The sequence below is a fragment of the Diplotaxodon limnothrissa genome, linkage group LG14 (assembly GCF_057381915.1).
Source record: "Diplotaxodon limnothrissa isolate DT_005_m linkage group LG14, D_limnothrissa_male_GT1.1, whole genome shotgun sequence".
In the NCBI taxonomy this organism is placed as follows: domain Eukaryota; kingdom Metazoa; phylum Chordata; class Actinopteri; order Cichliformes; family Cichlidae; genus Diplotaxodon; species Diplotaxodon limnothrissa.
Genome location: NC_140609.1, coordinates 29,151,097 through 29,266,679, shown reverse-complemented (window position 1 = coordinate 29,266,679; position 115,583 = coordinate 29,151,097). Strand labels below are relative to the sequence as shown.

Below are 115,583 nucleotides of genomic sequence, written 5' to 3'. Positions count from 1 at the left end.
TCCATTGTTCTGTTTTTCCATGTTTGAAAGTAATAGACACATAGAGTTTATTTAATCCCAAAGTGGGGAAATTCACTTGTTACAGGAGCTCAAGGGATGGGAAGAAAAGTGAATTAGAGCGATACTGGAAAAATAAAAATAGAAAGAAAAAAATAGATAAATAAGTAAGAAAGATGAGTGTACAAAAAAGCCAGAATACTATGCTGTGTGCATATGGTTACTATATACACCCAGGTAATTATTGTTATTAGTATTATTTGTATATGTACATAAGGTGCAGTGGGAGTGATAATGATACACATGTATTTTAGCTAGTATTTATTCTGTGTGGATATTTTTACAGTCTGGCTGCTGTCGGGATGAAGGACCTGCGATAGCGCTCTGTCCTGCACCATGACTGTGACAGTCTGGTGCTGAAGGAGCTGCTCAGGGCCTCCGCAGTCTCATGCAGGGGCTGAGAAGTGTTGCCCATAATGGACTTCAGCTTGGCTAACATCCTCCTCTCACCCACCTACTCTAAGTTATAATAATAATAATAATAATAATTTAAAGAACAAGGAAAATGGTCTGGAAATACCTGTACCACTGCTTCCTTGTTTCTTTACTTGTGTGGATCCTGTTAAGAGCACAAAGAGCAAACTGTCAGATTCCAGTTGAGGTGTTGTTTGTAGCTCTGTGTTCTGTTTTTGCTGGTTGTGTCTAATGTATCAGTAGTTGTTAAGAAGGATAAAGCGTTGCCGTTAACTTTGATAATGGCGAAGTCGTTAAGAACATTTGTGAAGCGAACATGCGATCTGATCTGATGCTTGACAGAAATGTTTCAAACCAACCTCCTAATATGCTGAGGGATCATTTTCTTTATCCAGAATCCATTGTTCTGTCACCAGACGCATGCTTTGCCATCAGGATATATTAAGTGGATTTGTAGTTTGTTTGTTTTTTAAGGACTTTATTCCATTTTTTAAATTCTTTTCTTTTAACTGTGAGGTTTTGCTGTTACAGTTGCTTCTGTTATCTCAAATCTCAAAAGATTCTTCTTCTTCTGGCTGCTCCTGTTTTCTGCCTGAATACTACCTTATCCCTTTCATCCTCTTTGTCACACCAACCTGTCCTTCTTCACTTCATCCATGAATCCCATCTTCCTTTTGCATCCATATTTAACATCCTTTACCCAGTATATCCACTATCCCTCCTCTGTTCCTGTCCAAACCATCTCAACCTTTCCTCTAACCTTGTGTTTTTTTTAAACTGCTCCCTCTGATACACTCATTTCTAACCCTGCCCACACTCTCATCAAAAACCCTCTGATCTTCAGCTCTGCCACCTGTCGTCTTGTTAGCACCATTGTCTCCAAACCATACATCTTAGCAGGTCTCGCTACCATCTTGGAAACCTGCCCTTTCACTCTTCTGTCACAAATCACCCCTGACACTCATCTCCACCCACTCCACCCTGCCAGCACTCTCTTCTTCACCTCTCTTATGCGGTTTCTGTTACTTCGGATGGACCTTCACTCCCTCTGCTCGTTCCATCTTTGCCTTTCCACCTACTCCCTCTCATTCACACACATGTATTCTGCCTTGTTTCTACTTACTTTCGTTCTTATTCTCATCGGTGCATACCTCCACCTCTTCGGGCTCTCTTCCACCTGTTCTCTACTCTCACTATAGGTCGCAGTGTCATCTCCAAATGTCATAGTCCACAGAGGCGTCTGCCTGACCTCATCTGTCAACCTGTCCATCACCACTACAAACAAGAAGGGACTCAGAGACGCTCGCTCATGTAATCCCACCACCACCTGGGACTCATCTGTCACTCCAACTGGATTGTCCCAATGTCCCGCACCAACTTCAAATACTGATTTCCACAGTAGTACCACACTTCCTCTCTTGACACCTCATCATATGTTTTTTCTTGATCCACAAAGACAAAATGCAATTCCAAGTTTATCTATTTTTGTTAAACTTTTGCAACAGTTAGTCAAGGCATGATAATAAATGGGACACACGCCTCTGATAAACATCTTTTATTATAAAAATATGATCTCAATCACCAAAAGTTAAAGCTTCAAAGTGATATGAAGCTGAATCGACTTTCCTTTTTAAAACTATTTAAAAAATAATGATAATAACAATAATAATAAACACCATAATGGTTGGATTAATGTCTCAGTTGTCATATAAACAGCTCGAACACCACAAAACTAGATCGATAACGGATCATGACGACCTGGGTAGAACCTGGCTCATGCATCTCTCCATCAGGAATTTAAATTTATTAAGACCCCCTCACCCCCACCAATGCGCCCACAACAATAACAGTAGCCCCAGTGTTGACCACATTCATTCATTTATTCATGTATCACAGTGTGAGGCTCCACTGTGAGGACTCTGGCTGCTGCCCAGTTTGGAGCTGCATCTATCTCTCTGCTCTGCTCTGAAGGGGTGGGGGTTGTCTTTCTGCTCGGTGCACTGAGATTTGATCAGCCCCGCTCTTATCTTATCTCAGCCATTAGTATGTGTGCCTCTGTCCAATGTCCAGACCTTGAACATCAGATGCGGTCCCTCGGTCCCCACTCGGAAATCCCAAAGTAGGTTCTAACTGAGCAGAAGAGAGGGATTGGTTTTTTTGTTTTGTTTTTTTTCTTTCAAGGTTTAGGCAGCTTTTGTCTCAACTGCTTTTTACCCCCCCCCCCCAAAGTCCAGCCTACCAAGGCATTTAGAAACAAACTGTTTATGTGGGCTGTCAAGAGTGTTGTGCCAATAATGCTTTTGGCTGTGACCCCTCTGCAGAGACAGACATTAAAGGCTGGAGTGCACACAGATCCAGCAAGGGAAGTGTGGAGCTTGTTAAGGACACAATCCAAAATGCAGCAGTGTGTGTGTGTGTGTGTGTGTGTGTGTGTGTGTGTGTGTGTGTGTGTGTGTGTGTGTGTGTGTGTGTGTGTGTGTGTGTGTGTGTGTGTGTGTGTGTGTGTGTGTGTGTGCGCGTGCATTAAATACACCTCCACAGATCTGTCAGGCACTTCTTGATTAACACCACCTGCCACATTTCCAATGTGTACCTTTGTGTTTTGTTCTTAAAGTAAGACTTATTTAAAGGAGCAGAGATAAATGAGAAAATTTATATCACTCTATCTGTCAGATAAATGGGAGGCTAAAAATAGGAGACAGTGAGATTGGCTCCACATAAAGACTGGAAACGACAGCGAGAAATTGTAAACCTGGCTTTCTTTCCAAAATCTTCCTCCGTGCATTACAAAAATAGCATGTTTTATCTTTAAAACTTTTGGAAGCAGTATATAAAGCTTTTATAGATGCGGTAATAATCTGGGGAGAAGGTGACAAATTGGTCCAAGTCTCCTTCAACTGGATTAAAATCTGGTGACTGAGAATAGCATAGCAGATCATTTACATGGTTTCATGCTCACGTTGAAATTGATAGAAATTTTCATAATAGGATAAAGGTGATCACGCAGAGCAGTGTTGTACTGATTTGGGGTCAGGTTTTTCCTGGGTATCTTAAACATAATTAAGAATCTTGCTATGAGGATGAAATAAAGAAAGACAGAACATGAATGTTGAATCATTGATTGTGTAGAATACTTGGATCTTTACAACATTTTTCATCTACAGTATGCAGAAATGTGTAGCATCGAGGCAGAATGAGAAGAAGGCAAAGAGGAGAAAATTGGGCTATCTGGTAAAATATGCACATTAATTCAGATTTCTCCAATTTTGTAAAAAAAGAAAAAAAGGAGACAGGTTTTCTCATAAGCCTGGAGCTTCATGCAGTTATTCAGCCAGCATTTGAGATGATGGAGCAGTCTTTTTCCACTTGAACAGCAAAGTAGGGTGGAGGAAGCCTCAGCAAAACATGGCAGTCGCAGGGGTAGGATCAGTAAGTGTGCCACATGCATCTGAGAGGGCCTAAAAAACACGGGCCAAAAATCCTCCTCCTGCAGACAGGTCCAAAGCATCGGGCTCTGCGGGGGCATCGGATGAATATATTCAGAAATTACTGAACTGAACCTTAACTCTGCTAAAGCATGCCTGTTGGCTCCGTGCGTCTGCAGTGTCACAGCACAATCACATGTTGCCACTGTAAGCCGCACAGGTAATGAGGCAGCACGAGGTGAGGGCAGGGTTTTGAATCCCCAGTGGCCACACACACACTTACTCTTACTGTCAGCTTTTCGCTCCCTCTGTGCTTCGATAATTGTACTGCTCTACTGGCTGCCAGTGAGCTCTGCCTTCTGTGGAGCAGTAAATCCTCTGAGCTCTGAGCCGTTCCCGCAGCCAAAGCTAGACGTGAACTGTAGTAACACACTGCCCTCTTGTGATAGAGTTGAAGACCTCCATTTAGGATCCACTAAGGATAAGCTTGCAGTTAAATCAACGTAAAAGCTGGATTAATTCTTGTGTAAAGTAATATCCGTATGCAAAGTGATAATAAATGCAGGAAGATTACTTTCTCAGTCCGATTCCTTGGCCTTTCCTGTATATTAAATATATAGGAAGTCACAGCAGGAATGCCACACACGCTCCTTTATAAAGCTCCGGTGTCTGTGGCTTTTATAGTTAAATTTCAGATTTGAGGTTTTGTTGTGCAACATATTGTAATTACAGGACAATGCATTTATGACAGGTCTAAGCGTGAGTATGGCCTCATCATGGTATGCAGCATGCAGTCTGTATTGAAAGTGGCAGGATGAATAAATAGCTGTCATGTATGTGTTTGTATCTTGTCTTGTAGAGGCTAATGATAGTGAGAGTGGGTAAAAGCAGAGATGCTCCTCACCAGATGGCGGGTAATGCGGTTTGCTTTAGCTGCCCACCACGCTCACTCTAATTAAACAGAGGAGATTACATTAACACTGCTCCCACTCAATCTGCTCCTCCACTGAGCGTGGCCTCGGACTGACGACGGAGGTGGAGGGGTTAGGGAGGTGATTGTCATTTTTTTTCTTTTTTTTCCGAGGCAAACTTGTGCATTTGCTTTTGAAGCTAAATTATTTTCCAGGAAATTAAAGTTAGATAAGGTTAGAAAGACCAGATCCACAGAGGGAAAAAATAAGAACATCCACCTGTTACCCATGAGCAAGGCAGTCAGACCACCCCATCTGCTCTTCTGAAATGAAAAACAAAACTACTAACCACTGAATGAATCATAAAGCATATTATAAACATAATACATACATATTTAATAATTGGAATAAAATCATTTTGTCGCTAAATATTTAAATCCAGTCAGTACCTGAATTAATAAAAGAAGAAGTACTAAGAAAATTACACATGGTCGTCAGTTTGATTTACTAATTGAGGTTGTTTGATCGCCCATTGGTGGCTGAACTTTCTGATAATGCACCTGGCTGGCTCTCAACCTTTCAATTTATCAAAAACATGTATTCCAGTATTTTAATAGTACCACTTTAATGTGCATTTTCACACTGAGTCGTTCATAAGTAACTGGACATCCACCTGAAAGTCTAAAAGTTTCTCGTGCTGTTGTTTCTGCATTAATTCATGAACAACAGAGTTTGCATGTGGCACAGAGCTGATTGATGCGGAGCTGTCTGTCAGTTAGGAGCGGTGAACCAAATGACAACGTAAATCAAGCAATTTACCTGAGGTATATCAAAGGTAGCTGGTTTTCCAGCAGCTGGTTTCAGTCAATAAAGCAGGAGTAAGCAGGAAAACTAGGAATTGATAAGTGAGCTGGTAGATGGAGGATAACGAGTCTTGAGGATGTTTTAAAGAAAAAAGAAAAAAAGAAGGAGCCAACACCATCAGAAAAAAACTGTCTCATCCCAACAACGAAACACCCAGCACAAGCTAAACAGCTTATTATGTGCCGTGCAGTGAGGAATCCTCGGACTTATACATAGGACAAACTAAACAGTTACTCCACAAAAGCGTGGGACAGCATAGATGATTGTGCAACAGTCAGCTGTACACCTGGACCTAAAGGACAAAAGACATCTTTGGAAGATGGCAATTCAAATTTGGACCAAGAGGACCGATGATTTGACAGACTAAAGAAGAAGGCCATCTATGTCCACTGCGAATAACCATTATTTAACAGAGGTGATGGCTTATGACAGCGGTCCCCAACCTTTTTTGCGCAACGGACCGGTTTATGCCCGACAATATTTACATGGACCGGCCTTTAAGGTGTCGCGGATAAATACAACAAAATAAAACTAGTACTGGTACCGAAAAAAAGAAGATTTATTCATAACACACATGAAAAGACCAAGGAAAACAGAGTAAACGATAAAAACGATAACAAAATAACGCTGAAAACCGATAAAAACCCTGAAAACTATACATTTCACACCTGAGCCTCAACTCTCGCAGCCCGGTACCAAACGACTCACGGACCGGTACCGGTCCGAGGCCCGGGGGTTGGGGACCGCTGGCTTATGATACCTAAAGTACACTGTTGAGTTCCCTTTCCAGGCGCTTCAACCTCCAATAACACCTTGCCTCAGGTGACCTCAATAGGTCACATGGTGGATGTGGAAAAGTCACAGTAGTTTCAGCGCTGTTTATTCCTCTTGTGCATTTCTGTTTTTTGAATGTATCAGTCAGAGAATCACAATCATCATCTCAATATAAGAAATAATACCATCAATGCAAGGACTTACAAATGTCAGCAAATACCTGGAGGTAGACTGAGGAAACTAGTCGAATGGATGTGAGGGAATGTTGAAAGAAGTGGAAAATCTATAGGGACAAATAGTCTTAGCCCTGGAAAAAACACTTACCACAACAAAAAATGAGGATCCAGGAGGGAGGGAAAGTATTTTTCTATTATCTGGCACCGCTTGTGAAACATCAGGACATGACAGCACGGTAATTAAGACGTAATGGATCACAATCGAGCATAAATGTGGACAACAATGTGAGCCCTTTATGTAGGTTACATCGTAGACCCTACAAAGGCTCCCTGCAGAAGTGTAAATCGGGTATCAGCCCAATAGATTTTTTTTCCCCCACACCTTAGCTCATATGACGACTCACACGTGGACCGTCACTTGGGGTTAAATACCTTGGCCTCTCCACAATTTGTAAAACACAAAAAACCTTTGGGATGAGATGTGAAACGTTTTTACAAACCTAAAGATGTTTTGTTACCTTCTTTAGTTCATTTTCAATGATTAACAGATCACTTAAAGACCCTAACCTCAGAGCATTCACAACAAGATGCAAACCATTGGTACGCCTGAAAAACAGAAGAACTAGATGGAGTTGGCAAAAACACACAAAGAAACCAGCACAGACCTGGAAAATCATCAACCCCTGTCAGAATGATGGAAAGTGAAAAGTTTAGAGGGAAAAAATGGCAACAGCTCATGACAAAAAAAAAAGTCATCTATCAAACGCTGTATGTTTGCTATTGCTTGGGCATGTATGGGTAGTAGTGGAACTGCCACACTGGCATTTATTGATGTGTTCACTGCTGATGCAAGCAAAAGATAAAAGGTCTTTACAGGATAGTCCTGAGTACTCGAGCACAGTCAAAAGTACCACAACTCATTAAACAACATTTCAGCAATCAAAAAAGTCTTCAAGGTCAAGAGGTCAACCCAAGTCAGCAACTTGATCTCAGTCCGATTTAGCTGTATTCTCCTTTATTCCACTAAAGGCAGAAAGACCCAACAGTTAGCACGAGATGAAAATAGAAACCCTGGAAGAGCATCACCAGTTAGTTGCAAATGCAACTATCACACTACATAAAACACAATATCTAGATCTCCTGCCATAAAAGATAAAGGTCGAAACGGTCTGAAAGTTGTTTCTTGTTGCCAGTCCATGAAAGGGCTACCACAAAGAGAGACACAATAATTCACTCACCCTCACTACCGATTTGGAATCATCATTATCCTAACATGCATGTCTTTGGCCTGAGGAAACAGGCACAGGAAGAATATGCAAAGTTCTCTGGAAAAGGCCTCTGGCTAACCACTGCACTACCGTTCAATTTGCTATCCCACACAGTTCTTTTTACAGAGGACTGTCTGCAGTCCTGTGAAAAACTTGCTTGCAGAACCACCTTTAGCAGCAATAACTTGAAGGAATCGTTTTCTGTATGACTTTATCATTTTCTCACGTTGCCGTGGATGACTTTTGAGCCACTCTTCTTACAGCCTTGCTTCAGCTCATTGAAGTTTGCAGCCAAAGCGCTTCAATCATGCTGAAGTTTGAACTTTGGCTGGGAAATTGCAACACCTTGATTCTTTTCTTTTTCATTGTGTTGTTGTGCGACTCATTTGGGACAAGCTTTAGCCGTTGGACAGACGGCTTCATATTTGACTCTAGAATATTTTGGTAATATTTGGTAATTCCTATGAAACTATTGAGAGTGCTGTTAGTTATTGTCAGGACTTCAGAGTCACAAGAAGACTGTCCTTTTCACATGATCGATATAAACTCCAATTAAAGCTTGAACATGGTACCTTCAAACTGAATGCACTGACAATCAGAGCCCAAGAAAAAGAACAAGATAGTTAGCCCAAATACTTATAAACTGGTCTGTATGTCTACAATAAGTAAGCAGTTAAGTTAAAGAGAGTTGCTACTATTTAGCTTAAATTAAGATTGAGATATCCATCAGATGAAATTCTTTCACCAGAAAAACAAACCAAAGAAACACTGTATAACATGTATCTTTATTTCATCCGTTCAGCTGTTAATATCGCACCTCCCTTAACCCCAAACCTCCGTTTAAGGACCATGTAGGTGGTCTTAAACCTTTGTTTGGGAATCACTGCATTCATGCAACTTTACACTATAAAGGACCATCTTTATTTGGTCTGAACAAACGAAGATTATATGAAGCCGTTTTAAAATAAGTTCTTCTATAACATTAGTAATATACATACACATCCTAAGGTTTCCTCTAGTCAGTGGGAAGTAATGAACACCGCAACGTACTGTAGCTTATATGAAACTTAAAATATCCCTGAGTGAGCTGAAAAAACGCAGAGCACTAGAGAATAAGAGTGTTGTGATTATTATAGAGTGGAACAGTAAACACTGCAACCTGGAATTTAGCTGACCGGATTGAAGTCATATAGCTTTAAAATAGATTACACAATAAAACATTCACAGCCTACTCAGAGGGAACTTTATGAGAAACTGAGGAACATTGGCACGGTAACCTGTTAAGCCCCAAACCATCAGGCGAGCAGAAAACAAAACAAAACAGAGAATCGTACAGTAAATTCTGCCACTACCTTTAATTATGAGGTTGAATTTTCACTGTGCTGTGCAGACCTGATATATGGACTTCTTTCACATCTGGGATGAAACACAGGCCAGCTGTGGCTCTGGCAGAGCGCCATCGGAGGTCACCACAGGGCCTGGAGTGACTCCAGCTGTTTGCAAGTAGCCCAGATGATATATAAACTCTATAAACAGCTTGAGACTGTGAAAGTTTGTGGCAGGAGCCAATAAACCGTTAAGAGGGATCAGCAGCATTGTCTCAGTGTAGATGGTAGCCCGGGCTCTGTAACTGTGCTGAAAACTGTTCAGAGGGTTGAATTAGGACATCAGAGACTGGAGAGAGAGAGAGAGGAGAGACCATGCTGCAGTAATTCCCAAGGGACATGTGAGAGTACTTGAAAATTAAAGCTCAGGTGATCTGTAGCATTTTAACACCACTAGCTGCATGTGATGTAACATGAAACCAATTAGCAAAAATAATAAACAAACATTTGAAATGTTAAATGAATAAAATGGTTAGCTGTGGGTATGCTTAAATGGTCTTTACTTTACATTTTCATAAAACTCATGAAACTGGTTGTTTCTAGGATTACAATGCCCCAGCTGATATGACCCAAACCTGACTCACTTGAACACCTTGTGAGATATTTTTTGCCAGACAGCACTCCCTAGTACTGTGCACAGAAAACTAGGTAAAGGAACATATTTTGCACTGATGCTGTTTCATCCCGGGACGCACGGCAGTGTAGTGATTAGCCTCGTTGCCTGTGAGGGTAAATGGTCGTCTGTCCAGGGTGTACCCTGCTTCTCGCCCTACCTCAGCTGGGCTCCAATGCTCCCACGACCCTAAACTGGCTAAGCAGAAGTGTTTGCATGAAGAAAGATCCCCCTTGCAGAAAACCAGAAATTTAGCATGCACTTAAGACTTTCTGACAGCGTGTAACAGCCCAACAGCTTATGACCTCTGTTTATTCCTTTAATTTGTCACCCATGTTTAAGCCAAACCAAACCAACCAAAAGTTTGTTCCAACCAAAAGTTGTAGTCAAATAAATGTATTAGGTCGTGTCTGTTCATGAGCCACATGCTGCCCCGCTGGGCCAGAATATTACAATTGCTGCACAAGATTGAGCTGAAAAGTAAAGAAGTAAAATTTCACTCTGTAAACGTCCACATTCACAAGTTTTTCCACATTTTGTCAGGTTTTTCTTACATTACGGAGAAGCACTACTGCTGTGCTTAAAACATATGCATCAACAAAGCATGAAATGAACAATTTGATCCTTTGTGTGTGTGTGTGTAATGCCATCCTTTCTGCTACAAAATACTGGAATCTGCAATAAAAACCTAAACTAAACTTAAATAAAGTAGTCCATCAGTTACCAGTGTAGACACTGCTTCTTAACTTCAAAGCAAACAATTCTGTTAATGTGTAAAATGAATTCAGATCACCCCCCTCTTTTTCTTCTATTTTTTTATTTTTTTATTTTGTAAAGAGCAAATAGGCTGGGAACCGCTGCCAGTCACACTTTACGAGCGCACACAGACGGCAGAAACAACAGGCAAATGAGACGTGATGCATAAAATAGTAAACTGTTTTATTCTTTTTTTAACCATGCCACTGAACACTGACGCATACAGAGTTGTGCCTGAATCCACATGAAGAAAACACTTTCACACACTGTGTTACAAAGCTGTAATGAAGAGGGATTTTACTGCACACATGGCAAGAAGAACAACCCTGATTGGATACCAGGTCGAGCTTTGATCTGGCCCTGAGGTAGACAGACATTGACATAATCTAAACAATGCTAATCACATCCTTCTAGGACACATCAAATAAAAGACAGCTGTATTATCACAACATAGAAAGATCAAAGAAAAAAAAATCCTTTTCAAACAAAAGTGCTCTATTTCTTTTGGTCCACCGAGGAAAATCCATTTATAGTGCATGTTCATGTAGAATAGATACAGTGAATGTGTTTTCATGGCACTGAGTGTTGTTGGCTACTTAAGAAGGCATTGGTAATGCCCACAGATGCCAAGATTTGCTATACACACTGTTTTCATCCAAAGATGTCAGTCCATTGTCACTTTGAAGGGAACAATTTGAGAAAAGCGTGTACTTTTTTTAACATCAAAAATTGCTTGGAACTTGCATCAGAGTATCAGCCACTATCACAGTATGTTGCTTCCAGTTGCAATGTTCAGACAAAGTGGATCTAAATGGCAGTCTATCTTTAATTGAGTAACAATAAACAAACACCCAGAAACAACTACCAATAGCACAGACCCATGTACTCAAGCACATCAATGCTCTACTTATAAAAGAGGCACAAGGGAGGGATCTTAATCAAATCAGAGACTTATAAAACACACACATTAAGATGTTTTCTTTTTTTTCTCAAATCATACCAAATGTAAACAGATAGCAAATTACTGTAATACAAAAATACAACATGTTTAAATCTATAAGGCCCGTGTTAGGCTCACATAAGGGAATAACATACCATGACAGATTTTACATTACAGCTACACTACAACTGACAATAACCTGCTCATAGTAATTCAGTGTCAGAATTTTCTTTTTGTGTTTTGTTTAAAAAAAAACAAACAAACAAAAAACTACTTTTCATGTTTTCTTCAGTTTTCTCCAAGAAAATTCTGATTCTGTGATTTTTATAAGACATCTATATATAGTTTAAGGGACAGTTCACAACAAAAAATCAGATTTTTTGGCTGTTAGTGCCACTCGTTTGTTTAGTTTTAGCGCGAGCCGCCCAGTTTGAGAAGACAGCGCTGCTTGGAGATGTCGTCCTTCTCTTGAAATTCATCAAAGTAAATAGAAATCATTATCTCAATATGCAAATAAAAAAAATCAACCAAAACACAAAAAGCTCAGTTTTTTCATATATCAACTATTCCACACGGCAGTTGTATCAGACGGCATCACAAAAGGCTCGTGCTTGTGGCTGAGCTGTAATGTTAGCTACCTGCAGGCTTCTTTTGGTTAGCGATTACAGAAACTACAGAGTAAATAGTCCCTACATGAAATTGCTCACAACAGAGTTTTGGGGTTTTGTTTCTTTTAAAGTAACCGGGTCAGTCTCTGTACCATTTGATTCCATCATAATCAAGAGAAGACAAGCATCTCTATAAAAACTGGGCGACTTGCACCAGATGAATAAAGCACTACAGACCAGAGGAAAACCTACCTACATTTGATTTTTGGATAAACTGTTCCTTAAAGGATTTTTTTTTAATAAAAAAAAAACTACACAGAAAGCCGTGTTGAGGCATTTTTTACACACTTTTTGACCATGTAATTTATGATGAATTCTAAAAAAAAAAACCCAAACAAACTGAAAACGGCTGATGGATGAATAATTTGCAGTGGATTTAAAACAGTGAAAAGCGAGGAGAGGTAGAGCTCGCTCTACTAGAAATCATCCCAAGAGAGACGGACCGTCTGATGAAAACCAGCGCATATTTGGTAACAAATAAACAACGTATAAATAGCACAACCTTATTACAAGAGAAACTCAAATTGTGAGCCAGCTACCCCACCCACCTGAAACAATAACACCCACTGCAAGAAAGACAAGGCAATTAAAGAGATCAAGCTTATGAGGTCAAAACGTGGCAGCCATTCAAGTAAAACATGCAGAAAATAAACAACTCAAATAAAAATCCAACAGCAGGAGAAAAAACAAAAAAACCCAAAGCAGTCACAGGAAATTAGGAGAGAAAATGTTGCAAAGTTCAGCCAATCAAGCCTTCGTGGAATTATTTCAACATCTACTGCAAATCATAGATGATAACTCGGGTTGTCTGATGGTTTAGCAATCAGTCAAAATGCTCCTGCTACACATACAGATCAGCAGTCACAGCCATTGTGGCATTGATTTTAACCACAGTGGATCCATTAGAGATACAGTGATTATCAAAACTTGTGTGCGAGGGAGACGGTGTGTGTCTATGTTTGTGCACGTCAGGGCTAAAACGGTTAAGTCATCAGGAAACTGTCAAAAATGTGATAATCGATTAATCCTGCAATATTTATTGGACTTTTTTGGGCAAATATCTTTAAAGAATTCAGCTTGTCAACAAAATGTGACTTCTTCTGCCCTTTTTTTTCCCTTTTAGAGTAAAAATAACCTGACTGATGATGAACATTGGTTGCAGCCCTGACGTGTACGCCCATCTGTTTTCGTGCTTGCACGTCTAATTGTCGGGAAAAAACAAGTAAAACCAACTCAGTATCTCTTTGAGCGACATCTCTCCGTAATACACTTCCCAGTTCACCCAACAAGAATTCAGACTCTTTCAAAAACCCTTACAGAAACATTTCAAACCAGCAACACAGGTTTTCATCCAACAGTGACCGTGTGCGTGTGAGTGTGTGTGCCAGTCAGACTGTGCTTGGAGTCCAAGTCCTGCTCAGACGTAACAGACATACAGGTAAGTCTTTTCTATCCTCCAATCCGCCGGCACCTCCTCGGGTTTGTGGCCCTTCATGTGCTTCTGCATGGCAGCCAGGCTGGGGCAGAAGTCCTGGCAGATGGTGCACTGGTACGGAGACGCTCCGTTGTGAGTGCGCAGGTGCTTGATCATAGCCGAGTAGTCTCTTGACCGTTGGTGACAGAGCTTACACTCAAATGGCTTCTCACCTGAAAAATTCAACAATACGGCATTAACCTTGTAGACCTGCAGCCAGATGAGACGGGACTCGCCTCCTAGTTTAAGCCGCTGCACTTTCAGAGGTGTGTTTGTATGTCGGTGCTCTAGGGTTAGACCTGAATTTGATATTAACATTTCAAACCCTGAGCCATGAAATAATACTGGCAATATCTTTCTTTTTTTTAATGAATTCGTTATTAAACCTTCTGATAATTTTTTTTAAAAGAAATTAAATATTAATTTGCATATATTAGTTTTAATTTGTATCATATTTGCTACATCTGGTATTTTTTGTAATTTGTTGCTTAAAAATGGGTGAAGGAAAAAAGCTTACTGATAATCTAGTACTCAAAACTCTCAAAACTCACGTATTAAATATGATACAATTGGCTTTAAAGGTTTTAAAATGAGTCTGTCAGCATCCAAAAGAAATTTCCTCCCTGTCTTAAAAGAGGGACGTGATTAATTTATGTGATTAATATAAAATCACGTAAAAATAAAAAGCCTCACTATGGCCATTCCTTAAAGTACAAGATAACTAATGATTAAACTTATTTCCTTCCTAAAAAAAAAAAAAAGTTGAAATTTTGACAGAGCACACTGTTAGCTGTAGAAGAAATGCTGTGTTTTATTTATTTCTGTCTTTTTCTAAGGCCAAAACCTTAAATGCATTAGTCTAAATCAATACGTTCCTGCCCTTTCTATGGCAGGCATTCCCACTGAAGAGTCTTTAAAGTGATTTTCCAGCATAAAGATAGCAGGGCACTGTAGATTTTAGTAAGCGTGACTCATAAAGGAGTAAAATACTGCTTTTGTGGGGGACGATTTATACACATTGAATTATACAAACGGCAGCAGCAGCATTGTAAATGTGCCATTAAATGAAAATGTTGGCCGTGGTCACTGTAATACCAAGTGCAACACTGCGGTGTATCCATGTCTAATAAGAGAGTTTTGGTGTGCCGATAATACAGGCGATTGTTGGACTTTTCCCTGGATCCACCTGAAGGACTTTTTTCGAGCGCGCGCTCTTACCTGTGTGTACGCGGTAATGTGTCTCTAGCTGGTGTTTCAGGCTGAACCTCTTCCCGCAGCCGTTGCACTCGTAAGGCTTCTCTCCCGTGTGGATGCGTTTATGGCCCCTCAGCGTGCCGTCATCTCTGAAACAGCTCCCGCAGAATTCACACTCAAACGGGTGATCGCCTGAAAGCACAATCGTGTCACAGCAGCAGCAGCAGCAGCAGCCGCAACACCAACACAGCCCATTATCGTGAGAAGCATTAAAGGCTAACTTTATCCTTGGCTCGACACGGCACGCCGCATATGTAGCTGCATAGGTCAAATAGTCACAGAGGCCTTTCCGCACGTGCATAGCAAACATGGGAAATGATGTTCTTTCAGACGTTGCTAATGTTATGACATGAGGACACTCCTCTTGGCTGTCGGCTAATAGCTAATAAAAGTCCTCCAGGCATGTGCTGCTCTGTTCTCTATACTGTAGTTAATCTATTTCTCTCCTAGGCTGAGGGTTTGACTCATCTCCAATGACCTATGTGCCTCATTATCTCAGTGTCCACAGCAACAGCCAAGTCAGAGGATACATTGCTCTCCTCATTACAGGCCGATTCTCCCCAATCCCCCACCCCACTGTGGAGCAGATGACATTTACAAAATGTTACTTCCAAGCAGAATGGCATACAAACAAGATACGCTGCCATGGCCAAAACTCCCTTCACTTCTGTCTCTTCACATCAATTATGTATTTCTCCTGTCTAGACATCAAGCCGTCCTGACAGCTGGGAGTGTTATTTAAGGTAAAAGAAGAAAGGGGGACATCTTTTCAGTAAATATCTCTCCGTCTCCTGCGGCACTAAGACTCACCCTTGGTAGAACACACAGACAAGTCATTTCCATTTGCTTTTCCTTCAATATTTATTTGGGTTTCCTCTATCATTTTGGGTGAACCGCACTAGAACTGACAGCCGTGAATTGCAGAGGCCCGAAGGCTGTCTAAGAACCCAAAATATAAACAGGATGAAATTGCCCAAAATATGCACCGGCCATAACGGTACAGTGCTGTCATCGCCGAGGTGAGTCATCTTATAGAGAAGGAAGGAGGGTGGGAGAGGATGCATGCAAATTGACTAAAACCTTAAAGCCAATAACCCCAGGAAATTAACCCATATACCAAAATAAATACAGCTGTCTCTCGTCTCCTCCTTAACGTATGCATGTGCCTGACACCGACATGTTCGCGTTTTATGACTGCAGGTGACACTGTGAATAATGAGGATGGTACAAATGATCCGTCTCTTACCCGTGTGTGAGCGCAAGTGCCTTTTGAGGGTAGTGTGGCTTGGAAAGGGGCGCTCGCAGTGGCTACAGATGTAGCTGTGCATGCCTGCATGGGCCTCCATGTGCTGCTGCAGGGCCTTCTGGGTCTGGAAGCGCTTTGCACACAGCAGACAGAACACCGCCATGTCAGTCCCTGGAGAACGCGCAAGACACAGACGCACAGTTATTTCAGTACCATACACAGACAGGGCCTTAAGTGGGGAAACTGGGTCACTTCAACTTTGTGTGAGTCCTCTGAGGGAAAAGCTTCTTTCAAAGAGCAAGTGCCTCTACCTAAACTAACTCCCCTAAAAGCCCAGAGGCACTTTCAGCTGTGAGTCTTTATACGTTCTATTTTAAACCATGAAAGTCATTGTTTTCTTTAAGAATTTCCCACACAATGCAGAGCATGCCAATCACACAATCAATGGCTCCTCCTCCTGGTGTGTTAGATGTGTAATTATTCTCTTCATTCCCCATCAGGAGTCAGCTACAGCCTGTGAAGTCCTCTGTCTCTGTGCTCAAAGAGCAGCTGATAGTAGCTCCACCCTAAATGATGCCTACACTATGCGCTCTGTGCAGAATGTTAAGTAGTGATATCAAGCCATTAAAGGCAGGACTGCAGGAAAAAACACAATCCAGTTTAATCCTGTGTGTGACCTGGCATCTCTTTGGGGCTGCTTTCCTGTTGCACAGAGTGTGGAGAGGAATACAGATAGGGAGTCGCTGGCAGGCTAGTTTAAGTCAAAATGGCTATGTGAAGAAGATCCATTGGCTGTCATACAGTCAACATTTGATCTACAGGATGTGTACGCCAGCACGCTCCACTGTGACATTCACACTGATGCAAAATTCATATGTGCACCGGTGAGGGACTGGTTAATCAGTGGCATCGGACGTAATGTGCATGTCCTGGAGAGTGAGGCTTTAATGTGAGATTATGAGGTCCTTATTTCTCTGTCTGCACAGGTTGCAGATCATTTACAATGCTAGCAGGTCCCATTGCTCCTGACTCAGATTCAATCAGACATCTCCAGCGGAGGATCATTAGTAAACAGAGGACTGTGCCAGCACTTCATTGGAATTCAAGTGGGGTTGCTGTGTCGCATTTAAAATGCAGTCTGATGAGGTCCACTAAATCAAATCATTTGTTACTGTTATTGAAGTGCCTTGAGGCAACTGGCAATTAAATTGGAATTAACGCAGGGAAAGGGATACAGCACACTCATACTAAGAGGGAAGAGTGTCAGACACTTGCTTTAGGTTCAATCAAGTTAAAGACAAGCCTGTTCAAAGGAGAAAGAAAAAGAAACAAATCAAGCATATTCACATTTTTTCAGGGATAAATCAAAAACGTTGGCTGAGTATTGTTTGCTCATCCGCGCATCACAGTTTGCTCAAACAATGAAAGACACTTTAACATTTCATGGATGACTGCAGTTTAGCTTAAATAAAGAAAGCCTCAGCTTCCTGTTTTGTTTTGTTTTTTCTCTCAAATCTTCTGAAATTTCACCCCAAAACAAAACTTAATAAAAGCGATCGTTCATAATCATTAACGGGAATAAGACGGGATGAAATGCATTCCCCGATCTTAAACGTCCTGCCGGGAGCCGGTCTGATGGAATGAGCTGCACCTGTTCAGAGGCTTTAGCCTGTGCTCTTTTCCACAAAGGGCACACAATGAGGTTCAGGCCCTCATTGACCAAGCCCATTAGTCATAGGCTCCTCATGCAACTCATACAATCCCTGTCTTTATGTTGTCGCCTAATGACCAAGGCCCTTTCTCACACATGGATCACAATATTTTAGTTGTAGACAAAAGACCCTCCAGTCTCAATGCCCCTGCGCCCTCCCCACTCCCCTTATTCGCTGACCATACAGGAAATCCTTTCACTGGCTAACCAGCTTCACTTTCTTTCTGAGTCATACCTAACGAATGCTGCTTTTGCTCTACGCTGTGTAACAGTATAGTCTGGATAATGATCTATCGAAAATGGTTAAAAACACTTAAGAAGCAGAAAATGCAGTCTCTGAATGACCCCGAGATGTGAAGCCTTCCTCCACTTTAACCAGCTAGCAGTAAATTCTTTCAACCAGCAGGGGGAGCGCTTTCTGTTCCAATGTGTCCACGTTACTGTAGCTGCAGGCAGAGCAGAGCCCTCAACCAACCGAGCAGCATATTATCCACCTTGTAGATACTTCAAAGCTACTTTAATTATCCTCCCTCTACTCTCTCGTTATTAACCGTCATATATTTTAAACGCCTGTTTCGGTGCAGCTTGCATATTTTCCTTTTTTTTCCTCCCCTGTCTGCTCTAGAAGTTTTACATCCTAGTTTCTCTGTGGAGGTAAACCGTGACTCCCCGACACACTCGCAGACACTCACAGATGTACATCCTGATCTTTCTGTCACTGACAATGCTGAAACTTGAGAAAAGGAATATGACAACTCTTCTGTCACAAGAATCTCAACCCTTGATCTCGGGATGACACGCAGTGACAACAGCTCAGCAGTCGTTTTCGGTTTTATTCTGCGCAAGCGACGCTGAAAATAAAAATACCAAATAATGTCTTGAAGTGTAAACAAAAACCTTTGGAGGCGAGGAAGTGTTTGTATGCGTTAGCGGTGGCATTTCGCCTCACTGCGCTCTGTTAACTTTTGAAACGAAAAAGGTTTTGCGGTCGTGGAGTTTTCCAGTAAGCTTTGGTAATAAATGCTGGGGAGATTCTTTATGAGAGAATAAGCCCTAAAGTTGGCCGTCACTGCCCCCTGCTTTCTCACCCTTAACCAGACAATGGGTTTGGACTTTAGGCTTTAAGGCACAGGATGACCCCCTGACCTATGGCCCTCAATAGGCTAAAGACCACGTAATCAATAGCATTTCTCAAAGGCTGGAGCGTTGACTGAGCATTGTGTTTAGTGGGCGGGAGCTTTAACAGTGGGAATAATGATTTACTTTTAAGCAATTCTGCTACGAGGCAGAAAATCTAAACATTTAGTGTGTGCGTTATGCGACTAAGCTGCTCATCTAATGCACAATTAGGTTAGTAATTGAGGACAGTTTGGGGTTGTTATGCGATTTCAGCATATCTCCATGAAGCCGATGTGTATGCTCGTGTGATTTAACATAGTCTGCCTTCATGCATCTGCCACTTATTCAGTCCAACTGAGGTGGGAGCCAGCCAGGCTCTCACGCTGCCTAAGAAACAAAACCATGTGTCTAGGCAACCAGATAGGATCATGGTCCTTGTTGGGGTGAAGTGTTCAAGCTAATCCCTTCATTCATAAATAAGCGCAGCCTGTTTCTTTTCAAGCAGCAAACAAAAGTTTTCCCACCCTGAGATTCTGGGAGTAAACCCACGGCAAATTGGACAAGAGATTGTATCAGTGATGACCGCAAAGCTGTATAATTTCTTCTGTGTTAATCTTAACTTCAGTGTCCTGAGCCTACAGATTACACTGGTCGAACCGTGAAAAATGTCCTTTCTGTGTTTGCTGAAATATGCCGTAGACTTCATTTTAACAGCATCGGTCACAAATAACTGGCATTGTTTTAATAGACGCTTTCAGAATTCGATCCATTAAGGCATTTGTTTCGGCAAATTGTGAATGACGGCCGAGTCAGAGCTGAACAAATCACCTGCTGCTATCAAAACAACAGCGGCTTTCACAGTTTACAATATTAACACCAATGCTGTTCGCGACTACTAGTATGCAGCACTTTCAGCTACGTCCTCGGGCCCTGCTCGCCGTCTGCCGGCACACTGCTATCACCCTGTTAAACATACACAGCCAGGCGGGCTACGTGCTATGTGCTGGACCTCACATGACCCCGTGCGTTCAGGCTACTGTACGTGTTCATGCGGACAGCTCCATGCAGAGCAACAGTACAGTACCTTAAACAACCCCGGGCCCTCATCAGTAGACTGCTAATCTACCCGAGTGAGGAACAACCGACTCAATAATTAATGCAACATGAGATACGTTGCTCGTGTTTAACCACCATTCCACGGACCGGTTCATTGAGGCCACACACTGATTCATTCGCCTCTGTTCCTAGAACATTTGCTATATTTTCTATAGCTACTGTATTTCACTTTACATGAAATGGCAGGGCAGCTCGGGGCGTGTTTGTGTGTGTGTGTGTGGTAACAGTCAGGGAAAATAAATACGGGGGCGGTCATAATGGCCAAACAGAGCGCAGTTCAGTTCAGTTTAAGGCTTATGCGAATTACAACTGAGTATTAACAGGAGGGTGCAGTATGATGACGGACACGCAATTAGGCGAGCTAAAAGGTCTGCATTAAGAGGGATGCATTAGAAAGCCTGGGCTGTATCTGAACAGACTACAGGACTGTTTAATTAGGGTTTGGACAGAAGGTAATATTATTCACTTGATGAAGCAGCCTGTAATGTGTGGAAACAGTGCAGCTGCTGTGAGTACACAAAGACAGCACTCTTATGGCCTTTTTTCTGTAGGCAAGGCAAGGTGGCAAAATGGTCAGCCAGCACAGTTTGAAGCACATACAGTCGATTTCTGTGCATGGTGGAGATAAGCTATGAGTCTTGGGTTTTCCAAAATGGAAAGCTAGGTGCCCCAGAGCCCTTACTTGCCATGATGAAACAAACCCCTTTGTTGTGAGAGCAATTCGGAGACAGATCCATTCTTTTATTTTGGGCACTGACAAGTAGGTCAGAGGAGACTATGACAGTGCTGTGGTGAGGAGTAAACAGCAGCACATGATGTTGTTTTCCTCCGTGTCCTGGCATCCAACACCAGCAGCAATCCTCCTGCCCTCAGGAAGTCCTCACATACCCCCTACCCCCTTCCCTTCTCACAGTTCAACCCACCCCTAACCCTCTCCACCAAACCCCCTGCTCTCTTTGATCTCTAACTTCAGCAACACAGAGCCATTAACCTCTGACATATAAAAGTGGCTAAAGACTTTCACTGTAAACTAGTCTTGCGGCCAAATCAGCCAAATTGCCACAGAGTAAGGTCTCCCAAGAGCAGAATTATTTCCCCTCTGGAGAAGAGGTGGACGGCAGTGCTGCAGCTGCTGAGGTCTGACAAGTGTTAATCTGCTAAGGGGAAACTCATTTGGCTAACTGGTTATGCCACATGGCAAATTAAAGCAGAAGCTGCACGCTCGGCACTGTGTCTCTATCTTTTTTTGTTTTGTTTTGGTGGGTTTTTTTTAGAAGAACAAGAAATAAAAACCAGGTGATTTGGAAAATGCGAGTCTCTGCAGTGATTTGGAAAATTTCCTTGCATAACCTCGGCACAACTGATTGAATTACCTGTAGCTCATGACGAATGCCACAATAAGAGTCAGTAAAAAGGGTCATGCGTCACAGCGGACCAAGCTGAGATCATGACAAAATAAGAGAGTAATGCCCTCCTGCACCCTGCTCTGGATAGAGTGCCAAGCTGAAACCGAGCTCTGGATGTTTACAACTCAGGGAGATGAGGGTAGAAACTTCTGGGCATCGTTAACACCCCTCCATGTCCACATCCATTAACTATTCATACTGTGTGTGCCACCTGGAGTTACAGTTACGTGCCAGTGCTCCTGAGAGGGTTATCACCTTTCTCTGACAGTAGCAGAAAAGGTGTGGATTCGGACACTGTCAGGGATACATGTATGTGCCATCTGACAACAAAACTGTTGGGCAATAAACTCGAATTTAGGCAGATGGAAAAAATGATGCATTCATTACAGACAACCGATAAACCTTTTAGAAATGTCTTAATCAAACAGAAAAATACCAACTTACTAAGAAAAGTACTGCACTTAGACAACATCTGGTTTATCTCTCGCTTGATTTTTAGTGCATTTTATTTAATCAGTTGGACACTTGTGTTGTTTGTCATTTTTATCTCCTCCTTTTTCCTTTTTTCCCCCCTCTGTGAGGCACTTTCTAACGTTGATAACGACTTCAGCTCCCCGGGCATGTTTTTCCAAACTACGAGAGTCCAGATTGCAAATCACCATCCAGGTTTGTGCAGCCAGTCATCCAGAAATATAACTATTTAAAAAAATACTTTGACTCATCTTGGTGCCAAATGTTAATGCCAGACACTTGCTGAACAAGAAGAGTATGTAATGCAAACATTTTGCCTGGTTTGAGATCACTGAAAAATCACAAAAAGGTGTCTGGCCTGCTGTTGAGTGTGTGGGCGTGAGGTAAATAATTTCACAGCCGCTGTCATGAGGGAGGTGAGGATAGTATGTCTGTGAAACTGTAATGCTGGTGCTGTAAAGCTACTGCTGTGGCAAAGTGGCATGCAGTGGGCCTGGATGCCAGGAGATATTAGTGGGTGATATGTGAGAGGGCCTCCCACCTCCCTGTTGATAAATTATGGAGCATCATGACAGGAACAGTTTAACCCAGCCAGCATGACAAGCCAGTTTAGACCATGATCACGAGTCCCGTAGTCACGGCTTACTCAACAGCTCAGTGCATGCTGTCCAGGTTAAACATTGTGTGTGTGTGCGTGCGTGCACGTTGAGAAAGCATGCACACATGTTTGTAAAGTACCTGTGTGTGTTTGCCTGTGGGCTTCCAGAGCGTCCTCTGAGGAGAATGTCGCTCCGCACTGATCACACACGAGCACCTCTGCAGGAGCTGTAGACAAAATCAAATTCAAAAGAGTGTGTTTTGATCAGACCTGAACACAAGCATGTGTTTGTAATTGCAGCTTAAGTCAGTTAATTTCACATTTAAAGAGGACTGTGGAGAAAAGCAACGAGAGGGGGGGGACAAAGAGATGCTGTTTGAAAAGTCAGCAAAGAGCCTTGTTTGTCACACACTTGTGCTTTTCAGGTGTTAACACAAGGAAGCAAATGTGCAGAGTACAATGGAGCAGTGGAAAGCGCCGTAAAAACACATATGGGGACAAACAAAAGCACCAGACAGGGTGCAATGGTCCTTCTTCTCGAAAAAAGAAAAAGGAAAAAAAAGAGCAGAGCTGAAGAGTTTTATTTACCGTGCCCTGTTATCAGTCTCTGAACAGTGAGCAGACTGTATGCCTGAGAGGCCACAGAAGGACTGGGTGTTCTCTCTACAGCAGACGCTTCCCGCCTGCGGCACATCCCTTTATCAAAAAAAACACTTCAGAGTCAACACCCCGAATCCCACTGCATACACTGTAACTACAGTTCCCAGTTCACCTTTGGAATGCCCTTGTCTGTTCTGATGAAGACATGAGAGAGACAAGTATGCACGCTGCCAGCAGAAACGTTCAATCCTTGTTCTGCACTCACCTCACACCTGCACAGACAGACAAATAAGACAGATATGCACATACGCATACGCACACGCGCACACGCTCGCTCTTTCTCTTTCTCTCACACACAGCTGTTTGGATGTGGGTTGGCTCTCACAGAGATGTAAATCGGTTGCAGATCCATACTGGCCCAGGGCTCATTCACTGATCTATTTTCTGCTCAGCTGGCTTTAAATGAAGTTAAAATGACTCATTAAAACACCCACAAGCTTTGGGAACTCTGAGCGCTACAGCCTAAATGTGGTCCTCTTTCAACTCTTACGATGCCACTATACAGAGACACTCTGCCACTGTTCCCAGTGCTGCACACAAATACCAAAAAAAAAGAACCAACAAAAAAAAGAGAGAGAGCCCCAATCTGTTCATTTCTAAAAACAACAATTTTTGAAAACAAACTGTTACTGTTTTGGAATAGTGCGTTTTGTTACACGGCGTAAAAATAAAACTTGCTTGAGAGTAGTGTTGTTTAGTAGTAACACTAAAGCAGAATTTGCGATCCTGATGTTGTGTGACGCTGTCCAGTGTGGTGTGTTGTGTTGTGTGAGATTGTGTGATAAGGGAAGAAGAGAACATAGTGCATTGTCTTGTGCAGTCAAAGGCACGGAGTGTGCTCTCATCCATAAACCATCAAACTGTCTCCAGACGCGGCTGCAATCGTCCTCCATCAAAACACTTTGTCTGGCATACCAAAATAAGAGCCAGCATCGAGCTGAATACCAAATCAGCCCATTAGAGCAGTGGAGCACTCGCTCCTTAGCAACCAGCGGGATCTAAGGCTGCTATACCGAAATACACAGTGACAAAGAAATGAGATCCACATCTCTCTCTCTCTTTTTTTTTTCTGTAGTATTATAGGTTGACACATTGGGATGGGGAGAGTTTATGCAAAAAATTCAAATTAGGTTAAAGGTGCTGCTGTTACGGATGTCGCTGCGAATTGAAAATCAAAGCGCGTTGTGGTGGTCGGGGTAATGCAAGACAATATGTGTGTTTAGGGTTATCCAGAGGGTATAAAAGAGGAGGAACAGAAAAAGGGAGGGGGATCAGGTAAAGTTTAAAGAAGCAGATTCTTTCTCTCATCCGTCAGCAGGATGTCATTCCAAAACAATCCTCATAGAGAAGGCGGAGAGGACAGGGACTTTGCCTTGTCTGTACACATAATCCAACTGAGGTTTCTGTTTTAGTTTCATTTTTAGTCCCTGATCTCTACCCTACCCCCCCCCCCCCCCCCCCCCCCAAACTACCCGCCCCTCCTCTCTCTCTATTTTGGATAAAGTAGCTGGGAGAGCAGTCAGGTCTGATTAAGTCTGCATTTGGGTACAGTGTGTTCCTGGACACACATCTGCGAGCGAGCCATCACACACGCTTCGGAACACTGGCAGAACACCCAGGCCTGCCGGCAGCTGATGATGTCATCACTCAGAAGGGGCAGAGCTGGTGAGCTGCCAGAGTCTCCGAAAAAACACAGAAACGATTCAAACTGAGAGAGACTAGAGAGGGAGACGGAGAGAAGAGAGGGAGGGAGACGCGCATAGACCTAAGCATGGAAAAGAAAGCATGATCCAAGTATTCGGAGCAGCACTAACCGGCATGGGTAGGGGTGGAGGGGGGGTCGTAGCATGAACAGGTGCATTTGAAAAGCTGCACTACTGTATCAAGAGGGTTGATCAGCTCTGAATGCTCTGAGATGAGAGTGTGAGAGTTACTAAGTACCTGTGTGAGACAGCATGTGCATCCTGAGCCGCATGCTGTCCTGGAAGTGTTTGCCACAGTATTCACAGCCATTGCCCTTCTCCTCATTATGGAGCCTCCTGTGGAAAGACAAACACTAATGTGAGCGTGTTAACGGATTCAAGAAACGGAGCGAGACTGCACTTTTGATAAAGCAAAAAAGCCGCAGATTCGAGACACTTTTATTAAGGTCTCCCAAACCTAGAAGCATCATTGTAACAAGAGGAGCATGTTTTAATTCCGGCAAGAATCCCTCGCTGAATGCGGCATCATTAGCGTAAGAGGCCCTTGGAGTTGTGAATCACAACGCATGAACGCTAAAAGAACACAGACAATAGGATATCTGGCTAATTTCAGAGCGCAAACATACGCGTGCCTCCACCCGCCAGCACTGCAAGACACTGGGCACACACGCAAACCCACTCAGACTAGCGCGCGCACACACACAAACAGCACATGCACGCAAACTCGCATCCCGACATAATATGCACACGCATACACTCCTCCTGTAACTGCAATGAAAAGGAGAAAAGAAGATGATTCGCTGAAGCTCCGCCGGCAGCAAAACCTATCATATCATATCACACACATCCAAGCATGCAAGGCATCTGTACTGTTATCCTTGGATCACCCCGCCAACAGCAGAGCAAATGGCCTAAAAAATCCGTGGTTAAACACACACTGTGGTCATAATAAATGAGACTTAAGATGTCATTTAATTTAGATGAAATCAACATTAACGCCGTCGGGAACAAAAAGGAATCCTTTTAGAGCTGCAGGCCCAGTTTCAAATTTGACCAGCTTCTGTTCATACTAGATTCTTATACTATACTAGATTAGGTTTTATTTAGGACATCCTGGTGGTCAAGCAGTCGGCGATATATGCAGTTATGTTACAGTCTTTGATTTTTGGCAGATGCTTCCTAATATTTGTTAATATGCTTAAAAAAAGATGTTTGAGGTAGTTTAGAAATAGTGTCCAATACGATTACTTACAGCGAGGTCTGCAGCACATGTTGCAGAGTAGCATCAGTGGTTTTCATATTAAATAGAGAGAAGTACATTACTAGAAAAATATTTTCCTATTCAATATAACTGGCATTCTGCATTTATAATAAGAAGCATAATATTACTATTAAGTTCCAATCGCATTTGAAACTAACTTAAACTAACTTCACTCACCGTGCATCAATATGTAGCTGACATTTTTGTCATTTAGTTGCATAGATGACCCCTTAATTACAGAGGTGGGTAATTAATTTTCCCAAGGGGCCACACGAGAATCTCTTTAAAAGCTTATTGGCGTGGCCTTCCACAGCAGTCCCATTTTTCTGTGTGGCTCCTGCACGTCTGCATATGCCAATCATCAGCGTTCTGCATTCCCACTGGTCGTCACTTTAATCACTCGCTTCAAAGCTGAACTCGCTTTAGCTTGGCACCCGCCCACTTCGCATCACTATTAGCTTTTTCAGCTGTCACTGCTACGAGTCACCGACTGGTCTCTTCCTTTGTTTGACACTGTTTGAAATACTTGGAAGACCAAAAAAATTTGATTTTGTGACTTTTTACTTTATTCGTTATGTTTTAAATCATACCATATATGGTTAAATGTCAATATCAGCTTCTGCCCTAAAAGAATAATTAACTGTTGGGCTCCAAATGCAATGAACGGGGTGGACTTTGTGTCCTGCTGGTCTGGGAGTGGGGACGGGGGTTAAAGGCACTGACCGTGTAATCATAATGTTTTAAAGTCGGAGTCCAGCTGCGAACAACTGTTGCGTTTGATTTTGAATTCATTCCACGTCTTCCTGCCCTCATTTCACTGTCATTGAAACAAAACCGATAAATTATTTGAAGTTAATTAATTTTGGAATATTGAAAAGAGGAGCTGTCCTCAAACATGCAAAACAGGCTTTTAATTTGATTTTAGCAGCTGTTTAGTAACCTTGAAAAGTTAGTGGAACACTGAACTGTTCATTTTATAATTTCAGCCTCAAGGCTGCTGATTTTTTTTAAAAAATGGTATATATTTCCCAATTTCTTATTTTAATCATTCAAACCAAATGGATTTCTTTTTCTGAAGTGTTTCATACTAAAACTGTGCCAGGAGATGCCTCCTGAACAACACCAGAAAATGTCAATCTGCAGGCCAGGTGTATGCTCAGTGACCTGGTTACAGACCTACAGCAACTTCATTACATTCTCAAGCAGTGCCACCACCGCAGCTCCTTGAACCTGCGGACATGAGCCTGTCTCCGTGAGTAAGCTGTGCGCATCACTAAATATCCCACAGGATGCATTGTTTCAACAGAGTTCTGGAGTGAGGCTGAAATGTCAGCCACAGGCATGAACAGGGAAACACTGCGATCCTAATCATGGGTTAGCTGCACATTAGGACTGCAAACTGTCTTGTTTCTACCGACTGATGATGAGTCAAACGCTGACGAGCTCGCACAATTGGAAACATCTGCAATCAAGTTAATGAGAGCTGTCATCGATCTGGTTAATTTTTTGTGTACAATGACAAAAGGACAAGCTAATAAGTAGGGTAAAAATAAACAAGAACAATAAAAAAAACAACAACAACAAAACAACAGAGCCGAGTCGTGAAGCAGAAGTTATCCATCATGTTGCTGAAGCGTCCAGCCCGGCCCCTGCTGAGAGGATCCTGTCTGCTGATGCAAAGGAATGCATATCAAATAGCCTGGGAGACAGACTGTTGTGTGAAGCGCACTTCTGCACAGATAATCAAACAGAATTTAGAAAATGAGGCTTTGTAAATGACAGCATTTTGCGACACCAAGGCCTCTTTATATCAAACCCCTCACAGAGACTCGATTCAAAAGTTGCCGACACGTCTCACTGTTAAGACACGAGCGCAGGTGTCCCTGAGAATAAATGAACAAATTCTCAGATGCTGTTTCAAGCTTTTGACTCGCATTATATTCACTGAGAGAGGGGGAAAATCTCGAAGACGTAGAAAAGGTTAAATTTAAGAGACACGTGTCTAGCATAATCATTCATTATCACAATAAGCACAGATCCACCTGCACGCCCGTCTCCTCCATCTTTTATTAAAGGTAACGCACAACTGTCAGTGAAAATGTTGAGCCGCAGGAGAGTGTAGCAGTGTTTCTTCAGCACAAAATACAACAAAATATTTTGTGATTATTAGCTATTGAGCCTGGCGTTTTTAAAGTATATTATTTCATTTTGCATTAGTTAAAACAAGCCAGATTAAAAATAAACAGCACAAATTAGTGTTAATGGTTGTTTTGTGCATGTTACCTGTGCTGCTCCGCAGCCTGCCGGCTGTGCAGCTGGAGCCCACATTCGCCACAACACTGCTGGCCTTGAGCTGGGGCCTCGTGCCTCATCCCTGCTGCAAACTGGCCAAGCCTGCTCAGGAGCTCCCTGTGCAGCAACCCTTGGTGCAGCAGTCCACTGTAGGTTCTCGGGTCTAGTGGCACACCCAGGGTTGGGGCCACAGAAACAGACACTGGCATGCCCTCCCCTGTGTGGTTGGATGGCACAGAGTATATGGAAGCCAGGTGTTTCTCAGAGATCCCGGGAAAACAGTCAAGAGTGTTTCCTGCCATTTGTCCTCCATCCTCGGGGCCTGTGTGCAGCTCTCGAGCACTGGTGATGACGCTACCTCTCAGGGGCGTCCCCGGGCCTTCGTCTCTAGGCTGGTCTGAGATGCAGCTTCCCTCCCCTGCACTGGAGGATCTGCCCTCATAGCTGTTGGCATCATCCACCTGCATGCGCTCTAATTTTATACTTCTGGGAGGTTCGTGGGATGAATCCTGGGCTATCTCTACACCGCTATGCTGAGCCTTCTGGGAGTTCTCCATGTCTACCACTGTGTCCTGCTTGGGGCTCGATTCAGGAGCTGCCTCAGGCTCTGGGCCAGGAGAGCTCCTCTCAGTCATGTGGTACAGTGCCAGGTGGTGTAGAGCTGTGGGACTGGTGTGGTTGGGTCCATCCTGTATGGAATGCTTCTTGGACATCAGCATTTGCCTCCAGTGCCTGGCCCGGCCATGGTCACTGTGATCTCCGGAGCTGTGATTCCTGACCGCCACTTCCTCACTCTCCTCTGCCTGGATGGTCTCCAGCACCTTCAGGCACTGCTCCTCCAGGTACTCGATCTCCAGAATCTCAGCAGCATACAGCAAGTCGTCCAAGTCCTCAGCTGTGGCCTGGAGCGAGGCGGTGTAGGCGTACTCTAGGATCTGCTGGAAAGTCTTGGGGGACAGGAAGTCCAGGGCGTAGCGCAGGCTGCTGCGGTGGAACAAGATCTCGAACATTTTGCTAGTGCAGGCCAGGACGGTGCGGTGCGCTGGAAACTCTTGGCCATCCACTGTGATAATGACATCACACAGGGTGCCGGTCAGACGCATCTGATTAGCCCGCTGCAGGAGCGTGCTGGAGTGAGTGGGATTGTGGAGTTGAAGAACACCCATGTTTGTCAGACCCCTATCCACTCGGACCTTTGCTGAGCCCACGCATGAGGTGTGGCTGTCCTGCCTGCTTTGCTTTCAGTTCGCTGTAGGTCTGCGTTTTGGGGTGGAGGAATGAAGATGGAAGACTGTTAGAGCCCATTTCACGTACAGTATGATGCAAAAGGCAGATGATTATACTCCAGGGAACACACCAGTCAAAAGCAACTTAAAATGATATTAATGAATATTATATAAAGTGAAAAGCAAACCCTCGACCCCCCTATGTGATTTCTTTAATTATTTTATTTGATGCACCCTACATGCATTTAAAAAATACCAAAGGGAGACAACAGGTCGATGAGCGCAAAGCAACAGTTTCCACTGCAGGTGATTAGTCTGAGGTTTCACTGAGAGCGGTCACGTCGCTGTAATAACGTCTGCATACTGAGAGGTGACGGTTCAATTTATCAAGCTCCTCACACATTCATCCATTCCTTCAACAGGTAGGCCTGCTATTAACAAAGCCCTTCAAGGGCTGATTAGTTCATTTAGGCGGCGCACGTTCATGATTAGATGTGTTACAATTAAGCGCTCTGCTTAAAAAAAAAGAAAGAAAGAAAGAAAGAAAGAAAAGAAAAAGAAAAACCTGAGTAAGTTACCAAACTGGCAAAGCACGCAAATAAAGCGCAATCCGCGCATGCATGGATTTTTTCTATACATCCAAACGGCTGAATGAGTGTCTGAATAATCCCTGTTTGATGTTTTGTGTAGTCGGACCACTCATCACCTCGAGTGATGCTGACGGGCTGCATCCTCAACTAACCGCAACATCAGAGCGCATCAGGTGCAGACGCACAAATCCACCTGATTATCCAAACACATTGCGACAAATTAAGCCTCCCTGCGCGCTTTTCATTTAAGGGGACGCGACGGGTTCGAAAATAAAAGACCCAATTTGTCTAAAATAGTCCAGAGTGCATCACAGTGGCGTGAACAGTGTGCGATACAGTCTGAGCTCATTCAAGTTTGGAAAATCCTAAAGCAGTGCGCGGACTAAACTTAAGTGGATTTCCACATGGTTGCTGCGAATCGAAATTATATCAAGGAGCCGCAAAGCTGACATTATTGTTCAGTGTTAATAATTAAGATGAGGAGGTCTCAAAAGTAGTTCATCGGAGCTGAATCACCTGACAGAAATCAACAGTGGAAAGAATAAAGAGTGGCGGCTGTCAGAGCTGTTCTTACCTCCGTCTCCTAATGTCCTCCGCTGATTATCCAGGCAGTATCATGCTTACACATTTCACAGTACCCGCTCCAAACTCAGTCCTGCTCCAAGTAAGCAAATCATCACCCAGCCACGACAGTCAAACCAGCAGGGGAAAGCGAGACTGCCGAGGAGAATTTTCAAAATAAAACGACGGCCTGAGCGATGTGATTAATAACTGTTGATCCAACTGACTGTTATTATCAGGTTATAATTACAAACGTAGTGACTGTGTGGCGTTAATACATTGTTTCCAACATGCTGTAACTAACTCAAGAACTAAATTGTTTCCAGAACCAACACTATGATCACAATAAGAGGGGCAAAGTGATCGAAATGCGTGCAGAAAGCACTTAGTGTGAGTCAAAATCGTTATAACGATACTACAGTATTCACGTCTTTGTAGATCGTTGCAAAATGACACTCCTGGAAAAACGGCACTACATGAAGGAAATTATAAAGTTTAGTTAGATTTGATTATTCACAAATATTCTGTGCATTTTATTCACCTAAATACTGACACACACATCAACATATTTTGATCAGTATTAAATGATGTAGCCTATTTTACACAAATTACTGGGTTTAACTCTAAGCCTTCACGTGGAAACAAAGGTAGACAGAGAGTAATGGTTACACTTGTGTATTTTATGTAGATAATGCAAATATTTTGGAACAGACGTAGAGAATATCATTTTGTATTTGAAGACAAAGAAAGAATGCGATTCTTATGAGGCTTTGCTTCTTTTTCATTTTTGCCAGCTACAAGGTTACCCAACTTGTAAACCGGTGTACTTTAGTTTTTAGTATTTCAGTAAATGAAGTGAAAAACTGGCCTGCAAATATGCTCTTGTGTTTAGGCCACTGAATCCGTTGCATCCTGGTGATTTAGTGCTTTAAGATATGCAACATGTTTCCCCAGCGCTCCTAATTTGCATCTGACTGAGGAGTTTTGATTAAGTAATCCTTTACCATCCTTTTGTGCTTTTCCTGTGCATCTCTCTCTTTCAAAGGTAAAATATGAGACAACGATAGATGGGGGTAAAAAAAAATCCATCCAATGCCTATTTAACTGTGTATGATTTTACCTTGGAAGTCTCAGAAATATCTACACTCCTATACATTTGAGCTGGAAATGCCATTCTATTTACGGCCCTGCATACCTCCTAAATTCCATATATTAACATATGATTTTATTCACCTGGACCAGCTGCAACTTTTAAATGGTCCTGCTGGTGGCTTATACAAATGCAGATGACGTAGATTACAGGTTAAATGAACTGAATTTTTATTGGCCAGCGGGACTGGGAATAATGTAAGTATGAAAGTATGTCAGCTTGTGGCATGAATAAAGAAATGGGTTACTTCAGACACGGTGAGAAGTAAACGGTGTGTCTTTGTCGTACGCACAGCTTGATTAAAATAAGTTTGACAGCAGGTTGAGGTTTGGTCTCTCTAAAGGGCGCTCAACGTGATTTCCGTAACCCTGCATGAATATAATGAAATCTTTCTATAGAAAATAAATAAAAATCACTTTTGCACTGAGTACTTGCAGTTTTACTTTGAAGATCCCACCGTCTAACTTCCTGTCTCCACAAGGCTGCTAGTTGCTGACTTTACCGGCTGCAAATCATCGCCGGGCCGACGTCACGGCTCGGTGTGATCGCCCTCTGCTCCTCGGCTCTCCATCAAGGCTGCGGTCAGAAACATCTACAGCGTTTCAGAACTAGTGACAGGCTACAGGCGGAGGACTAGTTTGTTTGCCTGAAATAAGAAGCACACTCTGATTAATTCAGTGCGTTTACGCATCAGCCTGGTTCGTGCGCACAGGGCACACCGGGGAGGCGGAGGGGGGATGAAACTGCCTAAGAGGGGACAGTGGGTCGGTGTGGCTCCTGAAACTGGATGCCATACCGGGTCACTGTGGTTGTTGACACTCTGACACAACACTGGTTCATGTCACATCAGAGGTACTGAGGGGAGCCGAAAATATCAAGCCCTCACTGGTACATAGTTTTGTCCAACACTCCAGACTGGAAGTACTAACTTTATTCCTGCACAAGCGTGCGTTACGTAACACGTGTTTACTTGTTCCCCCATCTATCCGAAGCATTAGCCCGAGGGACTTCCAGCGCTAACATAACCTGTTTGCACTGTAACCTTTCTAAATCGTCCTGTGTTTCTATAACATGGCGAAACCAAGAGGGGTTCCGAAAAGTGGGTGCTTTCTGCCATCTACTGTTAGAAATCTGTCACTGCACGTTCCGGATTCAAGTTGTGCTGGAAAAATAAGAACGGAAAAGTGAATAAAAGTAATGACAAAATGGGACAGGACGAAATTAGATTTGGAAACCATTTTATTTTGTAAATGGGTTAGCACTCAGACTGTACACAACAGATATTTTCTGAGTTTGACCCAATAAAACCAAAAGGAGCATCCAGAGGCGAGAGAGCAAAGTGGTCTGGTGACAGCACTGGAGTACAAGGAGAGTAAAGATCTTCTTTTATTCCTGCTTTAAAACTGTATCTGATTTTTGTGATGGTACAAAAAAAAAGTATGATCATCTGTCTTAGGTGGACCACCTTGCTTCCTGCCAATGGTATCGTCAAGCAGTCGCTCTTGGTGAGTGATTTTTGTACAAAAAGACAAAAACTTTAAAAAAAAAAGAATTTCAGAGATCACATTACAGAACACTTGAATAACAACTGGGGGAAAAAATAAAAAATAAAAGCAATGTGTATAATTATTCCAGAGCAAGCCCCAAAGGTAACACTCATTAAATCAATATGAGCACTATTTGCCCCCATACAAACACGGGCATGTCTATCTGCCTTGTAGTTATACGTTATGATGTACTGACTGAATTCATGCCGAGGCTTGAAACGCCTTCCTTCACTACAGCTGGTGATAATATGGTGCTGTGACCAGAGACGGACAGTTTCATACACTACACGTGTTATAATGACCACATTAGTCCATTTATCGTACTTTTTCTTCTAATAACACATCAAATAAAAAGAATAGGCTAAATTTCTCACAACGAAGCTATGCAGATTATCATAGAAACTGATGACAAGACAATCTATTGACACACAGGCACAGTGCACAAGCTTGCAGGCAGGAACAGAAAAGAAATCTTTGTAGTTTTTAGATAGTACAAAAAATGCTTTTTTAAATTTCCTTTTTTAAATGGTTTTTTTTTTTTTTTTTTTTGCTTCAAATGCACAACTCAAAACTATGAAGCCAGACCTTTGATCTGCGTAAATGGGAGGAAGAACTACAGCTCTCATAGTCGTCCCCCAAACAAACAAATTTAGCTCGAGATCACAAGACATTCGCTTGATCCACAGTTCTTCAACCAGCGGCTGAGAATCAGCAGCTGTGCTGCCTCCTGTTTGTTTGTTTGTTTGTTTTTTTGGTCTGTGACTGTTAGCGTTCAAGGAGTCGCCTTTTTGTTTTTCTCTAAATCAAATACATTTTATTAATGAATATTTTAACTACCAATCTGGTAAGGCAGTGACAGACTGAATAAATTTGATCCAGAAATGGTGTAAATCTGATCAAATCATGCACATCATGTACTTGTGGGATTCTCTCAGCCTCTTTCCCCCCTGCAGCTGGCTGTGGGTTAATCCTGGATTTCATATAACCATAAAAAATGGCTATAATCCAAAGGCCGAACTCGAGTGTATGTTTAATCAATGCCAGCATATATCTGCGCGTGATTAAACATCCCCGTAGCAGACGAAGTGAAACAGTAAACCTTGTAAACAAAACTTCACAACCAATTGCAGGTCAGACATGCAGAACAAGCTATTTAATGAGACTAGGCCACAAAAGAAGTCAAACTTAAAAAAATGCTGAAAAAAACGTTTACATTTGAACATTAGAACATGAAAATAAGAAAAATAATTTCTATAGTCAGTTGTTTTTTTACCTTTACATTTCTCATAAGAATCCAATACTTTTGCGCAATTGCAGTCCAAACTATAAGCACAATAGAAAGTAGAGTCTAATTTTTTATATATATATATGCATGTATAAGTGATCTGTATAATTAGAGATTGTTCTTAATCTTCCTGACTGGTTAAATAAAATAATAATAAAAAAATAAAATAAATCTCTTATGACCTACAGATAAACTCCTTGGGTGTAGTAAACATTTCATGAATGAGAGCAGAAATGAAAGCACAGTCAAAGTGCGCTCTAACCAATCGACACGCGTGTTGTTTTGAGAGTGGAGATAAGGGCACTGGAAACCAAAAACTCCTGCAGTGTTTCTTGCTCGATGCTGCTGCTGCAAAATGTTTTGGATAGGGCTGGGATGTCCCCGGCCCATCATGCTTTGCTCTCGGCTGTATTTGTCTGTATGACACTGTTGTGTTCTGCAGAGATCAGGGTGTTTGGTAAGCCTCCCTCCTCAAGTTTGCCCTTCTCATCAGAAAAAATCTTCCTGCAATGGGAAAGAGACAAAGTTCAAAATTAGAAATCGGGACGTCTCACGCAAGACAACAGAAAATATCTGAACAAACAACACTTTGTTTGAACAGTTTAAACCATTTATTCTCAATGACATCTTCACCCAATATGTAAGAAGACACTGTATTTAGATATCTTCTTACATACCTCTTCACCACCTTGACAACAGTCAGATAAAATAAACAGATAATGGCATACCCATACACCGCGTCCTGTAACGACTAGCATGCCTAAACTGAAACAGCAAATATTAGCTATTAATTGCTTTAGTTCTACTACAGAGAGACAATGGTAGGACGAGAAATTAGCCCTGGGCTTGTGGTATGTGATGTCCATTTTCATCTTTAAAGCAATTAGCACAGTTTCTAGTTGCTCAGAGCACAGAAACACCACAGTTAGAAGCTGTAGAATTAGTGAGAACTAAACATTGTGGTGATTAACAAAGGTCCATTGCAGACATGTAACACTGCTGTTAAAGTGATGGCTTTTACTTAACTGCTTATTGTGACTTTATTCAGACATGAGAGCAACGCTCAGGTACTCGAGTAGTTGAACAGTAGAGATGGAAAGTCGTGTTTTTTTTGTTCTCCTGACAGACATAATCAGTGACTGATTTTACAACGTATAAGTTGGATTTAAGCGTTTCTTTTTTCTGCAACTTAATACAATTGCTGTTGAACAATAATGACTTTACTGGCTGTTATTTTGCAAATTAAAGCTGATTTTATTTTCAGCAATTGCAAAAAAATGTGGGATGTGGGGCATGAGCTTTCTTCACTTCTGAAGGGAAGCATGCCAGAAGAAGTTTTAAGAACCACGGAGACATCAATAAGACGGCACGAATGAAAGCACACTGAGAAAGACAGAAGATCTGTTTACAGCATTTTTAAGGCTGCATCACTCCATTCACTCGTATTTATTTTCTTGATTATTTATTCCTCCTGTAAAAGGTCAAAGTTTCCTAACGCTCAAGGTTATTTCATCACTTCCTAAATTCTTCAAAACCTAAAAAATATTCAGTTTACTATAAATTTGATTTTAACTATTATGTTGATACATGAAGACTCACCTCAACAGCTCAACACTGGCTTAACCAGTTGGGTTCTTTTTACAGGAATCGTATGAGGCTCGGTTAGGGACGTCGTGTTGTCATGGTAACTAACAGTGTGCAAAACTAGTTCAACAGATGTTTAAGAGCTGTGGCCCTCGCTAGTTGGCTCCAGCAATACTAACTCACTGAACTAATTATTTATATTTGGATAATTTACAATGCCAGTTAACTGTTGTGTCCAGAATGGTATGTAGTTGGGCATAAGACACCCTGCAGACCAGTGATCTAGACAGTGAATGACTGTATGTAAGCCGTGTCAGAGTAAACTGGGTAAAACCCACTTGATCACCACAAGTGGTGTGTAGACATTCACCCACAATGTGAGAAAACTGCCGGTGCTAGCTCCACCTCCCTGAGCAAACTAGCATGACGTGTGCAATCAAAGATGTAACACAATGGCTTTTCAGTGACATTTAAGATAAAATCTACTCACTGAAGAATTTGAATAATGGTTTGAAATGACTTAAACATACGCAGTATTTCATGTGCACAGCGTTTAACCTCATTTATTAGTTTTCTGACCTGTTCGTGAGAATGATTTTATTGTCTCTGTTTAAGTCACTCACCAGGAACACACCTAGACTTATGAATGGCATGTCAAATTTCCATATTTATGTAACGAGCTTCTTGTCTTGAAAGGGATTTAACTACGTTTGTGGTGAATGTTGCAAAGATAGAGACCCCACAATGGAGAACGGTCACAAACAAAACAAAAGCATCGTATCACTTCTCTATCCACAACATTGTACTAATAACTATCTTATTATCATTACCACAATTTACCATTACAATATTTTATATATTGTGTGGTCAATGGCAAGATGCGGTGGTGAATGAATGGGTATACAAGTTACACACACGCACTCACGCACACACACACACTCACACACACAGATAAACCTCTAGAGGGAGCCGTACTCATCGTTGACAGGAGGAGCAGTCTTGGCCAGAGTCTCTGATGGCTGTAGAACTGGGCCTGAGGGGGGGTCTGCTTCGTCTCCATTGGGTAGAGAGGGGGCAGCTGGTGGGCTGTCTAAGCTAATGAGATCTGCGGGGGGCATGGAGGGTCTTTCTGTCCCGTTTATCATCTCTAAGTCTAAATCTGCATTTTTGGGCTCCATGTCAGGGGTCAGTAAGTCATATGTGTCTGACGCTGATATAAGAAGGTTGTTCGATGGCAACGCCTCAAGATTCACAGGGACAGGATTGGAAGGAATAGGAGTAACAGGTAAAGGTGAGGGAATGCCTGAAACTAGAGAACCAGGGTTTACAGCATCCAGGTCTTCAGAAACACCGTGGATCACTGCAGGTGAACTAGTAGTAGCAACTCTGGCAGTGGGCGTGGTACTGTCAACAGTTTGATCAACAGTTTTGTCTTTGTTAAAGGCAGTAAGGCTACGCCCACTGGAATCTGGGGCTGTAGGTTTTGAATCTGGGTCTGGTGCAGGGGCAGTAGTTGCTAGACATGAGGCAGTTTGTACTGGTGGCTCTGGATTTAAGGCTACAGTGTTTGGCTGTGTGGGAGGTTTAGTGACTGGTGGGCTTGGAGCAGGTTTCCTGTTGTCTAAAGTGGGAGAGGAAGATACAGGAGAGACAGCCAGAGGAGAAACAGGGGGGCTACTTTTAGCATTCAGAGCAGCAAGTTTAGGAGAGTGTCTACGCTTCGGTGGTATTGGTGTCCCAGATTTTTGAGGTTTGATCTGTTCGGGGGTGCAAGGAGGAGTGTTTAATTTCTCCTGTTCTTCTGGGGCATCTCTTCCTCTCTGTTCTATTAGCGGGGCCATTTTAGCTTCAACAGCAGCTGTGGAGACGAGGGGGGGCGGCGGGGCCGTGTTCGATTCTGGAGTCGGGGCCGGAGCCAGGACAGGGGTGGGTGAGGGTTCGTTGGCTGGGGTGGACAGGCTACAAGTGAGGGTAGTGGTTTCACTAGAGGGGCTGTCCTGAGCGGGATCAATTGTTGCAGTGGCTGTGTCAGAGTTGGTGGCTACGGAGGAGAGGGTGTCCAGTGCCAGAGCAGCAGTGTAAGCCGCCTTCCTGAGAGAGCAGGGAGAGAACAGAGACACACAGACTAGACACCAGGGTGACTGTGACAAGAGGAGGGGTGGCCCGCACGAGAGCATGCAGAGGGATTAGTTGGCTTTAGAAATTCACACAAACATAGACAAAGCAACTAAAAGAAACACAAAATACAGCAACATTTAAGCCTAGTGAGAAAAAGAAAGAAGAAGAAAAAGAGAGCATCATGCTGTGAGTGGACATCAAAGGATACATCCCATACACACACCAACATGGAGTACACTGACTAGGAAAACTACTGTAGTAAAAAAAGGCACCAGCCTTCCTGCAGGAAACTACAGCACCACAAAGAACCACCTATTAGGGTTAAACAGTACCAGTGGCAATCTCATACTGCATAATCTACTTTTTTCCAGACTGCTGATATGAGATGGCTTGCTGAAATTGTCAAATGGCTTCATGAGTTGACCACACTCTAGAGGACTAAAGCCTTTGTGTTTATTTGACTGGTATTGCTTCAACCTTCATACAATGAGACAGAAAAAATCTCCAAAGGCTGGAGAAGAAACACAAAATACAGCAATCCCTCTGGTTAGGGAATAAAAACAGAAAAGCAACACAGTCCAATGGACTCCACTCAAGAATGACCTCAACTTTTTCAATAATGTAAAGCGTCAAATTATATCCTGTTGAATAAATTCATTATTCTTTAAAGTGGAGTGCAGTGTACAACAGCTCAGAGCGGTAAAAAGGCCGTTTGCCGTGTGTCAGCGTTTACTTACTCTGGCTCTGTGAGAGGTGTGGTTTCATTCGGCTCTACGGGTCCTGCTGCGTTATGATTGGCTGAGCACTCATCCTCTGTTCTGACTTCCACTATTGGCTCTTTGGACTCATCTTTCCTGTAAGACACAGACAGTCTTGCTAAGCTGTTGTTTTTGGCCAAGCGGGCAGTAAGAAAGGATGATTCAAAAGCAGCAGACGGCCCACAGTGATCATCTATTTTCAAGCTTACAAAGTAACGTCAAGTCATCCATCTGGCTGTGCTTTCGTGGAACCGCACTCATGAAATGTAACAATCCAATACGTAATGCAACATCTTACTCAGAATGATTCAAAACGACTGCCGTTTTGTACACATGAAAGCATCCATTCAGTGCTGCGCTTGAATCAAACATCCTCATCTGTTTCATTGAAGGAAAATTTCATCTTACCTATGGGGCCATTTTATTGATTCATGTATTCTTGCTGTACTTCAGATACTGCCTGGTTAGACATTGTAATACATGTTTATTTTGCTCAAGAGGCAATCTCAGTTATTGTTTAATTACACAAGCTTCCCTTGATATATCTAGATATAGCAGCCCAAAAATAAAATAAAACCTTCAGCTAAAATTCTAAGTAATCTTCAGAGTTCATTCCTGAAAGGCCTTCTGGGAAATGTGGGAAGGCCAGTTATTCTAAGCTGAGGTCGGCTTATTTAAAACGCAAACAAAAGGTAAATTGGAAGATAAATAAAACCCTCAAACACATCACATTTCTACAAAGAATCTTCTTAATTTTGTCTTTCTTATTACCCACAGACCTGCTTACAACAAAACTGAAAATTATTTTCTATCTGGGATTTTGTAAGTTAGGTACAATATGTAACCACATCAGTCATTTCTATCCACCACTTGCTCTTCCTGTTATACAGACTTTAAATAGTGACTGTGGCGTACATCACCAGCTGCTTGTATCTTCTCCCTGCATGATTCCCTGCATTTTTACCTGAAGTAATGAAACAAGTTTGTTGTGTGTACCTTAACCATTTTGCAAAGTGCTTTGCTGGAGGATGTTGAAGTAGCGCATTTTGAGCTAAATGTTTATTCGAGGCAGAGGTGGCTTTGGCTGTCTGACATGACTTGGTTTGTCTTTTTGTTGAGCATACTAGGGAACATAAGCATGCGTTGCTATAGCAATGGCATTATGATATGATCTGACACAGCCCTAATAATCACTTTATAAAGCTGATATGGTGAGAGTGCTTGTGTCAGGTTGTCTGACTGTTACATCCAATATTAACTCTGCGTTTAGCCGTTTTATTCTGCACCAACTCCTGATGTGTCTTTATCTCCTCTATGCTCACCCATAGACATTACAGAAAATCTGGACACAGTCACCCTGAAACCACCCTTTTGTAAAAGAAGTAACAAAACCTTAAAGTAAAACTGTTGACTGAGGTCACAAAGAATAAGAGCCAAAAGTTTTCCCATTTGCCTCTACAAAGACTTTTTAGTAACAGATCACTTATCCTCAGGCTACTGGAAATAACGCAGATTTAAAGCACTTGAATCAATGTTGGCTTTGCTTTTAAAAACCAAAAGCTACATTAGTCTTTTATATACAGTCTACCTTTTCCACTAGCTAGTTGCTCAGTCCTGTTGTTGTTTGGTGCAAAGTTGTATATAACCATCTCACATTACACATGTAAGAGATCCAATCATCTGATCCAATCTTAAAATGAAGATATGCATACGCTGAGTTGAAACAATCTCTCTGGTTCCACATTTTTAACTTTAAACATAAATTAGACATCATATGTGTGCCATCAAATACATCAGTTTAAAAGACCCAGACAACATGTATGTAAATATACAGTCTGATACTCACATGAAGGCTGCCTTGCCCTCCTCTAAGTTGTGCCCTTTGGTCCCTGTGCCTGACTTGCCGCAGAGACACATGATGAGGCCACATTTGTTAACAAAGTAACAGGTGACATCCACAGCCAGGAGCAGGAGTATAAATACTACAACGAGGATTCCTGCCCAGAGCATGATGCCCATGGAGAGCGGAGACTCTTCACTTAAATCTGCCACACAAGAGATGAGAAAAGGAGGGCGCTGAACTAACGTAGCAGGACACACTTTTACAGAAACCATGAACAACTAAATAAAGTGCTGACGTGTTACTGTAACCACAAATACTTCCATAAAACAGAAACAACTCACCTGCTATGAGCACTGATAGGTTCTAGATGGCTCAGCACAACTTTAGATGCTGTGTGTCGTTTGTATCAACTGTGCTGTCAGACTTTAATTATTTATATGACTTCATTTCTAATTATGAGGCATACTGAAGATTTGATATGCATGAAGCTGTGCATAAAAAAACGAAAAGTATAAATATATATTCAACCCATTTATTTGGTAGTAGAAAGAAGAGCAAACCAAAGCATACAGTGTGCTGCTAGTTACCCAGACATGTGGAATAATCTGTGCACAGAAAATGAATGTCAGGCTTTTCCCAGATTTAAAAGCAGTGATGTATTGTCACTGTTTGGGTAATATCAACTTTGATTTAGCAGAAATTACTCTAAAATATACATTTAACTCTGCAGGTAATTAACATGTAAACAAGATCTATACATCTGAGTAAAGCATCCCAATTACGTACGTATAAAAATGACTATTGCTGATGACACTTGCGAAACATTACATGCTGGAGGAATATCTGGACATTTATCTTAGTAGTCCGCATAAAAATAAGTTGTTGTTTGATCATTCTTTAAGTGGCTTGTCAGTCTGTGCCAATATAAACAATTGTTTCCCCATTTTATGACCTTAATTGTGTAAACGTTAATATTACAAACCTTTACATTATGCAGAATTTTGTGAGCTATTAAACAATATAATAGTGCTTATGTAAACACACAGGTCCAGCAGTCAGCCTTCACTCTGTTCTAATGCTACTTGAAAAAAATCTACTATTGTTCATCACTGTAAACTGGCACTCTTCTCTGTCTCTCTTGTCTAGTGCTGATGACTAGCAGTGCTAATGCTGAGCAGTATGAAACTGTGGGAGGTGGAGGATTTCCACTGCCTTTGGTTCAACATGTCTGTCTGGTCTGTTCTGAAACAACACAGCACTCTTTTCCTCACCCATAACAGAGACACATCTGTCATGGACAAAGTCTGTTGTAAGTGAGTGAAAGTGTCCAGAAAGACAGCCAGAGAGAAGGCAAGCTCTCCTCTACAGTAATGGTGTGAATTTCCTCACGAAAACTATGAGAGCAGGAGAACAGTGATGAGGGACATGATGAGTGATACCAAAGTGTATGTCACAGATGAGCAGCCCTGAGTGGCTGTGGGTGGGGACAGCACAACCCAGACCACACCAAAATGCACACAGGTCGGGACGAAAATGTTCACGTGGTCCACCACACCAATGTCCAGGACCAGGCAAGAGAGCAGGAACATTGAGAGAGAAAGAGGGGATAAAGAGAGAAGGGGGAAAGATAATAAAGGAAGAGGGGGAGAAATGAAACGGAACAAAGAGGGGGAGAAAAAGAGAAGGGCGGGGAAAACAGAGGAAGAGAGAAAGTGAAAATGTGTCAGGTCTGAAAACCAAAAGTGGAAAAAAAAAGACGAAGAAACTGATTTCTTGTATTGAAAAAGGGGAAAAAACAGCAACACATCAAAGCAAAAGCACAGCACAAAAGAGGAAAACTACACCATGTCGACTAGATGGTGACTCAGTGGTGGGTGAGTGGAAAATGCTTTAGTTTGGAGAATGAATTAGGAAAAAAGTGAGAGGAAACATAATGGCCTGCTGTGATGTTTCAGTGAGGTACTCAAGTGTGTCTATCACCTAAAGAGAATTTGACAGGCTGTGTAGGTTTCGGCACGGTTAGTAAAGAACCTTCAGCTGCAGTTAAGAATTCAACATACGTGTTAATCAGCGGTTACTGAGGGTCATTTTAAAAGCTCCAACCAGACAGAGACAAACTATCCACATTAACGGTAAACAAAGCTACAGACATTCAGAGGAGATCATTTTATCCTCTGTGTGAGTGTGTGTGCCAGATCTGCAAGCACAAACTCAAGCTCATTTAGTGAGGGCTGTCAAAACTTTAAAGTGAGAAAATTCAGCCGGAAAATCATTTTTGGCTCACCGCCGTCCACGAAATCTATTTATTTTTTCTATAGATTTATTTAGTTGTCATTCACCCGTCAGCGCTCCAGATTTAAAAATAGAACAAGCTGCTCTGGTTTTCAGGTTTGAGTTTGGCTCCTCAGGTTTCTGGCTGTTTAGTTCCACATTAGTGTGAGTGACCGGGGGCAGGTACGCTACCTGGGATGGCCTCTGGCTCTGACGAAGTCCTGAAGGACATGGTTGCTGGCTGAGACTTGCCCTTCTGATTCTCTGCCACCACATAGATGTTGTACTCTGTGTCCCACTCTAACCCACTGAGAACTATGTGATCACTGACACTGGGCAGCCGGATTTCTGGTTTCCACTCTGAAGACTGCACCTAAGGAGACACAGATAAATACAGTGCATGCATTCAGGGTTGAAACTTTATTTGGTCTTGTGAAGGTGAAATTTTTAAGCATGTTTTCAAATTGCTCCAAAAACACCTGTAAGAGCTCGGAGCAATCAAAATTTGTGTCTGTTTGGCCAAAACATAATTCATTCATTATGAGATATGAGAAGTTTTTCTATTTTCTGTCAACAAACCAGGTATTAAATAACAATTTCAGCCCTAACAACAGCTTGAAAATCACAGAATTAAAAATTTTTTGCAGTGCTTTTGAAACTACAAGGATTTGGTAGAATCATTATTACCGCTGCAACTAAATTACTGCTTTCACTGACGATTAAGTACTCGATCAAGAGTTACTGATCAAATTTTTGGCATATAAAATAGCGTAAAACGCACATGACATTCTAAAACCCACAAAAAAAGCAATCTTAAGACTATGTAAAGCAGTAAATGTTCAGAGAATATTTCATCGTTTTACTTAAATGATTAAATCAGTTATCAAAGCAGGTGCCTTAGTTGAGAAGGAGCAATTGCTCTTTAATCCCCATACTCACTGGTTTATAACGGATAAGATAATGTAAGATGGGAGAGCCGCCATCATCCTGCTTGATCCAGCTCACTCTGAGGGAGTTGCCTTTACGTTGAAGTGCTCCTTCAAGTTTAGGAGGATTAGGATTCCCTACAGGGACACAGGAGCAAGATGGAGGTCATTTAATGGCTCATTTCAAGAGGTGCAGCGAGCTAGAGGGTTATTTCTTTGAAAGAGGCAGCTCTGTCAGTCCACTTTTCCATTTTGAAATAAAGGAAAAAGAAAACTTTCAGTCCAAAGTTTGATCTTGGATGCTCTCCTTATTGTTGACCTTTTAGGTCACTTAACCTCCCTTAAACGCTCTCCTAAGGGTGGCTTGTGTTACTAATTAGTGAATGACACACAGCCGCATGCTTATCTGTTTCATCAGAGTTGCTGTGTGTTGCTGCTGTTGCTGAGTGACATCAATTGGCAGATGGACATCGCACCAGGCTTCAGGCTAAAGAGTTATTTATCATTAACTAAGAATACGTATATAAGATTGCCAAGTTCCAGCACAATAACAGGGTTTGTCTTTAATTGTTGTATAGTTGTACCTACTGGCATGGAAATCGCACAGAATTATACTAACATATGTCTTGTCTGTCTTAAACCTGTAATCATTTATCTATTAAACACTGATTACATAACAAACACCAATTAAGTCTAATATAAATGTAGTCAACATAATTTAAATTTATTCAAATTAATTTTTCTGACATCTTTTTGTGTCCATTGCTGACAGGGTGGAGGTCCTGGGGGGCAGTTGAAACTCTCTTTCCAGATAGATTAAAAAATTAAAATGTTCTGCATCAAATGAAACCACTGAATTTATGCATTAGCATCACATAAAGGCTACCTGATATGTAATTGAAAACTGGACGTCCTTTGTTTGTTTTACAACCTAAACTATTGAGTTCTGCCACAGTACACATATATCATTTTTCCAATTGCTTAAAATAGAACTACAGACTGATTTCAGTGACCTAAAAATATTCTAGTGTTTCATCCAGGGTTACTAAGTGGAGCCGAATCATCAGCTATGAGCTGATGGAGAAGTAAACAATTAATCCTGTATTTCTGGTAACTAACAGTCTAAATACATTTCAGGAATGGTTTGTATTCATAAGTGTCTGTCACAAGTTTCCAAAGTATAAGGTAAAGTCAAATATCTTGTCTAAACTCTAAATTTCAGTTTACTGTCAGAAATCTCAGAAAACATTCAAATTTGATGAGCTGGAACACTGAACGTGGCTGCTGATTTGTTTTGTCTCAGATATTTGATTAATCAACAAATTATTGAAGCTCTAAAGGTTAATGCACTTACAAACAGGTAACAAGAAAGATGTGCACAGTGGTTAACATTCAGGATTAGATAAAGTCTAAGTTGTTTAAGCCTCAGGTTAAATAAGATTAAGAAAATATAGAAAATATATACCAGCAAGCCTGCTGCAAGGATGAGTATTTTGTGGGATGGCTGGAAGATACTGACTATGTTTATTACACTTGATTTATAGCAACACATCCTATAAGTAAGAATGGTAACATCCCTCAGGTGACAGGCTATCAATACTATGTAAGTGAAGCTAACAGTAAACACTGCTGACTGTTATTTAAACAATAAATACATTCTCGTTCTCTACGTTTACATTTATCTTGCTCAGGCAAATGTCTAGATGACTGATTAATGTGTTACACGACCGCAGAAGCAAACTATGTGCTGTTTTATCTGCTGAATTCTTTAGTTCAAGTTAGGAATCGTCAGTCAGGAATCTGCAACAGAAAGTTACCTTCTGCAGAGTGGAGGGAATCATCAGCAACATGCAAGCCAAATAACAGTCGCAGAGACATAAAATGACACATGTGAGTGGTTGAAAGAGGAGGAAGAGCATGAAAGGCATAACAGACAACAAAACACAGATACAGGTTGAGGATAGAAAACTGAAGTGACCCAAAGACAAACCAATACTGATAAATAATAAATCACAGCTCCACATGCTGACAAGCTGCACAGGGATTCCTCTGTTTGGATTCTAAATGAGAAAAGTGCAGAAGACATCTAGCAGCTTTATGCTCTCGACAATTTGCAGCTAACTGATTAATCACTGCTGATGGGCCTAATCCGAGTGTAAACATTCCCAAACTACACCAAACAGCTGAAGCCAGAGAGAAAATGTGCAGCTTTTGAAATGCAGAGATTTGGCTCGGATTCCTCATACTTGCATTAAGCCAATTAATTCACATGCTGCACATCAAAATTATAGTAATACTAATGGGATAAATCAGCTGTAAACTCATGGGATGCAAGTAAAATTAAAAACCTAATCGGTCTATGTTACAGACGGAGGAGTTTGCATTGATGGCCATGACAGTTTCTCGAAAACGATACACCTTTTGAAATACTTAAGCGGGATTACAAACACTGCTAATCAGTAGGGGTGATGGGTTATCCTGTTGGGTAAGAAACAGCTACAGCAGTAAAAACTAATCTTCTATTATCCCCACTACAGAACAAACCTGTGTCTTCAGTGAAAAAATGAAAAATGCCGTCTAGGGACATAAAAGAGAAGAAAGGCAATCAGAATCACTTGTCTGCACAAATGACCACCTGAATCTCTAATAACACTTCACTGAAGAAATCAGGAAGACACATTTCTGTCAGATGGCTCCAGAAAGGAAGAAAAACAAATCATTTTAGGAAATGATTGCCACATTTAAAGTAGGGAGACAGAGCCAGCCTCCATGAAAATGAAAGGCCACTTTACGGTCTAAAAAGGTAGCTTGAAGTGATGTTCTTCTGACAGTATTTTATGTAAATATTTCAGCAAACCTCTATCGCATTTGATATTTCAGCAAACCTATATGACATTTGTTCAGTTTTATCAATTACTATGACTAAATGTTAATGATCTGGCCTTTAATTATGATCTTAGTTCTAAAAAAAAAAAAAGAGAGAAGGGGTTTAAGTCCAACTTTCGCCTTTGCCATTCAATAACAACATAATTCAATAGCAATATATATACACAACTATAAAGCTATCTTTTTAATGTTTTTAATTAATGCATTTTAAATGAATCACTTACTGTTGTAAGTGTGGCCTGATGAATACAACAGACAGAAGAGCAAATGGATAAAAAAAAATCAATGATTAAGAATGATAAAATAGAAGGAGAGATGATCAGTACACAGACAATATATAAATCATACCAGCACTCCCTCAAAAAACATCTATTGCCAAACAACAGAGGGCGCTAAAAACTAACTAATGTGTTGAGGTTTCACTGCATGCTGGCTTCTACAGAAGGATGAAATCACACTTCAGGGTGACATGAATAATGACATGATGGGCTTGAAACATGGCTTTAAAACAGGATATCTGAAGCAACTGTGCAGATGGCTCTAAATGATACCTATGTGATGAAATCAGTATTTAATTCCATATGTAAAAACAAGCAATCTGGCTTTAAAGATTTGGTTATGGCAGAAGTATTTCATGAACTAGAAAAATCAAATAAAAGCAAGAAGGTCAGAGAGCTGCTTCGTAGAGACGGAAAAGCGGTTTTAAAAAGACATACATGGAATGAAAGGAGACAGGTGAAAGCTTTTGTGGCATCATCCAAACAGTCTTAGGACCAACTCTTCAGCGAGTTTTTATAGAGAGACTGAAGGTAATATGTTTGTGGAGACAAGAGGTCAGAGAGGTATACTAAAAGCATTACAGCATGCTGTAAACTGTAACATGTGCCACTTACGAACAGGCTCCGTCTTCAAGAACGCAGCGTTGCAGCTTTCACCTTCACCCTTGCCGTTGACGGCTGACAACTTCACTTCGTAGCTCGTGTCTGGCTTCAGGCCTGTGACTGTTACCTCACCGATGGAGCCTGTTACAACAGCAGAACACCATGATCATTTTGGTGAGCACTAAAACAAACAGATCTCCTGTTCCAACAATATATGCATAATTCGTTGCTGCCCAAGCAAACACCGATTAGCTCAATTCGCATTTCATTCCAACAATGTTTGAAAAACTGATGAATATATTTAGAGTTGGTCTAAAACTAGACAAACAGTGACAGCTGTTTTATATGTTGCACTGTCATCTTAAATGTAATGATCCCTTTTGGGATGATGATTGCTTTTGATCAAGCTTTTTATATAAATTATATTGCTTTTATGTACACTTCCGTGTTCAATTCCTTTCTAAAGGGGTGACTTGTAGGTTAAAACAAAAAAACTAAATTCGTACCTATTTCTTAGAAATAATCATTAACTTTTGTATTTTACTTTGTAGGAGACATTTAGGGGAAACAAACACCAGAGGAAAGGAGTCATTGTTACCACTGCTCTTAAAACTCTGTCCGACCACACTGTACAGGGCAGAGATGTGCACTGTGTAGTCTTTGCTATGTCTGTACTGTGAGTTGGTCAGTTTTCCTAGTCTGACCTTAATTTCATGATTTCACCATTTTGAATTATCATGTTTCTACAGGAAACACGAAAGACTTTCCTGCCTTCACTGTGCAGGACCCACTGCTGTATCTGTAACAAAAAACAAGGCTGTAAGTGCAGACATGAGGGTGTTCCAGACGATATAATTGAGTTTCACGTGAGACATCTAAACCAGGACTGCGTGAGACTGACAGCTGGTGCTTTTTCTTCAGTTTTGCTGGCAGTGGTCAGCATAAAGCTAGACAAAGTGTGAACTACAAGTCATCTATTCTAATGTTTGCTGACTTTCTCATACCTAAATTTAATAGATTTGGCTGATAGCAGTTGATTCTTGTGCATCAGTTTGTGCTATGGCACTAATATGCCAGCCCAATCTAGTACAACACAGTCAGAAATGGACTCTTTTATCCTGATCTGTGATATCAAAATAATAATGAGGCCATATAAGGCTGTTGTTTTTATTTAAATAAATATTTTCAACGTCTTACAGTATGTGTCCAAACAACTGTAGGGATCCAAATTTATTTTGTCATACATGACCTAGTTTGGCTGCTCTCCCTTTTGTGACTTCATGACCAAGCCATGTTTCTGTGTCGAGGGTATCAACAACTCTAAATTACGTTTTAGTGCATATATGGACATATTTGTCAAAACGAAAAGAAATCACGTTCACACAGCCTTTTAATCGCTTTGGTTATAAAACAAAAAGCTGCTGAATGCAAACCTTCCTTCCTTTAATACAGGTCATCTTTACTGATATGATTTAACAAAATGTGAAAAATCTAATTAACATTTTTAACATTAATATGTATTTCTATCTATTTGAATTGTACTTGGATATTTTAAAAAAAATGTAGTTAGACATTAAAGAACAAACAAACATCACAATCATGTTTCTGTGTTATTACCATCTTGGACTTCATAGACTTTCTGCACCCAGCTGCCTCTGCCACGCATCCTCCACTGAGCTCTATATTTGAGGACAGGAACGCCTCCAGTGGATTCAGGCTCCTGAAACTGGATCAGTGCTGTGGTGGAGAATGGCCTCACCTCCACGATGGATGGAGTTGACGGAACCTCTGTGAGGGGGAAAAAATCAGTGCAGTTACAATAAAAACTTTAAGATTGCAGCACACCAGCATTGTCAGACTCCATTGCTATATCAGAGTAACAGAATGAGCCCACGGCTCCTAATGACCCCACAGTGCATCTAAAAACCGCTTCATCTTCGTAAGAAATCTGTGATTTATCGTGACAGTAAGTCTGGTTCTCTTCTACTGAATTCTGTACACTACTGACATCGTTTCAGAAAATAAAAGGCAGGAAAAAACATTTAAAAGCTCCTCATGACCAACAGATTCAAGAACAAACCATTCCCAAGTCAGCCCTAAAGATGATAACTCCAGAAAGAAAACCACTAAAAAAAACAGTAAGTGCCTGGTTGGATGTTTGAAAAGACCAAAAGTTCTGAGAGACTGTTGAGTTTGATAAAACTTTAAATTGGAAAAGGAGATTTCATAGATTCAAAGACCTTGCAGTGAGTTAAGCAAAGCTTAATCTTTAAATTTAAAGTGAATATTAAAACTGAAGAATATGCAAAAGCTAGTTCAAAGACTTCTGTAATTGTACTTTGATTAAAGTTTAGAAAATAAAAAAGGATCCATCCTGTGATGTACACAATGATTAGACAATTAGTTCTTCATTTACAGTCTGCCTTTGTTAAAAAAGGTTTACTTTGTTTCAGCCAGCAATGAAAGGCTTATTTAAGAGAAAATTACATTATTTAAAAGTATTTAACCTACTGTGATTGTCCACATCTGAATAATGGTGGCTGTTCTGAACTCACAAACTCTAGTGTGAGTAGTTTTGTATTGCATCACTTTGATCTTCTAAATTAAAAGGCACACTGTAATTACTGTGGTTGCCCATGTTCGGCTCTGAGTGAACAATGTAGTGTTTTCAATTAATTCACTTCTGATTGTGGCTTAAGAGTGGCATTATCTCTCTGCTCTCTGTTCCATTTGCCTAATGGTACATTTGTCTGGGAAGTCTATGGTGTAGGTCCATGTTACAATAAAATGCTATACCTTAATATAAAAAAGTCTTTTACTTTATACTGCAAACAGTGCAATGTTAGTGGTGAGAGGTTGAGGTAAAGTTTAGTTGTAGAATAACCAGAGGGAACATTACATTATCATGTAGGTTACACATTCTTTTCATCTTAATCAATTTATCAGCCATCGATACAAACACTGATCTGTGTAATCTCACGTCATGGTGGATGTTTTGGTCTAATGCGATTTGATCATGGATAACAAAAAAAATAAATAAAATCTGTTCCCGAAGCCTTAAAAAACCTGAAACAAAAACTACTATGTGATCTAATGAAATTTACCTACTCATCATTTTTAAGCTGTTACTGAATCACGATCACATATAAGGCTGCTTGTTTTTTGTTTTCAAATTTTAATTATGCTGAAAATCTTGGCACAAACACTATAAATGCAAAGTAAGAATGGATTTTGAATCACAGCATTGCCACTGACCAGCCTGAATGAGCAGGAACTCCTTGGACTCTGTGCCCATCTCATTTGAAGCAGTGCAGTTATAGCTTCCAAAGTCATTTTCAGACTCGGGGGTTATCTGGAGGGGGGGGGGGAATAAAGCAGTAAATATACGAAGGGCAGTGTACCAAAACAGATGAACTAACTTGTGTGTCAAACACTGAAGGTGACCTTTTTGTTTGTCCATTAGAGTAGCCTATTTTTATTTGTTGCTGTGAGCTCTCCTGCTGCTGAATTATTCATGAGATTTTTTTTTTCCCAACAATGAAGCTGAAAGAAAACCCTACACTTCAAGTCTGTGCTCATGAAATCTTGATGACACATGGGGTTCAGAGTGTGTGTTTGTGCACACTGTGTGTATATGTACATTCATTACAGAGATAGAAAGAGGGATTAAGTCATGGTGTGACACGGGTGTTCGTACCTGCAGGAAGCTGGCTGAGGGAGTCCTGAAGATCTTAATGTTGGTGGTGTTTGAGTTGGGGAGCTGCAACCCGTCTCTCAGCCACACAATAGAGACATCACTGGGATGAGCTTTGACCTCACAGCTGATATTGGCAGGATTCCCCTCCCAGGTATACACTGCCACAGTACCATTTATCTTAGGAGTATCTAGGAAATAAAAACGGATACAACCTGTCAATCCATTTCAGGTGTTATTTAACAGTTCAGTTATAAATAGTCATAGTGACTTGCAGTGCTATTTTTTTTAATGACTAGTGCATGAGTGTACTCATTTTGTAGGGCTAAACACTTGTATAAAGACAGAGGGAAACACTTACAGCGGACCTCCATATATGCTGTTTGATAATCCTCTCCGATGACGCTGTGTGCTGTGCAGAGGTACTGACCAGCATCTGTATACTTGACATACTTCAGGGTGAGGGAGGACACACGAGCGTGACTCCTCACCACTACGTTTCCATCCGGGCTCTAAATGGAAGTTAAAAATGGCTTTGTTTAGTAAAAGAAATTAGTTAGATCAGTTCTTATAAATAGATATTATGCACATTTACATAAAGAATACAATTATGCAGAAACACGTGACCTTGAAAAAAAGTATTTAAAGTCCACTTTTACAGAAAAGAACAGAAACTGAAAGAATGAAACAAGCACAGACTGTTCTGTAAAGCTGCAGAGACATAAGGGCCCAGTTGACAGTGCAGAGGAGCTTTTCAATAATTGATGTCAGAAGGCATTAGAAACCATCTAGGGCTTTTCACACACAGGGCTTACTTGTGAAATATGCTGATGCATTACCTTACGTGTGGCGCTTGCACTTTTACACTAAAGACACTGGATTTAGTGTCAATCCACAACATTTTATTTCTTTAAGTTAATTACTTAAAAATAAAATGTTGTGGTGTTGTGGACTGTATTAGGTTGAGGAACTCTCTGAACCTATATCCAGCTCCAGTGTCAGTGAGGAAGAGGAAGCACACGCCAAGTCACAAAGCATCTGAAGCCACTCAAATAATAACAGACAGCTGGCTAATGAGATGTGTAAATGCACTTCCCTCTCTAAACCTGGTTTCATTAACTTGATATGCGGTGTTACAGCATCCTGACATGAGTAGCTTCCCAACAGGGTCAACAACTTTGTGTTGTTGTGGTTGTTGTTGCCATGTGACACTTAACTGCAGAGTGTAAAGTTTCAGACAGGCTGAATTTCCCCTTTCAACGATACATTTTCCTGTTATGTTATTACAATATTTCGAACAAACTCTGGACATTATTGTCTTGTGACAGATGTTTTTACTGAACATATCTGTAATATCTAGCATAATTAAGCATTATTCACAAACTCTGTGGATTTGGGGCTTTAGCACAAAGCTCTTACACAGTAAGATGCAGCATTTTTGTGAATTATTCCTTTAACAAGGTGCTGCAGGGCTGAATATTTGAGCTTCCCTTTTGGTTGCTTTCATGGCTTTGATCCAAGCTACAGGCAAAACAATAGCCGAATGCTTTTACACATATTGAATTAGGGCCCAGCCTGGGCAGCCATGTAAGAGAAACCCTTGTTAGTTTGTATTCAATTTCAATAGACAAAGCATGTCTGGGGCATTCATTATGCATAGCGGGTAGCAGGACCAGGGAGACACTTACATAACACGCTACCCTTGTATTGTGACCCCGTGCAGGAAGCATTCTCACTCGACCCCTGTGGTTCTGTTTCTGAGTCCTGCGTCTGTGCAACATGCCACACTATGCACAGCTATGTGTCATAGTAAGTGAGTTGACTCCAATATGGAAACCTTTTTTGTGTCATTATTTTATGATAAAGTATGAGCAGTTTCTCCAGAGCTACAGCCTCTCGTTTCCTATATGAAATCCATCATGATTATTGTTATTTAGCAAAGAAAATGTATGCCTTCACGCAACTTAATATTGTGATTCATGCATTTTTTACAACAATATATTTTCAGTATAAATTCATAGTGCACCGGAGTTGCTGTCTACTGGAAACATCCGTGCTGAATTTTGTGCTCCTTGCGTAAAAAGGCATAAAACCATTTCGCACGTCTATGAGAAAATGAAGACTTTCGCGTGTGCGCTCCTGTAATAAAACCAAGCTGACAGCAGAGCTCTCCCACAGATTCTTCTGCTGTACCAACAGAAGAGACACAGAGGGAGCATCAGGGCATAAAATTGAGATTGCATTGAAGACATGTTAAACTCGTGTCTCACCAAATATTAAACAGCCCACAGTACAAAATCACCTTCCCTTCTGAGGCTTGTCAAATGAACACTAAGCTTCCTACGCCTTTGCAACAAACATGGCTCCTCACCCTCACCCCCCCACCCCCACTGTGCAATTCATAATGGGATGTCTTTGAGAGATGTGCACTTATCAATTCAGAGCACAGGTGAACTTTTAAAACAATATAATTATGTGAAGTGAGTGAAAATGTGAAGTGAGTAATTCAAAGTGATTGCCTTTTCCATTAATGTAAACCGTTCCATTTGTGACCTGAAACCACAAATATGCTGCACAGATATGAGTGCCCACATTTAACTAAAATACTCCTCTTATATATATTAAAAAAGGGAGGCATAACTCTTTTTAAGTAATGCATGTGTTCAGCAGTGGAACTTGCTGAGATCATCAGTCTTTTAAAAAAAATGGAAAACGCAAGCAACTAGGATACGCTGTTTGAGCTTTTTGGGGTTGCCTAATTTAAATATAATCAGCAGATCATTAATGTAAATGTTCAGAACGATTCATTTTGCTCAGATTTTCAAGATAAAAGTGTTCCAATTCACAAATTCAACAGCTTAGTATTGCAGATGCACAAAAATCCAAGTGCATCCATGTGTAAATCATAGTTATACACAAACTGAGCAATTACTGTCAGCATGTGCCTGATGAGAAAGGCTCTTCCTCCCCTCCTGTGGTGAGGTGGGTGAGATTTTTTATTCCACACTTTCTGCAGGTGCTATTAATGAATGCGTATCAGCTGACAATCGTAATGAAAAAAATACCAACAGCTGTCACGACCGAATAATTAAGGCCGACTGTTAGAAACACCCCTCCTTAAACCTATTAGCAGAAGGAGTAAAAGGAAAAGACCAATTCTCTTGATGTCCAGTGCTTCCTGCAATGTAAAAATAAAACAGCGTGGATATTTAGGGAACCGAATGGTCTAAGAATACACATTCATATCTTGTTAAATAGTACTGAAGTAAAAATAGAAATGGCAACCCTAATATCTGATCTTGCTCCTAAAACAGAGATGGGCTGATCAACAAGGCACTGCTTTGTGTGAGCGATCACTTCTCTTCAAGAATCTGGAACCATTCTTTTTGTCACCATTTTTCTCGTATGTAAAACACATTCTATAGGGAAGTGCTGTATATTGGAGAAAAGCTTATGTGGGCAGCTCTTTCACTTACTGCCAATTTTCGCTTTCTTTCAGAAACAGTCGCTTGTTCTCATACTCTGTTGCTGCACAAAGGCAGCTTTTATTTCCTCCTACATACATATTTAGCCATGTTCAAATTAAACTACTGTATACACTAATGTCAAAAGTATACTCTGAAGTTATAATTAAGATTTAGCGGTGGACAGGATGTGTGGGTGGGGGGACAGAGAGATCTGAGGAACAAAATCTATTTCTGCAGAAGACAAGTTGATCACATGGTATAACTGTAACTGTCATGCGTGTAATAAAATGCTTTTGCTGATGTCCAGGCATGACAGGTAAAAGGTCAGGAGAAAGACAAGAAAAAAAGACTGAAATAGGCTGCGATTTGTTAAGAAATCTAAGGAACACGGCGAGCAAAGAAACACAGACTTGCACTGTCCTGTTTTGCTACTGCTTCTCAGAGCTTATGCTCTCCCCAACCTTATTTGATCAAGAATGTTGATCTGCATCCATCCAGAATTGGACTAGATTCCCCTGACATGAAAGATGGATGGGTGTAAGAAAAAGTCATGCATTTAGAATACCTTGTGTTGCTCAGGCCGAGTCCATGATGCCTGTAGAAGACAGAGAGACGAAAAAACAAAAAGGCAGAGCAATTCTTAGAAAGCAATCCTCACCCTGTCAAAGCTGGGATGTTGCACACTGCATCCCAGTTAAATGACCAGTTTATTTTTTTATGCATCTAAAGTACCTGAGCTGAATGTCTGAATTTACTAAATTAAGAGTCTGCAGACATAACGAGATGTATGCTTTAGATGTTCTCTCAAGGGAAGCCTATTTTAGGAGGACAGGAGTTTCGTTTGAAAGGGAAATTTTGTGGGGATGTTTACAGTCTGTGCCTGCCTGTACGTGAAGTAAGTCTTTTGGCATCATGATAGCACAAATGCTTTGTGATAATAAGGTTATTGGTTCATCAGGAAGAGGTGAGTCTGGTACGCTGTAACAACAGAGTAATGTCTCCTTGGGTAATAGAGGAATTATTGCCTCACAATCCATTTCTGAAGGCTGAAGCAATAATGTGAGCCCAAAAGAATGGAATTTACTCTTTATCTATGAATATAAAAAAGCCCTCCCAAGATCGAGAAGCAAGTTAGTACCCTAGTCAATCAAGCCCTCTAACAACACTTGCTTGATATCTCAATAAGCAATGAAGGAGGTTCAAATAAGCAATTTGCTACAGCTCATCCTCCACACCATGTGAGACCTGGAAATAAATCTCAGCCTACAGGTGGCCTTTTTAAGTCATTTTGAAAGTCCAATGTTCTGCTCATTGTTACTTACACTATGAAGTTCTGTCTTTTCCTCCTTTGTCACTGATATGCTTTGATTGTACTCAAAAATAGCCTTAAAACAGCCAGGAAATGTGATTTGCATGATGAATACTGAACTTTCTAAGCTATAAAAATATAATGGCTTTCTCCTTGTTAGATGTGGACTTTTAAAATATTCCGTTTTTTTGTGTTATAAGAATGGATCCACTGAAGCTGTACTAACTGACCAAAACAATACTACATTTAAATATTCAGAATACTGTTTTTTAGCTATTCCGGCATAATAGCAAATATATGCACATACATTTTAGAAAATGACCACGTTACAGTCTAATACAGGAAGAAGAAAAAAATCACCTTTCTCTAGATAAACAAGTGATTATCATCGACATGTTGGTCAGTAACACATCGAATGAAATAAAGAATTAATTTTACACCAAAGCACATAAAACGTCACACCTAAGTAACATGGCAGACATCATGCCACATTAAATCACAAGAGACTGCAAAGCCCGACTTTACAAAACAGAAAGCTTTTTTGGACGGCATGCTGTGTGGATTTTATGATGCTGAGGAAAATGTTAAGCATGACAATGAGATGTGATGGCCTACGCAGTGAAACAATTTTGAAGCTTAACAAGGAAAATGAGAAACAGCAATTTCATCAGGCGCAAATGCAAGAAAAGTCAAATAAATGAAAGCAAATGGTGGTATCACTGTAGGGCAAACAAAGTGACTCAAACCATCAATGTTCACATCTAAAAATCACCCCTATATTGTCCCCTCACAATCACTGCAAAAGGACATATAGTGTGGTTGAATTCATCTTGTTTTATAATGGTTAAGTAGTTATATCACTGATGAATGTTAATCCTCCTCAGCGGTGAAAAATAAAGCCAATACCGAAGGTAGAAAGAGGAGGCAATAAAATTCTTATTAGAAGAGTCATGTCCGAAGCTTACTGCATGAATATAAATTCAGCCCTTTCTTAAGAGCAGTTTAACTCCCCTACTGGCACAATAAAATACACTGTGCACCCTACATCATTACAAGGAGCAGTTGGCTGCAAATCAGTACTGAGAAAGAGCAGTAGCCCAATTAAAACATAACCTAACAGTGTGGAACATAACCACCTCATTCACATCCTCGTCTGCGGCGCTGCCTCTGCAGTAAGTGAGCTGACAAGTATTGCTGTCATATCTGTGACAGGTGTTTGTTTAAGACAAAAGGACAATGAACAGCGGCGGATGCATGCGTGCACAACAGAAGACGCCGTAACAGAATCACTTCTCCGAGCAAACGCGAAGAACAATATGGTGATGGCTCCCTTGGGACTTATCATTTTATTGTTCCTCCCTTCCATGGAGAATTAGCCCCGCTCTTTGTTCTGACATGAATTGGATGTCAGTTCAAAGAGGATAAAAAAGCAGACATACTAACACAAACACATAAATATAAAGAACTGCTTCATTTACTGAGTGAACCCCGGATGAAAAGTCATGATTATGCATATTCTCAGTTTAGTTTCCTTCCTTGTCATTAAATGCTGAGCCTCAGAACCTTTGCAGTACATCACAGAAAATGGACAAGCATTTTAGTTAGTGAAGACATTCTTGCATCACATCACTACTGAGCCAGCCAGCATGCTGTAAATGAGTAGCCTTTTGTGTTTGGAGAAAACAGTGTTCTCTTTGCATTAGCATGCAACACTTGAAGTACGCCTGTTTCAGATGCTCTGCCTGCACTGCTGACACAAAACATTAAATAACAAAGCATCTCATTGTTTTGGTTTTTAATTTAACACCTTTTTTTTTTTAGCTTTTAATGTTGGAAACCTCTATTTGAGACTACAAATTTTAGACAGAGAAGGTCTTTTAATACAGATTTATCTCCTTACAAAAAAGAGACACACTTGAAACACTATAAAATGCTGATACCCAATCAATTACAAACTTGAATGTGCTTTTAGGTTTTATAATTACTCATATTTCCCTGCAACTTCCTTCTGTGTAGTCCAGGATATTTTCCAATAAATTCTGCTTGAAAGTCTGCATGGAGCACAACATTTAATATGTATTCAAATAAGCAAAATATTCATTATGTAGATAATGTACAAAGCATGGATAAATAGTCCATTTACATTTTCAGTTATTAAACCGACACACTTATCTACAGCGACTTGAGCGAATGCATTCAAAGGGCTGAAGGAAACAAATACCAAATGTAAAATTGATGAAAGTTTTCAAATAAATATATAAACACTTAACTTTAATAGCTGTATAAACAAAAACAAAACCATCCCCTGATGAGCTCCAATTTGAATTTGAAGCACAACTAAGCGGGAATACACCCACAAGACTTTTTGAACATACTCCTTTTATTCTGTCTTTTTCATGTACAATACTACAGTTCTCTATTGTGCGATACAGTAATCTTCCTCAATCCTCACATTGTGTTCCCCCTTACTCGCGCGCGGTTAACGAACAATGCTTTTGTGTGCCAACACTTTAGACTTTGAGTAGGGAGTTGTTCAGAATGAATTAGTCTCTCTTTACGTTAACCTTTAAAACCCAAGACCACAGTAGACTGGGAACAAATTCAAACAAAGCCAGACAAAGATTGTGAGAACACAATGAATAGCTGATCTAGCTCAAAATGCTTCAGCCTTCACATAGACCACCTTGGTTTCGTAGGGCATGCAGGTCATGTAATAGACACATCCATTTAATAAGATCCATGTTGTCACAGTGATCCAGATGTGGCAGTTAGCAGGCAAAAATGCCACACGAATAAACATGGACATGGTTTTTTATGTTTTCAGAAATGTCGGCTTTGCAAAGATTCTCTAACAATCCGATACCTCAGGGTAAGACACTGTTTTGGAAGGTGGCATTCAACATAAACACAAGCCTCATCTGTTTAATCTGCATCTTTAATAACCCTGTAAGACATGCTTTTTAAGGGTTTTCAGTGTACTCAAACTTTAAAGAAAACAATAAACATGTAGAAATGTCTTCCCATAATTGGTTTCTGAGGCTGTTTTTATTTCTTCAAAATAAGTATCTTTTTCTTATTACAATCAATCTGAGCATTGAACTATGAACAGTTATAGCTCCACTCAGATGAAAAGTAGTAAACTGAAGCACTATCTAATTGTTTAGCTGTGTTGTGTATTGTCATTGTCATACTGTGAAGCAAAGGTGATCAGAAGCCTTATTTGTATAAACTAAACTGCATTCGTTTTGCATAAAAATCTGATATGAGTAATGATTTTAAAAAAGAAAGAAAAAAAGAAATGAAATCAGCAGATAAACTAGGGAGCCGAGGAGCTGAAAACACATTAGAATAAACTGCTAATTAATTCTGTCCTTTCATCACCACCACAGATCTACATCTGTACCGGTTTTCTGACAAATACAAAAATCTCACATTATTAACAGAAAAATGCTTCCCTTTACATCCTTTTTCAATTCACCGTGTTCACCCCAAATGAATGTCATGTCATTTGTCACACTCATCCTAGATGAAATGCAGCTGTTGTGATGATTACAGATAGCGTGGCGGATGGACATCGGATGAACAAATAAAACAAGACAATTAAACAATTAGCAGCCGTTTCCCATTCATTGAAAGCCCACCATAGAAATGATTTCCCCTGCTCAGAATCACAACTACGAGGGAAAATCTAACCAGTATGCATCTACGTGATTCGGTAAGGCTGCTAATCATTTCTTTGAAGACGGCTGTGAACAGACACCACATATAAAAGCATACCATAGGCGGCACCCCAAAACACACTGCCACCATTGCGCAGCTGGCCATCACGACATGTGTCATGTCAACAACTACACAGTGCAAAATTTGTGGGTAATGCCTATTATAGCCCATTGTTTCCTATGTGTGTTGTTTATTTATTCTGCCCTGCACCTGTAGAGTCAATCTACACTGCTACAGTATAGCATGACTGTGGTCAAACTGTGGGATGTAAGCCTCAAGACCACAATACAAGCTGTCCTGTCATTGACAAAAGTGGAAGCCGATGGAAATTTATTCTACAAAGCAAAATTTTGCTCAACACTGGGTAATAGGACAGAAGTAAGAATCGTTACTATGTGGTGCATTTATGTACGTCAATCTGTGTAGGTACAAAAAAAAGGGGTGGGGGACCGTCATGATGTGCGTCATATGGTGGCAGTGTGTTTAGCACTTGTGAGTGAGGCTCCACTCAAAATATATTTTTAAATATCAAACAATCTGGTGGTTTGACAGGTGGCTGTGAAATCTTCTACTTTCACAGTGAACAGCTGCTGCAGTCTGCTCAGTTGCAAGGGACTCCAAAAGTGACCTGTTTTTACTGTTGAAAACATGCCCATTAAATCTCTTCCTGCAGTTCTATGATTATTCTGTTTCAGTCATGTTTTACCTTTGCTGCAGGGTGCAAATGTTTGATACCCAAAAGATAGACTTTAGGTGGAGCACTTTTACCCTCAAACTTTGAAGTGACACTGACATAAGTGTTAGACAATCTACAATCTGATGGAGATGACAGACAGACTGAACCGGGCTTGAATCCAAGCGACCTCATGCTGTGATTGAAAGTGTGAAATGATCAGGAAAAAGCGACACAGAAATGGCATTTCCCTTTTATTATCTTATTAACCAAATTTTCAACTGATCTCGTGAGATAAGCTCTGCGCACTTGCTATCCCGAGAACAGTTGAGGTTTTCAGGCAATATTTGGAAAGCATGCGGCAGTCAAATCAATTTCATGAACTCTGATGAGATCATTCCTTGGGGGTTTTCAAGAGGCAGCTGGGAAATTTTCAATAAAAAGGGATGATTTGATTTCAGTGGGAGTTTTTGTCATATCTGGAGGCAAATTTTACAACACTACTCCACTACATTTCTGTGCCACGTGGATTTTTCCTACCTGATAGATCCTGTTTAGATGTGCCTGTAGGAAAAAAATGTAGCGCATGTAATGGACTGGCTCAAGAATTTCTCGATGAGCTAGAAGCATTAGGCTCAAGCATTTTCCTCCTCATTACCTCCCAACTGTAGCAACACACCAAGGCCTTGGAGAGTCAGGCCAGGTGGGACATAGATGTATGAGAATACAAATCAAGTATTCACTGCTTTTGATGGTTTGCACATGGAGTAATGCAGAAGACCCCAGAGAACAAACTGGAGTAACAGGATGTAATGGAGGGTAAGAAGCTGGCTCTTGACCAGTGCAGAGCCAAAACAAATTTAAAAGATGGCAGCAGAGTATAGACAAATAACAATTTCATATAAATCAAAATAACTTTTCAATCACTGGCATGAGAAGAATAATGGAAATAGTGATTGAAAGTGCTAAACAAACACTTGAACGTTCAAGTGCTCGTTCAAGCAAATACAATAGAAAACGGGCAAAGTTTAATTATCGTGACTTTTCTGGGAATGTTATAATTAGGTTTCTGTTGCTGATTTTCGTGGCATTTGAGAAATCTCAAGTCAAATCTGAATCTACTCCATATTACTGACTGACTATAATTGAGCTAATTACAGGAGATCCACTGGGCCATCTCAAAGGAACTGCTAATTTAGGGTAAATAATTAGCAGTGCATAAACCTTGTTGGGGGCATTCTGCAATGAAACTGCAAGCTGAGTCCCCCACCTGCAAGTAATCAATATACCACTTCAGTTTAGGTTAAAGATATTCAATTCCTCTCCTCGAGACACCGGTGTCCTGCAGGTTTGTGTTGCTCCCTTGTGGGTACGACCTAAGTGTGTCCCAATTTCACATCACCCACAATAAGGTATAGTAAAAAAACAATGTACTTTTTCCATTTTGTACACAGAGGAACAGATGCATTAAAAGATAAAGATAAAATTGCAAACTGTAAAGGAAATAGGTGTCTTCGGGCATTATCGTTTTTCTTATTCGTTTTATTCATCGCTAATTTTTTGTTATGTCATTTTCTCTTAATAACATAGGAAAAACTTAAAAAAAAATAGGGGTTAGAATATATTTATAGTATGCAACTGGGACACAGACTATATCAAACTACTTTGCACCAGGTGCAGTTCATTAACTCCAGAAGGAAAAATGCATACAGGCACTCACGGACCAGGATCGAGTGCCTAGGATACATAAGTATCTTGCTACTACTGTTCACTCGCCTCCCTGTAATCATTTTACCTGCTCTCCTTCTGTGAAGACATGACCTCCGTAGCTCCAGGTAATGGTGGGAGTTGGGTCCCCCGACGCCTCGCAAGTCAGGGTTACCTGTTCTTCCATCTCGGTAGCAGTCTGGTTTATGATGTATGTGATGTTAGGTTTGACTGTAAAACAAAAACCCAACGTCATCACACCTGCTCCATATAACAAGGCAGCCAGGTGTTACAGCCGCACGAGTATTATAAGCACAAGAGAAACTCTAGATTTGAAATGAGTTCAAAGAGGGGATGAGGATCAGTAGTTGACAGGTAAGGGGGATTTTTATGGCAGTAAACCTGTATTTAAGCTTTCCCAGTCCCAGCAGCAGTTACGCTGTGATAACCATGTGTGCCTCCAAACGTAATTTGTGTAATAACTTATTTAGCCTATCTCAAAGGAGCCGGCTTTCATTTTTGTTTACATTGGAGACAACTGTCAAGTTACACTACACTCGAATTAACCTGAAAGCGCAGTGGGGTGCTGCAACGGTGACATGAGCCGAGCAAACGGAAGTGCTGTTTACGAATCAGTTGAGCATTACTTCGTGCTCCCATCTTTTCTATTCCGCTCCAAAAAGGATGAATGCATGGATTATGCAATATGCTGAAAAAGCGCAGCCCCAGACAGGATCGTAAATATAATTTGTAACCTGCCGCCTAAGAAAACAACTGCGACTTGGTTTTAACTGCTATGATCTCAACTGATAATTATTAAATGAACAAAGAAGCAGCGTTTAAGAACTTGTACTTACAGCCACGACTGTCAAAAGGCAGTCAGCACGATTCAGATCATAGCTTTTTAAATAGACTGCATGAGCTATTTAAAGCCTGATCCATTCCAATACTTTATCATAAAAACATTAGGTACATGGGTTTTACATTAAGGAGCTATTTGCTAGGCTAATATCATTCTATGTATTCCAATTTCCAAAGGCTCGTAAAACTGATTTTCTAAGATTCTTAGTTTAAGCTTTTATGTCACATAAAAGCATACCCTAAAGTTAGACTGGTTTTGGTAATTTAGTATAGGTACACTTCAGTTTTATATTAAACAGCTGATATAAAAAGGAGCCCAAGAAGGGTGTTGTTTTCGGGTGGAGAACATGGGTGAAAGGACAGGCTTGGGGCTCTGGTGGAATCAGTGCATAAGTAGCCATGACCAATATCTGCCTGAAGACTAATGTTGAGAGTAGTTAGTAAATTGGATTGGGTAGCTTGCCCTCTATTGCTTGTATTTCACCCTTGCACCTGTTCTGGCACACGTATTAGTGTTCATCTGTGGATTTACAGCTTTACAAATAACATGTCTAGCATTTTAAAAGGACGGCTGATGCCAGGTGGATGAAAGAGAGACAGAGGCCAGCTTTTATAGGCTGTAAGACCCAGATTAGTTGTATTAGCTGATGACCCAGCCCCCAACCTCCCAAGGCTAGCGCAGTGGTTGAATAGTTAAAATAATTAATTTATATGCAATTGCTTTTTCTTGACCTAGATGGAAAATGTCACAAGGTTGACAAAAGATACGATAGAGAATTTAAGATGAAACTACACTATCTCTAAGATATAAACCAAAGAATGTCAGGTCAAAGTCAGCCTCATTGTCAAAAACCATATGTACAGATCATACACAGGAATTTGAAACTGCAGTGCTCCCACGCCTCTTAATGTTACACTAAAACAACATAAAAGATAAAAAGATGTATTGTTGCATCAACTTTTAATTTTTACCTTTATTAGCATTGCTGCATACTTTAAATGAAATTGACGAATGAGAATCCTAAGAGCTGGGAATACAGCAATTCCCAAAAGGAGGTTGTAAATTTACCTGTGCACACGTTTTTTAAAGAACTGAAAGAAATCTTTATACATGTTAGCAAGAAATGAATGAGATGGAAATCACAGTGCGATGATCTGTGCCATTTGTCAAGCAGGTTGTTTTTTGTGAACACTCAGTGTTTCAACATGATCTCATTTCTTTTCACTAAGGATGGTCTACTGTATCTTCAGCTAAGCACTGAAGCATCTGTCCTTAGTATATAGAGAACCTGACTAGTCCTCCTTGTGGCTAACACAATGCTTCCAGGGATCTACTCTAGAAGCCAGGTTTGGAAAAAACTGAGCCTGTTAACGAAGAGATGAGGGAAACGTTGGCTTTTCTGTTCTAGAAAAGAAAAAATCGACTGTGACCCAGTAACAGACACCATGAATCTAACCTGCTCACTGACAAGTTTTCTTCCACAAACTTTGAGATTCCCTCTGATTTCTCCCTCCCACTACATCTGAACTAGCTGACTGACACTTAATCTCATTTCCTCATTCAGTCACTTTTAAAGAGCATACCAGAACAGACTGCAGCTCTGCAGTCTTTTCTTAGTATTTAGGGCATTTATCTTTTTACAAATATTTAAATCCCAGTTCATCAGTTCATTATTTTCTGTGTGTAAAATGCACAGATTTATAATCGGTGATTTATTATCAGCTTAGAATAAAATCTATGGTTACATCTTTCAAACTCTGTGACTCTGTGGACATTAAGGCAGCTGTCAGGTTGTCAGTCAATTCCCCTGCACTAAAACATTTACTGTATGTTACTGCAGCAATCATACTTTAAATAAACCGTATTTGTATAAAGCTTTAGACACATAATATACTGATCATTCATCAATCATTTGTCACAGTGTAATCTATCTCACTGATGAAAAGATGTCTGTCATAGAGATGATGTGAATATTTGAGTGAAAATGAGCCTGAAATGACTTTAACACTGAACTAAATGCAGTTTAAAGGAACATTTTAAAGGCTACTGACATACTGATTGTATTCTGATTACAATTCATGCTGAAATATGTTGACATGTTGAAATGCAGTCATTAAATTCTGTCAAGAAATATACTGAAGGGTACAAAGTCTGAACATAACTGACAAATTTATCACTAAAAGCACACTTAGTGTGTCTAACTAATATCCGATCCACAAGAAAACAAATTCTTATATGTTTGATTCATATGTTTGTCGTCAATTTCTGCCACCTGCTTTTGTCCCCGTCAGGTTACGGCTGAATAATTAGATTTACTAGATAATTAATTTCTGATGTAAATACTGGGTTGGATTCCAGCTTCATCTAATAAAAAATCAAGTTATTTAAGTTCAAGGTAATTAAAATGACTTTTTTTTTTTTTGTCCCGCACCTGTTTTTCTGTTTTTGTTGTTTTAAGATGAATGGCACGGTCTACATTGAAACACATTCATAATTCTTGGTCCAGTGGATTAAAATGGAGGCTCTGCTCTTTGTTTACCCATTGTAAATGGTAAATCTTGGTATTGGAGCATCACTGACGATGGCTTACTAAAATATACTCACAACTGATCCAGACACATTACTAAATACAATGTTTTGATGGATCATCCAGGTGAGGAAGACTGTTTACCTGGACGTTCTCCCACTGAAAACGCTACGTCCAGATGAACAAATCAACTTTTTGGGGTTACTACATACAACTTCCTCCAAGAAAGATCCTGTGCCACCACAGAAAACGCAGGATTGTAGCTTTTGCTAAACGGAAGTAAAGAAACCAGAGCTTTGTGGAAATATTTCACAAAATAATGTCTTAAATGATGGCAACATACAACAGTCATTTACTAACTCTAAAGAATCGAGCTATTGCCACTTCTCTTGATTTGAAAACTAAACTCCCTCGGCTAGTTCACTGATAAGGTACCAAAAGACTGGCACTGATACTATAATTGGGCTTTAAATTATGGTCACTTTGAAGTGACAAGAAAACCTAGTGGGCAAAAGCAAAGGGGGAAAAAAGGAGTTTAGAGATTTCAGCTGAGCTCATCCCACTTGGCTTGCTCTCTAAATCCTTAGGCTCCATCCCAACATGAAACAATCACAACCCACACCGACACACCGTATTTTGAATGCCTAAGAAAACAGACACAAAACCGTACTATTGTTCTTCTCCCACCTACATACACATATACCTCATTCCCACACACTTGGAGCATTTTATAATTCCACTTTCGTTCATGTAAATACACAAAACAATCTGTCTTACCAAACACTTTCAGACTGAGTTCCTTTTCAGTTTCTCCAGCCTTGTTCTTGGCAATGCAGGTGTACTCTCCTTCATCCAGTTTGGTAACATCCATTATCGTCATTTCTGAGCCATCTTCATTAAAGCTGTACTTCTCTCCTGCCTCAAGGTTCACTTCGTTCCTGTAGAAAAGGCGAGTGTTAAACCCTGTATCCATTTATCCACACAAATTTAAGCACTCTTCTTCAGCTGCAACATTTTCAGAGATTTACTTTTACCAGGATTTCAAATTTCATCATCCTTCCATCTAAAGAAAATCTAGTTATGTACATCTATAGACAGACCAATAGTAGTTTCATGATCACCAAATTACAAAGTGAAATTCCAATGTTAAAAAAGCATAATATTGTTTGGCATTCTTTGGCACTCCTTTTGACATTTGTTGTTTACATTCAATTCTACAAAAACATCTCATTTATTTTTATTCCAGCCTCGTAGAGTATAAATTATTACAAAAAAAGGCCAACTTTTGGCTCTTGAATTGTCTGCTCTTTGTGACCCTGGATCTAAGTTTTGTGCCGAGTTAACAGATGAACAGGAACAGTTTAACAAAGCAGAAGCCTATCAATGGCTCTGAATGGAGCCATTGATAGGCACAGAATAATGTGGCTATTGTTGTCATGCTAGTCTTCATGTTTCACTGTTTACATGCTCCTTTGATATCCTGTGATTAAGTATCCTACTGCAATGAATAAATCAGTTAGTAGAGTATCCCAAATAACCTAGAGTGCCCTGCATGCACATAATAGTTACTTTGACCTGTAGGCTGGTCTGAGGTAGTGCACAGAGCCAGTAGCATTCCTGTCACATTACTGTATAGATATTTTCATGGAGACTGGGTTTGACTATTCAGATAACTGCATGCTAAAGTCTTTAGACAAGTACTGGATGGGAAACTCAATCCAATAAAGCATTATCATATAGCTTTTCTCTGAAAGCAAGGCACCCAGCAGCCTATATTTAGTGGGCTATTCGAACTACAGGTTAGTGATAGGGGAAGGGTTGAAAAGTGTGCAGTTGCCACTTCTAACACATTATACAAATTATACTGGAAATTAGTCATTTTTTGTTAAAAAAGATCAATGGAAAAAAATATGTTCACTTATTTTCAAGATGATACAAGCTGATATTTGGTCAGTACACATACAAACTATGCAGCTCATTATTTTTGATTAGCCCTGCCTCATTAGTCTGTTGCTGCCAGCTTTTATCTCTCCTGACGCCACGTGTAAGTCATTTGTGGTGTTTACAACAATTGCCTTTACAGAGCCGACACCCGCGATTTTAACGAAATGGTTCTATGAATTGAAATGTTGGTCTGGCAGTTGGTTATTCCCGCATTCACTGCAGTTCAGACAGAAATATGTATTTGATTGCTGTTAAAAATGTACTTTTGTTCAGAATGAAATGCGTCAATAATTATTAAAAGAATTACCATAGAATTTTTTTTTTTACATGCACGTATGTAACCCCCCAGAATTAACCGTAATAACTTGCTACATGTAAAACTGATGACACTTCCATAATTATCAACTTTGCTTTTTGTTTAATGTTTATTAGCTGATGTTAGCACAGCATCCAAGGGTGTCGATGTGGACATTTGTCAGCATTTAGCTCAAAAATCTGATGTAGCTGCTTATGCTATTAGGTAAGTTCGGCAATTATATAAAATTAAACTCGATTAACTGATTTGTTTAAACTTTAACAGGGTTTAAATTAACTAACTAACTAACTTAAGAAAATAAGTCATCTTTACAAGTCATTCTACACTTGCCTGCCACTTTGTTAGGTACATCTGTTCAACTGTTCATTAGTACAACTATCCAAATAGTCAATCACTGGCTCCAGCGCACTACATTTAAGCATACAGACTTCAACAAGATTAAACAACTTAAACTGAACTCAGAATGGTGAAGAAAGGTGATTTAAGTGACTCCAAATGTGGCACGGTTGTTGGTATTAACCAGGCTGGTGTGACTATTTCAGAAACTGCTGATCTGGGATTTTCCCCCTCAACCAACTCTAGGGTTTACAAACAATGCTCCGAAAAAAAGAAAATATCCAGTGAGTGGGAGTTCGTTGGGCGAAAGTGCCTTGTTGACGCCAGAGAAGAATGGTCGGACTGCTTCAAGCTGACAGAAAGGTAAGAGTAATCCAATTAAAAAGACAGAGGCAATAAATGCAGCAAGTGATGAGCCACAGCAGCAGAAGGCCGCACCGGGTGTCACTCCGGCCAGCTAAGAACAGGACACTAGAATAGAAGATTGCCAAAATGTCGACTGGTCTGATGAGCCTTATTTATTGCTTCAGCATTAAGATGGTAGAGCCACAAATTGATGTAAACAACACAAAACATGAATCCTTCCTGAAATGTTTAGGCTGATGGTGATGATCTAATAGATGTGGGTAATATTTACTTGGCTGCTTAGTACCAGATGAGTATTATTTAAAAACCTCAAACTAGCTGAATAGCTGACAATGTCCATCCCTTTATGACCACAGTGTACCCAACCTCTAATGTCTGCTTCCTACAGAATAACACCATGTCACAAAGCTCTGATCATCTCAAACTGTTGTTGTTGGGTTTTTTGAAAATGACAATGAGTTCACTGTGCCAAAATGTCCTCTAGAATTTAATTCAACAGAACACCTTCAGGATGTGATGGAATGAGAGATTCACATCATAAATGTACAGCTGACACAATTTGCAGCAACTGTGTGACCCCATCATGTCAGTATGGACCAAAACTGAGCTCTGAAGGCAAAAAGTGATCTACGAGTATAAATCACATCAATGTACAAAGATGCAAATGCCAAAAAACAACAATGATAATAACAAAAAGGTATTTACTGTACTTGGTTTTATTAGGTTTACCTTGTCCAGGTCACCATGGGTTCAGGATAACCATCAACAGCACAAGTCAGGATAGCCGGCTGCAAAACGTCTGCTGTAGCATTTACCTCTGACTGCCATATCCTGATTGTCGGGAGCACTAAGGTACAAAGGGAAAAATAAAATAGGCAGACACATATGCAGAATATAGTATAGCTCTAGATATAAAGAGTGCAAGTGCAAGAGAGAGCAAGTGAGAGGAAAACCAGAAACAGAAGCAGCGACAAATTCAAAATACTTATTTTAGACACACTCATTTGCTAGGCTCAGAAGTTACAGGAAACAGACTTCATTAGCATGAAACATCTTTGATACACGGTTGCTCTGGGCAACTGTTTCCACATTGATGTTGAGCCTGGTCGCCTCTAAGGATCTACAGCTTATTTAAGCATCACGGGACACCTGCCACACACAAAATATTCAGACAAGAACAAAAAGGAAGAGGAAAAAGCGTGAGGGGACGAGAGGGTCGCTAACCATTCACAACGACCTTGATGACACGCAGATCAATCTCGCCGCGCGCCATCAGGCGACCCTCGCAGGTATACAAGCCCTCATCCGTCTTCTTTATGCCACGGATTTGAAGGTGATTGTTGTTCAGTACTTTAAACCGAACTGGAAGGAAGCAAAAGATAATACATCTTCAGGTATGCATATTTGGCAAGTTAATAACAGCAGTAAATGCTACATGATAAACAGCTGTTAGCAAAGAAGTGAGTAAGGCATCAAAAAAGAAAACTATCTGAATCAACTCAGCTATAAAGACTTTGTTTAACTTAAACATTTTAACACTAACATCTTAGTCACTGAAATGTTTGGTGACAAAAACTGGAATGTCATTTTATTGCTCATTTGATATTACCTTAACTATCAAATTTGAGGCCATATATCCAACAATCATTTTACGAGCTCCAGAAAAACAGAAGAGAATCTAAGCAAAGCCCACATGAACTCCTTCAGTCTGGGATAAAATGTGAACCGAATAAATGTAGTCACATAATAATCAAAAATACTATTGCAACCCACACATAAGCGCATGTTATTATTTTTCAGTGAGCAATAACACTGCCGTACACATTATTATACTGCTCAGTGTCAAGGGTGAATAACAGAGAGTCAATTGTATTTTCAAATTCAAAATCAAATTAATTTTTCCCTTTCAAAGCACAGGGTGAAGAATGGCAACAAAAGCAGTGGATGACTCATTTTATGACTCAAACACCAGGATCTGTATATGCATATATATATATATATATATATATATATATATAAAATATTTCGTTGGCTGTGTGTTTTTATTTATGTAGTGCATTTTTACTACAGTTTCCATTTTGCCTTATAATCTGTTTTTGTTTTATTTTGGCTGTTAACATAAGTGCAACACTACAATATCACCGAGTTACATCTTGATAATGTTGCGAACATCTCACATTTTGATTCACCAAACTGCAGCCATCAACATAATCTCGTGGCTAACAAACAAAATAAACAATAAAAAAGCAAGCTATAACATCCTGAGAAGTAATGGTCAGTATGGCTGAAATCATCTTATTCCCTCCTCATTAATTCTGAAATTTGTTCACCTTGTTGTTCTGTGTTATAATCAACTGAAAACAAACCGAAATATAAATTCTGCATTGTTCATAAACTTACCATCTTTTTCCATCTGTATTTTCGCTCCTTTATATTTCCAGAGGACAGTGGGTGGAGGTGAACTAACAACATCACAAACAATGTTGGCATTGTCTCCTTCAGTAAACTCTTGGGGTGAGGGTGCGTTTTGAAAGGTGATTTTTTCTGGAATAAAAAAAGAAAAGCACTATATTCACTCAGTGACATAACGAGGTTCATTAAAGCTTTCACTCTCTATGATTGCCCTGCTATGGCACTATGTTTTAGTAAAACACTATCTTTAAAAGTAGTGCTGTCTATGCTAATAAATCACAACTGAAAATGATCAAACTGAAGGAATGCTTAACATTTTTTACCAAAAATCTCATTCATTTTATTATCACCCTAAACAAGCTCCCCTGGCTCAAGTTACCAGAACTGAAGCAATATCTAGCCAAGCCATTTCTAAAATTGACTGGTTAATGGAATTTGCTGGAAGCTTTTTAGAAAGAAGCAGAACTGCTACCTGACAGACTTCAGCAGGACACAAGTGACAGAATTGGATTCCGAACTGGAAAGCTATAGAGCTATCTCATCAAGGCTTAACATATGAAGCCATTTAGCTGTAATGCGCAGCTCATTTCTTGAAATGGTCAGTAAAAGTTTAAATGTAAAGTCTGCTCCTGTTAAACTGGCCGTCTGCATGAGGCAAAAGCAGTTATAGGTTATCTCTTATATGGCTTGCAAGCTGTAGCACTGAACTAACTATGCAAACTGCTGCTGGTACTGTACAAATGTTCATTCACAGGAAGTTGTGATGTTTTGTACACTTCTGTGCACAACATTGTGCATTGCTGTTAATATGGGTGACCACTTCTAATAACATCCTGAAACAGGCCCTGAAATAACAGAAAAGTTCTGTTTGGAAAATAATTTAATCTCTGATGGACAATTGCTGATGCTTGGCATTCATGGAAAATAAAATCCATTACTCACAAGAACTGCACAACAGACAGGATCATTAAGCAGCCTTCTAATGGTCTTCCGACCGTTTATTGAACTGATGAAAAATCCATCCTCACTTGAAAAGAAAGAATAATGTGTTGCCCTTGAGCAGTCAATAAAATACTATGAGTTCAATGAGCAGGATTCTTTTTCTTCTGTGTTCACACCACTCAGTAATTTGGAGTGTGTACCGTATACTGTGGGGTGGGGCGGTGGGGGGAAACTTACGGAAGATCTTCACTTTGACTGTCGACTCCGCTTGCTGGTCTCCATTGGTAGCGACACACTTGTATGTCCCAGCACTTTCCGTCCCGGCTTTATACAGCGTGAGGGTGGAAGATGACTCATCGTTACGGGTTACTGTTGTGTCTTGTCTGTTCGGCTCTATCCTGTCCCCGCTTGGTCCAAACCAGTCTATGTGCTTGGCAACGCCTACAACTAAGACAACAGACAGAACAGAGCAGTACATAAGAAACAGGTATCTATAGGGTAACACATTTCAAATCAGAGAAGTCAGCCACTGCCCACAGACTGTACATTGTAGGTGGTTCATGCTCCTGCAAGGAATGAAGCGTGTGGTTTATGCATTTTAGCTGTGTCTAGTAACTAAGACATCAGAAAATGTTATATGTTTTCAAGGTTTGATGCTAAACAAACAAACCAAAAACAAAAGGACACTTAATCTCATCATTCATTGATGACTGATTGATGAATGTATGATACACATTCAAGTAACCGGAAAACCACTTAACATAAAATATGAAGGGGGGTGTAGTTGTCCACTTTAATCCTGCAGAAGAGGAAGTGTGGCTGATCAAGCAATACTGTGTATTCGTACCACAAACATCCATGCATATTTATCCATACACCTAACACATGGATAAATATGAACTGATTCCAACAGAAACACAGACCTCTGCTATGTTTTGTCTAGTTTAACCACTTTAAACTCATTTTTTGCAAAACAGTCTAAAAAGTGGGTGAACTGTTAAGGTGCAGTTTATTAAAAAAGTTTAAAATATATATAACTTGGAACATTTTGATAAACTTACCTTCACACACAAAGAATTTGGACTCTCCAAGACTAATCTCACCGTGGGTTGGTGTGATCTGTACTTCCAATGAAACTGCAGCAGAAAAACAAACATACAATACAAAATTAGAATCAACCCACTAAGTGAAGCGCTGATTAAGAATGCTTAACAATGTTTCAACACTGAGATGGAACAATTATTAAAACAGGAAACAGGCTAATTAGATGCGCAAATGTCTGCATATCAATGTGTTCCATCTATATGCAAAGGCAAAAGCAATCACCTGCAGGCAATCAGAAATACGACTGTGGGGTTCTTTAAAAATATATTTTAAGGTCTTCGATTTGCTCACGTTAAGAGCAGCACTTGAGTGTATATCTTACTTCCTCCAGAACCGAGAGTGTACCTTCAATAGCACTTTTAATTTCTACTGGAAAGGATCCAAAGACTTGCTGGAGCCAGCATCTATCTACACTTTACTGCACTTTAAGGAATATGCTTCAGTTTTCTGCCACATAAACCTGATATTATCTTTGTACATTCGTCCATATTTTTTTTACCGAAACTTAAAATGCAGTACAAACAATAAAATCAATCAACATGCACATTCAGAAAACAACAACAATGCAAATTTTGGCCCTAGCAGACATGTCACCAAAAATATGGACATTTCCTATGCCTCTGTTTCCTACAGTCCTCCTGTCCTATCAAGAGAAATAACATCAACACAGCAATGCAAATATTCCGCTAAAATTCAGCAGCTGGAACCAGTGCTGTGCTCCCAGTGTACCTTGAGACGAATTATTTTTAAAAGACTATTTAATTTTTAGAAATGACATCGTCTGGCAAGATGAATGTAATGCCTCTCAGTGATAGCCTGCACTTCATCAAAGATTGTCAGATAATACAAATCTCTTTTTCATCCAAAGAGAATGATGCCTTGAAACATTTTGTACTTAATTAGAACAAAGTATGACTTGCTTCCTGCAGAACCTCCCAAGGGGGCACTCAGGGTTCCAGTGGATGATTAAGAATGGTGTCGAGATTGACCTGAAGTCCCACTCTATATCATGCATGAGCAATACTGTGTGGCTGTGTACCAAACTAAAGGTCAAGGCAAGAAGGTCTCCATAGGGACATCGATTGACACGGGAAAATAGCACAGTTAGTTAATAATGTAAGTTAATGTCTGGAGCTGGCAGAATTATTTCTATATTGTCAACTTGTGGAGCAAACAGGTAATAACTGATTTTATTTTAGTCAATTTGTTTCAAGTCTTCCCACAAAAGTGACACATCCCATCAAATGTGAAGTACAGTTCAAGGTTAAACAGTTAAAGGTTAAAGAGATTAAACAAAACCCAACAATATTGTTGTATTATGTTCAATTTTCTCACGTTCAAATGTGATATTCACCAAACGGCCGTTGTATCTGCAACAGAATTCTGTTTGAGGCACCAAATACAGAAGGAAGAACTCCTTAAATATTACAGACATGTAGCTTATCAAATGCACCTACATATACATATGTAGGTGCATACAAGTGTCTATTATCTACATACACATATATACATATACATACACACACATATACATACATATGTAGGTGCATACAAGTGTCTATTATCTACATACACATATACAGTGGGGCAAAAAAGTATTTAGTCAGCCACCGATTGTGCAAGTTCCCCCACTTAAAATGATGACAGAGGTCAGTAATGTGCACCAGAGGTACACTTCAACTGTGAGAGACAGAATGTGAAAAAAAAATCCATGAATTCACATGGTAGGATTTGTAAAGAATTTATTCATAAATTAGGGTGGAAAATAAGTATTTGGTCACCTCAAACAAGGAAAATCTCTGGCTCTCACAGACCTGTAACGTCTTCTGTAAGAAGCTTTTCTGTCCCCCACTCGTTACCTGTATGAATGGCACCTGTTTGAACTCATCATCTGTATAAAAGACACCTGTCCACAGCCTCAAACTGTCAGACTCCAAACTCCGCCATGGCCAAGACCAAAGAGCTTTTGAAGGACACCAGGAAAAGTATTGTAGACCTGCACCAGACTGGGAAGAGTGAATCTACAATAGGCAAGCAGCTTGGTGTGAAAAAATCAACTGTGGGAGCAATCATCAGAAAATGGAAGACATACAAGACCACTGATAATCTTCCTCGATCTGGGGCTCCACGCAAGATCTCATCCCGTGGGGTCAAAATGATCATGAGAACGGTGAGCAAAGATCTCAGAACCACACGGGGGGACCTGGTGAATGACCTGCAGAGAGCTGGGACCAAAGTAACAAAGGTCACCATCAGTAACACACTACAACGGCAGGGAATCAAATCCCGCAGTGCCAGACGTGTTCCACTGCTGAAGCCAGTGCATGTCCAGGCCCGTCTGAAGTTTGCCAGAGAGCACATGGATGATACAGCAGAGGATTGGGAGAATGTCATGTGGGCAGATGAAACCAAAGTAGAACTTTTTGGTATAAACTCAACTCGTCGTGTTTGGAGGAAGAAGAATACTGAGTTGCATCCCAAGAACACCATACCTACTGTGAAGCATGGGGGTGGAAACATCATGCTATGGGGCTGTTTTTCTGCCAAGGGGACAGGACGACTGATCCGTTTTAAGGACAGAATGAATGGGGCCATGTATCGTGAGATTTTGAGCCAAAACCTCCTTCCATCAGTGAGAACTTTGAAGATGAAACGAGGCTGGGTCTTCCAACATGACAATGATCCAAAACACACCGCCCGGGCAACAAAGGAGTGGCTCCGTAAGAAGCATTTGAAAGTCCTGGAGTGGCCTAGCCAGTCTCCAGACCTCAACCCCATAGAAAATCTGTGGCGGAAGTTGAAAGTCCGTGTTGCTCGGCGACAGCCCCAAAACATCACTGCTCTCGAGAAGATCTGCATGGAGGAATGGGCCAAAATACCAGCTACTGTGTGTGCAAACCTGGTAAAGACCTATAGTAAACGTTTGACCTCTGTTATTGCCAACAAAGGTTATGTTACAAAGTATTGAGTTGTGTTTTTGTTATTGACCAAATACTTATTTTCCACCCTGATTTACGAATAAATTCTTTACAAATCCTACCATGTGGATTCATGGATTTTTTTTTTCCACATTCTGTCTCTCACAGTTGAAGTGTACCTCTGGTGCAAATTACTGACCTCTGTCATCATTTTAAGTGGGGGAACTTGCACAATCGGTGGCTGACTAAATACTTTTTTGCCCCACTGTATACACACACACACACACACATACATACATACATACATACATACATATATATATATATATATATATATACATACATACATACACACACACACACACACACACACTAGAGGTGGGAATCACCATACATCTCACGATACGATATTATCACAATACTTGACGCACGATACGATATTATTGCAATTTTTAAAAAATATTTTGCGATATTCAGACTCTGTACATAAAGGTAAACTTGATCAATATTCATTTTATCTAATATCAAAGTCTCGCACTCAGTCTTTCTCTCATTTCAGTCAGTTTTATTGTTGACAAACTGAACGGTTTGTATTACAGTCTAGTCCAACTTAACTGAATGCAACCATCTGGTACAATTATAGCTATTCTGAACTATGAAATTTATGAAAACTGCAGCCCCTTCAGCAACTGAAGAATTTGAAAGTAAATTAAAACAAAATATAATTTTACATTAAATAAAAAAGTTTTAAACTTAATTAAAATAAAACATGTCTTAAATGAAAATAAGTAAACTGTCATGTTTATTGCTGCCATAAAAAAAGTTAAACACATTTGGACAGTGAAGGAATGTCAGGATTCTTGCTCAGAAAAAGGAGCTGATCAAAAAAAAAGTTTTTGTGGACTGGAACATGCTCTGAAGTCAGAGCATGTTCCAGTCCACAAAAACTTTTTTTGTAACAAAATATCGATTTCTGCTGTCCCTGTATCGATACACCACTGAACGACACAGGAAATCATTCCTGCCTGTGGCCATCTCCCTGTACAACGCATCCACTTAACACACTGTTTGCTGCTACAACTACACATGTTTCTTTTCCAAATATTTATTTATAAGTGACTTATGTATGTATATATATGTATATATTGTACTATTCTTAGTTAGCGTATTGTCTGTCTTGTCTTAATGTTGGTTTAAAATGGAGCACTGTAACAAAAAATAATTTCCCCCAGGGATCAATAAAGTATTCTGATTCTGATTCTGATTCTGATTATTAGCAAACAAAATATCACGATACTACACAGTATCGATTATTCCCCCCACCCCTAATATACACACATATACATATATAAATGGTAAATGGCCTGCATTTGTATAGCGCTTTTCTAGTCCCTAAGGACCCCAAAGCGCTTCACACTACATTCAGGCATTCACCCATTCACACACACATTCACACACTGGCGATGGCAAGCTACGTTGTAGCCACAGCTGCCCTGGGGCGCACTGACAGAGGCAAGGCTGCCGGGCACTGGCGCCACCGGGCCCTCTGACCACCACCAGTAGTGTGTGTGTGTGTGTATGTATATATATATATATATATATATATATACACACACACTAGAGCTGGGCGATAGAACGATAACGATATGTATCGCGATATAACTTTTACTCGATAGAGAAATTAAGCTATCGCGATAGACCTCGCCGCTCTTGTCCTCTTTAAAAAAAAAAAAAAAAAAGGTCAGCCGATCCAAATTCAGTAGCGCAGAGCCGAACCAATCACAGCCGCAGCGTCACGTCACGTGACTTGTTACGTACAGCACAAGTGCCAAGCCGCACGTGTGTTTGTTTGGGAAGCAGCCAGCGGGTAATGGAGGAAGTGAGTGTGCCGACTAGAAAAATCAACAGAGCGTGACCGAAGAGAAAACAGATGATGGTTCCAATGCCGGAGAGATTGTCGAACGGAAGAGCCATAGAAGTTCCGTAGTGTGAAGGTATTTCGGCTATTTCAAGTCTGACAAAAAACAGAGTAGCGTGCACTGTAAATTGTGCCGAAAGCAAGTCTGGAAATACAATAAACTGGTGCATGCGTCACACTGTGCGCCACGTTATTGTTTCGGTGAAATGAATTTCTACAATACTGTTACTGTTAATTCTACTCTCTGCAGTGTTTAAATGCTTACATATACACACAGTTACTGTCCGTCCACATATACGACTCGGTTCTGCTTCTATGCCCCAGCTTTGTTTACTTTTTCCCACCGAGGCTTCTAGACTTCTGATTGGCCAACATTTCTGCACGGTTAGGAATCTAGCGCCACCTGCTGCTTTGGCATGTTCATAGCAGCGTTTTCCTTCATTTCTGCCTTTATGTGTGGACGGGATTATTTTTTAAAACGAAAACGGAAAATCTCCGTTTTCAAAAATACCCGTGTACGTGTGGACGTAGCCTCAGTCTCTGACTGGAAGCGCTAATTTGTCATTCGGCTTTTGTCAGACTAAAGTAACTGTTAAAACTGTTTGAAAAGCTAAGCTATACAACAAGGAGAGATTGAGAATTTCCTTTTAGTTCTCAGTTTATTTGATATTGACAAAAGTTAGTCAGTTTTGTCTGTTCTTCTGTAAAACAAACTAAGATTTATTTTTAGAATTAATACTTTGTTTCTAAGTGGAATTGACAATTTAGTCTGTTTCGTTTGTTCTATTTTGAAACTTAAACGCTTTAGCGGCTGCCTTTTGTGTAGTTTGCAATATTTGCCTTTATTTATCTGAAAAAGTCTCATGTTCCTTAAGTACATCTACCCTGTTGAACTTATTATGGGAAATAAATATTTAAATAAAAACAAGCTGCTGATTATTTCACATTTTACTTGTGAGCAACGGCACATTTAAATCTTACAATTATAGTTATTTGGCTTATATCGTGATAGATATCGTTATCGCCTGAAATGAAAAAAACATATCGTGATATGAAAAAATCTCATATCGCCCAGCTCTAATACACACACACACATATATGTGTATATATATATATATATATATATATATATATATATATGTGTGTGTGTGTGTGTGTGACATATTGAAATCGCGTTTGAATTTGCGCTTGTTTTATGCTTTCACTTTGCAATCGCGCGAACTGTGTATAGAGAGCGACAGCACTGATTGGTGAGTGATGATAATTTGCGCACCAATTCCTCTGACATCGTCTTATCAATCGTTAACTTACTATGCGAACATGACAAGTGAAATCTCCCGCAGCTTAAACATGTGAGAGGTTGATCGCGCAGAGAATCGCTGAGCGTTATGTGAGTGCGTGTGTAAAAGCAGCAGGATATATATTTTAGTTCTGCTGAGCCAAATAAGACAGGTCAGGGTGAAGAAGTGACAGCCAAAGAAAAGCTTACCACAAAACGGAAAAGTTATGACAAATCAGACTATAAGGCAAAAAGAAAGTGCAGCTTTATGGTTTCATGGACAACAGAATTTCTGTGGCTGCAATATGACAAGCTAAATAACCAGGGCTGCACATAAGTGGTCCGCAGGTGCGCATTCGCTGTCAAAATAAAAATTGCGCACAAGATAAGAAGTTGCAACGCGTGTTTGCGTACATAAGATTTTCAGGAGGAGGACAGACATTTGTTTAGAACTCTTAAAGATGTTGAAGAAGCAAGCTCCTTTAAGCAGTTACTTTGGTGTTCTTCCACCTCCAAAGAAATGTCAGGAGTCCGAACCACAAAAGAAGCACGTATTCTCAGAAAAGTAGTTGCAGGAGTCACAGAAAGATAGATAAATATTTAAATATATAAATTTCTAAGAAGGAAATTAAATAATCAGAATGCAAATATTTAATAATACTTTTTTAGATTCTTATTAGATTCTATTCTTTTTTTAAAAATCTGCACAATTCCTTTCTTTAAGCTTGCCCAATAAACTGTAAATAAATATGTGAAATATAAGCAACTATTCCAATGCTAAGCTAAGCTAACATATGTGTGTGTATATTTTTGTTTTGTTTGAGAGGATGACACCAGAAATTCTGGATATGTTTGCCTAATAGATTAACTGTTGATCTATAAACCCCTTCGGCTCTTTACCCAAACTTAGAATCGATGCAATTACTGATATGAAGCTGAAAATAAAATGTTTGCTATATTTTTAGTGACTGGTACTGTGTCGTATTAATGAAAAGACAGTTATTCAGTTGTCTTACAGTTGTATTTTTAAATGTGCCTGTCATTTCACTTTTATCAGAAGGATTTTATATTCAAAGTGATGGAACATAAAATCCTGATATCAAAACTCTTGTCATTCTTTTTAAATACAAGTGTCTAATAAAAATAATGTCATGCTAATTTTATGGAAAAGGTTTATGAATTTAGTTTTAATTGGACTAACAAATGAGAACAGTTTGTATTTATTTATTTAGTCGAACAAACAGGCAACTAATTTGCAGAGGAGGCACGCCAGTGATAATTATTCAAGTCAAGAGAAGTTTATGTGTACAGCCCATTATCACATTCAGTGTCTAAAACGGTTTTGCGTAAACAATAGTTTTCAACCCAGACAAAACAACATAGGCAAAAACATCCATGCATGCATCCATGACATAAAAATGGAACGAAGGGATAAGAAATGTAAAATATAATAATTATACCAAAATTTGGCTGCGGAAAATGTTTTTAAATTGACTAATGTGATAAGTCCATTATAGGAAGCTTAATACAGAAAATAGTCCAGCAAAGGTTGAATGGAATAAGCTCCCTTAGATAAGAGGAGAAAAGATCTACTATTAGGATTAGGAAGGTGAAGTGGCCATTATGCAGAGGGGTAGGATGTGGGGCAGCTGATGATTTTACATTACAAAGCAGGAATGTCACAGTAACTAACATCATTAGCATCTAGCACTAAGCACACTGAGTAAAATGGCAATGTTCTCTGTGCATTTACTTGCCCCTGAAATTTTAACAGTAATACGACTTTGAGAATTTGCTCGGGGGAGCGTTAAAAGTGGTACAGTAAAAAGCAATCAACTCAGAATATACAGTGTACTCTAATATAAAATAGAAATGCAAAGGCTGCAGGATGACCTATAACACACTAAATGCTCACCACTGCAGTGTTTGAAGACAAACAAAAGATAAAACAGATGCCTTGTAAAAGCCTGAAAAAATTTCATCTCATTACCAAAATCAAGGTCTGTAAACTAATTGTACCAATCTATTCTCTGTAAACCTGCTAAGTAGGGCTGGGCTATATCATACCGTTCACGGTGATACCGGTGTAATTTTGGGCACCGATAGGAAAATGAAATATCGCGATAGAACATGGGTAAAACGCGCACGCGCAGTGCCTTTGTTTTCATACGCACATGGCGGCAACGCAGAATGAGAAGAGCGAAAGTGGATCGTTAAATGAAACGGATGAACCAGAATTGGTTTGTAAAAATGCTGCAACTTCAGTGGTGTGGAACTGGTTTAGCTTTCATGCGTCAGATACACAACCAAGCACTATTTTTGGTAGAGCATGCTAGCGGGCCGTCGTTATTACCGTGTTGTTTGGAAAATACGGCACAATTAAAATCAATCCTTTGATTTTTCTGAAAATCGACAGTGCCCCTTATAATCCCGTGTGCCTTATGTATGAATTCTGGTTGTGTTTACTGACCTCGAAGCGATTTTATGTCGTACATGGCGCTCGAAAATCTGTCAAATGTTTTAGTACGACTTTGCTAAGCTACGAAGCCGCACCGCTTGATGGATTGTCGGAGTATTACGGCTATATTAGGCAGGCGCCTCGCAGAGTGACACGTACTGTATTACCTAATATTACCGTATTGTGTGTGTATAACCTATTTTTTAGTTTTGTGGATATTATCCATGGTTATGCTGAGGATATGTCAGCCAGTTTCCACTGGAAATGCCTTTTGGTTAAACTGTCAGCAAGGAATTTGTTAAATATTTATATAACTTTAATGCACATAAAAAAACAGCTGCTTGTTTAAGTGAAAATACGTTGATGGGGTTTTTTGCACTAATAAAGTTGTGGAGTTGTAAAGCATTTTGTCTAGTGTCAATTATATCGTCAGTTAAATCGTTATCGCAAATTTTCAAATGTATATCGTGATAAATATTTTTGGTCATATCGCCCTGCTCTACTGCTAAGTAATGATAACTGTTAAACTAATAGAAAGAAACTTGGTGAGTAGTGACAGAAATGACCTATACTTTTCATCTAACTCTCCCAACTGTATGGGTTGAATTATTGTCACAAAGTCAGAAAGCAGTGAGCCCAACTCTAAAGCCTGTCAGCATACTTCACAATGCTGCTTTTCCTATTAAAATCAACAATGCAAAACCACTTTCATATCCTCTGAGCAGGCTGACATTCAAGTCCCAAAGGGAAATTTTATCACATGATCCCATATCCTCTTCCCTTCCATTCAACAAATGTTGCTTTTCCTTGTTCTGTAAGGTATTAGAATACAGTAGCAACACACCTGCACCATCTGAGAGTTTTCCAAATGGAATTGTTCTGTAGGCCAAGCACTAATTGGTTCTCTCAGATTGAAGGCAGAACCGTTGCTCTTCTTCGCTGAGAGTTATGAAGACAGGGTAATTGCTCTCCAACGAGCAGCTCACTTTTCATACATTAGTGAGGCTAACAAGCTACTGTAGTTCATCTTGTTAAAGGGCAAAAACTCTTTCAAAGCAGAGGGTGGCAAAATTGAAGAGAAGCAAATTTGTGGTCTAGAAATTTGATATGCATACATTTCCCACACAATCAGATTGTATAGGAAAACAAATATTGCAAATATTTTGAATGCAAGCTCTTGGCTGCAATAAATAGCTTACAGGGAATGAAATACGCTTTTCATATTAATATGAAAAGAGTGTAAATATTTTCTGTTTCATTATGAAACTATGGTGGCGCAAATTAGATTAGTGAGCGGCTACACTATTGGTAACTAACAGGAAATCTGAACAATTGAATAAGCTTAGACTGGATCACCACATCAAAGAACTTAAAGGAGTAGAACTGTAGATAAGAGTAAGCAGGAAAATTATTTTTGCCTGTAGCATACATTTCAAACACGGTTTACCAATAACTGTGATATTTCTTAATTCCCCACCTTAAGAGTATTTATAGCATTACTTGTAGCATATTTCCAGAAGTAGCAGTTATAGTATGCCAGTTGGTTAATCTACCTAATCTAAACGGTCCAGACTGAAATGACTCAACTGCTGGATAGACTATATTTTGAACAGTCACAGCCTTCAGATGATGAAACTTCTCTCTATGTACTGTATTACAGGTTGTTTTCATAGTAGAAATACCAATTACCAGGAAAATACTTCATAGCATAGCATAGCATAGCATAGCATAGCTAGATAGCTAGATAGATAGATAGATAGTGTGCAGCTGTGTTTCTTGTGACTTTGGTAAAATAGACTGCCACTGGTGTTGTCTACTTGCTAGTAGATTTTTCTCAGTTTCAAGGGAAACATAACACTTTTTACACATAATCGTGTGTCCTGTTAAATTAACACTGTCTTTCAATGTTACAGACTGTTAGGGCTGCCAAGTTTGCTTCCAAGCTCACACATTACTGTCATTTTATTATCTGCCACAGATGCTAGCAGATACCTTAATGATAACTAAAGGCTAATGATAACAGATGGCTAATGTTGCTGTCAGGTAACTGCCAGTACATCTCGGCAATTAACTGAAAATAAAGCAAAACCGGTATTCACCTCTAATCAATGTGATCTTGCCGATGTTGGTTATTACATTTGATTGTTTAAAATCTGTTAGTACGCCTCCCAGTATATATGGTACCTTTTAAATCATACCACCACATGTGTTGTCATGTGACTTCGCTGCACCCAGTCTAGCATGATGGAGGAAAAGCCAAACACTGAGCTGATTACCCAACTTTAGTTTGTCCAATTAAAATCTGTATGGGTTCTTTGGACAATTTTTTTGGCTTTAGTAAAGACAACATCAAATAAAAAGGAGAAAACTGTGGGGAAAATACTTTCATCTGTTACAACACGAGTACAGTAATAAAAAATAAATACATCTCAGCTTCATTAGTTTGGCATATTCACAGTACAAAGAGAGTGAACTATGAGGCCAAAAACAATACATATACTTCTGCAACAAATCTGAGTCGCAGGTGCATCATATCCACAAATCCTGCTGAAACCCAAGACATAACCTCATATAGGGCTGTTCGATATAACAATATATATCAGATGATGATATAAAAACATCTATCATTTCATTTTACGCCATCGTTTGTTTCGTGCTGTCGCAAAATAAACTGTTTACAGCAATATTTTTTCATCGTTTTGATGGTCACTGTAGTGGCTATATTCATTTCTTAAAGTTCTCTCTTTCGCTTATATTTAATATAACCACACTACCTACGGACAAACGTCTGCTTTTATGCGTTGTGGTTAGCAACAACGACGGTAAAACCATCGCGTGTCCGCTTGTTTATCTTCCACATAACCCTTTCACAAGAAAGCTCAAGATCCTGTTGAGACTTTTCAAAATAAACCGAATCACGTAAAAGAGTATGCAGAGTATTTACGGATGAGAAGCAAAACAGAGCCGTCAGGTGCTAAAAAATAAACCTTAGACTCAAATGTTAGAACCGGCTTTTCCCTGCAGCATGCCGTGTAATAAATACTCACAAAGAAACAGCAGCCGTTACAACATATGTCTAAAGATGTATAGTTTCATGCATCTGTTAAAACACTCGACTACAGGTACACAACGCCCAGCTGGAAAAACTTCACGCAACTTGAGCTGCCCGAGATTCACAGAATTTACAAAAAATGTTAAATTTTTGTGATTTATACCGTAATCGGACGATAGATGTCTTATATCGGGATATGAGATTTTGGTCATATCGCACAGCCCTAACCTCGTATGCATCTGCCAATAAATATAACTACACATCGTCTCAACGAAGCCGCTAATGACTGTTACTGTCCCATTTTCTACTGTCCTGCAGCCACTTTTCAAACTGACTGGAAGAGAACAGACCAATTCAAAGAAAGAAACCCTACCTCCAAGTAGTGTTTTACAGCAAAATTGGAGACCAACACAGGCACACCATGCCCAAGAATAAATGCAGCCAATACCATAACTATGTTGAAGGCTCTACATATAGATTCAACAGAGACATATAAATGACGTCCTGTTTGTGTTGTGTGTTAAGGCCCCGATATCTTCCAAAATCTTCATTCTCTCTGCACAGCCTCTGTTCAAACGAAGCCATAATAAAGCATCCAAAAACAAAACTAAATTTGTTTACCCCAAACATCTTTGCCCAAGGAACAACAAATGTTTGTAAAGTTTCAAAACAAAATTTAATGCACAAAATCAAAGAATGTAAATGCAATGTAACTTTTTACATCCATTCCTTCCTTACTATTCCTTATCATATTAGATATTTGAGCTTGATCGCATTGAGTTGCACTATTTTAACTGTAAACACCTCATCATAAAACACAAACAATAAGAATTAAACGTTAACAATTTACAGGGAGAGTATGGCTCTTGAATACTGACGCTGGAACAATGACCTAAAAATGAGGATAGCAGAAGATGGTCTAAAGAGTACCAGAAGGTGCTATGTACTACTAATTGCCAAACCTTACCTTAGGCTCGTAAAACTTGCGTTCATATAGCAGTACCATACACAAACCTGTGCTATGTTTCCTAGCCGTTAAGGCACCCAGCAATAAACTGGATGAGAAACCTACAGAGAAATAAACAATTCAAGTAGAAAAGACTGACCCAGTTCTGAAGAAACATGTAATTTCCCTGCAGTTCAACTTGGCATTCAATTGCTTTTACATAAAATGAACACAAAAACGTCCCACTGGGGAGTGCCTCATCCAAATCAACCTGAACGTGTCCGCCTATGATGCAATAAACAACCCAGGAACACAAAGTTACAATGCAAGGTTGTCAGGAAGTATTCAAAGAAAATTCAAAATTCAAGAAACAGACAAACTGTAATAAAAAAATAAAATAAAAAAAGATAATTACTGTAAATAATAGCTGTTGTTGACTAAAACAAAATATGGCTGGAATTTAAAAATCAACTGCCAACAACTGGTTTAAGATTGCTTGTCTCACCCAAAATCTAAGCTGCAAATTAAAGTCTTACTTAAATGAAATAATGACAAATTACATCACGAAAACACCAGCAATGTTTGTCTGTTTCTTCTGCATCCAAACAATAACTATGCTCCTGACATTAGCAGTTCATTTGTGATGTAACATTTTCTGTAGCTCTGGGCAATGTCATATTTGGATGCAGGCTGATTATGACTATAGGAGACAGCTTGCAGTGTCAATAATTCATGACTCTGTAGGTCATCAACCACACAGTGGTGTTTTAGTCTTGGAGAAATCTCATTAAATTCATACTAACATGTATAAAAAATGAAATTATTATTGGTAAGATATCATCAGTTACATAGTTTATTTATTTGCTGCTTCTCAATGCAGATCACAGCATGATGCTGGAAAATGCAAAACATGTTTTGCCATCTATCTGAATACAGCTGTGGTTTGGGGACCAGAAATGGCAGCAAAAATCCTTCTTGAAACTCTGCTATCATTTCTATGTACGAGATTCTATTTAAGGATCATGTTTGCCATTTCTTCAGAATAGCCATAGGGTATTATACTACAGCACATGCACAATTTCATGCACATGTGCTCGCACGTGTGTACAAGCGTTTGTATGTAACGACAGTAATGGAAGGGTAAGATTTCATGAATGAAAATTATGTACATTGATGTCCCTGGGTTACAGCAATCAGTGGCTGCAGCTGGAGGACCTTTAATAGCCTCATGTAGCTTAAACCTATCTTTTCTAGCATGGCTTGTATCTTAGATCTACATTTCCCACAGGAACACACTGTTATTTTGGAAGTAGCTGTGTAGCTAAGATGTGAAGGGCAAGTACACTATATGGATAAAAAAAAATTATGCAGAGTTTGGCCTTTTTCTTCTGGCCTCTGTAGTTATCTTAGAACACTCCAGGTGCTGAAGCCTAGGCTGTCGGATGTTGTAGTAAGGCTCGACCCAAGCCGTGACTCGCCTCACTTGCCATGTGGGATTATGCTCATCATCTATTCTGCCAGCGTAAAAAATGCACACACATTCAAACACTTAAACTTTAAGCCTGCCAAACCGACAGTCACAGTAATAAACATCAGCTTGCTATCTGTGGTTTAAACCAAACAAAAGATTGAACGTGTCCTCCAAATAAATGGTGTACTTGCCATGAGGTCAAGGAAGCTCATAATACAATACTAAAATTTATATTATTCATATTTGGCTTTTCAGCAGGGACACACAAATAAGAATGCGTGCGCCACTGCTTTACTGTCAAAGAGCATTTAATTGGCAGCTTCTAAATAACCGGAAAGCAAATGATTCTATAATTCAACTGTCTCCAGAAATCAAGAGCCTCTTGCTCAGTAATGGTGCCAGTGTGTTTATAATATATTGAAAGAGGCTGGCTCATCCGTGCTCAGTGATGATTTGTCCCATGCCAACAAGCTACAAAAGCTGCCAATGATTTACAAACTTAGGCCAATTTATGGTGTTGATTTGTTATTACAAGTACAAAACTCAACTAATGCATTTGTCACTTGAGCAAACCATAACCAGATTTATTTATTACAATGCACAAATTACAGCTAGCAAGCCATTTGAAATGACAATAATATATGCATTTCAACATTTGACTTGAGAATTGGTCGGTTTCACAATGCAGCAGACACAGACTCAAAAATTCCGAACACATTTTGATTCCTAATTCATACTGGTATCAAGAAAACCATCTAATTACAAAAAAAGGGGATGGGAAACATTTAATCTTAGAAAATGTAGCACTGGGATTCCAGTTTGAAATGAACAGTCTAAGCCTTAAACACCAAAATAATTTAACTTTTAATTAAAAAAAAAAATTTATTGGAAAGGCATCTTCAAATAGTCAATACATCATTTTGTACATTTTGCAAGACATTTTATTTTATTTTAACTGCTTTGTTTTTGCAAATTTTATCATGATGAGTTATTGTTTGTACAGAATATCATGCCCACAGCCTTCCTGGCAGGAAGAGGGATGGAGCTTTTTTCATACATGGTTGTTTTGTGCAGGTCAAGCAGTAGGACTCCTGTGCTGTGTCTGTCACAGGAAAAAAAATTGAGTGCAGCACTCATTTTAGAGAGAAGGCTTACATTCCTCCAGATAAGATGGAGTTCTGGATGGGATTTTGAAGTCAGGACTGTGGGACGCTGATAGCTGGTATGGTTCCTTGAGTGCAAGCCGCTGCTTCACTTTCACTTTCAGGAGAAGCTTATTGTACAGGTTCCGGTGGGAGCAATGGTCAGGGATTCGGCTTAAAAGAAACACAAACTGTGCTTTAAGTCTGTATTTTTAATGTCTGATAACTTTCCAATTTGATGGTATCACAATTTAAATAATAAGAAGCAATCCTAACGTGAACTAGCAGTAACATACTGCTTTGAAAACAAATTAATATCTCGTAAAACATAAATGTTCTTTTGGTTTGCTAATAGCTTTACCACATAACTACAAAGTAACTCAGGTAATACTCTCCCCATCTCACACTGTCAAAACATGCTAATTCAACTGAGTATAGTTGTTAAAAAAACAACAACTATAACTGTCATTTTCATGCATAGAAACACATTTCTTTTCTGTTAAATCTTATGTTGATGCTTAATGCTATGTTAATCTTATTGCTTCATATTTCCCTACATTTATTCACTGAGGTCACCAATTTGTGAGTTGCTCTTTAAGTGCTCAGTTTCAGAACTTACTAGTTTTAAGGAACTAGTGAGTATTTGCTTGCCGCTCATGCCTCTCAACCACAGTTATACTCATTTCTACCAGTTGCTATGGAAACGTGTTTCCCCGCTCCCTTCTCCCCTTACTTTGACATCACCGCTTGCCCGCCGCTCTCTCCCTCTCTCTCTCCCTCTCTGATTGGAGGCAGCAGTGCAGCCTCAGAGGAGTGACTATTTACATTGAAGAGGCTGTCAAAACAACGAACACACAATTTCAGCTGATCACCGTGGCTGCCTTCAGTGGTTGAGCCGTTGGTGGTAGTAGGCTTGAATGTCTCTACCAGCTAACTACATACTGTACAGAGCTATAAATTCAACACTCTATACAGTACCATTCAATAAAACTACTGGATGTCTAAAGAGCAAAGGCTCAGCTGGTGCTTGCCTTATTATATTTCCAGTCTCAGGCATCGATATCTGCAAGGCTTTAGACAGTTGGGGCCTCTCATTTGTGCATTACTTTTCAACTATAAGACTGAATAACAGATGGCTAGCAGCTTACAGTCACTGTTCATTAGCTCTAAAAGAAATGTTTATGAGTCAACCCAAAAGGAACCCCTAGCACAGAAATATGACTGGTTCCTAATTATGTGGATCCATTTCAAAGCTTTCAACTTTTAATACCAGATCTTTCTGTAGCATCTATAACACAGAATAAGGATTATCTTTCAAATCATCTTAATTTCTTTTTCCTAATTTATAAATAATAAATTATATCTGAAAATTTTAATATTCTCCGATCACAGTCTGCAGAAAACAGGATGTATATTATGTGAATCTTAGGTGTTAAAAAATGAAAGTGAAAAATATCACTTGGAATACTGACGTAATCATCATATTTATGTGTTATATAATAGGGCAGAACACATTAAAATAAGAGGCTGAGGCAGCAGAAGCTGAGCTGCCACAGAGGGGATGATTCAGATTTTTATCTCTTGTTAAAGAGTGGCTGCTTGAAAGGTTTTTGGCTGTGATATTGAAGTATTCTAATATAATGCATATTTTATCTCATATCATCTTTATCATATTGTCATAGGCCAAAAAGATGTGTGTACTGTAGCCTATGCCGTTCACTATAAAAAAGGATTTACCTTAAATACAGATTTAAAATCAACTATATAAATCTGACAATTCAATTTTTTTAAAACTAAAACACGGACCTTTTTCGTGTTGATCGCTGCAAAATTAAAATGTGTCAAGTACAGATCTAGGCAAATGTGGAATGTGATGCTTCAGTGCGCTGGTTCAGTTTTTCAATTTTCATCGACTGTATTCATGAGCAAAATTCAATTTGGGAAGTTATTTTTCCAGGTTTACACTTGAGTGTAACACGCTCCCAGACATGACACTTTCAAATTCATTTTACAGTCTGCTGGAAAAAAAAAGAAAAAGAAAAAGAAAAAGAAAAAAAACAAGGACAAAACTCACATAATAATTTGTGTTGTGGTAAACACTGCCATGGTGCTCAGAGATCTTTAACATCGAACGGAAGCCAAAATATGAGTTTAAATGATCTCTCTCTTTCTCTAATGGCCATATGCCTCTCTGAGCTGCATCCCTTTTCCTCTCTGTGCTGAAGATAAGCTGTGACTCAGTGAGCTACGGTGCAGTCCACTTCAGTGGCCAAGAGAAATTTGCCCTCATTCAGGCAATTTAGTGTGAGTGCCCCTCAGCATCTGCCTCAGCTGTGCACCACACAACAAAAGCCCAGGGAGGCGGAGAGCTGAGCGCCTGTGACCCATCATGCCATGCTGCGTGCTCCTGTAATGAATCAGTATTTAGAAGGTTGAATACAAGGCCAAGGAGACAATATAGACATTGTGCTATCAGAGACACTCAAAAATTAGGTGAGAAAAAGCTTTAAAAATAATAATAATACACAGAAAACAGATTAATTTTGGCATAACAAAAAACAGATAATTCTGCAAAAGAAACCAAAACAATCCATAATAAACATGTTTTGTCATCTCAAACAAACAGATACATGATCCTGTGAAAAAAAAAACATAATAATGCCCAAAACCCGAGTTTGATTTTCATCCAGCTTAGAGCTCCAGCAGAGCTGTACAACCTGTGCGAGGACTGAGAGAGAGCAGTCTGTCACTATGTCTAAAAAAGACATGCATAATCAGTGAAATGGAAAGATTCTTGGAGGCTGAATACTGGAGACTCTGCAAGGAATTTTTATTTACAGTTTGAATTCTCCGTGGCAAGAATAGGGAGCCTGTGTAACATGAACAATGACTGAAATGTTAACCATCACTGTCTGTCACTGAAGAAAAAAAAAAAAAAAAAAAAAAAAAAAGAGAACACTCATCCTTACAGATTAATCATTACAGTGTTTCTCCTGTGACTTCCCTGATGGTGCTAGTCACGACATACTCCCCTGAAACAGCCCACAAAGCAACCACTCCGCTTGCTACTTGAGTGAAAGCCATTAAGGTTTAGCAGAATAAAAAACTATAAGGCTGTGCTAAATGGGCAGATTTTCATACACCTCTAATAATTAATGTAACAACAAAGAGGGGGGAAAAGGGCTAACTGGGAGGGTAGGAGGACTGGACGGAGGGAGCCAAAATGACCACTCAGCCACAAGATGCCTGTGACTACACAGAACCCCGAAGCCTGGCACATGCACACAGCTCCCTCTGTGTGTCCATTGAGAAAGCAGACAAGCTGGGACGAGCCGGATAAGCCTGCCTGTGACTCCACCAGGAAGAGGATCAATAGGAGGGAATGCACCATTTCGGATACAGCCAGACAGAGCCAGGGGCAGGGCAGAGAGGCAGAGCAGCACTTGAGTGCTCATTATGTTGTGTAGGATGACACAGTGTGTGCAGCCACTTCTGGAGTTATCTATGAACGGAGGGAGGTGTTGCAAACCCCTCAGAGATTAGGGCAGACCACACAGTAATTGGATTAAAGCACTAATGAAAATAAAAACTGGCATGAGCACATCTCCATCAAGGTTACAGAGCTCAGGAGGACAATCACATGAGCTAGCTGATAGCAGGTGGAAAAAATAAAAATAAAAAAATCGCTCGCCAGGAGTCCAAAGCTATCGCACGACCAGACAAATACTGGACAACGTTCATCGTGGCTGCCTCTTTCGGCTCGCTTGCTGGCATGGAAACAGTTGGCTGCAGCTGAGCATTTGGACATCACCCACCAGCAGTCAATCACATAGCAATGTCCCGCCTTCTATACAGAGTCTCAAACACCTGCCAAGTATCAAATGCCAGTAAAATTTGTCTTTGCCAGTAAATAAACAAGGGTCAACCACCACAGTGGCCAAGACGATGATGCCTCAGCTGCCTTCTCCTGTCCTCAGATTATGTCCCTGCTGACCAGTGAACACTTTCTCCACTCTAAGCCAATCAAACCAAAGCAAAACAGTGCCTGTGTATCAAACAGGTTTCTGATGAGCTGTTTTAAGTGCTGGCTCTACACACAAAAAAAATGCTAAGCTGTTATTTCCCACTTGACAATATGATTAACCAGCCAAACACCACTTTAAAGATGACCAAACAGACTGCATGATGAATACAAAACTGAGTGACCAAGCTTGAAATCAAAGCGTTTACCTGTTCAACAGATTACTGACTTTTTCACCATGTTCTTCAATTGTTCCAGAACATGAAGCCGCACTCAAAATGAGTGGGTTTGTGTTACGGCTCACTCACATCAAGCGTGAAGATTGTAAGGAGAGAAGAAACAGCAGCACGGCAGAGAGAAAAGTAAAGTAGAAAGTAATGTTCCATAATCAATCGAACATAATTAAACTGATGAAATAATATTTTAAGAAAAGAGAAATATTTATACTGTCAAATGGGGTTTAAAATACTTGTTTTGTATGTTAAATATCAACTTACTTACTGCAGTTAGAAACCCTGTGTAATAACCCTATTTTGATTTCATTTAATGTGTGATTTCAAAATACTAAACCAAGCTGTCAACAGCTTCCTGCAACACCAGATTTTTGCAGCATGTTTCCTCCTCTTATAAAATCCATATGCATAGGATCTCTCTCCGTCTTACTAATCAGCCTCCACAGTCTTCAGTTCAGTTCACATGGCCGATGTGTATAAACTAGAGATGGACTGATCCGATATTACGTATCGGTATCGGTCCGATACTGACCTAAATTACTGGATCGGATATCGGAGAAAAATAAAAAATGTAATCCGATCCATTAAATATCACGAAAGCACCTCACAAAACTTGCAACACGCCGTAACTCACCTCAGAACGTTAGCATGTCGGAGCAGTATGCATCACGTGATAGAGCGGCTGTGGCATGCGGGACCTGTGGTCTGGATAGCATTTGGAGCTTCGCTAGCAACCTGGCATTTCATCTCCGACAAAGTTATCCCCGAGAGAAGTAAAGCAAGTGTGTAAGTCCATCTCTGAATGTTTGTAAAGCATTCCTGCGTTAAGCTTAACGAGCGACTGCCTCTCGCTCTCCGGCTGCTACTTCAATCGTGAAACTGCTTAAATGATCAGCTGATCGGCTTTTCTGTCGCGAGTCCGTCTTTGTTTTTGGCCCACTTTGCACCAGAAAGAGGAAACCAGCGGCTGAACAACAGCAGCACGTTTAAGCTTGATAAGCTGTTGTTAGAATTTATTTAATATTACTTTCTACACCAGGATCGTTTTCTACGTAGCTGTGCAGGGGCGGATCTAGCAAAGTTTAGCCAGGGGGGCCGATAGGGCATTAACTGGGAAAAGGGGGCACAAAGACATACTTTTCTTTCTTATTCTCATTTAAAATGTCGAGCTTTTAATAAATAATTATCTGACACACAAAGTTTTAATTTGATGTAAAATGAATAGAAGTCAATTACTGTATATAGTGACTATTAAGTCTAATATATATACCCTAGTAAGCTATAGTACTTTTTCCTTTGGGAAGGTACCATCTGTGCAGTCTGCAATTTTGTTGAAGAAAGATGTTGAATCTATTTAATATTTCTTGAAAAATAATTGATTTCTGTGCATTTTTTTTTCACACTGCATCAAATTAAAGTTGATTACGTCGATTAAGCATCATGAGGTGGAGCGTGAGGGGTGGTTCCCTATTTTTTATTTATTTATTTTTGTTGTTGCTGGGAGTTGGAACCCTATTAGTTAGGTTGCTTAATATTTACGCTAAGTACTCTTTAAAATACCAGAATAGGGAGGATGGTGTAGGTTTAAGTTTATTAGATTGATCAGTATTGCTGAACTATGAAATATTTTTTTTGTATACAGGTATAACAGAATAGCTTTAGTGTAGTTGTTGTTTTAAACTTGAGTATGAACTTGCAGACTTGCAAAATGCAGCAAGATATTTTAAAAAACAGTTTTGTTGATTAAAAAACACTATATCGGATTCATATCGGTATCGGCAGATATCCAAATTTATGATATCGGTATCGGTATCGGACATAAAAAAGTGGTATCGTGCCATCTCTAGTATAAACAACATTTTCCCAATTGAAAAACTGGCCTCCTGGTTGCAGTATCTGAATAAAACCCTGTTTATTACAACACAAGAATGATGACAAAGACCCTCATTTTTTTTAACAAATTAAAAACAACAGACTTTATAGTTTTTGTTGAAAAATTTTGTCCTGCAAGACACTTGGGACCAATTGCTGAAGTGGGTACCTTGGTTAGGGACAATAACAGGCCTCTTCTGTTAACTATTGTGCATGTTCATATGGTTAATAAACACAGCAGCTACAGGAAATACAGTGACAGGAGTCAAAACAGATTCTTGACCTTAAAAGTAATACATATTTATATAACAACAAAAGACATTTATCAGCATACTTTTTATATTTTGGGCTACTGAGGTTGTTTGAGTATAGCAAAAATCCAAAATGAAATAAATAAAAATAACCATAGCACCTGAACCTATTAGTTTGGGCTTCTAGGGAGTCAAATTCCACCACTATAAAGAAAACTGGCAAGCTATATTTATAATTCAATACAAAACAAGAGCATCATTGCCAGAGGAATGCTGCACAATAATCGCTTTATCTCAATTATCTTTTCATAAGTGCTGGAAGCCAGAATGGTAATTGAAAATAAAATTATTTTAATTGTCCAGTCCTGCCCAGGGTCATGGTCAGAATTCTTATTGCAGATTCTGACTTCTCTGAAGTTGTAAAGTGCTTTGTGACAAGGACACTGTTGTACTCCAGTAGAATGCTGTGTGTTATTCAAGGCCATTCCCAATGTCCCTCATTAATCCATGCCACATCTAATTGTGCTAAGCCATAACAGCAGGCCATTAGCATTCTTAAGCAACACTGCCATCCTCTTCCAAAATATTTCCAGTGGCTGACTAATTAGCGATGTTGTCATGCAGCATCAGGATAGGCAACACCAGTTAAGAGTTTTTAGACACAGGTGTGCTTGTTCAGGCAAAAGCTGAACAAGTTGATGGAAAGGTTCAGGTTTAGGCAGAAAAGACAGTTATGACAAGAGACGATCACGCAGCGTGATAAAGTCATCTGTTTTGTGTTATCTTTCGGTCCGCCAAGTCTGTAACACAAATGTTGTGATTCAGTTATTTAACACTTATAGTCAGACAAGTTCATATTCGACACATAGACTAGACAAGCAGTGACTCATGAACAACCTGTTACTACACCTGCTAAGAAATCTGTCCATGATTAATGTTGGCATTTAACATCAGGCATTCCTTTCTGTACAAATCCAAAGAGCTAACACACATTTAAAAAAAAAGAAAAATTGTATTAACATTCAATTCACTTCATCGCACTACATATAGCTTCTCAAATGAACAACACGAAAAAAAAAAAAAAGAATCTTTTTCACTTCAAAAAGGTTTTCATTTCTCTTCTTTAGAAGCATCTCCATCATGTTTGCTGTATAGCTGTCAGTAAAAGAGAGCAAGGAAAGCCCAAGGTTGTGTTCTGCATTCTTTGAGACAGACTGACAAGGCGTGGTCGGGCTACACGATGGTTCCACTGAGGGCGACAGATGGCACAGAGGCACCTTATGACACAACATTAGCTTCCACACATACACACCTTCTTGGCCAATCAGAGACTGGACTATAAAAATAGACACTGGGACAGGGCTAGCCTCCAGAGAGTTAACTTCCCTGTTTCTAAGAGCTAGGATCTCCAGAGACGTCCACAAAGAGGGAACACTTTCACTGCCATTAATCTAGGCACTAGAATTTTTTACAACTATTAGCAACACAATGCCTTTTAGATCCTTTAATACCTTGTTATTATACGTGAGTGTTTTCATTATCATGCTTTTTATTTCATTATCAGTGGAAATGTATTTCAAGGCAGTTATGCTGATGATATGTATAAAAAAAAAAGAAAAATCACTAAATTTGCTATGATTTGTTATGGATAGTTACCGGAGCATTTCATTTGGTTAACCTTCAAATGATAAAAAACAGTCAAGCTACCCGATTGGTACAGATTCAGTTTCCCAGCTTAAAATTCATTAAATTCAGCCTGAGGTAGAAGGAAGGCGGTATACGCTGCACGTTCGAGCTGTAGTTCATTCAATGTTCTGTTACAAAGCCTGTGAGCTGTGCTAACAGAATACATTTGTCAGCAGTAAAAAGCCTGGGAAATTCAGAAGTCGGAAATGTAAGTCATCTGAGGAAGTCAGTTTAGGTCTTCTTTTTTTTCCTTTGAGAAACTCAGGTCATTCCCAAGTGAGGGGACATATTAAATAAAAGTTTTCATGTAAGTCATGTTCAAAATGTCTCAGACACAAATTTTCCAAAAGAAAAAGAAAAAAAATCAGACTGAAATAATTTATTAGAATCATGTAAGGAGACCCCACATATTCACAATATAGTACCAAAGACACTACAATATATGTTTTTTAATCAAATGGAGGTTCTACAAGTTCTACTACTACTTCTTCTCCTCTAGCACTGTGAAATATTATTCAGCAAGTTAAATAGAGGCATGAAAGCTGCAACTGTTTGCATGTAATTGCTTCAAAACCATTCATTTGCAACACAGAGGATGCAAAATCCCACAACCTCTGTGAGATTCTACAAGAACACAAATAAATCACCCCCGATTCCATGTGTAATACAGTTGTGACACATTTTTTAAGTTTATTGTAGTACTCTGTGGGTGTAATCTGCAGGTATTAGTGTACTGAAGGCACAGTAATGCTGTCACACCCCATTAAAAGTGCACCTTTTAGTGGAGTTTTTTGTTGACTCATCCATATGGTGAGATTTTAGTGTTTGGAGAGGCTAAAAAAAAAAGTCTGTTTTGGTGGACCCTTTAGAAGTATGATGACTTCCCTTATCACCTGTTGTCAATAATAAATGTATTCATGGTTTTTACTGCTCTTCTGAGCCTCCTGATTATTTCTGTATGCTCTCATAATTTGCACAACACACAGATCAGGCTGAGACCAATTATTTTTGACAACAGCATACATTTTTACCCCTGTGTAGCTCCAGCTTGTTTATGATGGCCACTGTCGCTGGCTATTTAAACGAGACACTAGCAGAGTAACCACAGTCGCCTCAGCCCACAGCATCCTGGAATTGTGGGAAAATCTGTCAACCTATCACTGAAAAACCACCAAAAAACCTAAAGCAACACAACAGCTCTGTGATAGAGCCCTGCAATCACGATGTCTCATGTTGCAAAAGAATTTCAATGCTGCATTCCTCCATGTTTATTTTCTAATTAAGGGCTGGGCAACACATTAAACTGCAATGATTTGGACACAAACTGCATATAGTGCAGTCCAAATGAAATTAAATAAAAAAATTTTCTTGATGAATATGATTGTAGATCTGCTACATTAAATGAGGGTCCTTTGAGTTCAGGAATACAAGGCAATACTAAAAGAATAACTGTTATTTCTTTAATTAATTGCTCATTTGTAAGAGAAAGTATGGAAAAAGAAACAAAAAAAAACACTGACTGTATGCTGTACATTAGGGCTGCCACAAACGATTATTTTGATAGTCAACCAGTCACGATTATTTTTGCGATTAATCGACTAATCAGATCATACATCCATTGGACGTAAAACGTACAGCTTATTGCACCAGCAGCATCTGCTCTTATATAACTATCATTAGCTTACAGCTTTAAGTGCTTAAGGTGTGTGCTAACTAAAAATAAAGACAAGATGATAGTTTATTAAATTTTAATGAAATTTGCAGATTGTGATCTGTGAGTTTAATAAACTCAGCCGTCTGCTCCTTGCTATCTAAAATATAACGGGACACTGGAGTATATTCTCAAGCATCTCACACTTCTGATAATCAGTTGTCTGCTTGACGTTTATTCAGCTGTGTAAAAATTATAACTTTATCTCAGCCAAACCGATTTACTCAGGAACAAATAAAATACTGAAAAAAGCCAAACAATAACATTTTTAAGTTATCTAAGTGACTTATATATCATGTTTAACCTGAGTAACGAAAGACCGCGGAGGGTTTGAAAACGATTTGCCGGGAGTCCGGTGTTCTCACGGGCTCTAGTGAGCCTTGAACCCCGGCTAGCTATCAAGCTGGTGGATAACTGACGTCTCCGAAAACGTTGGAGCGCTTTTGAAAATATGTGGTGTCTTGATAAACTGAGCAGATATTTGAGGTTTACACAGCTACATTCGCGCCTGAAAATATGTTAAAAGTTTATTTTGTGACCCATAAAGAATAATAAGAGTAATATTAAAACCAACTAGCTGCCGCCATTGTTGGAAACTGAGCTGGGCTGCGCTATGAATTCTGGGACACTGCTTCTTCTTCTTTGGGGTTTAACGGCAGCTGGCATCCTTGTACATGCAGTGCTGCCATCTTCTGTTTCAGTCTGTTATTACACTCTTAAATCCTACTACTCATTCCTGCGTCTTTTGGGATCTTACAAAGCTTCAAACGATGCCTCGACTATTAAATTAGTCGTCGATGGTAATCGCGACTAGTCGACTAATCGTGGCAGCCCTACTGTACATAGCCATTGCTATGTTCTGTGATAGGCATTAACTGATGTAACTGTTACATCATTGTTTAAGAAAGATCCTCAGAATATATGACTAAAACCACTTTTTTGCTCATATGAATACCTGGACAGCTGGATCAAGGAATCAGCATAAACTTTTAAAAGTACTTTTATATTGAATGCCAACAAATACAGTGCCTAAAGGTCCAGTAAATTGAAATGAAAGACCAACTCTGAATAGTTTAAGTATTGCAACATAATACTCAAGGTCATAATACAAAAAAATGACAGGGGCACTTTTATTTGACTCAGCCTCTTCACATCAATAAACCTAATGCACACAAACAACTGTATGCACATCTTTACCAATATGGTTCACTCACACCAGTGTTCTGAATCTCACAGCAGCTGATGTCAATAATACTTAATGTTTCAGCATGGTGGCAGCACTACTAGTGAAACAGAGCCCTGATCCTGTTCAGTCAAAATGTGTTTAACTGTTATTGCAGCCACTCATGCAGAGAAAGCAGCCATGTGCTGTCATAAGGTAGAGAAAAGTCCTTCACGGGCATATTCCTCTTTCCACTAATGGTGGGTGTTGTGAAGGAATCTCCACTGGGAATATGCACTCAAGTCACTAGTATGCCACTGAGGATACAGGGGATCATTACTGTTTGCTAACAGCATACATGCAGCCTCATAAGACATGTGCTTTCTTTTTACTTTTTTTTTTAGATTATTATTCACTGCAATAATGGTTCATTAATAAGAAATGCAAATGTGAAAAATAAAACATGTTCTGATTTGTTTGTTGTGCCAGTCTCCCATTGGTTTAAAATGCATTTAGCTTGACAAAGATATGCTCTGAGGAATACACCACCATAAAAATCTAACAGGGTTTGGGTTAAGTAAATCAACACCATTTTAAGGGACTGTTAACATTTGAGCACAACCCTTGTTTTGAGCTGCTCTATACTGAAGCTTTATAATCACAACCAAAAGGACAGTAGCATTAAATACAATACTAAAACTATAAAGATAATCTTGGGAAGATGGCAATGGTTCTTATTGGCGGTTTTCATGTTTTACTCCCAGTTTCAAACATATTAAGGACGCATAGATGACCCGCCCCCACACTGGCTTGGTCACCGTGACTGGTGTTGTGAGATTATTTGCTTCAGAGCAATTTTCATCTGCTGTGGCATCTATGGAAAAGATGCACGATGGGGTTCATGACACATCCGGCTTCTGCTGGCAAAGAGAGCAAGACAGCTTTCAGCCAGTGGAAGTCAATGAGTCATACTGAGTAGGGATCCTTTAGGGAGCAGTGTGAGAGACAGGGTAAAACAGAGCAAGACAGACAAGCAAGACAAGATGCCAAGCTCACAGCACGGCATTAAAAATAGAAAAAAAGTTAGGTTCAAAGAAAGCTCTGTATTATACAAATTCTATTTGGATACTGCATTTTAGTATCAAACATTACTTGGATAAATCAAGTGGTAAGCTTTATTGACTACTGGTTGATTTTTTTAACTACTCTTTTCTGCTGTAACTAGGTATCATTGTTTGGATTCTGGATATTTAGAAGCACCACTAATAACAATAAAACTATTCCCCATCAATAAAGTAATACAGAGGACATATTTTAATTATTTAATAATTCTATATAGGATTTATCATATCAATTGTTTCTGGGGTGAAGAACTGTTTTCTAATTCGTCAACTACTCTTTATCTACAGCTCGTTTTTTATGATTAATTTATATTAAATGAAGAAAATGATGAAGTGTAATGGCTTTTTTTTTCCCATTTAGTTTTTGAGCAATGATACTTTAATATGATATCAGTGAACCAGCACTAAACAAATACTACCAAGTGTTTCTTGATGGGTTGGTACTCAGACAGTTTAATGTCACTGCTTGATCAGTAATGTTCAAAACATAAAAAGCTATTTGTCAAGATTTAAAGTGAAATTTCATGAGTTATGAGTCATCAGCACTTTTTAGGGCACCAAATATTTACAAGAGCTGCATATCTATCTATTAATGTGAAATTCGACTTTTAGTTTGATAGTTTTATTGCAAAAAATATAATGGTGGAATTTCCAGAGCTATGTTGAGATTCTTAGTTTTTTCCTAGGTTTGTCAATAAATGTCAGACTCACTATCCCAAAGCATCCATATCAATGTCCACAGCCAGAAGACTGATGTGGAATTACTGGCAGAACATTATGTGTGCGGAGTTTACCCTACCATTATACGACTTTGCCACTATGCCTAAGTGTTTTAACACAGCACGCAAGATCAATGAATGGAAAAAAAAAATCTATGACTATATGTAGCTCTCTGCCTTTCCGGAAAAAACACACAATATTATTTTTTGCAGGAACAGACTATCAGTATAATTACAGCCTTCAACAGCGAGTTCTTAATTAGGAGTTGTTCCTCTTAACGCAAGTGACGTCAATCTCCATCACAGTAAAACAGGGTTTTGGACTCAACTCCAATAACGTGGTGGACTAACAACAACACAGACATGGAGATGTGATGGTGTACTGGTCCTAGAGACCCCAACGATATCTAAACAGCCTTCAGCATTTCAGATCATATCCCATCCATCACCTGCACCCTGTCATTGTAGCACTCCAGTGGTCTCTGACTCAGATGGACAACTGAGTTTTCCAGCTGCACCTCCTAACCAATGGGTGTGGGTGCCAGGTTTAGGAATTCCACAAAGTGTTCTGTTAAGCTGACCATAACACTGCCAGTTAATGTCAGGAATCCAGTGCTCCCAATAAAAACAAAATAAAATGGCCTTCAACAGCTTCAGAAAATTGCTTCCACACCCAAACTTCTGTGGTTACATTTGATTAGTTACAGTGTGAATGAAAATGGTTGGGGTCTGTGGTAAATAGAGTGAACCTCTTCATGTGCTACACACTCCTAGTGAAGCTACTCTGTTGGGGAAAAAGGGTTGTTGCGACTCCCTGTTAGAGGAAATACAGTGGAAAGCATTTCAGTTAGAAGTTAAACACCTCAAATTGAAGTGAAATGTCTGTCAAATGGTGAACAAATATGAAAACGCATGGCAGTAGAGTGCAAGCAGTAAGAAAGCAAATACAAGGACATGGTCTAGTTTTCTTAGCATCAGTTATTCATTATTCATTGAGATCAACAACCACGGGCTTGCATCCAGTGTCAAAATAACAAAAGGTCAAAGTGGACGTTAAGATCTCAGAGTGTACAGTGTAAAATCTTCATCCTGCTCAAATTTCAATAGGAGGATTGCCAAAACAGTCCACAGTGGTTTTCGCACAGCTAGAAATAAAGCAGACAGCCAATTATCACACAATGATACAATCAGAATGAAGTAATCAAGCAAACTGATCAGAAATTATCTGTAAATATTACATATTGGAATCAAAATGAACACTTTTTTTTTACCACGTCAGTGCACCTACAGTTCCAGGAGATAAAAAAGTTCTGCTAAGAATTAAAAATAGGGTCCATGTTGCCATGTAGGTTTCTCTCTATCTTTGGGCATATCCATTACATAATTTTAAGATTGCTCTGCATGAATGAGAATGAAATGAGGTTAATTCCCAGCCCCAGTGATATCACTTTCTAAATTTTCCTCTCTTCTAATGCTCTTAAAATCCTAATACTGAAACATTTACCCATAAAATATAATTAACTTGACAATAATATGACATTTAACTCATCCCTGTGGCTACAGGCTAATAAATCTACAAAAAGCTGATTAAGAATATGCATAAAGTACTTTTGAATACAAGGTTATTGATTTTTATGCAAATTGTAAGGGTCATTTGTTTATCATTACATTAAAAATTATCAACATGCTTGGTTTTCCACATGTATGGATTACATCACATAACCCCTGCCACATGTAAAACCATTACATGTGGCAAAACGGGGTTTTAACACTGTATAGTTTTGTGACTGTTTATTTTCTGTAGGTTTAGGGAGTAATGCTTGTCTGTGAACTCACTGTCATTATTTCAAAGTGGATCCTGCATGTTGAATGGATCAGATATAGCTATAGCTGCTAATGCCCCCCTGGAGATAGAGCCTTCTTACTGTGATCTAATTAGCTTTTTTTTCTCCTGAATGAGTGTCACTGCACTAGTTCAGTGATAGATTTTTTTTTTAATCATTTTGCTTCTACACTAAGACAAGCACAAAAATATAGATAAAGATTGAAAATAGGGTATACAGAAAGTATACTATTATTGATGATGAAATGCAGAAGGATAAGAAAATCTGCTTTATTATTTCATTACAAAACACCACATACAATATTTTACTACAAATGACTGGGTATAACAGGTAAATTGTCTTACAGCACATTTAATCTATATTAATACCAACAGATTTTTGAGTCAATGGAGCCCCTTTAGAATTACTCTGCAACTGATCTCTGATCCAGCTGAGTATGGGTGGGTGATGTTGCATCCTTCCACTTTAGAAGAATTAGTGATCTAGCTATTAGACATACATAACTTAAGCTATATGTTCTAAGATTAGTTCTTCAACTGCTATTTGAAGTACTGCTATTAGTGTAAATAACTGGAAAGTGGCCTTGAGTCAAAGTTTCTGAAAAAGTCTAAATTTGGGCCCTATTTTGCATGGTACACAGGGGGCTCATTTCAGGTCATGATTCATCTTTAGCACAGAAAAGTCAATGAAAAACTTTAAAATGGAAAAAAAGTGTCTTACATTGATGAAGTAGGCGTGTGCCCTGTTCAGAGTAGAATCAAATTCCGTGTAACCTAGTTTCACATAAATGTCAATCTCGTCTTGTTCTTTTGGTTGACATTCAAAATCTAGTTGTAATGGCTCACTAGCTTTTTTTTATTACTATTAAAGCTTTAGAACACAGGGTAGGTTGGAGAATAAAGTGTTAGCCTTCTGATTCTCTAATAATATGGTGATTTCTTTGTATCTACTCTCGAATTTGTCTTTTTTCATTTACGATTTTGCATTGTCTCCAGCTAACTGGGTGTAGCAGCCACCCAGAAAAGCAATTGCAAGTTGATTTTCTGTCTTGAGCAGGGCAGCTCTGGCTTGGATAACTTACTTTACAATTTTCCACAAGTCCTTCAAGCAGGTGGTGACCATTAGCCCTCTAACTTTCACTGATTAAGGTAGCAGATTCTTTGACATTTTTTAATATATATAAATGGTCAAACATCAAAAACACGAAATGCACAATTTTACAGTATTTAAAAGATTTTAAATGTTAAGACTACATTTTTCATCTTTCCACACTAGTAGAAACCTCTAGTGGTACCACTATGATGGATTTTTTTTCCATAATTATATTACCACATGTCAAGACTGGGAGAAACAGAGGTATCTTTAAGTTGCCAGGCAATGACTAACCCTGTAGAGGAGTATAATGTTAGAGAGGGTGACACACTTTAGTGACTGAATCAAAAGAAAGCCTAGGGCATAGCAATCCAAATTTTCCCTGCTTTATGCATGGTGATGCATCCTACAGTGTTTCGGTAATGAATGCACCACGATGTGCATGGATGCATGAGAAGATGCACACACTGCTTCCCTTCACGCTACACAAAAGAAGTTGAGAGCCAAATCCTAGCCAACAGCATGTTACTTTATTATGGAAAGATGAGACACCCATTTTCTTAAATCAGACATACTGTAAGCTTGATAAGACTCTGTAAGCTCAAGCTGAGGAGGCTCATCTGCATCTCATGTAAAGTGGGACACAGTTCCTCCCAGCACGGACATGACATGATTGTAAGCCCATCTCTTATTTCAGGGGGCCACATGGGCCACAGACGAGGCTGTGATGATTTAGTTTGGGTCACAGGAGTGCTGTCTCTCCTGGCTTCTCTAACTGCCAAATAGGGCACAGAAAGGCCAAACAGAGCCAGCAGGTACTCACTTCATATCATCCTAAGCAAGGCAAAATAAGTCTTTATTTAAGGGTGAATAGCCAGGAGAGAAAAGGTGACACATTTTGAAAGTGCATCAAGTATTTAAATAGATAAGTGGAACTGGTCAACTCTGGTAAAACAGGACTAGTGGTTTTGATCAGTTCTATTATACCCACTGACAACCTTAACTGTTTGCAAACATTTAATTATAACATATCTCCCTTAAAACATTGGATGGAATTAGAGCATTAAATTGACTTGCCTACTCCAAGTAGATAACTGATACTCAAAATTTTGAAAATTCCACAAAGGGAAAACTTCAAAGAAGAGAGAATAATGCCTAAAGGTTTGTGAGTTTAGGGTTACATGTCCACCGGGATACTGTGTTCTGTTAATTCAATGAATGACAAGGACACATTGCCCTAATTTCATGCAAGTGCTGAGATATTAGCATGTCTATATCTGAGAGAAGCTGGAACAGTCTGAAGTTACTCTAATGTTCAGCAGTGTCTGAAGCAGATTTTTCCTGCTCATATACATTAAAAACAAGGCAAACCCAGCTTGCCTCCCAGGCCACTCTGTTCAGTTTACTTTAACCTGTTTCATACTTTTAAATTAAATTTGATTAATATTAATCCCAGATATATTAAGTCAAAACTCCCAGGAATGCTGTAAGATCTGTACCCCAGCAGAAGCTAATCACTCAAAAAGAAAAATAAATAAAAACTAAGCCCACAGCCTGTGAGTCTTCTGTGAGCACACCCTTAGGAAAGGATGTTTATGTTCCTCCTACAGTATCGCACAGGGTAACATGCACGTGTAATGCTATCTTTTTTAACGTCCTTAGGCACTGAATCTCCTCAACTCTCTCAGACCTGGATCTGTCTAATCCAGTCCCCATCACCAAAGAGTCAAGCAGTCCTGGCTTGAATAAAAACACAGTCACCCCCTCCCTTGCTGCTTCATCCTAATTCTGGGTGAAAACCTTAGATTCTATGAGAATGTTAAAAATCATGTGTGAGAGGTATCAGAGCTACTGAGTAAGGGAACGGGCATCATGGACTGTTTAACAGTTAAAGTAACATAATAAATTTTTGAAATTGAACGTCTCAACAAATAAAACACTTGAAAAATGAATAGCTGACAACTGTCTCCCAGAAACTGTTCCCAGTGCAGTAGTTGTTTGGCAGGTTAAGTTATTTGATAAGACAAAACAAAAATAACCGAAACTGGAGGTGATAAGATATGGGCTTAGCCTTTTATCCACTGTGGCTGGCTGGATTACTCAGATTTCCTTCAAATCCAACATTTAACACAATTTTGCAGAGATTGCCTTGACACTAGAAGTCCAAGGTTTAGTAGGTTTAGTAAAGTCTTCAGATACACATTACACTAGCATTCCTATTACAGTTTTAATTAATAAATGATAACCCTGGACACAAATACATTTGCTTTGATCTTCTTTGTCTTTTGGCTGGTCCACAGCAGACATATGCCTGCATCTCACCCTATCCCTAGCATCATCTTCTGTCACACCAATGCTTTGCACTTCCTTCTTTTCCCTGGCAGTTCCATAGTCAACCTCCTTCCTCCAATATATCCACTATTCCTCCTCTGCACATGTCCAAACCATCTCAAACTTGCCTCTTTGACTTTGTTTACAAACTGCTCAACCCGTGCTGTCCCTCTGAAATACTCATTTCTAATCTTGTCCATCCTGGTCACAGTCAATCAAAGACATTTGGTTTAATATGTTGGGGGCATTATATAGGGCAGTCAAGAAACCCTATATAATGTCCACAAAAAAGATGAATTTATCAAAATTACACATTTAGATAATTGTTAAATTTAGTTATCCAAAGAAAATTGCCAAATAATCTTTCATTTGAGCTTGAATAACATCCTTTTAACATCAACAAATGACTGACGCTAGCTGGCAACACAAACAATTTAAAGACAATTATTTTGAAATTCTAAATATTATATCAGACAAGATCAAAAAGAACTTTAACAATAACAAAAACAGAAGCTGGAGTCCTGATTGTATGGAACTATCGTCTTTGTGCAAGGTATGACTATGCTGAACCAAGATACAAACGGTATTAGGCCAGAGACACACTGTTAAGGCCTCTGTTCTCAGTGGGGTTATATAATTTTGTAAAATGATTGGTTGTAGTCACGTAGGTGACTGTAGTGTGTGTTTTGGGGGAGGGAAATCTATTTTAGTGGACGTCCCAAATAAAATCTCAATATGGCAAACAGTGCTGCCAGTACACAATGTGCCACAATCTACTGGCTTTATTAAGATGGAACTATTGGATTTTTTCCCTCATGAAGCTAAGTCAGAAGTCTGGAGCTTTTGTTAGTCAGCCTAGAGTCGTCTATGCTTCCATCTTGCTTTGTATGGTGCAGCATGGAGCAATGTCATGATTTCCACATGATCTGACTGATGATGTAACACAAGCTAAGTGAAACAATCCTGCTGTAAACCAGAGAGGCACATTTGCATAGTCAAAGGATCCAAACTGCAGGGTCAAACTGCAGAACTGCACTTCATTCATCAGTTTCACACATTGAGGACACTGGGAAGTCATTTCTTATCTTGCCCAATTCTCCTTAAATTCTCTCACTTTAAGTTCCGAGGCTATGTTTCATTTTCTGAAATGATTCCATATCCCAGTTATCAGTTCAAAGAGGATCAATTAATAATCATGTCAAGCAGCTCAACGGGCCCATTGAGCATGCAGCCATCAGGAGTGGGAAAGAGATAGAGAAAGAGGGTTAATCCTTCCTCAATCTCAGTTCAGTCACTAATACTGCAACTACACCATATAATCATCTGTAAAAAGATTACGATTTTCTTTGATTTACATGCTCGAAGTTCAAAAGTGCTATTTTAAAGTACCTTTTTTTTATACTTTAATGAAAGAAATGTAAAAAATATTTTGCTTCGGTGATGCCATATGAGTTATGTGAGAATGTGACTAGTTTATGAGTCATAAATCATGAAGTTATGACAGTTTACACTCAGATACACTGAATATAGACCATGATTATCAGTGCAATGAAGTGGAAAATAAGAAGTGAAAAACATGTACCCTGTAACTGTTATATCCATACTTAACGTAGCTTTAATAACTCTACATTATCCACTGTTGTGCATAACTCTATGTTGAATGTGAATTACCAGCGTAGCATCAGGAGCTGAACCAGAACCAAAACCAAACCCCAAATTGTCCATCTAACCAATTAGTTGGCTGGGCTGACATAAATTACCTTAAAATGAGGCCAAAATATTTACGCAATGAAAAATGCCAAAGATGTTTGAGGGAAAGGTTTTTAGAAACAATATCAATATTACATAGTTTGTCCAAGTCTGACAAGTTTATTTTCCAAATAAAATCAAATTCCAGGCAGCAGAATCACAATTATTTACTTTAATAATATGCACATGAGGTAAGTTTCAACCCATCACTGTTAATATAAACCTTACATTGCATGATAATTAAATTCTTGCAGGATTCACAAGATCACACAGGAATTCATCTTGCCAGCATCCTACTGATGTTTTGCAGACATGTGACAACTTCTTCACTATTTTGGACAGTGGTGACAATGTAGCATCAGGTGATTACCACAAAGGTCTACCCCTCAGTCAGTGAAAGAAGTATTTCCCAACTGACTGGCGAAAATCTCGTAGTGATTTCTTTGGTCCTTAGAATATTGCTGTAGTCCTAGTGTACATGGAAGATAGAAACTTTGATAGGAACACTGTACAGCTACTCTACAAGCTCTAGTGAAACTGTGAAAAGTGCGACACCTTAAAAGGCATAAGTTTTCCCTCAGCATGGCAGCCAACATAAAAGCCACAACATTCACTTTGAAGTGACTAGAGTAGCTCGGCTAATGGTTAGTATTTGCAAACAAACATGAAAAACCACAGGCAACCATTGGAATCTGCTAGCAAAAAAAGCAATCACTAGGAGGTTTTTGGTGCACTCCTTTTCAGTCGATTTCACCCAGTGACAGCGAGCATCACATGAGAAACCTCAATAAGAAGCGTACCCGCATAGTCTTTCTCCTCCAAATGGCAGAGACTTAGGCTGTCTCAACATACTTAAAGCTCACCCACCCACGTCTTTTTGTAACTAAACTAGTTAAATCATAAATTAACCCCTTTTTTGTTGCAACCTTAAGCAATCTGTAACATCAATACATTTGTTTAATTGCCAAAACTTAACCTCTAGATTAACCATTATATGATCTCAAATATTATTTTATCAGCCTTGGCTAGACTGAATAATACAAAAACAAATATTCTCCATCAAGCAGAAGAGACACTTCCAGAGTTTAAAGCTGCTTTAATTATGCACATGTTATTAAAATGTTAAGAACTTTTTTTAGTTCATCTAACACTATCATTTCATTACTCTGATTTTCTGAAGTTACTCACGGGCGCCTATGATTTATTATGCTATATAATAAGCAATACATCTGTGTCTAACTTACTAAAATACACTATGCAGAAATTTGAAAAATAAAATAAAAAAAGGATTGCTCTTGTTTCCCCTCTGTTCTAAGCGCAGACAGTATAAAAGATGGGTGAAGCGCCTGTGGCATCACCCATTGGTTTGTTAAGCCTTGAGATGCACATATTCATCTTCACCGTGCTGGAGTTTCGAAGTGGGCGGATCAGACTATGGAACTGCACAGTCATTGGCTAAGTCATTAGTCAATGAGAATAGCCTGGATAATCCTTCTTGTGAAAGATAGCATGATTAAGTCTTTGGAATATTTTTCATTGAAAATGATCCAAAATGAGTTAATGGGACCAGAAACCCAGCAGTAAAGTTTGTACGGAAGTTAAGTCTAGGGACATTTTCCAGACTTTTACTGAAGTCTGTTGGATCTCAAGCTGCTTTAATTATTTATGAGGTCTTTCCTTGTCTAACCATGTGACAATAACTTGTTTTCTATTTTGGATGTGTGACGCTTCAGGGTCAAGTGAGTAAACTCTCAGTCACACAGGCCTAGAGACCAATTGGTGCTCATCTGAAGGCCATCAGTCACAAGGTAGAACTATGTATTACCCAACCGATTTGCTAGCAGATTGCTGCAGTTAACTGTAGTTTGTGTGGAAGACGGGGAATTGTCTGCAAACACTAGCCTTAAAAGTATATGATGTGACTTTTGAAACGTGTTGGTTGCAGCACTGAGGCACAACTTTTACTTTGAAGATGAACATTCTTCATTTCTTGAAGTTCATTCAAGTTTAACAGCACTTGGGTAGTAACTGGTGAGTGTTTGCAGGCAAACCAACATGTTCTATACAAACTACAGTTGACTGCAGCAATCTGCTGCTGAACAAAGCAATCACAAGGAGCTTTTTGGTACAGCACAAAAAAAAAAGATAATCTGTATGTAAACAATGACTATGTGAGTAGAGTGTTGAAGGTCATGTCAAGAAGAAGTAGTCTTAGCTACCCTCACATGGGCTCAGGATTTTTGTGGGAAAGCCTTTTAACGCTTTATGTGCAATCCAGTATGTGCAAGGGTGTTCCTCCATCATAAGAGAAAAACAGAATGACTGGAGCCCTGCGTGCTCTGTAATTGCAACGTTCTTGCATATATTAGACAATTGTAGGTAAAATAACAGGAAACTGACCACTGGATTAGATTTTCTCTTGTGCCAAAGAAAGGAGTTGTCTGATACAGGGGGACAGCTCTTGCGCAATGTGCTTATGATGAAACGTGAATAGGATTGCAAGTGTTTGCAAGCGCAACCACCCACTGGTAGCCATTTAAAAAAATATAGGTTTAAGGCACGTCTGTGTCTGTTTCATTTTTCACACCCCGAATCTACTTCCATTGTTTTATTCTGTGGATGGTTCTAAGCTCCTCCCATCAGAAAAACACTAGCAAAGGTAAGGACATACAAATTTAGGGCTGCTCAATTAATCGAATTTTAATCACGATTACGATCTGGGCTTTCAACGATCATTAAAAATGACTGAGCCGATTATTAGCCCCTCCCTCATTTATCCGCGACACCTTAAAGGCCGGTCCGTGAAAATATTGTCGGGCATAAACCGGTCCGTGGCGCAAAAAAGGGTGGAGACCGCTGATTAAGAGGACCCGAGGGAAGCTCGGAAAGCTAAGCAGAAGTTATTTGGAGAGGAGAGTGACTGCTGTTGGTTGAAAAGAGAGGTTAAAAAAAAAAAACTTCAGTGGTGTTGCACACTATTTTCTATTATTTTTTAAAGTCATTATTCAATACATTGTTATTGTTAACCCTTTAAAGCCGGTCAGAGCTGCACGCTCAGTTTTGTGTAACTATTTTTAAATCCCTGAAGAACCCTGAGCCCTGTAAGCTAGCACAATAATTTTTTTTTGCATATGAAACCAGAGGAGTTGTACTTACATCTTATGACATCAGCTTGTCCTCGGTCACGGTTTCCTTCCACATAAAGCTTTGCAAAAATTGCATAAAAAGCGCTTGCAGGAACAAAAACATAATATTCCAGAAACAGGCTTTGCCGATCCGATCATCTGTTCCTAACACTTCCCACAGTGAAACAGACGTCAGTGCGAATTATCGCGCATGTCCGCCATTTCCTGCCCAAAACCAGAAGTGACGTCATTTTCGCGGAAAATGTAGTTTTTTACTTGTAGGCCTTAAAAGCCTATACTGGTGTTTTATAAGTCATGTTTGACTTTTCTGAATAGTTGCTGGGATGCTTAGAACTCGAATTGCACTGCTGGAAATAGTTTATTTTGATGCACCTGCTGTTTTCTTTGCAAATTTGCATCATAGGATTGTTTTTTCGTTTTTCATGCAGTATATAAAAATTGGTGTATCTCCAAAATAAAACTATAAAGACACTCAAAATAAATTTCGTGTGGTGGGAAACTATTTTTTGCAACTTTTTTGTATTTAAAGTTTTGAGGGATAAACCTCTTAAATTTCTCCAAGTAGAAATATATGTAAAAAACAAAACAAAAATGATTTAATTTTTTTGTAGTTTATTGCACTTTTTTGCAATTAATGTAGTTACTATGGACTTAACGCATACATATTATTAAAATATGGGCTATAATAGTTGTATAGCAACTTGAAATGCTCCCACAAATGGCACTACAACATGTAAAAAAAATAATATAAGCTCTGGCGGACTTGGTTCTATAGTAGGTCGTAAGGGTTAAATAAATATCGTCAAATGATCAAGATCTCAATTTCAGTGAAAATAATCGTGATTATCATTTTTGCCATAATCGAGCAGCCCTATACAAATTTTTTTTAAAAAACACTGACTTTTTACTTCACTAGCACTGCGACTAGGACTGTGCAATTAAGTTTAATTTTTGGCTTTCAACAATTACTATACAATTATTGTGCTTCCTTACTTTGCCTTTCAGCACAGCCCCTTCAATCAATATGGCCTCTCAGTCAAAATTTACTCCCCATGAGAGAGTGGCAGATTTGGTTAATTTCACATTTATATATATAGTTAGTCAGTTTTGTCTTGTGATAGACTGGCGAACTGTCCAGGGCAGGGGTGCCCAATCCCGGTCCTCGAGAGCTACTATCCTGCAGCTTTTAGATGCATCCCTACTCCAACACAGCTGAATCAAATGGTTTGATCTCTTCAGCATGCCATCATGTTTGGCAAAGGCCTGATAACAAGCCATTCATTTGATTCAGGTGTGTGGGAACAAGGATGCATCTAAAAGCTGCAGGACGGTAGCTCTCGAGGACCGGGATTGGGCACCCCTGGTCCAGGGTATACCATGCTGCTTCCACTATGAAAGCTCGGACAGCCCCCGAAGCAGAAGAAAATGGAATGACAGATAAATCTCACATAATTATAATAAGTTTTAAGCAATCAACTTCAATAAAAGAAAAGTTTTTTTTCCAATACACTGCTTTTACAAAATCTGTCCAACTGTGTTAGGTAATTGTGAGTTTAATACTGACCAAAATTACTGTAATTATGATTTTCACACAATGATGGAGATCTAAACGCAGCTCTCGTGGGTGAAAGGACCTCTGTTTAACCCACTACACCACCAAAATGGAATTTGTTGTTTCTCCCGATGAGGTATGAAAAGGATGTGTGATTGGCTGAACTCTCCTGTTATGAAATAGGTTTTCTAAAGTCAAAAACAGAGCCAAGAGGAAGTCCACAAGTCTACATTCACCTCAACTACTGAAATCAAATATGCTAAGAGGTTAACATAAATACTTGCTCCATTACATCATAAAAATACTACCTCCTCCTACTGCTACTTCCTCCTACTTCAAATGGTTCTACAAGAGAAAATTTAATCCAGCAATCGAGGTCTTATTATTATTTTACCTAATATTTTGTAATACTGCAAGAGAGTTTACCATTACAGAGCAGGGAGAGCTCCACTCCCTCTGCGTTTTCCTCTCCTGATGGAGGAACACCCCTGCACATACTGGATTGCACATAAAGGATTAAAAGGCTATCCCACGAAAATCCTGAGCCCCTGTGAGGGTAGCTAAGAGTACTACTTCATACATAAGCACCTCACGTGTGAAATCACTAAGGTTAATAAAAAGGGGGGGCGGGCAGATGTTATTAAAATGTAATTTCACACAAAACTCCCTCAATTACACTTACATAACGACACATTTTACCAACTTAGAGGATCTCATTTCAAAGCCTTTATCGTGGCATCAGATTACATAACAGATGATTCAGAGTAGAAGTTGTGCTTGCTATGCATCAGTGTGCCAGAGAGACCAAACACTGTCCCTCACAGACTGCCCATGCACTTCATCCAGTCATCATCGTCTTCTCAATGCTACCATCGCACCTGTACACATGAAGAGGTACCTGCCAAAATGCGTTTTATTTTTTTATGCAGATTATACCTTTACCTGAGATGCCGTGACTCAACCCAGAAGCCCGTGATTCAGTGCGTATCCCGTTCTGTGTGTGTGTGTCTACAAACACAGAGAGCCCAGCATCACTCCCCATCAACAACAAACACGTCCCATCCAAGCTAAGAGAACGGCCCACATCAACACGACTACAAATGCAGAGAAATGCATGCCACCCCTGCAAATCCCTTTTCCCATGCTGCTCCTATCCACTCCAATATAAATTTAAAGGCTCTTCTTCTTCTTCGGTGTCATATTTTATTCAATGTACAATTATGCGAAGTCAGCGAGCAGGCTGGTCACGCAAAGTGAAGCTCCCCCTCTGAATGTATGGGAGTGTGTAACACATTAGCAGCTGGCAGCTTTAAGCTGTTTTTACTTATAAGAGAAAATAAATAAACAGCTCGTCAGTAGGCTAATTAGCAGCAGTCGCAGTGCCGTTACCGTCGCACCTGCTAAATGAGTGCCTGCGGGCGGAGGTGGCGAGGAGATGCCTGCGGTCCTGGTCACTTTTTTTTTTTTAAGGGTGGAAATAGAAGGGGATTCATGGCAAAACACCAACAAAAACACGTCTGTCTTAAAAGCGATGACTTTGATTCAAATGTGAGATTTTTTTCCTTACCTGTACAGCTCACGAGAAGCAAGGCTAAAAAAATATCCCTTGTCTGGACCATCGCAACTCCCGAGTAACGTGAACGCTAAACGGTGTAGCTAACGTTTAATCTCCGCTCGGTCCCTACGGTATTGCCCTCGGGTTTCCTGCCCCTGTTAGCGACTGTTCATCCTAATCTACAGAACTGAGCTCGTCGGGAATAAGTGTCAGCGGCAGCGTTGTTGATGACAAGCAGCGGTCAGAGATTAGCAGCGATGAGCGCCAGTGCACAGTTCAAAGTCTGACTGACAAGCGGAGCCTTTTCACACACTTGAATTACTCCGCAGAGCCGGAATAAAGCACCTCCTGTAACTAGTGCGTGGGTATCAACGGGAAGCAGGGGAACAGCTGCAAATAATCATAACAATGAAAAATTAAAGTTGAAATATAGCATATATAAGATTGTTTCAAAATATGGTAAAGCAAGTAAAAGTGTGAAATGCAGAGCTGTTTAGTGTATTTTTTTATATCGGTGTCCCCCCCTACGGTAAGATACATAACAAGGCACCCTTTATAAGCAATTGTAATTAATAACTTTAAGGGTTTCTTTTAGTTTTACATTGCTTTAGGGAAAGATGGTTGTTGGCCAGTTATTACAAATTAATTTTACTGAATTCAAATAATTGATTTCTTTTGCAGCTTGCTATGCGCAAGGATTTTCTGCTTTGCCAGTCTTATTTGATAGCAAACAGAATATATTTTAACTCTGGACTGATAACACAAATAATAATTATAAAAATAAAAT

At 39.6% G+C, this 115,583-nt stretch overlaps 2 protein-coding genes across 3 annotated transcripts; both read right to left on the bottom strand.

Moving 5' to 3' along the window:
* Positions 1-10,738: 10,738 nt before the first annotated feature.
* zbtb16b (zinc finger and BTB domain containing 16b) lies at positions 10,739-31,081 on the bottom strand. Its single transcript, XM_085371757.1, has 7 exons — positions 30,953-31,081; positions 28,554-29,819; positions 25,248-25,345; positions 22,787-22,873; positions 16,226-16,396; positions 14,944-15,111; positions 10,739-13,898 (listed from the first exon to the last, which is right to left on the bottom strand). Exons 2-7 carry the CDS (start codon positions 29,726-29,728, stop codon positions 13,669-13,671), a joined length of 1,929 nt encoding a protein of 642 aa, XP_085227883.1. The 5' UTR covers positions 29,729-29,819; positions 30,953-31,081; the 3' UTR covers positions 10,739-13,668.
* Positions 31,082-34,990: 3,909 nt separating this feature from the next.
* Positions 34,991-115,064, bottom strand: ncam1b (neural cell adhesion molecule 1b). Of its 2 annotated transcripts, XM_085371755.1 has the most exons (22): positions 114,809-115,064; positions 114,184-114,249; positions 73,525-73,599; positions 72,701-72,910; positions 71,510-71,653; positions 70,334-70,471; positions 69,839-69,956; positions 66,925-67,085; positions 62,847-62,989; positions 61,592-61,615; positions 55,915-55,944; positions 52,244-52,394; positions 51,886-52,073; positions 51,444-51,540; positions 49,806-49,976; positions 48,201-48,329; positions 44,435-44,559; positions 43,688-43,868; positions 41,228-41,426; positions 39,361-39,477; positions 37,481-38,596; positions 34,991-35,425 (listed from the first exon to the last, which is right to left on the bottom strand). In XM_085371755.1, exons 1-22 carry the CDS (start codon positions 114,858-114,860, stop codon positions 35,311-35,313), a joined length of 3,750 nt encoding a protein of 1,249 aa, XP_085227881.1. In that variant the 5' UTR covers positions 114,861-115,064; the 3' UTR covers positions 34,991-35,310. The 2 variants fall into 2 exon arrangements, with proteins under 2 accessions (XP_085227881.1, XP_085227880.1); XM_085371754.1 differs by lacking the exon at positions 114,184-114,249.
* Positions 115,065-115,583: the final 519 nt, after the last annotated feature.

Coding starts and splice junctions, on each gene's coding strand:
- zbtb16b (XM_085371757.1), bottom strand. CDS start 29,728: ATGGGTGTTCTTCAACTCCACAATCCCACTCACTCCAGCACGCTCCTG. Junction 22,874..25,247: donor GCACATGCTGTCTCACACAG/GTACTTAGTAAC, acceptor TTTTGTCTACAG/CTCCTGCAGAGGTGCTCGTG. Junction 15,112..16,225: donor GCACTTGCGCTCACACACGG/GTAAGAGACGGA, acceptor TTGTGCTTTCAG/GCGATCACCCGTTTGAGTGT.
- ncam1b (XM_085371755.1), bottom strand. CDS start 114,860: ATGGTCCAGACAAGGGATATTTTTTTAGCCTTGCTTCTCGTGAGCTGT. Junction 114,250..114,808: donor GCTTCTCGTGAGCTGTACAG/GTAAGGAAAAAA, acceptor CTGTGTTTGTAG/ACACACACACACAGAACGGG. Junction 69,957..70,333: donor CATCAAGGTCGTTGTGAATG/GTTAGCGACCCT, acceptor TTTGTACCTTAG/TGCTCCCGACAATCAGGATA.